At 40.9% G+C, this 134,458-nt stretch overlaps 3 protein-coding genes across 14 annotated transcripts; 1 reads left to right on the forward strand and 2 right to left on the reverse strand.

Moving 5' to 3' along the window:
* Positions 1-876: 876 nt before the first annotated feature.
* Positions 877-89,386, reverse strand: LOC107386524 (glutamate receptor 3). 8 transcript variants are annotated; one of them, XM_015960962.3, is made up of 16 exons: positions 89,151-89,386; positions 88,706-88,864; positions 65,198-65,437; positions 47,041-47,228; positions 35,549-35,602; positions 35,193-35,354; positions 34,842-35,009; positions 34,459-34,563; positions 31,681-31,788; positions 29,887-30,093; positions 27,211-27,584; positions 23,338-23,536; positions 12,432-12,679; positions 5,807-5,921; positions 3,551-3,799; positions 877-1,012 (listed from the first exon to the last, which is right to left on the reverse strand). In XM_015960962.3, the coding sequence occupies exons 1-15, from the start codon at positions 89,236-89,238 to the stop codon at positions 3,554-3,556; spliced, it is 2,661 nt and encodes an 886-aa protein (XP_015816448.1). In that variant the 5' UTR covers positions 89,239-89,386; the 3' UTR covers positions 877-1,012; positions 3,551-3,553. The 8 variants fall into 8 exon arrangements, 5 of the variants coding, with proteins under 5 accessions (XP_015816448.1, XP_015816449.1, XP_070411819.1 ...); XM_015960963.3 differs by lacking the exon at positions 5,807-5,921 and adding an exon at positions 11,640-11,754; XR_001573103.3 differs by lacking the exon at positions 877-1,012 and adding an exon at positions 11,640-11,754 and having other exon boundaries at positions 3,660-3,799.
* An 8,961-nt stretch (positions 89,387-98,347) lies between these two features.
* Positions 98,348-107,044, reverse strand: cchcr1 (coiled-coil alpha-helical rod protein 1). 4 transcript variants are annotated; one of them, XM_015960970.3, is made up of 19 exons: positions 106,848-107,044; positions 106,379-106,670; positions 106,135-106,302; positions 105,878-105,995; positions 105,491-105,685; positions 105,144-105,307; positions 104,925-105,039; positions 104,619-104,729; positions 103,546-103,689; positions 103,353-103,463; positions 102,975-103,081; positions 102,780-102,892; positions 102,621-102,693; positions 101,095-101,213; positions 100,808-100,996; positions 99,234-99,335; positions 98,928-99,073; positions 98,709-98,853; positions 98,348-98,601 (listed from the first exon to the last, which is right to left on the reverse strand). In XM_015960970.3, exons 1-19 carry the CDS (start codon positions 106,906-106,908, stop codon positions 98,498-98,500), a joined length of 2,577 nt encoding a protein of 858 aa, XP_015816456.3. In that variant the 5' UTR covers positions 106,909-107,044; the 3' UTR covers positions 98,348-98,497. The 4 variants fall into 4 exon arrangements, with proteins under 4 accessions (XP_015816456.3, XP_015816457.3, XP_015816454.3 ...); XM_015960971.3 differs by having other exon boundaries at positions 98,709-98,847; positions 103,546-103,692; XM_015960968.3 differs by having other exon boundaries at positions 103,546-103,692.
* A 5,183-nt stretch (positions 107,045-112,227) lies between these two features.
* Positions 112,228-129,871, forward strand: nlgn3b (neuroligin 3b). Of its 2 annotated transcripts, XM_015960973.3 has the most exons (7): positions 112,228-112,863; positions 117,855-118,525; positions 121,095-121,154; positions 121,880-122,029; positions 122,536-122,721; positions 125,064-125,853; positions 127,489-129,871. In XM_015960973.3, exons 2-7 carry the CDS (start codon positions 118,045-118,047, stop codon positions 128,279-128,281), a joined length of 2,460 nt encoding a protein of 819 aa, XP_015816459.3. In that variant the 5' UTR covers positions 112,228-112,863; positions 117,855-118,044; the 3' UTR covers positions 128,282-129,871. The 2 variants fall into 2 exon arrangements, with proteins under 2 accessions (XP_015816459.3, XP_015816461.3); XM_015960975.3 differs by lacking the exon at positions 121,095-121,154.
* The last annotated feature ends 4,587 nt before the right edge of the window (positions 129,872-134,458 follow it).

Here is a 134,458-nt window from a genome sequence, read left to right on the forward strand (position 1 = left end):
TCCTTTGGATTATAAAAAGTATATAAATGTTTGATTTTGTTGCTCTTCTTCAGTGTACAGCTCACCTGCTGCAAAAAGCATAAACACAGAAAGCAAAGAAGCTCTGATGGTGTCAAGAAGAAACAGCATTTAACTGAGAACAGCGTACAAAACCAGGAGCTGGTTCTCCTTTATCACACAGGGTTCCTTTCTCGTCTCTAAAATATTAAGCATTCCTTTGATTTTTAACAATATGGCAAAACTTGATTAGACCTCTTCCTCTAAAATAGACTCCCTTCCAAATGTGGCAGTTTAAACAAAGTCACATATGTGATTTAAATCAAACATCTAAGTTAATACAAAGCAGGTTATGGAAATGAAACCATTCAGGCGGTTTTTGGCCACATTTTGGTTTTTCTGAGTTAAAAATGCTGCCAGTTTGACGTGTTCTCAACATTACTGATCGATACTTGCCCTAAATATTCTGACACTGAAAATAGCCTTATATTAAAAACAAGAAAATGACTTTACCTCACTAAATATAACATTTATCCAACTGAAGGTTTCACCACAAAAAATTGTCTTAAAAGGATTCCGATGACTTTTAGTTACCTTGTGGATTTGTTAGCAAATCATGGCTTTTTTTTCTTTTTCTGTCTTGAAAATATAAAACAGTAATTACAACAGTTCATCATCCACGTGTCATCTGAAGCAGTTTCTCGCCACAGATTTTAGTTTTTCTTATTTTCAAGTGAATTTGAATTTAATTGCATTGCGATGGCGCCAAAATGCTCTTTAAGGCACTACAAGAGGCAAATCCCATGTTTCCTATAAAAGTCCTGCTGTGCCATTGTCCTCTGTAAGTGTGACGGGGTCATGAACTCCCAAATAAGCACTTGTTGACACAAAGACTTTAGTGTCCAAGCTGATGACGTGGAAGGCTGTTGCCTCCAAGATGCCAGCCTTCAGGGGTGTTGGGGTCACACAGGGTGGCTGTTTCCATCCAGACGCACCAGGAGGAGTCAAATCAGCTCTGCAAAGAAGAGAAACAGATAAAACTGTTAGAAATCACGACTCTTATCACTGACTGTACCACAGGGAGGATGTGAACACTGGAATTAAAGTAGAGTGGAACCTTAACCCAAACCCTATGAATGCTATTTCTAGAATAAAGTCTAAATAGAAAAAAATATATGTTATTTTAAGTGTAGCTGACCTCCACTGTGACCCCAGTTGTTCTGATTTTCATTATTATTGTAATCTAAGGTTCTGGTTGTGTTTTATAGAGTCTACTACAGTAAATAAGGTGTTTTATTAAATATGAGGTGCAGATATTTGACTGCATCAACTATGGAAGGCAAAAACCTTCTTGGATCTTTCACAATAAGAGTCTCTAACATTCACATGTATCCTCTGATGCTAAATTTGGTTTGTTACTTTCATTCTAACTAAAAACATTCTTAACCCTTTAAAGCCAGATACGTGAAATAAAAGTCAGGAAAATTTTAAATACTGATTTATTTTTAGGATAATGCGAATAAAACATTTTGTGTAATTACTGAAACGTTTTATTAGTTAAACGTGGAACATTACATCAGTAATAAAATAAATAATTGGCACTTACATCCTGCAGTACTTAGATCTACCACAAGGAGGCAGAAGACTTTAATGACCCAATCCTGTTCAAGGTATTGTCCCTTTGCGCGTGACGTCACGCCACTCATGTGACCGCCCCCTTCGCCATGATGGACGGCAAAAAGACCATTGGAACTCTAGTGAAGCTGGTCAAAACAAGACAGTTTGTAGCCTTTTATCGCTTTTATTTAGTTGATTTTACAGTAAAATGGTTTTAGCTTGCTGCGTGGTTGGCTGCACTAAAGGATGTAAACTCAACTTGTTTTGTTTTTTTAATAACTTTGATGGAGACTGAGGATGGAGATGAACTGCCGCGTCAAGTGGACTAGCAGCCCTCAGATTTGCAGCGAACATGTTTTTACCGGAACGTGTTTTTACCGGGTAAGATTAACATTCATTTATTTCACGAGGAAGACAGGGACAGGGATAAATGTGATGTGTTTATACTAGTTATTATAATCCTGATGGATGGGTATTTCACCACGGAGGTTGTGCGCCGTCCACTGTAGTGTAAAGCGAGATAATAATTAACAATATTAAAGCTCCGATGTATGATTACGTGTGATAAAATTACGTCATTTATTTATTTATATGAGCGTCGCCGTTCAGAGATCTTCTCATTTCGGTGTGAGAGCAGCAGCTGAACCCGGTAACCCCACCAGTAACAGAAGCTGGTAGAGATCCGGACTTTTTAACAATCAGCTTTGGTGTAAAGTGAAACGCTGTTTATAACATAAAGTTATAAATCCAGAGGGGTGAATTTAGGCAAAGTCAGAAACATGTTTACAGCTGCAGAGAGAATGTAAGCTAACGTTGGTAAGCTAGTTAACATACCACTCTCTATGAGCCCCCGCTAGATGCGCTACTTCTTCTGATAACTGAACTGGGCATGAACTAGTTGAAAGAATGCTGGAAGAGTTTTGTTTTTGTTTTGATCGTGAAACAATTTCAGGCTCTACTTTTCCCTTTGTTTAGAACTCATGTCGCTTACTGTTAACATGCTTTTGCCGTCCAGCATGGTGGACCCACGTGATTAGGTGACGTCGGTGCAAAGGGTCAATACAGGTCATCAGCAAAAAAAAAAAACAACTTGCTCTTAATTATCTTCCCTTTTATGGAATTGTCTGGGCTTGACGGAACCTGTGACACGGTCAAAATGGCGGTGGTGGCCACCTCCCATTTGGCCTCAAAAAAGTGATATTGGAGCCTATGGAAAGAAGATGTCCACATATATTATGTCGATGCGAGGCAATATATATATATATATATATATATATATATATATATATATATATATATATATATATATATATATATATATATTATATATAGCCATGCCCTGATGTGGGGGGCTGGGGGGTGCGTCGACATGGTCGGGACATAGAAGGGGGTGCGCGGCTAAATAAGTTTGGGAACCACTGGTCTAAAACATGCAGGAAACGTACTGGAAGCAGACTCCAGTGCTGGGGTGTCAGCTCCACTTTACTAAGTCCAACAGGGGAGTGTGATTTTCTGGTCACAGAGGAAGGTGGGAGTCTGAGGGACATCTCATTAGCCCTGTAAAGGCTCATTTCAGCACATAGTGGCTCAAGAAAATTATTTAAAAATATGAAAAAGTTGCATAGTATGGATTTAGAGACACACAAGTCTATGAAAGTTGTGATGATGTGGAGCAGATATAATTTATTTAGAGTTTAAGAGTTAAAATTTCAACAATAGTTGAAATTTCCAGAAATTAATTAATTGAGGTAAAACTAGAAAGTTGCCTTTCTAGTTTTACCTCAACATTTCGACTTTAATCCATTTTTCTCTTTACAGTAGCTCTAATTTGTTGTTGTTGAACCATAAAAAGCATGTTACTGTAAAAAAATAAATAAAGAATCTATATAATGCTGAAATGCTGCGATGGGTCTGATAACAGGAAACAGAAACATACCTTTTAGATTTTAACGCTCTCTGTCCCATAAACGTTGTAGCCTTCACGGTACGTGGCAAAGTTCTGGACATTTGAAGGAGGGGCTGGCTTAAAGTTCTGGGCATTCTTTGTCAGCTTCAGTCTTTTGGTTTCTTGCCGTGACTTATAGCAGAACTCTATCAAAGCCACGGTCATAGCCAAGCCGAGCCCTCCGACCAGAATATAGAAGACTCCTGCCACATTGCTCAGGCTTAATGCACTTGTCTTGTCCTGGTGGAGGTAGAGACCTTTGTTAAGGCTTTTTAAAACTGACTTTGTGCTTAAATCTACAAACACAACACCAGAACCTACATGCACTTAGCTACGCTTGAACAATCAGTTAATCTGAGCAGAATAATAACTGTGTTCATACTCTTAATGATATATAACTGCTTCATTTGACCTGTTTCAAATATATCTAACTGGAGTTTTCTGTGCTCTACAGTGATGAGAAGGTGAATGTAGAGAGGCGCACCGACTAATCTGCTGATGGTCTCTTTACGAGGCCATATATAGAGGAAGGCGGTCGTGGTCGTACAGGTCTACAGATCATCCTGAATTTGCTATCATAGCTGCTGAACTTAGCAAACTCTACATCTGTGGAGTTCAAACTGTAACAAGGTGGAACTGAACCATTTCACTGCTATTAAAAGCCAAACTGTCATGCTGGAATTCATTAATGTGAGTTTTATTATTTGCGTTAACATCTTTAGAGCTGGTCAATGAATGCTGTATATCTTCAGAGTCACCTAACAGGGATGAAAGCTTATTTTATTTGGATTTTGTCTCTTAAAGAAATCTTTATTCTCTTTTCTAACTTCCTGAGTATATAAAGGCCAATTTGGGGTCATAAAAGGATGAATGACTTTGAAAAATGTAAACGTGCAACGGGAACACTGTGTAAAACGCTGCTAGAAACTAATTTCTACTGTTTTCAAAGAATTAAAATCACACTGAGCATATTTGGAATAAACTAAAAGTGGAAAAAATATCCTGTCATTTAAGATGGAATTAGCGTGAAGTTATCTTAACATCTAAAGAGAAATAACAGACGTATGTTTGTAGTTGCAGAGGTGCCCCTAGAAATATTTGGGGACAGGGGGTGGATTAAAAATTTTGGAGTGGAACACCAATTTGGCCCCTGTGGTAACTCTGGGAGAGTTTAGCATGCAGCTGTGGATTACATTGCTCATTCACCATTTTTCATTTAAAAAGGGAAAAAAATAACAAAAGGCCTATGCATCGAACGTATTTAGCTCAAATTTAAGAAAAAAAAGACAAAATATCTCAGTTTTTTAAAATATTTTTTTCAAACATTACTGTTTTAGACTTGTCTGTTGCCTTCTGAACAAAAACATCCACAAAAACATTTGAAAATGGCTAGCCACTTATTTATTAAAGATTTACTAATTAAAATGTTCGTAAAATTACTGTCTTTATTGATATTACCATAATTACAGAAGACGTATATATGGTTTTTGTGAACATGAATGTGATTTATTAAGTGGAGTGTGGTAGTCTTCCCTGTGGGGGCCAGTGGAGTGCCCAACAATTTTCCATGGGGGGCCATGGCCCTCTCCCGGCCACCCCTTGGGGGTACCACTGCATAGTTCAGAAAGGCGCTGACAATAAGTCCTCTAGTTCTGGTGCTGGCTGGGCGAGGCGCTTCTGAGAGATGGAGACATTTAGAACAAACCTTCATGCAGAATAAAGACGAGATAATCTGTAAGTGTTGATTTCTGTCAGCGCTGTCTGGTCCTCTAAACATCTGAGGTCTCCTAAATCTGTGAGAATAAGCCGTAACGGCAACATTTCCGTTTAGCAATCTGAGTATAAACTTCAGATGAATGTGTGGTTTGAATTATTTACAAAGTACCAGAACGTTTCAGACATTTTGCACAGCGTCCCAAACGCGATTCACCTCCAAACAACTTCAGTACATATTTGGATGAAAATAGCAGTGTAATGGTTTCAGTCCTTGACTTTTCAGAATGTTATGGAGTGAATATGAGCTGTGGGGCATCATGCTGCAGCTTTAAGAGATGAGGTTGAATGTCAACAGACTAAACTACAGCAGGGGGTAAAGTTTACCACGTGTTGCTCTGAAGGTAAACTAAGGATGTGTTCAGGTAGATCATGCTATGATTATCATGTGTGAATATGCTTTACATGTTTGCACATGAACAGTTAAGTTAAAAAGCATTTTCCATCAGTATAAAAAGACCTGCAGCGACTGACCTTACTTCCAGAGTCCTTGGTTCCACATTCACCCTTATCGTACCACCATTTGTTTTTCAGCTTGTCTAAGATGCCTTGTTCACTGAGTTTCAATACTGCAAGGTTTACAGGAGTTCTTCACGTGGGAAATAACATAAATAACATTGTATTATGTTATTTTATGTTATTCAACTTTTAAACTACTTTATACTGTACAAAGCGATAGAGTAGGGTCCTGGCCAACATCACACAGATAGCAAGCAACACTGCATTGTAGTGAAATATAAGACTGACGATCCATGACTAACCTAACATGCCAGACCCCACCTGTATCGCTTTGAGTAATCGGCACACACTGATCACAGAGGTGAGAAAAGACCAAAGTGGCTGCTGCGGAGCTTCCAGAGAGACGAGCGGTGATTGTCACACCTCTCTTGGCTTTCTGCAGCCTTGTTTGATGCTTAGCAAAGTGGATCTAACAGGAACCCTTTCTCGACTAACAGACACCCTCACAGCAGTCCTGTCAATTCTTGAACAGCTGTGGAGCTCCGAGTCTCACAGAATCACCCCTTCAAACATGGAGCCACTTGAAGCTGATTCAGACGTTAGAATACCAGGATTTTAGCTCACGGGTCTGTTTTTGTTTCTGCACATCGGAGGGATTTATTGGTGTCTGTTGTGCTGCAGACACATGAGATCAGGAAGGTCTGCTTAGTGACTAAAACCACGAGGAGGGAGGAAGGGGCTTTTCTGTGAGACGTTCTATTGTTTCCCTGACAGCAACATTTCTAAGCTTGTTTCCTTTCAGAATAAAAGCATCTGTGTCTTATCTATCAATAAATATATTGTATTCACCACCGTGCTTCTGCATGACAAATAAATATGTTTTTTTTCTGCTAATGGGTGAGTCAATGTTGAAGGAGGCAGGTGAGGTGTCCTGGTCTCCAGTCTGAGCTTTAAAAAAGTAAAATTATGATTGTTGTTGCTTCAGCACCATTGAAGGGAAACACCACTGCAAAGAGCAGAAACTAAATGCCAACTATTTATAGCAGCATGATATGATAATATTCACCTCAAGATGGCCGATTCTGACCTGCAGCTTCTGCTTGCCTTTTTAAAGTCAGACGTTGCATGTGAACTTTAAAAGGGAGTTATTATTCTAAAGATATTTAATAATCGTATTATCGTATTAAAATCAACAACAACAACACTGAGGAGCATCTTAAGATTTAATTTACAAAAAAAATCCCAAAAGATATGAGTTTATCTAATTCCTTAAATTATGTGAGAATAAGAATACCTGAAGAGTATTCAGTGATTTTTATTGATTTGACTCCTTTAATCGCTTTATGCTTTATGGACTGTGATGCTCTTTGAGCTCCGACTGCTCCCAGACTCCAAAAATGGATCCTCACAAGTTGAAAAGATCGTTTCCGAAACAGCAGCTGTCTACTCAAAAGTTTGCATGAGTTTAATGGCTCACCAGAAGACAAATTTAGATGCCAGATATGTTTTCATTTAAATTTTATGCAACTGGCAGCACCAACATAAAGCAGAAGGTCTGATTTTCACTGACTAAATATTTATAACAATATGTTAGTAGGATGAATGGATGGATGTTCATAGTCAGGATGATGCCTTCAAAAACACAGCTGGGTTCTCCTGATGACGTGTGTGTGTGTTTTCTATTTGTAAGCCATATGTGGCAAGGAAAATAAATTATATTCTAAAATGAACTGAATGACCTGCAACAGTCAACGAACAAAGGAGTTTAAACACACCAGCAGGTAGGGGTTGCATGACTTAAATTTTTTTTAAAGTCGACAGTAATGAAAATTGAGTCGACTTCGACTAGTCGTTGATGATGTCATACACCTGAAGCGGCATTGGGGGGTGGGGTGGTGGTGGTGGTGGTGGGTCGGTAGGTTCGCTGGAGTTTTTGACAATTAAAATTGCGCCCACATTTTCTAAGTTAACACATCTCTTTTAACAACTGTAGTTTCTGCATCCTACTTCAGCCCCCCCCCCCCCCCCCCCCGCGCGCGCAGAGGCTGCAAACTCACTGATGCGCCTGCAGCCTCTCAGAGTTCCTGCTGCTCTAAACATTAAAATAAGTATTTCATTTTCTGTTCCTCACTTCTGATTACCTTCAATGGTGTTTGTTTGTTGCAACCACCAGGTACAAAAACTAACTTGTTTTTATTTGACTATTTTTCTGTCCTGTCTGTTTATTATCTTCCTGCATCTCCTCTCAATCCTAAAGAAAAACTGCTACCTGCATTCATATATATTCACCTTATGAGTTACCTTTGAACTGCAGTTCTAAAAGATCTACCGACCGCAAAAACAGCGGAGTGCCGCTGCTCGCCGGCCGACTACAACGGGACCGTTTTTGCTGCGGAGTTCGTGCCGGAGCGGAGATAGTGGAATTTTGGGGGTGCGTCACCGGAGGACAAAACAGGTGAAGAACCTCGCTCCGCAGCAGCGAAACGCATCAGGCACAAATAGCAGACAGGAAACATTAAAGGAAATGAGCCGACATGAACGATCGCGTGTTTAATTTGTTTTTGAGGTGGTGACACCTGATTTGGCGGTGTTCAGGACGCAGATGTCTGGAGCGCATTAAAGATCAGAGCTTTGCAAACTGGTTAAAATTAGGATGGGGGTGAGGGGAAGGTAAAATTGCAAGAGGGAAAAGGTCACAGTTTGGTTAAATGTCCGTTTTATCGCCGGTGTCAGTACCGACGCTCTGGCACAGTGCGTCACCTCCGCCTCCCGACGCGCAGGGGCTCATCACCTGCTGTCTTTTCCGAGGACTGCATCTTGTCAGTCATTATCATGGGACAGCGACTAGTCGATGACAGGCATAAAAAGTCACTACAGAGCCGTGAAGTTGACTAGTTCATACAACCCCTACCAGCAGGTAGAAACCACTGATCACAACCATAAAGTGTTTCTCTGTAACATGACCTTATTATTATCTATTTATTACTATTAGTATTGCTATTATTATATTTATGTGATTATTACTATGCATATTACCTAAAAATCAATTAAGATATTGCTTTGCTGGGATAAATATACACTTCACCAAAAACGTCAGCACCTGGATTTATTGATTTGGTCTGTTTGAGAACCCTAACCCAAGCAGAGAAAACATCTGAGGAGATGCAGAAAAGACTAAGAGTGGGTTAAGAACTGTCCAAAGCATTATTAAAACTGGTCTGAAGAGTCCAGATGGACCCTGTTCCAGAGTGATGGTGCATCAGGATAAGAAGAGAGGCAGATGAAGTGATGCACCATCATGCCTGTTTTTTTGGTTGTCCAATCATAACTTTAACTTTCAATCAGTCTGAAAAACAGGAAGTGATGTCAGAAAACACACACTGATGGGTAGAACACATGCAAACAGAGCGTGGACTCAATATCACACGTGGGATGAAATAAGGGAAAATGTAATGAAAGCATCATTAAAATGTTTAAAAGAGAGATCTGGATCTGAACATCGGAGCTGATCAGATTTCAGGAAACTTTGTTAACATTTCCTTCCTCGGTGGTCGTTACGTACAATATATTTCCATTTCATTGTTACATCTCACACAAATGCTTTCTCTGAGAGTGAAATAAGCAGAAAGAAATGTGGCAGTCAGGAGCGATGCTGTCATACGGATCATTTAATCTCTTTAACTGGACCTAAAAATGAAATGAGCTAGAGGAGAGGAGCTTTCTTTGTGTCACTCCTCTGCTGGAATCCTGCTCACTCGGGTTTGGATACCCAGAGAGGAGAACATCAAAGGTGGACCAGCCTCCTCACAGCCATCAAGATGCAAGCTGAGGAGCAGAAGCAGAGATGAAGCCAGAGTTATGACACTCTGCTGTCTGATCAGGGGTCTCACGTAGAGAAGACTGGATAGAAAGAGATTATCACTAAAATGTCAGAAACACCGATTAAAAAAGGTTGGATGATCTAATACGCAAAGTAAAAATAAACTGCATCAAGCTTCCACATTCATTGCATGCAGCATGAAAAAAAGAAGATAAATAGCTTCCTGAATGCCTCTGTTTGGAGAAATAGAGTTCAAATCCTACATAACTGATGAGCTAACAGCTAGCATGAGCCAACCAAGACCTAAGTGTGTTACTTATGTCTCAAAGGAGGCATACACTCTTTTCAATAAATCAGCTGTGGTCTCTTTAGTGTAAATTAATGCCCTGAGATCGGATCTCTGAAAAAACGCTCTGGCTTTCCTGTTTACAGGAAGTAGAAGTAAGTCAGAGGAGTGGGGGTTGGGAAACGGCAGGAATTGGAGACCTACTTACTGATATTCATGGTATTCAGACATCTTACCTCTGATTGGCTAACAGCAGCGCACCTCTTCCACTGACTCAGTTTGCTCTGCAATGCTGATGTTTTGTCTCCACAAAGAAAAGTGTGAAGGAGTTTCTGCCGTGTTGTGAAGTTGCTAATGCTAATGGTTAGCTTCTACTGGCCGAGGCGCGCTCTGCTCTCGCCTGGCTGCAAAAATCAACACAGCCTTTCCCGGTCAGAAACTAAATTAAAGTGCAGCAGATCTGTGTTTGCCCATCTATTTTATTTTGGTGGATCTTATTTCAAAAAGACCAAGTATTATATTTTTCTTAGGGACCCTCACCTTTAGGACAGCTCTTATACCCACCTTTTCACAGCAGACAATGCAAACATGATTCCTATACTCTGTGGACAGTTTTGCATCGAAGATTTCTTTAAATGTACTTTTCCGATTCTTCATTAGTAAACATCGCCTGCAGCAAAAGTTAAAAAAAAAAACTTTTTCATGAAATGTTGTGTAATTGAGAGGAGAATTAAGGTGGCAGCAGCTGATTCTGGTTCAGACAATCTCTTTTTCTCAAACAGAAGCTGTTCAGGAAGCTAGCTAACACAGGCAGGATAGAAAGAACTTATCTACCACTGTTTACACAGAAACATGCTTGTAAAATGGCCAAAATATCTCTTTGATGTGTTTTTTCAATCAGAGTGAGACAGTGTAACTTTTGTAGATTATTCTTAAATTATGTTAAAAACCATCAAACTTAAAAAATATAACTTGAAATCTCTTTGGTTTTAGCACAAGGAGTCAATTTCTATCATAAAAGCAAATGTTTGCTAAAGTTACACCGTCCCTCAAGCAGTTACTTCACTTTAAAAACCATGCTATTTGTAGAAATAGTACCCAAATGGAGCCCCTGGTCACATCTCACACTTTACTACTGCAGTTTTAGTTTTAATCCATAGAAAGACTTTAACTGGCCTCGGGTCAAGACCAGTCAAATTTTGCTGGTTTTGTTGAAAGGATGTTAGACAGAAACAGAAAAATAATAATAAAAAACAATCCTGTTAGTCGACTTTCTGTCATTAGAATTCTCACGTTTGCCTGAGATGCTTAGTCCCCTCAAGACAACGCTGTTTCCCGTGCCGACCCTGCCTGACTTCCAGGAGAGTGCATTTATCTCGGAGAAAATTAGAAGATTCTCTTCACACCTCTAGTGTGAAGTCAGCATTTTTTCTCACTGGCCTGTAGATATAAAAACCAGAGGAAACGGTTGTTTCTGTCTTTCATAACTACAGGTCAAACAATGACACAAACACTGCTTTTGTTCCATCACAATACCTACATAGACACTTTTCTTTGTTTATTCTCTATTGGCCAAGTAAAGGGTTCCCACTTGATCACAGTTTTGCAGCAAAATTGCCAAAAATGTATCAATTTATTCCTTTATTTAGAAAAATACAGTACCAGTTATTTGTCAAAGGTGACGACAGCCTTGCCGATTACTCTGCTCTAGGATACCCGATTTTGGTGACATCGAGGCTGACCTTAGAGTCACCTCCCCCGCTGCCGCACTCTCCCTTGTCGTACCACCATTTGTTTTTCAATTTGTCCAAGAGGCCTTGCTCATTCAGTTTTAACACTGCCAGGTTAACAGCATTTCTTGAAACGATAAAACATAACTTGTAAGAAAATGAACAGGTCCGTGAGAAATCTAATATATAAATATTAGTAAGATTCATAAAAGGGGGTAGCAACGAGGGGGGTGGGGACAAATTGGTTAAGAATTTCACTAAAGTGGAGGGATAAACAGGAGTTTTACAGCAAAGAAAATGTTAAATATTAGAGAGGTGGCATGGAGGGTTACATTGCTCGCAACTGAAGTGTGCGGGATGGGGACATTCTTGTCGAATTAGATAGAAGAACATCCAGCATGCAGCTTTACATTCATCACAAGTGACAGAGCATGGTTTTAAACTAGCAAATTAATCAGACTGTTTCAGAGGTGAGTTAATGCAAAAGGGCACCAGGTAGAACAAGAGGAGGGAGAGGGAGAAGGAAAAGACATACAGAACAGTCAACAGGGGGGACGGTGGGCAGTGCACAGTGACATTCAAATGGATTTACAGCATAAACTTCAGATGGAATAACATAAACAAAGCAAACACGTCAAACAGGACAAAAATGTGCTGATTCAATTCAGATAACCCATAATACTGTTCACCTAGAGATGCACTTGGAAAAAAAACAGAAGAATTAAGGAGTGAGGAAAAAGGGAACATCAGGGTAGGTGGAATACTATAACAACATGGAGGGTATTGTTATAATATCCCACCCACCTTAATGCTGAGCCTTTAGGTGTGGCCACCCCGTAGCCTTTAGAGTCGAGGTTTCCGCCCACTTTCATGGTGTCGCATGGCTTCCGCTGCTCTATGTACTCGTTCATCGTGGACTCCAGCAGAAAGGCAAACTTGCCCTTCGACTTCCGAACCCGGGAAACCCCGTCTGGCGTCGTCTTGACAAACACCGAGGGCTCCGCCGATTTCATGTACGACCACATTTTCTCATAAACTGCTATTTTGGAGCGCTGCGTTCAAGGGAACAAAGAGAGAAAACGGGAAAAGAAGATTAGTTAGAGTCAAGAAATCCTTGGTGGTCAAGTATCTGTCAACACATTAGGGAATATGCAGCAAATGTGCAACAAATGTCTAATGTTTGAAAGTAGGAAGGAATAAATTATTCATTTTCCTGCAAAAGTTGTTTTTAGCAGGTGGCATTTGAGCTGCACGGTGGAGCTGCGGCGTAAAAGCCATAACTTGCACGTTTCTTCCTCTGTGGGTTTTCTTGCTGTTCAGTCTGAATATTAAATCTCTCATAAAGTGTGTTTTGATTGTCTGCATTAGCTGTGTGATGGACAGGTGATCTTTCCAGGGTATAACTGGCCTCTCACACACAGTCCTCAGATCCTGCAGTATGAAGGAAAACCAAGATGCATTTTTTCTGCAGTTTACTGTTTCCTGAACTGTTAAATAAATTTACAAGAATAGAGAGCTGACTCATCAAGCAACGCTGCCACCAGCTGAATTTTACAGCCTTAAAGTTTCACAGCACAAAAGTTAGTCAGGCGTGGTCAAGGGCCAAATGCTTAAATGACCCCCCAAGGATAATTTATGTTTTATTTGACTCTCCCTTCTTTACTGACCATCCATCCACTGTTCAGGGTCACAGAGGTCAGCAGCACAGGGCAAGAGGTATTTTTCAGTTGAAGGATGTCTACAGTCCATCATCAGAGAAATAGACAGATAAAGGGCTCTGTTACGACGCCTGGTGGCTCTGTAGAGGAGTATGGGCCAGGGTGCAACATAATGAGACCAGTGAAAGATGTTTTGTCGTCTCTGAGGTAACAGATTTCTAACCCTCACAAATAAAGAAAGATTTGCCCAGCTGGTCACACTAAATAACACAAACTAAAAATGCCTCTTCCATTAACACAAGGTAAAAATGAACCATTTGGACAGAAAACCCAAGAGACTGAGAAGCTAATGAAACTAGGATTTACTAAAGATCTGTCATACCCAAAAGAACATATATAACCTTGAAACTAAGCTTATTTAACTTTTGCCAAAAACAATGACTAGACCTGAGGTTGTTTGTCACAATCGAACATTAAAGCTCCAAAACTTTTCACAAACAAGCAGACTCTTTTACAAGTGGGATAATTAAAGCCCAAAGCTTGTTCTAAATACTCAAGTTCCTGAGAGCATACGACAAAGACAGCAAACTAGTGGCAGAGTGACTACAGCACAGATCTGCATCCTCCTCTCCCTAAGAGCATGGGTGATCTGCTCCCTTTGATAAGGTGCTGCTCATTCAGCAGCCTCCAGGGTCATTCAGCACAGCAGTGCAGGGCTCCAATGTGGAGCTGTCCATGGTGCTGATTTCCCTTAGTGCACAACCTAAGCGAAGCTGTTCATGGTCCTGTAAGCAGGAGAAACAGTAGCAACCAGAGCACACAGGCGGCAGCCGTAACAGGCTCCTGCATGTAAGAAGTTTTAGATAGGGGTGTCCCGATTCGATCACATGATCAGAAATCGTGGTTTCAGACTGATTGGGACTCGGGCTTTACTTCCTGATCCAAGCCCTGATTCGGACTCGGATACTGGGTTCAAATTACAGGAGAGCAACTTGGTTCTCCTTAAAGGCTGTCAGGCTCCCCTGATGCCCTTAACTTACACACCCAGAAGGAGCACAAAAGAGATCCAGGTTCTACCTATATTATATTATTGATATGGACTCAGAGAAGCGGGGATTATTTTGGGCAGAAATGCAGAGAGGCAGGCAGACCGCCGATTATTCATGAACTCCAGCTGCGTTCTTTAATTAAGACAGTCATTCGTGTCCATTCATTTTCTCTCTGGTAAGTTCTGTCTGTATTTGAGCATGATGTGTGGACGCGCTCGCGCTGCAGCGCTCGTCACTGGCGCAGCCGAGCAGCGCGGTGCACACTCCGCTTTTTTTGCGGTCAGTAGATCAATTTGATCTGCTAGTTAAAAAGTTACTTGTGAGGTGAAAAAGAAGAAGCAGGCAGGAGGTTTTCTGGTGGACTGGGAGATGCAGGAAGATCAGAGACAGACAGGACAGGAAGATAGGAAAATAAAAACCAAGAAAACAGAACTAAGTTCTTAAAAAAATAAAATGTAGGTAGATTGATCTCACTACATGTTTGTACCTGTATAAAACAATAATTTACCAGCATGTAGTATTTATATAGTTGATACAATTCAGATCATCTAAAAAACTCAGTCCCATGCCCAGGGACGTATCTAAGCATTTTGGGGGCCGAGGCAAAATAGACCCCTGCCAGGTATTTTAAGCTGAAGTGCTATCTGTTTTTATGTTACACTTTTTATATTTGCAATAAAGTCCAAAAGTGAAGAATTTATGTTATTTATTACTTGATTGTTCAAGCTACCTCACAGAAGTGATCTGTTGTTAAAAATTAAAATAAAAAGGTAATTAAATAAAAAATAAGGAACATTCTGGAACTGTTTCTTCCTTTTTTATTTTTTTATGTATCAAATGTATCGGATCGGGACTCAGTATCGGCAGATTCTCAACATCAAATGACTCGGACTCGAGGGCAAAAAAACCTGATCGGGACATCCCTAGTTTTAGATCCATGCAGAATCTCCCCTTCCAACACTCTTAAGACACCCCGCTGACCTGATTGGCTCTAGAGTTTATTTGATCAGATATTCTTGTCATGTGTGGTATGTGAAGAGCACTCTGGTCTGCTTGGAAGCAAGTTGGGGAGCACTCCAATCAAAAATCAGAGATGTGTAACATGTTTATATATGTTTAGATTCATGAGGACAAACAAGCACGCAGCTTGTTGAAAATGATGGTGGAAGCACGCTGCTCGCTTCTTCTTCGCCATGTTTTTAACAAAGTTAGATCTGGAGAGGTTTCGCAAGATTTCCCGTCGGACGCTGGGCTATTCGTGACTGAAATCAGTTCTTGTGTGGTGTGAAGTTTTGTTCTGTGGCTGCACACCGCACACTGGGAGACAGTAAATTGCTTGGGACACCCAAGCCACAAGGGGACCCCACAGGGTGAAAAAACTCCCTGACGATGCCCTCTTCCTCCTTCCTAAGACTTTCTGTTCAAGGACATCCCGTTCTAATTCCCATTCTACTTCTTCTACAACTTGTCTCTGTGAGTCAAAATGAGCTCTAAAAAACAACTGGTGATCTTCACGACCACAATCAGGGCAGGGATTTCATGACAGGTGTTTCTGAATCCTAACCACTCCTGTCTCAGCCTCACAGATCCGGCCAGGGGCACAACAGGCTGGAAAGTTTCAGCACACGTTGCGCAGCTCAGTGACAGTTGTCTCCTGGTTGTAATTTTGAGTGGACGGACCCTTAAAACCCAAACAGCTCAGCAGAGGTAGCGTGGGCTCTTTGCCAGCAGCCTGAAGTTTCACAATCTGGCAGCTCAGTCAAAGTAAATTGCAGACACTGTTTAGTATCAATATTAATAGACTAGAAATTCCCTCCTCAGTCGCAATTTGTGCTGCTGACAGCAGGTTAGAGAAAAATCTTTATCCATCCATTGTCTGAAACCCCTTTGTCCACGTAGGGTCGTGGAAGGCTGGTGGGTGTGTGTGTGTGTGTGTGTGTGGGGGGGGGGGGGGGGGGGGGCTGGTGCCTATCTCCAGCGGTCAATGGGTAATCAGGTGGGGGTACACCCTGGACAGTGCCAGTCCATCGCAGGTCAACACACACACACACACACACACACACACACACACACACACACACACACACACACACACACACACACACACACACACACACACACACACACACACACACACACACACACACACACACACACACACACCTAAGGACAAGTTGGACAGACCAATTAACCTAACAGTCATGTTTTTGGACTGCGGGAGGAAGCCGGAGAACCCGGAGAGAACCCACGCATGCACAGGGAGAACATGCAAACTCCATGCAGAAAGATCCCAGGCTGGGAAGCGAACCCAGGACCTTCTTGCTGCAAGGCAACAGCTCTAACCACTGCACCACTGCGCAGCCAGAAAAATATTTATTTAGAACAATTTGTTTTAATTTTGATCCGTGCAGAAATAGAAGCTTCTAAAATATCAAGACATAAATAGAGAAAAGGGTTAAACCCAGGGATGGTCGAGTGATGGAAACATCTTTTAATTGTGTTTTTGTCAAAAACTTCCTATAAATAATATTTTATTTCTGCTGATTCCTTTAGATGTGAGGTCACCTTTGTTGCAACATCACCTTCAAACCTTCAAGGTTGCTTTGGTAACCTGATCCAACTCTATTTAACACACTTCCATCTCCTTTAAAACAGTCAAATATTTAAAAACTCATTAATTCGAACCCAAATGCCAGCTCACTGCCTTTTGTTCTCTGCTATATGACAGAATTGCCTTTGTGAGGGCACCGTCTTTAGCACATTTGACCTCTTTACTCAGAGACTGACAGCTTCACCTCTGTGGCCCTGTCAACTGCCAGCTGGAGCTGCTACAGACGTGCACAGCCCAGCACCGCTCTGACACAGTATGCTGCTAAAAATGGCCAGCGAGAGGCTGATCGCTGGTCACGGGGGAGCACGAGTACACAGCTGTCTACAATAGAGGAGAAAATAAAAAAGGCTGCATTAAACTGGGCTAATATGACCTTCTGCGCTCAAAGCTCAAAAGAGAAGCGTGCCTTTAGAAGCAACTTTGGGTAAAATCCTCTCACATTTATACAGGTTTGACCCGAGAAGGATTAGTATGTCTAAAGGATTATAAATGCTGAACTTATTTCTTGCATGATGCTAATTTGGTGCTGTCATGCGTGTTTACTCGCTCCATCTAGATCACATGAGTCAGTCCCACATCACATCTGGTTGGTGAAGGTGAATGAAAACATCCCAGTGAGCTGACTAGCTGTGGCAGCTTGGTGTCGTGGACGGCGACATAAATTATTAAGCTGAGACGTAATGGATTGTGGGCTCAGGCCACTAAGTGAATCATTCTTGACATATGCGTGATTTCAGTTCAGTGGAGTGTTCATGCACACCCAACACACATGACAATAATGGCTGATGACACGGCCTGGCTCTAGTGTGAAAACAGCAGTTCTTGTCTGGACGACGCAAAGACGCACGCATGTCAGGAGCAGGATGGTCCTCTGTGATGAGATCTCGCACCGATGCAACAGCTGAGGAACCTCCTTCCATCGGAGGCCCAACAGAGGCAGACCCGATGATCAGCTGTCCCATAAGTGACTGGTTTAGCCTCAATGGAGAGGAAATGACATGCAGGTGTGACTTTTAGGCAGTTCTGTAAGCTACATGGTTCTTTCTGCAGCTTATCTGTCACAGAGATGAGAGTGATTCATGGGTCTGTCTGTCACCCAAACTAGAATCATAAGGACAGACAAAGGCAGCACGCTAAAATTAACAATCATCAAAGTAAAATAATCCTTCTTTATAAGCATCTTATCTTGTTTTTAGTCTAAAAAAATAAGATAAAAATGCATCGAAGCACTGCTTGAAATGAGATAAATAATATATTCTTCAGCATGATTTTTTTGTTTTGAGTAAAACAATCTGTCGATGGGGTAAACAAATGTTGCTTGGCTAGAATTGTTAATACTAGCAAGGCACACTAGCAGTTAGATTAGTTTGCTAGGAAATTAAATCATATTTACCTGTTTTTTCAGATAAAATAACACAAAGTGTCTATAAACAAGACTTCTTCACTTTCTTGAAAATAGATTTTTGCTGTGTGACACCAACAATTATAAATATAAGAGTTTATAAAGTGAACATATTTATAGGATGAGATGAGCAGTGAAAATTAATAAAAGCAAACAAGAGTGTTTGTGGAAGAACATTTGCATAAATGGAAAAAAAAGCTATTTTTTTGTCTTTTATTTTAAATAAACAAACAACATGTTAGTGTGTTGTTGCATGCAGCCACAGGCCTGATCTCCTGGTTGTTTGTCACACAAAGAAAGTTATTTAAAAATCTGAGAGGCCCTTTGTTCATCAATTATATTAATTAATCAGATTAAATCTTAAGAAGTGGTTAGAGGGTTTAGAGATTTACGTGAAGACAACTGCATTTTAAGCTCAATATAATAATGAAAGTAACCATTCCCTGCACCGTGTCAATATTTTTAATATGAACTTTTGTTTATTTTGTTTTATTATACAATTAATGTAATTATTGTATGTGTTAAAAGCCCGTCTGTGTACAAAGTGTTGAAAATTAGCTTCTGGCTGTAAAACACTGTGATATGGACATGTTTACAGTATCTGTTCCTAATAAATCAGTCAATCAATCAATCAATCAATCAATCAATCAATCAATCAATCAATAAATAAAATGATACATTTTTCCTCAAAATAAATTAATCCAAATGTTTTGAGGTGTTTTGGTGCTCTGTTTACATTAATAAGCATACTATCTAGGGCCACGCTCTAGATACAAATGATCGTGCATTCTCTGTGGTGACAGTGCACAGCACCTTGGGCTTCTACAAAGCTAGTGGAAGGTGCTATAGAAATAAATGATGAGGATGATGATGATGATGATGATGATTTTGGACCAAGGCTTAGGTTCAAAATGGTAAAAAATAAATGATGCTGATTATATCGGACATTTATAGGCTTTCTGTTGGGGCAGTTGTGAAGCTGATCCTAATACGTCCTTTTTAGAAGTGCATTATGGGATAAATGTAATAAAACTCTATATTCAACAGTGTTTTGGCCCTAAATGCAGAACCAGAGGCAGCAGCTCTCTGAAGCCTCCAGTATTTACACTGTCTGATTACATCTTCATATTTCTCCTCTTTTCAGCTGGAAAATTACTAATGCAATCCCCTGAATGACATTTATTTGTTTTATTGTTAATAGAAACAGATGAATGTAAGCTGTATTGGTCATCTTACATAAAGTAATTGAGTTAATAACTCAGTTACCACATTATAAGTAATTAGTTACATAGCAACATAACTGTGACGTTATTTTTATGTTCTATAACTAAAGCCGATAACGATTTTTCTCCCAACACTGAATGTAAGGGAGGACTTGACAGCTGGAGCAAAGAGCAAAAGAACACAGAAGTGCACTAATTAGCTCAGACAGCTGCATCTAGCATCCAGGGAACCTTCAGTGTTGGTGCTGATTCTCTGTCCTTTTGTCCTTGAAGAAATCGTTGAAATGTTCTGAAGTGGATTTCCGTGGAAAACCTTTAAAATTTGACTATAAAAAGCTCTCGGAATGACCTCAACTTGGAAAAACAGAAATGACTTCAGACTAGATTGAAGAGCTAACGGCTAGTCACAGCAGGACCTTCACAAAGTACACACTTTTCTCTTAAAAAACAGTTAACTTCTAAAATTTAAAACTCTTTAAAAATAAGTCAGAAAACTTTTCTGCTGCCCAAAATTCTTGCTAAACATAGAAAGAAGATGTAGAAGCTAGCTGTCGGTAGCACCTAAAGTGGGAATTCCATAATATTTCTATCTGATGCAAACTGACAAGGATGGGATGAAACAGTGTTTGTATGAACTAATAGCTTCATGAGATTAGACTTGTTTTAACAGCCATCTAATTTTTATTGGTTCATCAGCTAGCTGTTAGTTAATCTGGTCAGAACTAGTCTGTATTTCTCTAAACTGCTGCTGTTCAGAGTCACCTAATACAGATGTTAACTTTTTATGATCTCCATGCAGGAAAAGACCTTTAACAGCCTTACCTGAGTAAATTACTCTTTTGAATATATTACAAATGATTCTGTGTTTTTTAATTGAAGCAACACATTTCTTGGCTTATTTTCTGTATTTCTGACTCATCCACAACACAACTGTGTTACCTGTACCTGAATCTGTTCAGTAATATTTGTATTAAAATTCATGTGACCGAGTTTAGACATTTGCTGTGGAAAACGGAATAATAAAAAAAGCATAATTTGTTTAAAATGAAGTTGATGACTTCCACCTCTTTCTAAAGAGGAGAGTTTAAATCCATTTTAGTTTAAAATGGAACTCCAAAACTTGTTTCAAAGCTAAACAGTCTGTTTTTAATTCACTCAAAAGATCATGACAAAACAAAAAAAAAAAAAGTGTAAAATGAGCATCTTATTTCCATTTATTAAGCAGCCCGAGGAGACCGTCAAACCCAAATTCATAGAAACCTCCTTTTTGATAATTACTGTGAAAGTTTATGAATTTACAGCCGTTGTTGGTTTTGATCTCACTAAGTAGTGAAAAACGCTCATGTTGAATTCCCAGTCTGGAGGAAGAAGCCATGCTGATTATTTCCTCAGGAGGACGTTTAATAAAGCACATCCTGCAAAATACATCCTCAGTCAGAATGTTTACGGAATTCAGCTACGGCTGACTGAGCTGCTTTTGATGTGATGAATCACCAAGAAACTGTGAAAATATTTAACTGCTACAAAAGTAATACTGATTAAAGTAATACTGATTAAAGTAATATTGATTAAAGAGCAAGTCAACCCCTACCAGAGTCTAACTCCACTCTCACTTTATGTTTGAAAAATGTAACAAATGCTGTTGCCTGGCAGACCGAGACGGCGGAGCTGCTAACAAATACACACACACACAGGCTCACAACAGCATTGTGACATCATAATGTACCAGTTTACATCATAGCATACCTCTTAGCCAATAGCGGTGGCAGATTTAAATTAAAATACAGTGCAGAGTTTTTACCTGACAACGGCACAACACTGCCAGTTTTAGGCAGAATATTTAAATTTTAACTAAGATGCACTGAAGTGCCAAATTACTGACGACACGTGTCTGCAGCACGATTAGACACTCGTTTATTTAGTTTATCAGCAAAAAAAAGTTGATTTGGGGGTGACTTGCTCTTTAAAGTAATACTGATTAAAGTAAAACCATCACATCTTCCTTTGAGTCACCTCTTTCTGAAAGGCAGAAGAAATAAGCTTTTAAAGACTCACTCTTTTAAACCGATGGTTGTACAATATATCATTTTATTAATGGGTTTATGTTAATAATATATGTTTAATAAATGTCATAACTTACCTGTTATCTCTCTCTCTCTCTCTCTGTCTCTCTCTCTCTTTCTGTCTGTCTGTCTCTCTCTCTGTCTCTTTGTCTCTCTGTCTGTCTGTCTGTCTCTGTCTCTTTCTCTGTCTGTCTGTCTGTCTCTCTCTCTCTGTCTGTCTGGCTCTCTGACTGTCTGTCTCTCTTTCTGTCTGTCTCTCTGTCTGTCTAACTCTCTCTCACCCATTCTCTCTCCCTCTCTGTCTCTCCCTCACTCTCTCTCTCTCTCTGTCTCTCTCCCTTCCCCCTCTTTCTATTGATTTGATATACTTCTGTTTAAGTATTGTACGCTGTTTACATGTAATAAACAGATCGTTTACATCAGCACACATTTTAAAGCACCACGGTGCAGAAGAGAGAAATTGTTTCACTTGACTGAGTTTTAGATTTTAGCAAAGTTTGGCTCTTTAAACCATTCTGCTTGAATGCTTCTGTAGATGGGTTGAGTCATAAAAATACTCGGTCACGCTCCAAACCAAATCCTTTCCTCTCAGAGGAGACGCCAACAAGAATATTTAATAAAAGACGTGGTCTCTCTTTTTCTTCTGAGTTTGAAGCATGCATGTTTTTCATTATCTTGTTGCAGCAGCAGATGATCAGACCTCACACACAGAAACCTGCTGCTGTATTTACGCCGTTTGAATCTCAGAGGAGATGGTGAGATGTGATTTTTCCTTGCTCCCTGTGGACTGATGCAGACTGTGAAGCAACACAAAATGCCCTCCGGATCTCTGCCATGTCTGAAGGAGAGCTGGGGTTTTTGTATTTATCACATGTCGCAGGCTCACTCCGAGCAATCACACCAAGAGAACAAATAGGGCTAAAAATAGAAAAGCGCTCTGAGCCGGACGCTGGATGTGAATGTCATTTCTATTTCCAAGGAAGAGGACGTCATCTGTGAGGCTGCACTTTTGCAGAACAGTGGCAGCAAATTAGAATTTTAATGATCTGCAAACCCAATTTTTCCTTTTCTAGTTATCTATATCTTCTTGTATGCAGATCAGGTTGCTCCAGCAGCACGTTAAAGAAATCAAGGCAGAAAGGAGCCCAAATGAAGCAATGACATCAATAAAAGTTTGGTTTACCACTTCACTGACGGGCTCATGAGGAACATTAATGGTCCCAGAGTTGGATCATTCTTCTTGCAAAGGTTGAATTCTGTGTGCATAGCAGGTTTCCTAAATCCAGTCTCATAATTTAGTTTTGCGGTAATGACAAGAGCACAGATGATCTACTCAGAGAAAAAAATGGCTTTGTCCCACAGTGGCATCTTTTAAATCACCAAACAAGACAAATGAATGTAATTTTATTTTAGCTGATTGCTCTTTTGGTAATACTTAATTTAATTTTATGAAAAAAAGAGAACCCCACAGTAAAGCGCTTTCTTGATGAACTGAATTAATCAGGAACAGCTGCAGTATAACTTTGTTTGGCTTCAGTATTTCAGTAGTGCTGCACCAAGGAGAAAAAACACAGTGAAGGCTTTTTATGGATTATTGTTTCTATTTATTACCTGGCAGGTAATAAATCAAACCCCAAAATAAAAGCTCCAGAGATTAACTCAACATGAAGTCTGAGGAGGTCATGTTGTGCAGCTGAGTCTCACCCTAAAGAAGTCCTTGGTGGAGCCTGAGTCCAGCGTCCCATAGGCAATCTCCGTCTGCTTGGCCAGATCCTCGGCGCTCTCGATCGGAGAGACCATCCTCTCCACGGTGAGGAAGGCAGCCAGGTTGGCCGTGTAGGAAGAGATGATGATGAGGGTGAAAAACCACCACACTCCCCCGACAATACGGCCGGACAGAGACCTGTGAGGAGGAGGAGGAAGAAGAGCAGACATGAGAGCTACAATGTGGGGGTGGGAAGACTCATTGTCTGCTGTGTTTGGCACACAGGAAGTTTAGCTCAGATCTGACACTTTATTGTTGCACCTTTTATGTATAACTCATTAACTGCTGAACAATAAAATCTGGTCTCTGCTGATCCGTGCTTCCACATTAATTACATCAGTGTAACATTAACTCAGGATCGCTGCCTACACAGATGATTTTTTGGGGGTAAAAAGCAATAACAAGCCTCATTATCTCAATGCAGCCAGGTCCAAATTTAGTTTTGGGAGTAATTAAGGTGAGAAACCATTCCAGATAGGCGTGGACGCCTTAAACCCAGCAGTCCGTAGACGGCTGTAAGTTTGAACACCTCAGCATGTTTCTGTCCAAATCAGAAAGTCTGGGAGTCTGAGCCAGCGTTCTATACCTTTTTGCAGAACTCAGTCAAGTACTGCTTTTATAGACAAAAAACTGCAAATACAGCAGACCTCAGTTTTAAAGCATCACTAAAGAGTTTCAGTACTTTAAGGTAATGCATTCAAACTAGTTTCAGTGGTCCTTGAGGTCCTTCAGTGAAACTTGAGCAACTTCCCACTGGACTGCACCAAACAGTTTTGTGGTTCGGTTAGGAACACTGGAGGTCTCTACCTGCTTTAGGGCTATAGCTGTTTACTGTGCTGGTGGCTAGTAAAGGCTAGCAGGTAGCATTTTCAGTTTGCTGTCATTAAAAATTAAGAGAGTCATGTCTTTGGAGGTGAAGCAAAGAGCTAAAATGTGAACATCGGCACGCTCTACACTAGTTTGCAGAGGTGGAAAGTAACCAATTACGTTTACTCACTTTTTGTGTATTTATACTTTTAAAGTAATTTTTAAAGTCTGTACTTTTACTTTTACTTGATTATGTTTATTTTTTTAAGAATTGCACTTCGATACATTTTCAATCATATCCGTTACTGAGTAAAAATAATAAATAGGCACTTTGCAGCATCGGAACAGAAAGAGAGAACCCTGCATGATCGCCGTGTCTCACCCATGGGGGGTGTGGGTGTACACTTTCATAATAAGGACGTTAAACAGCCACACTTTTCCTACAGTTTTGCTCAAAAACATCAGTCCGTCCCTATGATGCACTCGTTGTTTACCCCCTCTCTGTCCCTCTCCTGCTGGTTGAAACCTGCACCTTCGTGCACCGATGTTATGTCGGTATTCTGCTCGGTTCGGTAGCCGGACACAGTTCCTTATTTGAAATGTGTTTCCCCAACTGCTTCCCACAGCAGCGGCAAAAGAATGTTTAGCGCTCCTTACCAACTGATTCCCAGCGTGGTCTGCTCATGGAACAGGAAACCTGCAGCCTGTGTGAGTCTAAACACCTTTTTTGTGCAAATCAACACTAAATACTGGAGCTAATTCAGTTGTAAACATTATGTGCCCCATCCCTGTGTGTGTATGAACTCAGAAGTTGCTTCTTGATGCTTACTCAACTTAAACTAGTGATTAAAGTTATTCTAAAATGCTGCAGTGTGTGTGTGTGTGTGTGTGTGTGTGTGTGTGTGTACTTGTCATTACATGTTGAAGGGGACGACTGTTGACTTTTAACCTGTAACGTGGACATTTCCACATTGCTGGGATATTTTGCTGCGGTGCACACAATGTTAAGCACCCTAATACTCGGTTTTAGAGGTATGGTGTGAATGAACTTTTAGTTTAGGAGAGTTTAGGTTAGGGTTAGGAATAGAACACCACTGGTTATGATTAGGGTTAGGGTATGGGTTAGGCATAGTGGAGTCTCTAAAATGAACTGAAGTCAGTAGAGGTCCACACAAGCAAATAAATAGAAATGTATGTGTGTGCGCGCACACGCGGGCATGCACAGGAGCGTGTTGTGAGCTAGTGTTGTGATTTTGCACTACTTAGGTGTAACCACCCTTCCTCTGGCAAAATTTTTACTAAGTAACTTTTACTTTGAGTACATTTTATTTACAATAATTTTTACTTTTACTTGAGTTAAAATGTTGGCAAAAACTTTTACTTGTACTTGAGTAAAAAAATTACCTAAGTATTGGTACTTGTACTTTAGTAGGAAATATTAGTACTCTTTCCACCTCTGTTAGTTTGAGGAGCTAAAGGAGGCAACAAAATCACAGACTGATGATGACCTGGCTTTGTTGCTATGGGACTTGTAAATAATATTTTTTCATCCAACAATGTGGATCTTCTTACTTTGTGGTTTATTTAGTGTCAGTTGGCTCATGTTAGCCTTAGCTTGTTGTTTGTGCTAGCTACAGGAAGGTTATCATGAAAGCTGCAATTCCACTTTCAACCAGTAGGAGGTATAAGCTGAAAATTTATTTAATGTTGATTTAATATCAATCAGCCAATAAAGCTTGTGCTGGTTGTATTTTAGCAATCACTCAAAAACAGAAAATGTTGCAGTAAAACACTTTTCATTTCTTTTTTGTGCTGAAAAGAAAATAAGAAGCAGCTTTATGTCATTAAAGTTATTAAAGGTGTGGTTTACTCATTTATTTAGCACATTTGCAGTGTTCTTGAGAGTAAATCAATGCCTTATGAGTAATTAAAAAAAGAAACCATGAGGCTCCTGGTCCGAGATGCAGATGTTTGCTGGTGCAGAGGTGGACTGAAAACAGCAGGATTGTTCATTATTAATAATGATATGCACACACCTCGCTTCTGATTGGCTAACAGAATGCAGTCAGACATGTTGCAAAGTCACTATCACCAACATACTCTCCACTCTCTCACCTCACTTTAAAAACTGTTTAAAACAGCCTTCCCATGGGCAGGTGCCAGCCAAGATGGGCTGCAAATTTACAGTGTGACATCACAGTGTGAGGATTTTCAAATCCTGGCCTTTCGCCATCTATTTTCTATCAGAAGCTAATGCAGGAGATAGGTGTAGGAGATGGTTTCATATTCAGCCTGCAGCCTGCATTATAATCAGAAATAATCATTAAAATGGGTTTTCAGTCAATCACACCTTTAGTCTGTCCATCTTTGTGAATCCTGTGAGGAATTTTGGAAACTTTTATAAGGCTGTTTATGATCGTTCCCAGCCCACAAAAAAAAGTGATGAAAGAAGAGAGCACCATCACGGCAGTAGTGAGTGAAGAGATGGATAGACAAATGAATAGGTGGGAGGGGAGAGCTTGACGAGCATTGTTTTGGAAAATGCAGCACATGAAGTTATGATGGCTTTTCCCACACAAAATACATTACAAGCTCCAAGTTGATGACCGTAAAATGGGACATGCAGCAAAAACACGGTAGCCCTCCAAGAATCATGAAGAAAGTCAAGCTGTTTCTCTGAATGAAAAGTGATGACCCCTGTGCATTTTACAGCCCTCAGCATGGTGGATATAAGTTATTTTGTGGATGCAGAGCATCACTGTCAGCATGCAGCCCCCAAACAAACGGATGAACAGTAAAGGAAGGCTTCTTGCTCAGATAGAGATAGAGATAGAGGGGACGTGCAGTGAAGTAGAGCAGAAGGTTAGGTGGATAGCAGTAACAGCAAGGCTCAAAATAACCCATATACACCACTGCAGGGTGGAAATGCATGTATGGGACTATAAAATGCAAAAAGATGAAAAGGGGCATCTGAGAGGTGGTGGGGAGTGAACACAACAACCAACCTTGGCGAGATATCGCATCCTTGCTGCATGAAGGCACCCAGGGAGAACCACAGGCTATTAAAAATCCCAAAGTCATTTGGAGGGTCAGGGGGTCCCTGAGGGTCTTTGGCCTCGTCATTCTCATCCAGGTGCCACTCATATGGGCTGAAACGGCTCACCAGGAAGAGCACCACGCTCACGCCGATATAAGCAAAAACTATACACATCCAAATCTCATAGGCCAGAGGGTCCAGGAAGGAAAACACCCCCGGCTTGGACTTCTGAGGCTTCTTGATCATAATCGAGATGCCCAAACTCATGAAGGGTTTAGAGAAGTCTATCACCTCTTCTCGCACCAACGTTATGGTTAACGGAGCCACGGCTATGTCAGCTCTCTGGAAGAGACAGGCACACAGAAAGTTAGTCGTACGGGTAAAGATTTAAACATTAATCTTTTAAACGAGTCATTGATCTGATCCAAAATCAAACCAACTCAGCGCTACAACGCTCATAAGGGGCGAAAAAGAAAGACCGGACTTGCTGAAATGCAGCATTTATGCATATATTGAATAACAGATCTGTTATTAAGCCAGTGGGAGCAAATCTGCCATTTGAAAGTGAGTCACTCAGCATTTGTGTTGGTTAATGTCTTTGTCTGAATCCAAATCTCCCTCATGAATCAAATCGAGGGTTGGAAGACAGAGGTGGAAAAGCTTATGCAAGCAGTTCATAAATTGTGAATCAGCCTGTAACATTCACCTCTGCAATGCCTTAAAGTCAGTATTACAAACCACAACGACCCATGTTTGCAGCAATTTACATAATTCTAAGACAATCAGCTGTCCGGTGTCTGTTTACATCTGAGCAGCTGATGAACATCAGGGTACAGAGGTCTTATCAGGGCCCCTCAGACTGCCTACTCTATGCAAGCGGGTGTCGTCGTTATTACAGGTGCCAGATCATGATTTCTGCAGTGACACACAGTCTGCATGCAAATCTTTTTACGTTTCATTCTTCTGAGTTGGATTTGCAACATTACTCATTCGGCGGCCGAGCTCTCATGAAAGATGCAAATCAACTTTAGAGCCAGATCAATTGTTAGTTATCCGTGGGATGCATGACTAAACCTGCAAAGCAGATCTTACGGTTAAGGATCCGCACTTCTACAGCTCATTTCAGACATCAGATGGAATCACTGATCTGATAAAGCAGGATTGTTTTAAAAATGGTTGTTTTTAAAATCTTTTTTGCTTCTTTCCAGCAGAGGAAACCTCCTGTTGCCAAAACGCCATCATTGATTTGATTTTGATTTATTTTAAGTAAATGTTAACAAGTATTATGGAGAAATTGCCAAAAGCCCTCAAGGGGCTTATTATGCAGCAAAACTATGAAAGGTGGGTTTCTTCCTGTCCAGTGGCTGAATAGCCTTTCCTAACTCACTTTGTGGCAAAAACATCCTGAGATATTTATTATTAAGTGCCATTTGTGCATTTTATTAGTCGGAAAACATCGAGATGGCAGTAATTGGAGAAATAAGCAAACAGATCTTGACTGTGAACACATCACAACACAACAGGGGTCAAATGAGTCACAGTAAGACTGTTTATAGAGCAGCTGGAAATATCTTTTTCTACATACTAAATGTTATGGAAAAGTCGGTCAGAAATCTCTGGTTTCGAGGATTTGACGGCAGAGCAAGCAGTTGCTTTCCAGAAGAAAGTGAAACCTTGTTTTCCTGCTAGTGCACCATCCATTCTGCTGCTTCTCAGAAAAGATTCTACGCTTTACACATTTATACCAAGCCTAATCTCCTGCTTGTTGTTTTAAACCAAACAAAAAGTCATGAAAGAAAGCTTTACCATGCAGCTTTGATGGGAAATTTTTGTTTCTTTCTGTGTCTATGTCTTATGGCTCAGACTAGCTGTTAGCTTATCAGTCTGGAGGAATACAAACTTATTATGCAGAGAGGTCATTCATGAAGTGATGTTCAGTGAGTAAGATAGCAATTATTCAGAGCTTAATACCAATTCAAAATAACCAGCAGATCCCTGAAGGCAACATTAAACATTAGACATTTGTTAAACCAGTGAGAGGAAGGCCCAGTACTAACTGTGCTCTCTGTGAAGACACATTCTGGTGTGTTAAGTCAAGATGACCATTTCCTCAACTGTCTCTATCCTGGTCTACATTCATTTTTTCCACCTGAAACAAATATTTCTGTCAGGTTTTCAGAGTGTTCATTTCCATTTTTGTCTGTTTAGGAGGACAAACAAAGCCATGGTGGATTTTGTTTTTTTACCTTTAGTAACCGATTTTTTCAAGATCTGTTAAAATGACAAATACAGTTCACACTGAGACCTCATTAAAGAGCCAATTAAGTCAAAGTATTGTTGACTGGTTGGTTTCAACCAGAGCAATGGAAAGCTATCTCCTTCTGAGGAAAGTTTATTTTAGAAAATGAAGTTTGATAACAGATTATCTTTAATAAAAACACTTAAAAGACACAACAACACCGGGCATTGAGTTTCTGAAGACTTCCCAAGACTAAATTGGATTTTTTATATGGAATAGTCATCAATTACTGTAGCTTTGGCTTGATTTTGATCAGACGTGATCAATTATAAGATCATTTTTAAGATATATGCTAATTAGAAAGGATCAAGAGCCTAAGAGTTGTGCAGACAGACGGACACTTACCCCATAAACCAGTTCACCCACCATCCCGTTCCACGTCTTAGTCTCTGGATCTCTGGCTCCGTATTTTCCATCCGGCACTATTGACAGCTTATATTTTATCCCCACATGTTTAGCAATTTCAGAAGCTAAATCGACACAGTAGCCTTCATATCTGTCATTGCCATCCAGCTGCATAAAGTTTTTCTTGTACATCACATACGGAGCTTCCTGTTAATTAGACACAGTTTTTGAGTTCACAGCAAAGAACAAGCACATCCACAGTGGCCAGACCTCGTGGGGAAAACAAGGTCTTAATTGGAAATGGTAGCATGCACACATGCAGGCAATAAAAAAATAAACAAACAGATATGGGGAACATGAAAAGACAAGCAGTGCACAGATTACTCAGACGTGTTGCAGAGGGGGACTTGACGGACGAATGAGCAAGCTGCAGGAGCAAAGCATCTGACATATATAAAGGAAGTAGGTTGCTGGGCTCCCTCATGCTATCTTTGTCCAAAATTCAAGTCTATGAAATTGGTTAATAGGAAGGGGGTTGCTTGTACTTTGCATCAGCTCAGCGCAGGAGGCAGGACAAGCTGAATGGAGCACTTTTCCAGTTCATAAAGTAAACGTCAGTGACACCAGAGAGGATTCGAGCCATCAAACACATAGAACGCTTTTCTCAGATATTGAATATTATGTTGGGGACTACATCAGAGGAGCAGCTGGGTGATGAAATAAAACTTAACGCTTACTGGAGTTTGCTGTTTTATACATAATAAGTGAAAATAATCAGTTTTTTCCTGGATTAGATGGTTGGATCAACACACGTCACCTCTGTGTCGTAGTTCTCCTCCAAACTGTAAAACATGTTAGCCACAGAAGATGAATCAGTCACCTTGAGATGTTAATCAAGCGTGCTACACTTGGTCGTATGGCATGAACATGTTTTTCAGAGGTTATTCGAATATCATCTTCTTTGACCTCCTCATCCTCATGTTCTTCTCTACTCTGCAGTCCCGTGAGACAAAATGAAACATTAAAGATGGTATTTTCAACAAGAGGATAATGAATTGACTTTTATGTACCTTAAATAATAACTGACTACTTAAATTAAAAGGCAAGACTCACAAAAAATAACGCAACAACACAAGCTTCCTGCTTCCTCTCCCCTCACTCTGATCAGCATTTCCACTCTGAGATGACGATGAGTTTCCAGACACTTAAATGGGAATGTGTGACTATCACATTCTGAATTTACCTAAGATGAGGACACAATAGGCAAAGTCAGAAGGAAAAGGGAAGCCATGATCTTAAATGTAAGATAAGGAGCACCTTATCATACATCTAAGAATGGCTGATGGTTTCTAACCTAGCCCTAACTCTGAGCCCTGGGTTTAGGGACTCCTCAGATCAGAAAGTCATGGTTCTTATAAGCAAATGAATTCATCTGTAACAGGTGTCGCTGACAGATTGCTTCATGAGAGGGAAGGGCTTTTACTTACGTATGCACTGAATGTGAATACCATGGTGTCTATCCCTACAGTTATCTTTACCAAAGCCGTTATTGTGACGTCACTACTACAACAGCCCACTGTAATATAAAAAAACCAAAATGCTTTGGCACCCACACGGATACAGTTGAAACACTCACTTGTGAATCGACTGTTTCAACATGTAGTGAGTGGATGGAAAGCAACTTAAAATAAAATAATTCTACCCTCCCAGGACAGATTGCAACAATGGACACCTTGACCTTGAATGGCAGAAATCTTAAGGTGAAACACTTAGAACCTGCTTGAGAGTGAGTACCATAATAGTAGTGACCACAATTGTTCGGTTTTCCACAGAAGAGGACTCGTTGGTGACCTGCTGGTCCATTATATATACAAATTTTTCGAACTCGTTCCAGTAGCCGATCTGAAAAAATGACACAGAGGATCTTGGTTATTACAGGAAGCAATGGGACATTCAACAGAGGAGCCTCCAAGTGTGTGCGTGTTGGTCAGCTCCATCTGTGGAAGACTGTTTGTTTGTGGCTGATTTACAGTTTAATAAAAAGTGTGTAGTGGTGCTTCTCTCTTCACCTGGGCCACACTTCAGCAGAGTGGGAGTAATCTATTCCTGGCTCAGCGAATGTTCTCTTACATAACCAGAAAGCAACACCACTGAAGCACTAAAACATGAATACAATTAATAGCAAACCTAAAAGTCTAAAAGTGTCTCTCATCATTCAGCCTCTTGCTCTAATAATAGCACACAAAAACAACAACTTGGTGTTAAAGCAAAGAAATACCGCCCTGAGTCTGCTTACCCAGAGATGATTCCGGTTTGTTTACTCGTTTCTCATGTTTGCAGCCAAGATGAAGAAGAACCATCTCTGTTCAACAGCACACCGTACTCATTCTGTTGTCTCTGCAGATTGTCTCACACTGAGACCGGACACAGGGATGACTGGTGTATGGTGTCCTGTGAGCTGAGCTATGTGGACATTATGGGGGCCCTTCACTTCACTTCACTTCAGGGTCATGGAACCACAGTGTTGGAAACATGGCATCACATGTGAATGTGTGTGTGTGTGTGTGTGTGTGTGTGTGTGTGTGTGTGTGTGTGTGTGTGTGTGTGTGTGTGTGTGTGTGTGTGTGTGTGTGTGTGGTTCCACACTGGAGACTTTTTACTTTGGCCCTGCCCAGTTACAGAAACCCAAACAACTGCAGATGTTCAAGTTCTTTGGAAAAAAAACCCCTCAAATGTGCATGAAGTAAAACTGACATCCTGTGGTTAACTCTGGGTACTGCACTCCATGTATCAAAACAAACAAGTTTGCTCTGAGCTATCGCTGCCAGTTATGAATCAGCGCCAGAAGATCCTAGATGACGAGTGAAGACGAGTCATACACAGTACGCTGGTAAGTGGATAAATACATTTTACTGTAATGTCAAGTTGTTATTTATTGAAAAAAGTACCTTGAGACATTTTTAGAACTGGCTATTTGCCTCTAATTCACAGTTAGCATTGTTAGCTCAATGTTAGCTTCTAGCCTTCTTTCCCCGGCATTAGAGTAAAACAAAAAGATGCTGTGGTTTCTTAGGGGTACAAAAAATATCTTCTTGTCCGCTCCTTTTACTGGTGAACGTTCTTCTCAAAGCTGGTGCCGTTTGCCAGCCGGTGTCAAATTACAAATGCCGTCGCAGACTTGGCAACCTTGCGGGCTCACATATGATTGTTTCTTCAATCAGGAAGTATGGAGGTGGGACAGGCTGTAAACAAAGAGTAAGTCCTTCTTTGGCCTTTGTAACCTTCCGTCCAACATTAAAGTGTTTGGTGATTATTTCACTGTCAAATGTTTTCTTAACCCTCCCACTGTCCTAATGGGTGTGACCCCACGAGGAAAGTTGACCATTGAGCAGGGTTGATGGTTTATCCCTTAGCTCCATGTGGCAGGGGTGAGGAGTGAACACCACCTCACCCCTGCCACGTGGACCTCAAGGGATAAACCATCAATCCTGCTCAATGGCCAACTTTCCTCATGGGGTCACCCATAAAGACAGTGGGAGGGTTAATGCATGTTTAAAACTGCCACCGTTTGCAAGGAGGATTTCTTGCTCACTAGCTTACGAGCTAAGCGGTCTCTATTGAAGAAGGTGTCCAGCATCTAAACTAACAAACACTGATGAGTGCTGTAGCTGACAAGTTAACAAGATGATGTCTTTTCTGGATGACTGCACCCCATCCCAGAAGACGTTTGTTTGTTAGCTCTTTTAGCGATCCCAGGCACAGGACATGTGTCTGAGCTTGTGGGCAAAACGAAGAAACTTTAGCTGAATGTTAATGTGAGCTGAGTCTCCCAGCTCGTAGCTCTTTTCTGTCTGTCTCATCTGCAGTTTGAAATCAAATGTCACCACTGGCTACACTGCTGCAAAGAAAAATATACATTTCTATTCATCACAAGGACTTTTCCTCAAATGGAAACATGAAATGTTGGGAGAAAATCTCAACGTTGAAGCAAAAACTTATATTAAGTTGCATGTTAATGTTTCAGCTGCAAATACAGATGATGACACATGGATTAGCCAGAGAGGATCTATTAGAACCATTCAGTGGGTTTAATTCCATAGCATCTCTGTGGTGATTTTCCAGCTCCCACAAAAGTCCAAATGATCATTAGGCCACACTTGCAGTCTGTACTCACAGGAAAAATATCTTTGAAGAAAGGTGAAGCTGCCAGATCAAATCCAACAAAACTATGGTGTATGACATTCTTTGGCCTGAGTGTGTTATCCTTTAAAGTTTTGTTGATCTGTTCAGTTCAAATTGCTTCACTTTAGCTGATTCTTGAAATCTGATTCCCAAATTGAAGCCTTAGAACAAAAGCTCAGATATTTTAGGTTGAAAATCTGTAAAACTGGGCTAAAATCAGCGCCACTTCTGCCAATGTGTGAGGAGAAACCAGAACACATATCTGTGCGCTGTGCCATGCCTCTGACTGGACTCAATCCACACAGCACTGAAACTGATAACATCTAGTTCTGTCTAAATAAATACTAATTAAATTAGAACACATGTTTTCAGGACCATGAACCCTCTTACCTTCCTTGGTCCCTTGGGTTTCATCTCGTACACGTCGATGGAGTAATTAGACCGTCGCCCAAATGTGTCAAACTGGATGTTTCCTGTCATACCTTGTACCTGGACCTGTCACACACCAAGAAAAACAAAGTACACCATTTGTTCTGAGTATAAAACAAATGCTCTCTATTGCTATGCCTGTTTTACGTTAAAGTAGGTTCTTCAAAAACAATAATTTACTGAGGGGTGGTTGTGAGAGCTGGTTTTAGACTAATCTGGTCACTGTAGACAATAAGATTGTGTAAAAACAGTAGATTTACCAGATCAGCTGATGCCTAATTGAAGGCCTGCAACTACTGATTTAATAAAACCACAGAAGAAGAAAGCTGGGTCCTTATTCGTACCATTTTGAGCGCTCTCTCTATGTCAATGCCTTGGCTCCAGGGCACTGCGGGGTTAGCGAGGCAGTCGCCAGCACTCCCTCTGCGAGACACGTCTACCCGTTGGCGCCGAAGGTACCGGAAAGCCTCCGCAATCACGAGAATGGAATCATGGGTAAGCGCTGAGGTGTACTGAGACAAAGAAATACCCCAAAATGAAAAAGAAAATGTTATGTTCCAACACAGATTCTCAGCAGCATCACTGTGTGGTCATGCCTCTGTTCAGGGAGAATCAGGTAATGTTGTCCATTTTCAGTGACTGATTCAAGCTGACACACGTTCTGGTCTGAGCGTCAGCAGCAATGCTTCACTAACCTTTAGTGGAGTGTTTTTGGCTTCTGGAAACTCTCTTTCATCCAAGCGCTCCCAGCGCTGGAGGAACTGTTGAACGATGTTGCTGTCTGGGTTGATGATCTGGAAGCCTGTGATGTTGGCCCCACCAGAGAAGACCCTGTCCAGGCTCAGGTTGGAGAAACCCTTAGAATAAGGCAAAAATTGTTGTAGAACTTTTTATTTCAAACTGCATTAACTCATGCATCATGGCCGTCCTTGTCCCAGCTACTGAGTAATATCTACTGAGAGTATTACATCTCTTTTTAGGGCATTGCATCACACCAAATGCTGCAGCTGAGTGTGTTTTCTTCATGTGTTGTGTTGTTGCTAGTTCTCACCAGGTTGGCCAGGATGTAGTGGTATCCTCTGCTGTTTTTCCCTGAGGTCACCACCTTTAGTGGGCAGAAGACAGCAAACAATGAGTCACGTTCACAATCTCTCAGCTCTGAGAACATTTAGAGGGCAGGGATTCAGAAATGACAAATACCCTCAAGTTCACAAAGAGTTGGCTGGAAAAACAAGCCAGGAAAACATTTCAGAACGTAACGTTCACCAGGGCAGGGGATGGGTTGGGAGCATATTATTACATTTGTGTGTGTTTTGAAAAAGGCACATGCAGTGGGGGGTAGGGGTGGGTGGGGGGAACTGCGGTGACAGTGCTTGTTCCTTTTCATTAAGTTCAACATGTAAAATAGGTCATGGTTCTGGCAGACCTAGGGTTCTGCAGCAGACTGTGCTGTGCAGCCTGCCTCTCCGTTCTCCGCCTGTCTCAGTCGCACATTAGGTTTAATCAAACCCAAAACGATCTCCAGCACCTGTCGGAGGCTGAGCGTTCAGAGAGCTGGCTGATCTCTTTAAACTAAATGCTTGTTCTCTCCATCAGAGCTTTAATAAGACTCTGTGGGGGTGGTGAGCCTTTCTTTCTACTTCCTCCACACTTTTGATAAGTTTACTGCACTGCTAAACATTACATGTCCATGGTGATATTAATAATGCACGGGAAACATTTGACTGAAACAAGAACAGCCATTCCGGATTTAGTTTAGAAACGAGTAATTCTCTAAATGTCCACTTTCTTCCTCGGTGTCTCCATCCTGCAGGCAGCTTGTCTTCTTTCTCACCTATAAACTCTATTGTCTTCAGCTTTAGAGTCCCATCACCGTCTCTGGAGGGGGAACGTCCTTGATGCTTCAAGGCTGGGGCCTGTGACAGGTTTATAGCTTAGAGCAAATTTAACAATAAATTCAATTACACCTCCTTGCATATGCAATCGGATTTCATTGTGCCCTAGCGTTCTGCACTCACACTTCAGCTTTGTAGTCCCCACATCATACATTTTCTTCACAAGCAGAGATTCTTGGAACCTTGTCAACTTATTGTTTTCCAAATTCTCTTGAAAAGCTTTTCATTTGCTCCTTATCCATGTGAGAGGGCAGCTGCACTGACCCGAATGTTGCAAAGCGCTTTATGAAGCCGCAGCGCCCGGTGAGACTGGCTAAAATACTTTCAAACACACACAAAAGTAAAATAATAGCTTCACACTCAGTAGCATGTCAACTGGACAAGGAGGTAGAAACAAATGGATACCAAGAGAAAGAAATGCTAATGTAAGAAAAGTACTTTTAAATTAGTGCAGCAGAATTCGGCAGGTTTCTGTAACTTTTGCCCAAATAATAAACATTTAATGGACGAATCAGAAGCATTTTTGAGTCAATAACTGCTGACTCCACTCTACATTATGCACGTTAGATTTATAACATATCACTTATTTAAACAACAGCATTTTTAAAATAAACATTGTTTTAACCCTCTGGAGGCAGGCGTTGCAGATTTGTAACGTAAAATCCTACCCGGTTACTGAGAGGATTAATATAAACAGAAAATCTCCTGGTATAGCGCTCAATCAGGGACAGAAATCAAATGCAAACAACTCAAGTCCGCTTCCATTAAAACGTTACTGTAACAATGAAAATCATGCCACATGTTTACAAAATGGGCAGAAATTTTTCAAGTCAGAAATAACATTTTACAGCACATAATAACTACTTTCTGACTGTGTTTTTAACATTTCCTGCTTTAAATTACCATATACCCATAGACCACAACATTTTTCTTTCCTGTCTGGAGTTTTGTTTTGGTCTTTAGGGCACTGTTCTTCAGTGGTTTAACTCATGTCTGCTGTACATTTGGGCTTGTTAACCTCTAAATCAGCACTTTTGACTAGTGGTATGCCACAGGGCTCCTTTCTGGGGCTTATGCTTTTTTCATTATATTAGCTGCCATTAGTTTCTATTTTTTAAAACAAAATCACTTTCCACTGTTTTGCAGACAACCTTCAACTTTATTTGCATCCTGTTCCTAACTCAATAGGTTAATTAGTCGATCGCTTGAATGATGTTAAACAATGGATGTCCATCAACTTTATGCAACAAAATGAGTCAAAAACAGAGATCTTAATTTTTGGCAATCAGGAAGTTCTAAATGGTGTTGTCTGTCACTTTGGACCTCCTTGCTCATCCTTTGTAAGATCCTATGTAAAAAACCTTGGAGTCCATCTCAGCAGTTCTTTAAGATTGAATTGACAGGTGAGTGCAGTCAGGTTTCTATCATTTACGGCAATTGGCAAAGGTAAAACAATGTCTTTCAGCTGAGGTTTTTGAGTATGTCATTCATTTGTTTGTCAGATAAGAGTAATGGCTAGCTACCGTGTTGTCTATATCTACTATCTAGACGCAAGAGAACAAAATGCCCCAATGTTATGATTACCATGGAGTCATTGCCAGATTGCTAACCTACTGTCTAAGTAAAGTTTAACGAGCCCTTTAGCTTTACACATTAGTTAACATGTTAGCTAACACTAGCTGCATTAGCTGTTGTGAGTTCGGACTCTAAGCTCCACAACTTTATTTTTTGTCAGTTTAAAGCAAAGTTGTACACAGCGTCCCAACAAGCAACAATAACTAATTTAGTTTTTATCTTTCGTGTAGCATTTTGTCAACGGAAAACCTACCCCTGAGTTGCCCAATCCCATTAATGCTATGCTAGGTCCTGACCCAGCTAAGGAGAAGCTTGGAGGCTGTCAAAAGATTCCTAAAAAAAGAAATGCAAATAGATAAATATGAATGTTGATAAGCATGTAAACATGTTATATTTATATGGTAAATGGCCTGTATTTGATATAGCGCCTTCTAGAGTCCTCAGACCCCCCAAGGTGCTTTACAACACAATCAGTCATTCACCCATTCACGCACTATATGTTATATGTTACTGTAAATAAGTTAAAAGGTGATGATGCTCATGTACAAAACGTGTGCGCACACACACACACACACACACACACACACACACACACACACACACACACACACACACACACACACACACACACACACACACACACACACACACACATTAGCTTGTGACCGGTAAGCATTAGCCTTGATAGTAGTCGTGTCTCCTTTGTTGTGTATTTTTATATTTTGAATATATCCCTTCACTGCATAGGCTACTGTAATCCCTTTTGTCTCTATCTGGATGATATTGCGGAGGAATTGCTCCAAAATATGTCACTGACACACATCTGTCTACTTCTTTCCATTGTGGCAGTCTGTGGAGATGATGAGTTTTTGACCACGTGTTTGTCGGACTTAGCAACAGTAACTAAGAGGGGCGGGGCTTTGCGAAAGGCTAATTGGGACTAATGTAGAAAATAGGGGTAGATGACTATTTTTATGTTCAGCCTGCATGTGAAAATCTGAACGACCGATCATAATTCAAAAAGATTAAGTAAAAAAAAGTTTCTCTGTAAACTTGATCTTTTTAAAAAGAAAAACAAAAGGTTCTTCAAACTGCGTTGAAAAAAGACAACCTGAAAACAAAAGGGTTCTAGTTGGCTCTTAAATATTTAATGCTCTCTAAACTGATAAAGTGCCATGCTCCCTACAGTCAATACTCTCATCTGCAGATGATCCAATCAGGATGGCTGAATCATAACACCCCTTCCCCTGGCGTTTCGTTTCACAACCAGTGAGCTGGTGGGAGGTTTAAACCGCAGGAGCTCAAAGAAATTTTTTGGTGAAAAAACCAAAAACATCCAGAGTGTGCAGATCAATGAGCCTTTAGTGATAAATCAAAGGGGCAAAGTTGTATTGATATGCAAATGCTGCCTTGTATTGATAAAAATAGAAATCAGTGCCTCATTTTTACCACCATATCAACATCAGATGAATTATAACCATCAAAGCAACACAACGCATTATTAAAACATCCACATCGACCTCCACGCCGAGGACATGACCCGAACTGTGGGTTCGTCTCACTGCGCTGGGAGAGAAGGAGCCAGGCTGCAGCCATTTGTTTCAGGTTGTCTGTATTTGTTCCACCTCAGGGCTCCTCCTGCCCGTCTGTCTGCATGAGCAGGTCTGGAGCCAAGATGAAGTGGGCCGAGCTGCAGGTCCATCAGCCTAAATATTCCAGTGGGGATCTGACTCTAATTAAACAGGCTGGAGCCTCGGTCCAGTGCAGAGCTGGACGCCTTCCCAAGTGCCTTAAAGAGGATTTAACTCTCTGCTCACTGACACGGGCTTTTCTTCATTTTCAGAACCAGTACACACATTCTGAAGTCAATAACTGCCGTTTTACACCAGTAATCTAATTATTCTTCTCAAAGCAGGACCCAGTGTGAGGAGGGATTTAAATTGCCAAAGAGACTGGGAGGACATGGCATCGTATCAGAGAAACGTAGCTTCACCACAGCGCTGAACACTTCAGAGTGTAGATGAGCCTCATGATGGAATCTGTCTCTTTCTGCTTGAGTGACACAGAAATGGAAACAATACATTTTCCTTATTGCTGCTCATTAAACTAATTCAGACATTGTTCTATGTCTGGGAGATAATTTATAGATCCCTGTTGTAGCAGCCATCTGCATCACACGTGTGAACCTCACCAGTTTCATCTAAAACATAGAAACATATAAATGTTGTTCTAGTCCTGGTTGTAGTTATACACCTGCCAACTCTCCCACTTGCATATGTTCGATGCTATTGCTTTTATCGCCGATTTCTCCAGAGTTTTCCTCCTGTGTGACACAAACAACCGACACAAAAATCACTTCTGCTGCACTCAGCCTGTTCCTCTTCCAGAAGATATGTCCTGTTTGGACCTAAGGAGAGCTTCAACACAGATAGATGTCTTCTTGCAGCGTCGTGTTTGTAGCTCATTATAGTTTAAACTGGAGAACATGAACTTTTAATGCTGATCTTTAATATTTAATTTGCAGCTCAAGTTGAGGGTTCATACAAAGAGGGAACTTAGATGTAAAGAAAACTGTGCATCTTTTTCTTTGATGTTTGAGTTTCTCTTATTTTAAAAATACACCTTGTAGATTTTACACAGATTTGTCAGTGCAACAATGTTTTGCATCTAAAGCATCTGTTTGCAAACATGAAAATGCATTTTCTGCCTTTTTAAATTATCATTGCCCTCGGCACAAACATGCAGCATTCAGGATAATGAACTATACATGTCGGTTAGCTCTAAACTGTTCAAAGAGCAGTTTTACACACCATTGTGTTCCAGTTTCAGTTCCACATTTAGTAGAAGGTACAAACATAATGCAACTGTGGTTCCTTTGAGTGGAACATTGCGAGAAACATCTGAAAAAGTTTAAAAATAAGATAAAGTTGTATAAAAAAACCCAACTCACCTTTTGCTTTGAGGATTCAGACTTTCTAGTAATGTTTTATTGATCCTGATCAATGGTTCTCCAAGTTTTCTGATGGTTTTTCAGAGTTTTTCTTTGGGTTTTGCCTGTTTCTTTATTTATTTTCCTGTTTAGTTCTTGTAGCACGTCTCAGCATGGTGAGCAAAGTGTCAAAGAAAGTAAAGACCTAAAGAAGCAGGCAAAGAAAATAAATATTTTAAAGAGTCCAAAAAGTCTAGCATGGGACAAGAAAGGTGCTTGTCAAACTATTTTTCTCTTGCACTTTCCATAGTTGCAACTAATATTCGTAAAGGTTAGTGGCTTTAGACTTAGAGACAAATAAAATGTTCTAGGATTAGATAAACTGAGCACCTTCGAGGTGTTAACTCTGAAAATGCCAACTAAAAATCAGGCAGCACAGGTGCAACATTGCATCAAAACCTTAAAAATTCTATCTCCTTTTTACATTGAGATATAAGTGTTTAAAGTGATTAACATTTTTAACATGTTTTCTGTGGACTAAACATTCGACTAGTAGTTTCTTCAAGTCTTGAAGCTGAGGCTGAGGAGGATAGTTGCTTTTTATTGGGGAAATGATGTGAATTATTTTGTTGAGTTTTTTTTAGTGAGTTTAAAAATCCCAGTAATACACTGGGGACATTGGTATTAGCATGTTTAGATAGCTCATTTCATAGCGCATTGTGGTCCATTTAGACAGACCAAAGACCAAAATACAGCAGCTTGCATTGCAGGACATGACGAGTTTCTAAGATAAAAAAACAGATATAGGGGGATGTTTTATGATCGTCATAATACGTCCCCAACTATCAACTAATCAACTATCATAATAGTTCTATGGTCGATAGGTCAAGGTCAAATGTATTTATGTAGCACATTTTTACAGTAAGGCTGACCAAAGTGATTTACAGACCACAATGTATGTTGAAACAAGACAAATAAGTCAAATAAATGGGTGATGACTTGTCAAAGTTTGAGCTGACATGATTTCCATAGATAACATGTTTATGTAATTCTTTACAAAAAAAATTCTCTGACATAAAGTGATCTGAGCAGTTTCATTCATGCCATTTTCAGTACCTTGAGTCGTTTCAGGGCTCTGTCACTTTAACCCTCTCAGGCTCAAGATAAGATTTGATAAAAGGATGAACAACAAAGTCCTTCAGGGGTACTTCTGAGTTAAAAAAATGCTCATGAATGCTGCAGCTAGAGTTCTGATGAGAAGTAAAAAGAGAGATCATATCTCTCCTGTCTTAGCTTCCCTACATTGGCTACCTGTTCAATTCAGAATAGATTTTAAGATCCTTCTTCTCACATATAAAGCTCTTAATAATCAAGGTCCATCATACATTAGGAATCTGATTGTTCCATATGTTCCTAACCGAGCGCTTCGCTCTCAGACTGCAGGTCTACTGGTGGTTCCAAGAATATCTAAAATTAGGATGGGAGGCAGATCTTTTAGTTATCAGGCTCCTCTCCTGTGGAACCAGCTCCCAGCCTTAGTCCGTGAGGCAGACACTTTGTCTGCTTTTAAGAATAGGCTTAAAACATTTTTATTTGATAGGGCCTATGGTTAAAATCTGATGTTAGCCTAAATCTGGACAAGTGGGGGAGTACAGGGAGGTGGAGTGTACAGTTGGTAAAGACGGCTCTCCCTTGCCCTGCCTCCAACATGCCTACATCTAAATAGGATAGATTATCCAGAGTTATCTCTGTAGTTATGCTGCTATAGGCTTAGACTGCTGGAGGATACACTGACCACTTCTCACACTCTACTGCTTTCTTCTACAGTCTGCTCTTTAACTGTTCTATTTTGTGCAATTTCAGCTGTTAACTTTATTTTCTCTGTAAGTGTTTTTCTCCCCAGAAGAAGCGACAATGACGTTCTGCTGAGCTGTGGTGGCCTCATGGAGGGGGCCATCGACTAGCACGCTGTTGCTAACCACTTAAACATTCTCTCTTTCCTGATAATAACTTTTTGGTTTCCTTGACTTTTGATGTGCTAATACTAGTTTATCCGTTTAATTATAGATCCACTAGGATAAATACAATAAAGTTTATCTTTCACCAAATAGAATATTTACTAAGACATCATAATATAACTGTAGACACATTACTTGTCTGTGTGTGTGTGTGCGTGTGTGTGTGTGCGTGTGTGTGTGTGCGTGTGTGTGTGTCTGCTCTATCTTCTCGATCCCCAGTGAGTCGTGGAGGATGGCTGCTTATACTGAGCCAGGATTCTCTGGAGGTTTCTTCCTGTTAAAAGGGAGTTTTTCTCTCCACTGTCGCTTTATGATTGCTTGGTATGAGGATTGCTGTATAGTCACTGACACTAGTCAGTGACTTGATGCAATTTGCTGGGTTCCTTATATAGGAAACATTATTTCTGATTGGCTTAATGAACTGACCTGAATTGGAATTTTTATTATGTGAAGTGCCTTGAGACGACTCTTGTCGTGATTTGGCGCTATATAAATAAACTTGAATTGAATTGAATTGAATCAAATACGTATGTGGAGTAACCAGGTAGGTAGGTTTTAACGTTGCAAATCTGCAAAACCTGCCTCCAGAGGGTTAAGAAAACAAGCTGGAATTGGCCACACCCACCTGTTCAGGCTGCTATAAGCTGAGAAACTCTGATATCCAAGAAGGATATCCAGAGAAAAGCAGCTGCTTTTTCTGCATGTGTGAGAGGTGGTTCATTGCTAAATTCCCTGTTTGTGACATCACAAAAGGGGACTTTTTAACAGCTCATTTTAGGTGAATAATTCTTAAACCAAACACTGACAAAATGAATGGACAGTTTCTTTTCACATTTGGAGTGTTTATAGAAGCAGTAAAGACTTACATGGCAGCACAAAAAGATGAAAAAAAAACAAGTTTTGTGCAATATGTCATCTTTAAATTTTGCAAACAAATTGACCCTCTGTAGTGAAAATCACTTTATAGCCTGAAAGCAGCACCAGTGGAAGGAAACCGAATCACCAACTATCTACAGCATTATTAGCTCAAAATGATCATTCTGAGTTTGAATATCCTTCAAACTAATCCCCAACAAAACAATTGGTGAACCTTCGAGTGACCTCATCCAGTTATGATATCTCATTTCCAGCTCACTGGGGTGGAATTCCAGTACACCTCAGGGGGCTCAGGACCATTCCTGTTTCACCTTACAGCACTTAACACACACACACACACACACACACACACACACACACACACACACACACACACACACACACACACACACGCACATGCACACACGCACGCACGCACACACAAACACTGCAAGGCTTGATTACCAGATCTCCCACTTTGCAGGAGGTGAAGGATCCTCCCTGGCAGCAATAGCAAACCCCTCTGAGCTCCTATGATTGATGAAAAGCCTTAGAGGTGTTTTTACTTTGTCTCTACTTTTGTGAGCAAACTGATACCAAAGGTGACAGGAGAGCCAACAAGAGGGCTGGAAAATCCCACATCACATTCATCAACGAATAAAAGCTGCAACAACTTTAATGATAGGTGTTATTGGCACAAACTGAATACCAGATGTCTCCATTTACTGTACGCTCATAGATAATTCTGATTGGATTCATTTGCTTGGCTGCAGGTCTCAGAGAGAAGGCGAATGATTATCTTCTCACTGATGGAATACATCATGCCCAGAGCAGTTGCTTCCTGATACCTGAGTGATCTCAGATGCTCATGTCTGCTTTTGTGAGGATCTTCCCTCAGGCTAGGAGGCTAGGCTATTTATAGTAGACTCATTGTTGTCGCTGTTGTGGGACATTGTGTCCTACTTACACAGGAGCTGATGTTACATTAAAGAAAGTGTTGATGTCATAACGCATTGATGGAATCATCCTCATGAGATGGGTGTGGCAGGATGCTCACCAATATCTGGAGAGATAGTTTTCCGGATAGATAGATACCTTCTGTGATTTTAGAAAAAGATGTGGCTCGAGACCAAGAGGTCACCTAAATCTGAATGGGTGTCTCAAGTTTAAGATGCAAATCGTTTGAAGAATCTTTCTGTTTGGGTGTGACGAACAGGAAAAATTAGTATTAAAATCCCTCAAAGCGCGATGGCCAGAGTTTTGCATGCGCAAGCTGGTTAAGGTTAGGATGGGGGTGAGGGGAATGTTAAATTGCAAGAGGATAAACATCACAATTTGCTTAAATGTCCGTTTTACGGCGGGTGTCAGTACCGACGCTCTGGCACAGCGTGTTGCCTCCCGACGCGCAGGAGCTCGTCACCTGCTGACAGCAGGCTGCTGTCTTTTCCGTGGACTGCATCTTGCCGGTCATTATCACGTGACAGCGACTAATCGATGACAGGCATAAAAAGTCACTATAGAGCGCTGAAGTCGACTAGTGACTAGTTCATACAACCCCTACTACTGCTCCCCAGAGTGTTCTGCAGCATAATCAGCACGTTCTCTTTGAACTTGAAATCAAATTTTCGCCTCCTCTTCGTCTCCGCACGGTTAAAGTTACCCTCGCGGTCTATCACTGGCAAATCAAAAGTGAGACGGATATGACACAACCGCCCCCGTACTTGCTTGTTACCACATTCCACCCGGCCACAATAAAAAAACGGTCATTATTCACCGACTCCAACACCGGCCAAAATATGATACCCGGCAGTTAATTAAATACAGGCTAATATTAGAGGATATATTAGAGGATTTACTGTATTTTTCATTAGGTCTGAGATCGTAATAGTGAATAACCCCACAAAGGTTTAGGAAATCTTCCACAGAAATCTGAGACAGGACTATATTAAGAGCTCATCTGAAGAAAGTGCAGAAAACACAGAGGTCTGAAAACACCTACAGACGTTTTAGATCTGTCTGCTCACCCATGCTGATGAAAGCTGACCAGGGTTACTGGTGGTTAAACACTGTGATCAGGTAGACAACAAGCTAGTGTTCACTTCTAAAGAGATTTTGTGGAGAAGCTAAAGAAAGGCAAACATCAATGCAGAACTCTGCAGTTCTTCCTAAAGGTGACAAGAGAACATGCTGGGAGTTGTCCTAAAGGCTCCTGATTGCAGCTCTAAAGTTCCCAGACTTATCACTAACATGTTTACAGTGGAGGAAGTTTCCTCTCTGAAATGATCTCATTGACTTAGCAGAACTCACAAACTCCTCGAGATAGCGGCCTGTCGCAGAGCTTCACATTTCAGCACAATGACACTTTTCAAAAGAGCTTCAGAAAACGGAGTCCATGTTCACAGATTCCTTCCCAAGAGGACATGAAACTGCTTTTATGTATAAACTGAGGAGAGTAAAAACCAACCATATAAATTAGTTATTGTGTTTTTGTGAAAAAAGGATGAGTTTGGGGACTTAAGTAGAAATAAAACACAAACATATGTAAATACGTCCCAACCTGCTTTGTTAAACTAATAAGTTGAAGTCATTATAAATCAAAATATAACAATTTCATGCATATTTAGCACAAGTTGAACAACAAAATAGTCTCTATAGTACAGCAGCAGCAAGCAGACCATTTAATCAAACACTGAATCAACACTCGCAGGAGTTGATGATCACCTAGGAAACACGGATGAGCAGCCTGATTCCTCCACATGAATTAAGCCCCGATGACTTCATACAACACACACACTCACACACACACACACACGCACGCACACGCACACACACACACACACACACACACACACACGCACGCACGCACGCACGCACGCACGCACACGCACACACACACACACACACACACACACACACACACACACACACACACAAAATCAACAAGTAACCAGCTCTAATTGAATGGACTAGGCTTGTCTGTTTAAACACGATTACTAAATGAGGATGTTGGAGTGTGAGGCAATCACGATGCTCTCTGAGAGCTCAGGGTAATAACGAAACATGAGCAGAAAGAGGGGAGTGTCTCATTTTACTGTGTGTGTGAATGGACATGATGTTTGAGGAAAAAGATCAGAAACAAACCGTAACATTACACATTTTTAAAACTATTAAATTCATTGGAAAACTGTTATATGAAGATCAAATTACAGGATCTATTTCCTGATATTTGAGGAGAAATCTGTTCCCAAACGTGCAACAGCAGGCTCAGTACCTGCTGAAGTATCAGGTTGATCCTCTCCACCTCACAGTCAATGAGAAAACGCTTCTCCTGCCGGCGGTCCATCTCCTCAATGATGCGTCTGTACTCCGTGGGATCCACGATGTTCCCGACTGAGCGAGCCGTCACCTGCCAGTTATTGGCCACAGCCGTCTCCATAATGGATTGGAGGATTGCAAAACCTGTGGGGGAGAAGAGGACAGAACCTCATCACAGAAAAACCCTTTGAGATTTCTGAGCACACGCTTGGGAAAATGTGCTGAGAATCCAAACTGATGAGGGAAACGGGCTTAGGAACACGGTTAACTCCTAAGACTTATTAACTAGTTTGAACAATAAGAGTAACAATGAAGGAGGAGAGTAGACGAAGTCAGGGAAAATAATTCACAGAGCAGCTTAGTGAGACATGGCGAAGCAGAGGTGTGATAAAACAGGGCTGTTTACATTTGCACTTCCCAGATTAAAACCAGATTAAACAGGTAATGTACATGAAGGTCATCAGAACAGGGTTCCAACTAAAGGCCACCCTCTCATCTTAGATTGAGTTTTTTTGTGCTTGCTAAATTCAATTGACTTAGGCAGCCATCTTGACTTAGCCTGGCCTGCCAGACTCATCCTCTGTTTATTTCTTCCCAGAGAAAGAGTCTGGTAACTCATAGGCAGAGAAGCACTTGAGGGGTGGGACTAGGCAGCTCAAAAATAACCAATCAGAAAAAAGACGAAAATGCTGACTGTGCCGCGCAACGCTGTAGTTTTTTAGCTGTAGTAAAAAAAAGGCGTCTGGCGACAGAGCAAACATCTTTCTTTAGAAAAAAGGCTTTTAGCGCTTCTACTTGTTGTTTTAAAGACATGTCCAAGTCATTTAGAACAGAGGAAAGAGCCGCAGTGAACTCTGCTTCAGTCGCCATGTTTATGACAAACTCGGCATTGTGGTGTGTGACGTACGCTGCTTAGCGCTGATTGGCTCGGTTAGAATTCTCAGGGGGTGGGGTTATTTGAATAGAGTTCCCAGACCCTTTCTCTTTGCAGAATTAAACAGAGGAGGAGTGTGGCAGGCCAGGCTAATGTTGAATTGGCTTTACTTCCAAATGTTCATCAACCAATAAACTTCCCATAGTTTCATTAAAATCCATCCATCTGGTCGAGAGATATTTCACTAACAGACACACAGGCCACATCGGTACTGCACTCCTTTCAGCAGCAGGTGATTATAAATATGGTTTCATGTGTTTTTTCCCTAAAAGAAGCAGATTCAGGAGTGATGAGCTACAGCCGGGTTCCCCCAGTGCACAACTGACTAACAGTTGGGTAAAAAAATAACTTATTATGCAGGAGGTCACGTCTCACATTCTGCTCTTTGCTGCACGACACAAGAATTCAAATTCGTAGTTTTAAGGCCGAGGATTTACATAAAGCACACGAGGCTCGCTGTGACGGTCAAAGGAGGAGCAGAGACACTGCGCGACGTGTGATGAATCAGTTTATGAAAGGAAGAAGCTGAGCTGACTCTAACCTTGCTGAGCCTCATTACAATGGTGAGGAACTTCGAATAGCTCTATTAATAGTTCACTCAAGGCTTTTAGTGGTTGTCACGTCTAAATCAGCTGAAAGGAGACACAAGAACCAGTTTCTATTTAACATTAATAATACAAACCAGGACAGTTTGTAACATATGCATGTTCTCTGAAAATATGCTAAAGGAGGAACAAAACAAACTGGGTTTTCCTGATATTTCCACAGATAATTGGGCGTATTTAAATATTTGGGGCTCACTAGTTGCACAGAAACAAGAATCATTTGTGTCTATCGGAGGATTTTCACTAAGAAGTAAGAGAAGCTCTGTTGAATCATGTAAACCTCATTCTGTGTGCGATGATGAACTGGACGAGGTAAGAGGCATACAACATTAAAATGACTCAGCTACACATCTGTGAAGCTGCTTCATTGATGAAAATAACCAACAGTGATGACCAGGTCCCAGCCGCTGTAGAGCTTCTCTAACAGAACAGTTTACATAAGCTAGCTTTCTATTACTGGTGGTATAGATTGCACAGTGTTCTGTTAATAATCTCTGCTTTACTCTTATTGGCTGTCTGCATTCTCTGTTTGCCCATGTAGTCTGATATTTGTGTTAGAAAGCATTTAAGGTTCGAGGTAAAGGACATCCAACTGCATTCCCAATATTCCTGAGGTCTGATTATACATTATCCATGGCAACCGAGGGAACTACTGGTCCTTGTTCTATGCATTAAACCTGTTCCCACATTTAATAAGTCTCCTGCTGGCATGGCTACGCTAAATGAAGAGATGTTAAAAAGTGGCAGAAGCACTGCAGGAGACAAGGTGGCAAACACAAACTATTTTTAAAATGTCTGAACGGAAAATCCCTCAAAATCAAAAGTAAAAGAAAAAGTCGGTACATCGGTGTCAGCCTTTGATACCATTGATCATAGCATCCTAATAAACCGGCTGGAGTGGTCTGTGGGCATTACGGGCCAGGCACTTAAGTGAAAAAGATCATACTTGACAGGGAGGAGTTTTTGTGTGAGGTTGGGGGACTGTTCCTCCGACCTGGCTGAGCTGCCTTGGGGAGTGCCCCAGGGATCGATAATGGCCCCACTATTTTTCTCCCTATATCTCCTTCCTCTGGGTGACCTATTCCGCAAGCATGACGTGTCATTCCATCTATATGCTGACGATTGCCAGGTCATTTTTCCAATTAGGCGTGGTGGTTTATGCACCATTCAACCTTTGTTGGACTGCCTGGAGGACATCAAGCTATGGTTGGCTCAGAACTACTTGTGTTTCAACAAAAACAAGACTGAAGTAATTCTGTTTACTCCACCTAAGACCCTAGGAAGTGCCCAAGGGCTTGATTTTTCCACACTGGCACCTCATCAGAAGGCGGTGGTCACTAACCTAGGGGTAAAGTTTGACACAGAACTCAGATTTGAGGCTCAAGTGAACAGAATCGTGAGATCTTGCTTCTTTCATCTACGCCGTATAGTGAAAATTAAGCCACTTCTGTCACGTAGTCATTTGGAAACTGTGATCCATGCCTTTGTTACCTGCAGGCTGGATTATTGCAACTCGCTATATGCGGGGTTTAGGCAAGCTCCAATAGCACGCCTCCAGGCGGCTCAGAACTCGGCTGCTGGGTTGTTAACATAGGAGGTCTGAACATATTACACCAGTCCTACGTGCCTTGCAGTGGCTCCCTGTCTCCTACTGCATCAGGTTTAAGGTAATCCTGTTTGTGTTTAAGGCGTTAAACTCAGGGGCACCTAAATACCTTTCTGACATCATCCACCGACATGTCCCGGTGCGTTCCCTTAGGTCAGCTGCCCAGAGACTATTAACTGTGCCCAGGTACAGCCTGAAGTCTCGTGAGAGTCGTGCCTTTTCAGTGCTCAGACCAAGTCTTTGGAATGAGCTGCCAGCCGACGTAAAGCAGGCCACATCACTGGAGACCTTTAAAAGCCGACTAAAAACACATCTGTTCTTGTTGGCGTTTGGACATTGAAGTTGGGATTGCGTGGGCAGCATCACTTTGAATGTGTCTGGATCTAATTCTGGAAAAAGGACTGATATGGATTGCGAACTTGTACTCGGGATTTCTTATTGTATTTTAAATGGTTATATGTCTGTTTTATTGTTGTGCTTGTTATTGGTGTACAGCGCTTTGTTTGTCCGTTTTGGGCATGTGAAAGCACTTTATAAATAAAGTTGATTTGATATGATATGATTTAAAAAGTCGTCGCTGATCTGATGCTTTGCTGAACAGCAAGGACTGGATTTTCCACAATGCATAAATAATTAGAAAGGGATTTAAAAGATGAATAAATCTTTAAATCTACTGACAAATGATTCTGAATTATTAAGTGACTCTGTGTGTGTGCAACTCTCATTTAGCTGTTTAGAGGGTTTGACTCTACTACGGTGATTTCTGTTTGATTGCTGTTCCAGCAAAAAGGATGCAATTGGTTCAGTCACTTACGTAATAAACGTGAGTCGACATGTTCCCAGCAGAGACACCAAACATTCAGAGCACAGAGACATCACTGACATGCGCCCCCACTTCCTCCCACCACCCCACCCTTCCCCTGCTGGTGACCTTCACCGTAATGTGCCCAGCAGACAGCACTCAGATCAGGTTTGGCCTTTAAAGACAAGCGGCTCTCACTGTGTGTCGCCACATTAGTCACTTCGGGGTCTGCACAGCCACAAGCGAGCTAAATTACATACACAAGAGGTTAAAGGTCATCATGTAACATGGGACAGGGGGTTCAGAAGTTTTTGGAAGGTTCCTCATCACATCAGAGACATCAGAACAAGAATCCTGATGGAGGCAGAGATGCTGAGTGTCTGAGAGTCAAAGCAACACCGCCTCATTTTTAAACGTTAAGCTATTGTTTTCAAACTGGGTTCACTTATTCTTGAGGCAGAAACTTTGAGCAACTTCAAGGCACTCGAGGAGTACAGACACTTCTCTCTTTTGCTCCCTTATCTTTTTTTTCCCAAGGCACTTTGTCCTGTATGCCCACAGAGCGCTTCTCTGCATTTCTTCTGAAAAACTCTATTTTTACTAATCATGGATTTGATAAACTGGTCATGCGATCGATAAGAGTTTTTCAACAATGAAAACGGAGCCGGGGGCTCCCACATGTCCACAGGGGACACACCCAGTGGGGTATATTTTGGATTCCTGGAAGGAGTGGAAGATCATATGCGTCAGCCAGCTGTCCATTGAGGATATCGAAGACATGTGGATATTCTGCCTGATGATCACTGGATTTCTCTTGATTGGAGTGGGAGGATATCTGGTTTTCTGGAAATTTGGGAAGACGGGAGCGATTGGAGGGCGACCCGCACCCACGGAAAGCACCGTCTGTGTGGAGACTTCTCAGACTGGGACGTTACTCGAGGTGAATCATAAGCTGGACAATGTTCTAGCTGCGATACCGGTATTAGTGCGCAAAATGGATGTCATCTCGGAGAGTCACCGAATGGTATGGACAGGTTTAAAATCCCAAAATTGGCTTCACTGAAGGACTGGAAATGATCAGTTTAAAGACTGAAGGCAGAGAGGAAAATTATCTCAGCCTGACCAAAACAGGACCCCCCGCCTTCGGGGACTTCTGCCTGGCGAGGTCATCAATCTGTAGGAGTCAATGTACTCTTTGCTTCTCCCAAGATCTCCCTCCCACCTGTGACTGTACAGTAGATGAGCGCCGTAGATGACCGCTCTCGCTGGGGGAAACAGGATCCCAGCCCCCCGCCTTCCTATTGGAGTCTCATGTTATGCTGTGTTGTCTGAAGTCTGTTGCATATCTGTTGAGGTGGTTTTTTTTTGCAGAGCAAAGCTGTCCTCCTGCTGGAGGGTAACTCTAAAGTGCCTTTTTTCCCTCCACCTAAACCAATCCTAATGTAACCCTCTTATCTCTATTAAGGTAGCGCGACTCGGGTTGTGAATGACCACAGTCACCAATTTTTGTCATGTGTCTTGCCCATGTATGTCTGATCTCTGAGTTGTGTGTACTGAAACTCTAATTTCCCTCTGGGATTAATAAAGTATTGATTGATTGATTGATTGATTGATTGGACAGCCCTCTGCTGACCAGAAAGTGCACTTAACAGTTTTGTGGTTCAGGTAGGAAGAGTAGTGGGAGGTCTCTACATTCCCATTTACATATAGGTGAGCTTGGCCTGGGGTGGGTGGGGATAGCCTTCAGGTTTTGTTTACATGTCCTTCCCAGAAACATGGATGTCATCCAGCGTGTGGGCAGGGCAAAAGAGGCATGGAGAAGTCTGTGTTGCCCTTCTTAAGTGCTACAAGTTATTAAACAAAAGCGGACATGAGTAGTGTTGCTTTTGGAGACTGACATTAGGCACACAGCTTCCTCTCACTGAGCAATGGTGCTGCTGTGGGCTCCTCTCCCATCCAAGAGCTCACAGTTCTCAGTCAGCCTTACGCTGCGACTCCGGTCTGAGCTGCAGTCAGATAAGATATTCACCCCACTGTATCCAGACTGATAATGAATCACATGCAGGAAGCTGTTGCTGGCTGATTCTAGTCTCCAGTCAGGCTCCCACCAGCATAGATATGTATACAGGCCTGTTAATTATTCACTCATTTCAATCAGGTGTGTAGAAGCAAAGAAACAGCTAACACTTGCAGAATGGTAGCCCTCGAGGACTGGAGTGGGTTACCCCCACTTTAAAGGGACTTTACGGAGTTTTGAATTTTTATGCTCGCGATTGCCCCCTCAGGCCAAAAGCGTAACTGCAGCTTCAATAGTAGGCTCGTGCACGAGGCGCGCATGCTGTACGTGCACACTCCTTAACGAAAATAACAGCTGAGACAGTCCCGTGTGTGTGTGTGGCCCGGAGGACAGAGGACAGGAGAACGCGCAGCTAATTAATTAAATAATTTGGTTCTGTACCTTTCTCTTCAGCACAGCTGACAAAGGTTTAAGATGGGTCAGTCCTCCTGTATGCTCTGGAAAAATTGTTCCAAAATGAAAATTGAACCCACTTCTTTTTTATCTGTGAATTCAATGCCGTTCGGCGAGTCTCAAAGAAAAATTTGGGCATCTTACTGTAAAAAAATATACCATTAATTTAAAAAAGAAACTCTAAATAAACTATGTTCACATCCAGAATTGAACCTGGGTCTTCTGCACAGAAGTCTGACGTCTTACTATGTGAGCTAATGCAGCAGTGACATCTTTTGTATCTGTAACATTTATATTCTTGATGATAGCTGAAACAACGTTCAAAGAACAGATCGGAGAGGAAAAGGGTTTTTTGTTGCTAATTTGCAGCAAATATCTGGAAGAAAGTTATACAGAAAGTAGCTAAGGGTCCTCAGAAATGTAGCTAGCTTTGTCACTAGGCGTTAGGAACAGCGACAAAGTGGAACTGCCTCTCTCTCTGCTGCTAAAGCTACAGATAGCAAATGCTACGGGCTATGCCTGAGCGTGAACGTGCATGAAGCAGCCTGCTCGACCCGAGCAGCTCTCTTTTTCTGTGATTTTACAGAAAAACAGGCAATCACAGTAAAAATGCCAGGGCTCATTCTGCAGGACCAGGGCATTGCAGGAGAATGTATGAAGAAGAAATTTATTATTTCTATACATGTTTTGGCTGTCAAACTTCCATAATGCCCCTTTTAAAGAGTTTTGTTTTGTTTTTCTCAATCAGAACTGAGCTGGTAATTATATGATGACATTATTGGATAGTATTTAATTAAAAGCTAACAAATATATTTTACTAAAGACCAAAATACTTAATTAATTACTTTATTTAATTGCTTGGATTTGAAATATTTAGATAGAATCTTGCAATTTTCTAAAATAATTTTAAAAATACTTTAAAGTTTCACAACTTTTTTCAAATGTGCAAAATAGGATGGCATTTCGCTGTGATATTTTGGATTTTAATATTTAGGACTCACTATGACATTTATTTATTTGCTTGTTTATGTATCTAAAGAGGAGTAACGTCATGAGATGCACAACACTTTAAGCACATAAACTAATAATAAAAAATGTTAATAATATTTGTAATAATTATTATAATGAATTAATAATCACCAAAAAACAAAAATTATAACAAACCACTACACACACACACAAGCAGTGACCCGGCTCACATAGTTACGCTGACTCCCCATAAATCTCCAGTTCAACATTACATTGATGCAGAAATAAAGCAATAATGCTTTAAGGAGTTCTTAAAGCTAAAAAATATCCAAAATAAAATGTAAATTAAATATCTTAGCTTCTTGTTTATTAACATAAATTGTTTTCTCACTTGGCACCGAAATGGCTAACAGTTTTAGTTGACTTTGTAACCAGATGGTAGACTTTACAACAACCGGCAGGCAAGGCGAGCATTAAGGTCATTTTACAGAGTCAATTATTCAGCACTGACCTGAACAATCATGCATATTCAAAATGGGAGCATATTGGAACAAGACTATTTATAGAAAATTTCTCACTTCTCTCCCATAAGTTCAGTCCCATGTTTTCCACAGCAACCTGATGGTGAGGAGTTTAACTGTAAGTGCTGCATGAAGCTTAAAAAGTTTCCAAAAGTCCATTAAGGAACAAATGAGACTCTTCAGCTTCTGTTAGCTTCCTGTTTTAGTTTTAAAACTGGTGTTTGGAAGCTTTTATAAGAGAGAATAGCAAAGAGAAAATCACTGATTATGATCCTTAAAGCCAAATTAGGACATTCTTACATTAACACGCTGTTATGGTAATAATTTCCAATCAAAACATTTTAGGAATGAGGCTTAGCATAGCAGGTGCAGCTTTTATTTGACTGGTTTCAGACACCTGTTCCTCTGTGTGAATCATTTACACACCTGTCTTACTTCCTTTGTTTTGTACTCTGAGAAAATAAATCAACCTGCAAAACCAACAACAGCAGAGCGCTAATTTAAAATGATGTTGTGCTTTAGTCCAAATTTTACTCCATTAATTAAATGTTTTGCCTTTTTACTTGTTTTTGTTGCCTTTTTGCACAGTAAACCTACAAATACCTCTGAGGGGATAAAAAGCAGACAACTGCTTGCAAAGAACAAACAGAGAGAAAGCTTCCAGCAGTGCAGCATATGTTTCTACTGAAATCTGTTCTGCAGAAGAACTTGAACAGACAGTTTGCTCTTTTATCTGCCCACAACTCTAATCACTTCTTACAGGCTGCTACTCAAACAGAAGGAAAAACACTTCTCTTGAGGAGATTAGCGACACAGCTAACAATGGTTAAAACATTTTGATGTCACACAAATGAGTTTAACATCTGCTGCGTAGGAATCAGTGCTTCACGAGTTTTCCTGATGCTTCTGGAAACTTTTACAGATAATCAGCCTTAAAAACAAATACAGAAACCAGATTTTTGACCCTATCAAGCCCAACATGGATGTTATGCTGCTTATCATGATTCAAGTGCAATTTTTCCTGGAGTTTGGACACAAAATCCACCCAAAAAATGCCTAAAGACTGTTTGGGTGGAAAGCACAAAGCACGCCTGGCGCTGTATGTGGGATTCTCTTGAATATATGAGCTCAGTAGCCCACACAGCACTGCCAAGGCGATCAGTGCTCCTCTGATATGAAATTATTTGCAGCTTAGAAGACTGGCTTTGCAGAGAATAGCACTTTTAAGTTCAAATGTGAACTAATAAGCATGAAGATGACTCATGGCCATTTATTCCACTTTGAATGAGAGATCTTCACCAAAGTGGCAAAGTTCTGGATATCAGCAGCTGGTTTTCTTTAACTATCTATACTTTTGTTGTGTCATGTGATAATAAACTCTGTGACTGATTGGATGAGGTTGGTTTGGCGACGGCCCGCGTGTCTCCTCCAGAGGATTTTAGGCAGCAGATCACATGATGGCTGAGCGGGGTGTGCAGTCTCAACTGTGACTCAGTTATCCCTCCCCGTCTCTGGAGAAGGTGACCTCTTTACAATTCTCTTGCAGGCATCCGAAGAGCGCCGTTGTCATGGGATGCCCGAAGCCAAGCGTGGCACAAGAAAAGGGGGAGGGGGGGGGGGGGGGGGGGGGCTGACAAAAGCAGTTGGATCTACTTCAGAGAAATCAGCCAAAAATCTCAAACCTACGTGACTTCATGAAGAAAACGACAAAGTCGGCGAGAGCAACGAAACAAAAAGCATCCGAGTTGGCAGATGACATTAAAAGGACACATTTGAGAACAATTAGCCTAACGACACCCACTCTAAATGCAGTTCAATCCAGAGAACAGCTCTCTGCTCTAAATTAGATTAACTGCAAGAAGCAGAGCACCCCCGACACCACCCACTCCTCCCACACTTAGGATCGCAGCTAATAAAACAAATCCTATAATCCAAAAGTTGCTCCTAAAATGTTATGTTAAAGCAGATGCATTTTTGTTGCTATTTTATATATGATGACATTAAATTAGCAGTAAAATACAACTGGGCGTAACTCTGATGAGTTAAAGTTAATTTGATGGGTCAGCCTGTGTGGCTGCTGCCTGGCCCTCTGTACCATTTGCATTTTTCCTACATAAGAGACATGTGACGGCTTTGCTGACTCTTGTGTTCCTTTACTCACTTGATGTCTCCATAAGATGCAGCTGGTCTTTTGTCTGCAAGCAGTTGAGGCAACAACACTGAGCTTGAGAAAATAGCCTAAATAAACCTGTGCTAGCTCCACTTTTCGCTCCTATGCAGAATGCTGGATGTGTCACCTGGTCAACGAGATAATGCTTGTTTTCTTGTTTTAGGTGGCAACAATACGCACCAAAGAGGAAATGTAAGACTTATGAAATGATTGAAAAATAGTAAAGATTGATATCATTTTAAGAAATTTAAAGCCTCTTATTACACTGTAATACCTACTTATGGAAACAAGACTTATAAATCTGATTAAAAAACATTAGACTGCAGGTGCTTCCTCCACCTTTTGTATTGTTGTTTTGTTAAACAGGATTAGTTCTCTCAGCACAATTCTCTTTTCTCCTCAGATATAACGAGAGCTGCCTCAGAAAGCAAAGCCTTTTCTGTAAAAAAAAATCGCCTACAAATAAACGGCAACTGCTCTGCAGTCATAAACTGCTGTTTAACCTTGGCAAGGCTTAGCAAAGCACTTCACAGATGCCATCCACACACAAATAATGTCAGAGATGTTATGCAAAGTGCTAACACACCAGCAGCAGCAGCAATTAGTGTGTGTTCAGTTTTATTTTAGCTACTGCACCTTTGGTAACTACTGGATTAAATAAAAAGTTTGTATTTCTCAGAAAATATACAGATAAAACACTTTAGTGCAAAAGGAAAAAATTAAACATTTTGTGAAAAAATAGATTATTGTATTGTAGATGCCATCAGGAATCATGTGACAAAGGAATGTTTGGATTTTTTAGGATTTTTTTAACCCTCCCACTGTACTACTGGGTTTGACCCACGATGAAAGTTGACCATTGAGCAGGGTTGATGGTTCATCCCTTGGGTCCATGTGACAGGGGTGAGGAGTGAGCACCACCTCACTTAAAAAGATAAGATAGAATGCAAAACCTAACAGTTTTTTGGGGCTAGTGTTATTATAACAACCTTATAATAATCATTAAATAACCACATAACTAACTAAAAGTGGCCCCTGGCAGTGGACCTGAGTTTAGTTCCACTGACCACATCCAGGCCTGATTACTATCAGGTCAGTTGTACTGAGAAGTCAGATAACATGAAGCTAAAAGGTCTCAAACAGAAACACAATTTATGATGTGGACCCAGTTACACCGGGTGAAAAAGTAACTGCAGTTTAGAAAAATATATCAATAGTCTGATATGGTGGTGGCAGTGTGATGGTCTGGGGCTGCTTTGCTGCATTTGTTGTATGCACAAAGGCACAAAGCCATCTCCAGCACATCACAAAGATTCTCAATGGGGTTAAGGTCTGGACTCTGTGATGGTCAATCCATGTGTGAAAATGATGTCTCATGCTCCCTGAGCCACTCTTTCACTATTAGAGGCTGATGAATCCTGACACTGTCATCTTGGGATTTGCCCGTGCCATCAGGGAAGATGGAATAACCTGGTCATTCAGTATATTCAGGTAGTCAGCTGACCTAATTCTTGGAGCACATCCTGTTGCTGAACCTAGACCTGACCAACTGTAGCAACCCCAGATCATAATACTGCCCTCACAGGCTTGTACAGTAGGCACTAGGCATGATGGGTGTATCACTTAATCTGCCTCTCTTCTTACCCTGATGCACCATCACTCTGGAACAGGGTCCATCTGGACTCATCAGACAAGTTTTAATAATGCTTTGGACAGTTCTTAACCCAGTTTTAGTTGTTTCTGCAACTTTTTAGATGTTTAATTCCATGCTGTAGTTCTTTTTTAAAACACAGAGCAGTTTTGTTTACCTGTTTTCCCGCTATGTTTAAACGTAGCGGGAAAACAGGTATACAAAACTGCTCTGTGTTTTAAAAAAGAACTACAGCATGGAATTAGAGATACGACACAGCAAGAACACATCTCAGATGTTCTTAGATGTTTTCTCTGCTTGATGCATGCCAGTGATCTGACCCTTCTCAAACAGACTAACATCTTTTCCATGACCACCAGATGTGTCTTTCCACATGGTTGTTTAAGAAATGAGAAGAACTCATTGCACCAGGTGGGGTTAGCTAACTTGTTGCAGCTGAAAGATAACAGCCCATGCAGTAATTATCCAATAGGAGGCTCCTACCTATTTGCTTAGTTAAATCCAGGTGGAGACTTTTGTTTGGCCAGGCAGTGTAATGTCTGTGGGAGAAAGCTTCAGGGAAATATTGCTTTTACTGAAGATACAAACGGTAAATATTTAATCAGTTCTCTTCAGAAACGGGTGAACAGCAGAACAGATTTTCAGTTATTAGCTGGCATATGCGTCATTTAGCATCTAATATTCAATCCTGGAGAAAAGAGCAGAAATTCCACACAGCTTTTATTTCTCCTTGTTTTAGGCTTCTCTGCTTCTGCCTGCATGGATGTTCATGGATCAATTGGTGCCATTTTGGGTGTTTGGCAGAGTGGATGAAGAGCGTTATACGAGAGGAGGGTTTTCGTTCGTGCAAAAACACTCGGAGACAGCCAACGCCTCATCTGTATCTTCTCAGCTAGTGCACACAGCTCTTTGAGGTTTTCACCAATGAAGTCAACACACACACACACACACACACACACACACACACACACACACACACACACACACACACACACAGCTTACAAACTCCTACAAAAACTGTCTTTTTTTATGAAGCTGAAGTAATATGGTTCCCGTGTCTATGCAGTTGAGAAAATATGTGCTCTGAAATTTAAAGACACTGTCCAGCTGTTGAAGTTAATTAAATCTGGCAGTTTTAACTAACATTTAAGACTTTTGGGTCATTTCAGTGCAGCAATTTTATCTTTTAAAATCATCCTGATAGAAACATGTCTCATTCACTAATTTGTTTCATGTTTTCCCCACTTTCTGTGTCTTTAGCTCTTCGTCTGTTCACAAGGGGCCAAGTAGTCCTTCAGCAGATCTAGACAACCGCCCTGCTGAGGCAAAAGAGCTTGACTGATGAATCAGTTCACCCCACGTGGATGATGGGGGTTGGGTCTGAGCCTACCGATACGTATCAGCGTCCCGATGATCCTGCAGTAAAATGTTCACAGCTGCTCTCTCCCTCTCTCTTTGTTAATCAGTCCGTGTGCCTGACTGCTGAGTGTGGCGCTTTAGCGGTGCACAATTAATCAGATGCTTCATTGTGGAGGCAAAACCAAAGAGACATTCAGCAGTGGGGCAGTGTGATTACACATCAAATGCAAATTCTCCACCAATCCCACGGTCCCCTCCTTTTTCCTCTGCAGTAGATAACAGGAAAAGCTGCCACTGATGCTGTTAAAAGGTGCTCCTTCAAGTTGACGGCAGCTAAAGATCTAGTCATTAAGCAGAGTTCATTTACCAGGAGGAACGGCAGAGTCGGCAGAGAGTCTTAGATTTCACAATAAGAGCTTTAAAGAGCACTTAGTTCAGGTGAAGCTTCTTCTGTAATACTACATTTCACATGGACATATTTTATTTACTAATACTGTTTAATGGTTATTTTGTACTTATGATAAATTTCCTTCAAAATATTTAGTGATAAAGAAAAAAACTGTTTCTAATTCGGAAGGTCTATTTAGTTCTGTTAAACTGCAACAAAACAAAAAGTCTCCTAAGGTCAGCCACGCTTCAGTTCAAAAACGTATTTAATTGGGTGTAAATCTGGTGTATTCCTCTCTAATTTTAATTAATTACATCAACGTATGAGCTAAATGACTTTTGACATAGTTCAGACTTAATGCACCTTTTTAGCCTCATCTACTTTCCATTAAGCATCTAACAACCATTCCCCAAACACAGCTTAATGCTTTGTCTCCTCAGTGACACACCTAATGTCATTGGGAGTATTTGGGGGTGGGGGGGTGGGGGGGGTCTGTGTCTTGCCCAAGGACACCTGATGTATCCTGTGCGTAATCAAATAATTTCATCTCATGGGGACTTAAAGTAAAATCTTGATGGGACTGCCTGTAAAGTGTAATGATGACAATTATAGAACTGGTGAGCAGCATCCTGTGATGTGCATGTTTCACACCTTATTTCCTGTTTTTAGCGGATTTTTGTGGCGTGTTGTAGAGCCAGAAACTGAATTTGGTCATTTTTAAACATTTTTTTCTTTTCATTTGTCAATAAAGAACAATATCGTGTTTCTTGAGGCTTTTTTAAATGAGAAAAATGATTAATGAAAAAAAAGTTAATAAAAACCAGTGATAAGGCTTTAGAACCAGCTGCTTTGAATCACCTTTCATCTTTTTGCAGAGGAGGAAGTGACTATATTTGGTCTTAAATCCTGAGGTTTACCTAATAATAGTATTTTCTTAAGGATTACCAGCAAACATACTATGTGATAAATGGTAATGATAAATGACCTGCGCTTTACACTATACAGTGTATCATTCATCCATTCACACACACATTCACACACTGATGGGAATGAGCTACAATGTAGCCACAGCTGCCCTGGGCTCACTGCCAAGCACAGGCACCATCAGTCCCTCCGACCACCACCAGCAGGTGGGGGGTTAAGTATCTTGCCCAAGGACACTACAGCAGAGTTCTCTGGCAAACGTGGTATGATTTAGCGTTTTCAGACCCGATTTGTTGCTTTTTGAACAGAAGGCTATTAAAGCCACAGGTTAATTGGACTTCTAATTGGAGCCAGAGTGGGAGAGCTCAGTTACAGAACATCTAAATGATTATTTATCACCATCTTTATGTCATTACAAGGACTTTTGAAAGGGCGGACGTGTGAGACATTCTCCTGTAAAATTGCGGAAGCAGTGTGTGCAATTTGTGCAAAACTGCAGTAAAGTTGAGGTGAGGGTCTCCTTCCATTAGCTTGGCTTTGTTAGAGATGTTTTTCTGCCTGCAGCCATTTTCTGATTGAATGAGTACATTTAGGTTAATTAAGTGATATTCTACGGCAGAAGGAAACATAATTAAAACATTGGGATGTTTAAAATGGAAGTTTTAGCTTTTTCAGTTTATCTATAATATTCATCTGTAGCTCCTGGCGTACGAAACAGCTAGAGAATCCTGCAAAAAATAACTAACATAAGCAGCTGGCAGAGAGGCCCGACTCACATTCTGATAATTAATTTAAATGTCGGCTGAAGTCGTTTCAATCGTTAGAGTGCTGCTGTCAGAAGAGGCCATCTCTAACATCAAAGAGGAGCTGGACCCATTTGATGTTGACACCGTTTCAAATGCAAAAATCTAATGGGAACTTCATGCTTGGCCACATTAAGAAGTATCTCTGGGCTTTTATTATCCATTATATTCCAAATCCCATCGTACTGATGCTTATGGGATGAGTAGTTCTGCCTTTGGGCTTGAATTATAAAAATCTCTTTTATGCTGTGTGATGAAAGAGTGGCCATAGTCCACTTTCTCACAATCTGTAGGGGTTAGACAGCTGCACGTTAATGAATTCTCCCATTCCAGTTTGACTTTTAGATCCGTTCTGCTTCTGTTCAGACAAAAGACTCCGTGTCTCATAAAAAAGCAACAAACTTTACACGCATCACTGTTAAATGCCTCTGCAGCCTATTACTGTCAATGTGCTCAGCCAGCTATTAACAGTCACAAAAGCATTTCTCAAAGACTTGCTGCTTGTCCCTCTCAGGCCCCTAAATGCAGTCCTCTCCCTATAATGAAGATTAAAGTGACGTTTGGATGAGTGATGGCTGCATCGCTCCAGAGCATTGATGGGACGGAGCGAGACGAGCCAAAAAAGGAAGTGCCAACCATGCCGCTCTGCAAACACAAGCTGTGCTGCATGAAGGAGAACATCCTAAACTACAGATTTACACCATCTGATTCTGAGGAAACAGAGAAAGGATGACAACCTCCACACAGCAGGTGATAGAGACCAACAAAAAAATGAAGGGCTCAGAGGGCCACGGCTTGCCAAAGAGAGGGTATAAACTTGTTAAATGTTATGTTTCAATCACACCACAGAACCAGTTATCGGCCTCCACGATCTGCCACAACCACCTTAATGAGGTCAAACACAACTCTGAACATGAGTGGAGGTGTTGTCTCTTCTGAAATGCCCTGAAAATGTTATTGCAGATTTTAGGAATGCAAAAAAAGGAGTTTGATCCAAAGATCTGCAGTGGAAGGCAGAGGAAGTGAAGAAGGACCACTTTTGTCGATAGTAATGTGCAGCTCTGAACAGTTCAGCACATCTGAAAATTACTTCAGACATCAGATTTCTGTCGTTTTAGACAAATACACTTAACAAATTTTCTAATTTCCCTTTTTGTTTTGGTATTCCCAACTGACTGTCCTCATTGGACCAATCGACACACGTTACTATGGAAATGAGCAAAGAGCTCAGGGCATATCTGCTGCTGGATCAGTTACAAATTTGTCATTGACTGAAAAATGCACAAACAGCAAAGTTAGCGGCTGCAGTCAGGTGGGTTTTAAATGACCAAGAAAGAAAAAAGCTCCTGCTCTTTCATCAGCACCTTCAAGTTTACAGCTCAGCACTCAGATGAAGGCACAATAGAACTCCATAAAGGTTTCATGGCTGCATGAGACAAAACAGTCCTGTTTGGATGAATAAATTAACCTAAAAAACGGCACCAGTGACAAGAGAGAGAGAACTGTAATGGAGATGTGGAAGACATGTGGGTGGAAGTTGTTTTCTTTTCAATAACTGGCTGCGAGTTTTGTGCTTCAACATGAAATATGGCCTCAGCACATAAAAACGGTGTGTATCAGTGCAAGGAAATCAAACGATGCATACAATATTCCCCCTCTTTCATTCAGGCAGAAGATTGAGCAGCTCCAAGCCTGGACAATAAGCCTGAAGAACATTTTTCATTGTATTTATTACAATATGATTTCATGTATAAATCTAGAGTTTAGGGTGGCCAACCGGACTCAGGCGTGTGCTCATAACCATCAGTACGAATATTAAATAAGTAATTTTGACCCTGTTTGACATCAGAAATCCCAAAATGAAAGATATTTTTGACAACTTTCTATCGTTTTCAATAGAAAATTAGATTTAAATCCAAATTCTGCAGTTACATCCTCATCCTCGAGGAGCTTTTTAACTCCAGATTAGAGCTGCATGTTTTTCCGCTACAGCTGGTGGATGTCGGTTTTGTAACAAACTGTGCTGCTTCTCAACACCTACAGATGATGACCCTCAGAACCCCCATCTCCATGCAGAACTGGCCCACATGTGGGAAGCCAGAGGCTAGAAATCACAAAGAAAAGTTATTTTACAGAATCCGATTTGAGTTAAATCATTATCAAACAGTGCATGAGATTACAAACAGATTGCTGCAGCACATCAGCAGCACCTGTGAATGACTCATATACCAGAAGGAAGGAACGATTGACTCACCCACACAGAGAAGCAATTTGGGATCATTATCAACAGGAATTTAAATGCATCTGAAAACCTGAAATAAGGTATTTGCATATTAAAAATTGATCACATGCAGTAAGTAAAACTCATCTGTGAGCTGCTTATGTCTCTGTATTCTCCTGCAGGAGAGACATTCCTGCAGAGAGATGATTCGGTGCTTTACTGGGCGGCAGCTGCTGGAGACAAATTACCCACAGCACTTGAGAGGGACTAACCAAAACGTCTCAACACTTTTGCATGAGACAGAGCTTTGCTATATCACATTGCTGGAGTTTTGTACACTTTGCAGTATAAATGTTCCCTCAAACAAATCCCAGAGTCATTGTGGATATTGGGAATCCAACTCAACCTGTCCTCAATCACAGAGAGTGAAAAGTAAAGCACATCTTTGTGACCAAATGAGGAAAAGACGTTTGGGTAAATTGGTGACAAACTGATGGTTAAAAGACAAAACAACAACAACATTTGCATCCCTGCCACACACCTTTATTCTCCATCTAATCCATAAAAAACACAGACCACTGCAGATATTCTATTACTTTTCTGTTTTAAACGGCCCAAAGAGACACAGGCTTTAGGTGATGATGTTTCCAGAAGGTGTGTATGTGTGTGTTTCCAGTATGGCTCTCTCACCTCTGTCAGTGTCGTATAGATAGACGAACCTCTCCCACTTATAATGATCCAGGAGGCTGAGAACAACTCCTTTCAAACTCGGTCTCATCTGGATGACGAACTGCACGTCAACGTCGATGGGGAAGCTGGGCGTGATGAAGGATGTGTGCAGAGCCCCGCAGAAGGAGGTCAGCGTGTTCATGGACTTCCGGTCGTAGAACCCAAAGATGGCGTAAACTCCTCTGGAGAACTGGGAGCAGACTGGCGACACAAAAAAGGAGAACATTCAGGTCACAGACAGAACTAATGGGCCTGCAGCCTGGTTCAGGCGCACGCTCTGAGGCCATTTAGTACTTAAAGTTGCTTATTCTGCTAATTAAAAGTAATCTTTTATGGAAGAGTTTAATATTTATGCTGGCGTTAATCATGAAGAAGCAGCTTTCAAAGTAAATGTATGACATGCAGGATGTGTGCGACCCATGGCCGTGCTCGGCTGCCCTTCACTTCTCCTTCCTGGAAACACAACTGCTCGGTTAATCAACTTGAAATAATGTGGAAGTGAGTGCACTGGCCGCATCTTTTAATGGACAGCTACGCCGAAACACGAGCATGCTAATGTTCCAGACCTGGACACCGTTGCTCCGTAAAAGATTTATAACAAACCTTATCTGTGGCCATTCGTGGAAATTAGTTCGGACCATAAAAGCACAGCAGACACTTGGTCTTACCAGGCGTTTTATTTTATTTGTACATAATAAAAAAGATTAATGGAACTAAAAAAACAGCAGAACCCAGGGTGTGACCTTTGTCCGGGAGTTAGTAACAACTGAAGTAAATGCTCTGATATTTCTGACCCTGTATAACTTATAAATCCTATTATTACACTAATAAACACAAAATGAGGTTATTTGCAAAAGACTGATCCTTTAGGGAGGTTTTTTTTTCTGTTGTCATTGTCCCACAAGTCCTAACTCTAATATTTGTTGACATGTTTGAGCTCATTCTTCAATATTTCATGCTGCCTACTTGTTGCTTACGCTTTGCCTGTGCTGTTACATCCTCATTTCCTGCATTTCAGTTATTTAATCTCAAAATGCTGTTTTCCCTTCATCCGCACAGCCTTCGGTGTCGGTACAAACATCGGGTTTGCAGATGTCTGTCACAGAAAGGCCATGAGCACATGCATTTAATCACAGAACAAACATGAGCGTTGACAGAAATGAGACCGCTGCATCTGTTTGAGATCAAGGTGAAAATCTACCAGATGTTGCTGGATGGCAGATTTTCTTTTTCTTTAAGGACAGTTTTTGTTTCGAGGATTGTAAACCGTTCAAGAGGACTTCACTTTCATGATCTGGAAAATGTCTGAGTGATTCATTTATCTTAGGGTTCGGCATGCTTCCATCTTTCTCTCATGAACAGTTTTTAAATGAAATCCAGCAAAAGTTGCAGATTCCAGCATTTCTTCAGCTTATTTAAAAAGGAGGGAAATGGATGAATACTTCTCGGCTCATTAAATGCCACCTAACCACGGGTTTACTTTGTCCAGTTTCAACAGACAGCCGTGTGTCCTAAAGGACCAACAAAATGATACATTTGAGCTCATGAAGCAGTAAAACCCAGCCAGCTGGAGTAAATCCCCCTGATCAGGGTCTTAAATGAAGATACACATCATTTGCTTTATAACACAGGGACGTGCTGGTATTTTTCTGCCCTGTGTGCTTCTGTTCAGTAAACCAACTCAGGCTTTTTCTCTGCATGATTAAAGACCAGCTGGGAAAATTTTCCTCTTCTCACTCTTTTTTTCTTCTTCTTCTAACTCCCACCTTATTCGTCACTGTGCAAAACACCCACATCTGCCTGTCATTGTTGTTTCTCTCTTCTCTTCTCTCCCCTACCTTCTGCTTGGCTTCAGCTCCCACCACCTTGTTAGATTTAACAGGTAGAGACGCCACTGCTGGTCAAAACACGGCTTTCAACTCTGCTGCAAACAGCTTGGAAATCCCGAGTCTTTTTATGAAACCTGCTAATGGAAGGATGCAGATAGTGCGTAGAGAAGCTGAACACAAACATAAACTGAACCCTGTATAGCGTCATGAATGTCCTGTTTTTGACCTAAAGGTCATGATCTGCTGTGTCTGCTCGAGCAGAGACATAAACTCTCTGACAGGCTAATCTACCTGAGAAAGTGGCCAAGGTCTTTCATGCACTCTGCTCATCTGAACTGCTTCACCTCTGTTACAGCGAAGACAAAGAACTCTTGTGATAAACAAATAATCAACAACTTTGTTATTACCAATAATAATGTGAGCCCAATGTTCATCAATCTGTGAAATGACAATGTTATTACTTGATATTATAATCCTGTGATCAGTAGTAATTTACAAGTAATTATAATCTTGGACATTTGCACTGATCCAATCAGAACCTTCGTTTCTAACGCGAGGCGTGGTTTTCTGTGGTGTTTGTATAAACCCTCTTTTGCATGTCAAATTCTGATTCATCAGTAAACTAGAATATGACAATTATAAAAACTATTCCACGCCACCTTTTCTTTAGTTCAAAGCGTTCTAGAGAAGTCTCGGACAGGCCATCCGGACTTCCTCTTCAGCCAGAAAGAACCACAGACAAGCTGGATAAAATCTGCTACAAGTTACAACTGACTGCAACGGTTCCTTCAGAATAAAAGCTGAACCTCACGACCCCTTCAGGGTCTCGGAGACGCCAATGATAACCTGTCGTGACCTGGAAGCATTCCAAGACTAGTTTGGTCGGCACCGCTGCTTTTCTATCGGCTTCGGTACCAAGGAGGGTCCTAAGGACCTCGACAGTCTGGATCTAACGGAGGCTTCCCCTGGGGTATGTAGAGCGACAGATAGCGTTTCATGTGTGTTATAAATCTCCTACTAAAGTTTAGAGTGAAACATTCACTCCCACTCAGAACTAACTGCTTCTCCGGATCTGCTGGTTCTGAATAACATTCCACACACACACACCATCGTTCATTTCACGCCTCACTCCACCTTGGTTCCATCAGCACACAGAGTGTTAAAGTTAGTCTTGTTTAAACTGTGTAGAAATAAATTTCTTAACTATTTTAAACCTGACTCTCTCTCTTTCCTTGGAGTTAATACGAAGTGTCGCTTAATCCCTGCAATAAAAAGTTCTGATCTTCTGGTTAAAATAGTCAAAGATCCATCAGATTGATATTTCATATTTCTATGGAATCTCACGTTTTATGGTTCATAAGTAAGATGTAAACGACCCATTCTTTACACCTGAAAGCTCAAATATGAAACAGGATCAGTGTTGAGCTGCTGTTCTAGCATGGGAGCCCACGCCACATGCAGCGAGGAAGTCTAGAGGAGGTGAACTCGATCGGAGAAAGTCACCACTAATAACCACCAGGTTTGAAAGTCTGACTAAGTAAGAGTAAGAGTAAGAAAATTAGCTGGAATTGGCCACGCCCACCCCTGCTCAGGCTGCTATTAGCTGACTTTTATCAACCTGAGTAACTTTTATATTATGCTGAGCGCACCATGTTTCATAAAACCCCACCTCTGAATTTGATAAGTCTGCTTCCATCTCATAATTTTACCCACCAGCTCTGCATTATGTGACTCGGTAACATCCTGTAAAATGCAGGTCAATTACTTTGTGCTCACTCATCTTGCTATTGCTGGTGTTTGCTTTGATATGAAACCTGCAGATCTGTGAGTCAGCAGCAGGATACAGCATCCGATTCTGTGTTCATCCTGCTGCTAATTAGGGAAATTAACTTCCAAAGTTTGCTCTGACTACTTAGTGAAACAACCTCCCTGATTCTCTAAGCTAAAATCGTTCTGGCTGCAGTCTAGTGCAGGTAAGGAGAAACAGAAAAGTGAGAAAATAAGCACATTTCCTTTCTTTGAGATACTGGGAAAATAGAATTAAATTGAAAAAAATCTGCCAAAAATTATCCATGAATCCCAAATGAAAACTCATTTACTCTTAAGAAGACACTGAAAGCATGGTTTATAGTTTTAATAACCTGTTTGTGTTTTTTCGTGGAGCCGTATTCATCCTGGCTCCTCCAACAGGCTAAATCTAAATGCAGTCATAAACCGACCATGTTGGGACCACTCAGTTTTGAAATCTAAACTTTGCAGAAGGAAAATGATGCACAACTGTAGAGTTTATCACGTTTTCTAAGTCTGCGTGAGGTTTGTCCTCTCTGACATTTCTGTATGCTATATTGATACTTGACTAAATGTTCCCAAAGAAAGACGTAAAAAAGCCGAAACAGCTGCAAATCCAAACTGAAGGCATGAGAAAAGCAGTCAGACGTTTTTAAAGAGCATGAAGAAATCACGTCAGATGAAAGACCATTTCTGACAAAAACATGTTCAATGTAAAATTGTACATGAAGATGAATATTAGGACAAAGGCTGGTTACTATGCATGTGCACAGCTGACATTAATCGTGTGTAATGTCCTACTCAAGCTCTTTCAGGGTCTGACCTTCAAGGATGCAGTAATTCAATACATTTAGTTCTTTTCCATTCTGACATCTCACTCTTTAAAATGTTTTTGCTTTAGTTTTAGCGTCACACTAGAAAGTAAACTCCGCCGACCTTATTTTTTTCATTCAGGGAAGGATATAGGCTGTAACATGACTGTTTTTTTTCTTTTCAATTTTCATTTCCTCTTGAAAAGAGTAGCAGCTGTTTATCTGAGGTGGCCTTCATTTACAGTTTTGAACAGTTGACTGGATGGAGAGACACTTCTGCTAAGAGCTGTACGTGGGCTTTCTGATGAAAACGACACCCTAGTCAGGTATTCATCGATATTGGCCTTATTTGTGATGTCTTAATTAATACAACCGGCTATGGAGTCAAACATTAGTCACTCATAATCTAGTTGGATTAGTTCATGGTTCTGAGGAATTTACAAATTATCATGATTGTTTTTGTGGTTTAGAGACAAACATCCCACGGGACAGACGAGTCATAAGGGGACAAATGAAGGTGGCTGCATTTAGAGGACATCCTGCTAAATATGCAGGTTCACTGTCATAACTGTCGTGGCTCGCTGGGATATTTAGTAGAGGTGAGATAGTGAGCTTCTTCTTCATGAGTGAGTCTATGAATGCTCCTTTCAGTGTGACATAGATCCGTCTGGCTTTTTTGATCCGAGCCTTTCCTCGTTTATCTTTCTGCTGCTAATAGAGGAAGTAGGGATGGAAGATTTTTTACATGTTTAGCCTGCATGTGAAACTAAAAGTAACCAATAATAAATGATTTCTCAGCGAACCTGCACTTGAAATAAACTAAATGTATATGGATGTATGTTGCAGCTTGATCCAATACACAGAAGCAGAGTCTCATTTGCATATTTTACAGTATTATTTTAAAAGCATCTCATCTGTTTGAACTGAAATGAGATTTTCATTATTGTAAGGCCACATTAGAACCTGCTGGTTTCATTTGCCCAATACAGGGAGTGCAGAAATATTAGGCAAATGAGTATTTTGTCCACATCATCCTCTTCATGCATGTTGTCTTACTCCAAGCTGTATAGGCTCGAAAGCCTACTACCAATTAAGCATATTAGGTGATGTGCATCTATGTAATGAGAAGGGGTGTGGTCTAATGACATCAACACCCTATATCAGGTGTGCATAATTATTAGGCAACTTCCTTTCCTTTGGCAAAATGGGTCAAAAGAAGGACTTGACAGGCTCAGAAAAGTCAAAAATAGTGAGATATCTTGCAGAGTGATGCAGCAGTCTTAAAATTGCAACGCTTCTGAAGCGTGATCATCGAACAATCAAGCGTTTCATTCAAAATAGTCAACAGGGTCACAAGAAGCGTGTGGAAAAAGCAAGGTGCAAAATAACTGCCCATGAACTGAGAAAAGTCAAGCGTGCAGCTGCCAAGATGCCACTTGCCACCAGTTTGGCCACATTTCAGAGCTGCAACATCACTGGAGTGCCCAAAAGCACAAGGTGTGCAATACTCAGAGACATGGCCAAGGTAAGAAAGGCTGAAAGACGACCACCACTGAACAAGACACACAAGCTGAAACGTCAAGACTGGGCCAAGAAATATCTCAAGACTGATTTTTCTAAGGTTTTATGGAGTGATGAAATGAGAGTGAGTCTTGATGGGCCAGATGGATGGGCCCGTGGCTGGATTGGTAAAGGGCAGAGAGCTCCAGTCCGACTCAGACGCCAGCAAGGTGGAGGTGAAGTACTGGTTTGGGCTGGTATCATCAAAGATGAGCTTGTGGGGCCTTTTCGGGTTGAGAATGGAGTCAAGCTCAACTCCCAGTCCTACTCCCAGTTTCTGGAAGACACCATCTTCAAGCAGTGGTACAGGAAGAAGTCTGCATCCTTCAAGAAAAACATGATTTTCATGCAGGACAATGCTCCATCACACACGTCCAAGTACTCCACAGTGTGGCTGGCAAGAAAGGGTATAAAAGAAGAAAAACTAATGACATGGCCTCCTTGTTCACCTGATCTGAACTCCATTGAGAACCTGTGATCCATCATCAAATGTGAGATTTACAAGGAGGGAAAACAGTACACCTCTCTGAACAATGTCTGGGAGGCTGTGGTTGCTGCTGCACGCAATGTTGATGGTGAACAGATCAAAACACTGACAGAATCCATGGATGGCAGGCTTTTGGGTGTCCTTGCAAAGAAAGGTGGCTATATTGGTTGCTGATTTGTTTTTGTATTGTTTTTGAATGTCAGAAATGTATATTTGGGAATGTGGAGATGTTATATTGGTTTTACTGGTAAAAATAATTGAAATGGGTATATATTTGTAATTTGTTAAGTTGCCTAATAATTATACACAGTAATAGTCACCTGCACACACAGATATTCCCCTAAAATAGCTAAAACTACAAACAAACTAAAAACTACTTCCAAAAACATTCAGCTTTGATATTAATGAGTTTTTTGGGTTCAATGAGAACATGGTTGTTGTTCAATAACAAAATTATTCCTCAAAAATACAACTTGCCTAATAATTCTGCACTCCCAATAAATTAGAATAAAACGTTTGCTTCGTGGTCAAAATGAGACCAAAGCCAAAGGGCACACAGTTTAAATGATATCTGTGTAAAAACAGTGAGGCGTTTTGTCCACATTAAGGTCTGCAATGTTGCACAATTGGTCTCAGTTGACCAACCGCATTGAAAAAAAAAAACAAGGCATATAGAGAGTGAAGTCTGAGTTGGTGTTTCTCCTCAGGCGCTGTTGTTGCATGCTGGCTGGAAATCCCTCTTCGCTACCAATTACAGCTTTGGAAAATACGCATTTTCTCCCACTGGGTGAATCCCTGTATATGCTCATTATACACCAGGAGAGCAGCAGCACTGGCTGGATTGGCTCTAATTTGAGGAATACAACTAGATACGGTCCACTTGCTAAAATAACTCAACAGAAAAAAATCTACAGCAGAGATGCAAACTGTAGACTTGGCCTGAGGCTCCTGAAGCGTTAAAAAGGACACCGGCTTAAACGGTTAACTGCACAATAATGAAAGCGCTGCAGACTTTTTTTTTTTTATCTTTGTGTTATTTGCATCAAATTCAATTCAGTTCAATTCAAATTCAAATATACTTTATTAATCCCAGAGGGAAATTAGAGTTATGCAAATTAGAGAAATTACAGTTTATGGAAATTAGAGAAATGCAAAATCATCAACTAAAGAGTGATAGAACACATTTGATGCTGCAGAAAAAGCAATAAATTAGCGATGCACCGATAAGAAATTTTAGGGCCGATATCCAATATTAATATCACTGTTATGGCCGATAACCAATATTGACCGACACCGATATACTAACATTAATGCTTTTAAAATCATCAGATTTTGTATATGTAATAAAAATGAACTTGTCATCTGTTGTATAATTGCTTTATACAAGTTATTGATCACTACTGTTTGTCAATCACACTTATCATGAGGATGTAATCAAGGAGAGCCGAACATAATGTGATCATGAGGATGTAATCAAGGTAATCCTGGTGGAGGTGTGCAGCTTTGCACGCACATCAGGGAATGTATAAGGAGCAGAGCAGAGCTCAGAGCGGTTAGAGCTGTTTGAAGGATTCTATTTGACGAGGTTCATGGATTACGTTTTCTAACTGGGGTGTTCAGCTCTCCACCCATAAGCAACGGTAAGAGAAATGTTTTGTTCATGATTGATAACTTGTATGAATGCTGGTTGAATAAAGCCTTGTTGTTCCTCTAATATTCAAGTTGTGTTTCATTGTTTCTGGCGTCGACTTGACAACGATCCTGATTAAATAAATATAAAGTGTAAAAAGAGACTTTGAGTCTTTTAAGGTAATTAAAATAAAATAAAACATTTTATTTTAGAACATTTTTGGCGTCACGAACAGGATCAGTCAAGCTATTCCAGCAACAATGAAGTGTTTTTGGAGAAGCAAAAAGGAGCCGAGTGCTTCTGGGGAGGGAACGCCGATTCCCGTGCCGATTCCCGGCTGGGAAACGGAGGAGTTCCGATCCATTGGTGATATGTTAAGGCAGCGCGGTGGACGCCCTGGGCCGTGGGGAGAGTTAAATGGAGTGGTCAGCCCCGCCGTGGTGCTGGACCGTTTGACGCGGATAGAAGTTAAAAAAAAAGCGCCGCTGGCAGGAGTGAGAGATATGATGTGGCTTTTTGCAGAAGCATGGAAAAAACAGGAGTTAGAATTGAGCAGTTGTAGAGAGCGAGCGGCGCAGGAGAAAATCCATGCTGAAGAAGTTGAGAAATCATGCTCAGAGTTTGAGCAGAGAGTGTGTGTGATGGGGAAAGAGCTAAAGCATGCTCAGAATGTTTTGGATAAAACGCTGACTTTTGTGTCTCGAGCGCAAAGGAAGGAAAAGAAGCGACCTCGTAGAACAGGTCCTGCTCAGATCCGGGCGTTTGTAAAGAATGTTGGTGAAGATTGGGACCCACAGAAATGGAACGGGGATCTTTGGGGGGATGATGAGGAGGAGGAGTGGGTGATTAAACCTGACCCACCACCTCAGCCCTTGTATCCATCATTACAGAGGATAAAGATGTCAGAACAAAGACCTATTACTAGGCGTCGGCGAGAACAGCAAATTATTCCACCAATACTGGTAGATATGGTGGATGATCAGGGACGGCCGGAACTCGATGAGGCGGGTAATATAAGAAGGATGTTACAACAGCAGCCACAACCCGCCCCTAGGCTGCTAACAACGCTAGAGGATTATTCACAAGATGAGTTAAATCACATGAATGGGAAGCTGAAACAGCGCCCAGGCGAACCAACTGACTCCTGGCTTAATCGCCTTATGGAGGATGGCGCGTGTGATATAGCCATAGATGCCGGTGATGCCATGAGATTTTCAGGATTAAGTACTGATGCACAGATAAATGCTGAATACAGGGCTACAGTCCGGGCATTGCCAGCTGATGAAGATTTCAATGTGGGGGATGCATATGCTCTGGCATGTCATGTAATCTATCCTACCACGGCGGACTGGTCTGAGATTAAAGGGCAATGGCAGACAGTGAGAGATGCCATTCAGCGGCTCACCAGACTCACTATTAGAGAGCAAGTGGCTCGAAACGGGGGAGCTGGAGTGGTGGACTGTAACATCTCTAAGGCAACTAGAGATCACCTCATCAGACATGCCCCACCACATTATAAACCCATGGTGACCAGCTTGTTGTTTGGCGCGGCAGACCAGACTTTTGCCGCGATAAAAGATCGTCTTGGCGAACTCACCACGCTGGGTGATTGGTCTGAGACGAGGAGAGAGGGAGCTAGAACTGAAAATAAACCCAGGATTGATCCACATTCAAGGGGTCGTAAAGGGGGGGCAATGGGCCCCTCTAGAACAGATCTGTGGAGGGCACTGCGACAAGCGGGAGTGCCGTTTGAGGAGATTGATGGATTGCCCACTAATGCATTGATGGAGAAATGCAGCCAAATGGGACTGAAGGTCCATTGTCAGTTCAGACATTGTCCTGAAAAGGACGACAGGATGTCTGTGTCAGAATTGGTTGGAATGTTGCAGAATGTGATCAGGGAGGTGGCGTCGAAGCCTGCTGAACCTTCCGCCCCTCCCAAGGAATCTTCAGAGGAGGAGAGTTCAGATGAGTGTTATCAGGTGGCGGCAGTGAAGCGTAGAAAGAAAAAACAGCACCGAAGGGAACATGATGATGAATAGGATGAAGGTCAAGCTCAGGTTGTTGCCAGTGCCTCAGGATGGTCAATAAATGATATCAGACCACATGTGGAATTACAGATTTATTGGAAAAAATCAGTACAGACAGTAATGGCATTGGTTGACACTGGGGCGGAGGCCTCGGTAATTCATGGCAATCCTGATAAAATAAAGGGAAACATTGTAGAAAAAGGAGTATCAATGCTCCACGAGCAAGTGGCAGACGTTCCAGAAATGGATGAAGTGCCTTTTGAGGTAAAACCAATCCAGGATTCTCCTGTGAAACTGGGGGTAAGATGGAGCGAACTCACCCCAGAGCAGCAGGAGCGAGCCTGGTTCACTGATGGTTCCTGTCAATATGTGGCAGGAACCAGGAAATGGAAGGCTGGGGCATTTAACCCTGGTACACAACAAGTTATGGAACTCACAGGGACAGGAAAGAGTAGTCAATGGGCGGAGTTGAAAGCAGTACACATGGTAATAATGGCGGCTGGGGTGCAGGGAGTAAGTATTTATACTGACTCCTGGTCAGTAGCCCAAGGAATGTTAACTTGGATGCCAACTTGGCATGCTACACAATGGAAGATACATTCAAAAGAGGTTTGGGGAGCTGACCTATGGAAGGACATTTGGGAGAAATGCCAAAATATTCCTGTGTCAGTATTACATGTGGATGCTCATACTAATAACAATGATCCTGAATCCCTGCATAATCAGACTGTAGATAAGATAGTGAAAATTCAGGCTGTAAGACAATCAAGTCCTGGATTAGCCAAATGGGCTCACGTTACTGCTGGACATTGGGGTGTGCAGGGAACATTGAAATGGGCGAGGGACAGAGGAATAGATCTCATCATTGATGATATTAAAACTGCCATAGAAGATTGTGAACCTTGTCAACATCAGAAAAAGAGAATCCCTCGACATATACAGGGACAGATACATCGAGGTAAACAAGCGGGACAGTGTTGGCAGATTGATTTCATTGGACCATTGCCAAAAAGTAAAAACTGTAAGTATGCATGTACAGCCGTGGATACGGTGTCAGGGGTACTGGTGGTGCATCCGTGTCATAACGCCAATCAGGAGGCTACATTGAAATGTCTGTCATTAATAGAGACCTATTATGGACTACCTTTGCAGGTTCAGACTGATAATGGTACCCATTTCACTGGAAATAAGATCAAAGAATGGGCAGAGAACAACGCGGTAGAATGGATCTATCATGTAGCATATCACCCGAAAGCTAGTGGACTCATTGAGAGAATGAATGGGTTACTGAAAGAGAAACTAAGGAAACTATCGGTTACTAATTCTTTGGACAAATGGAGAGAAAATCTGACTAGGGCAGTACATCAGTTAAATAACAGACCCGTGGGGGATGGAGTTACTCCACTGATGCTAATGGTTGCCAGGGCAGGAAGGGAAACAACTTCTACTGACCCTCCTATACGAATGTGGAAACTAACTTCTGAGGCAGAACTCCCTGTTAGAGCAACTGCGGGCTCTGTGGGATTAGATCTTAAAATCTTGGAAAGCATCACTTTAGTAACCAATAAAGTGACAGTGGTAAAAACAGGATTGGGAATTCAATGTCCACCAGGAACTTATGCTCATGTGTGTCCAAGAAGTGGTTTAGCTTTGAGGGGTCTAACCATTTTAGCTGGGGTAATAGACTCAGACTATCAAGGGGAAATAGGTGTGGTGTGTCAGCATACAGGTAAAGAACCGTTGGTACTGGAAAAAGGAGACAAGATAGCTCAGTTAGTAATCAAACGGTGTGTAATGTCCAAAGTTGAAGAGATTACTAAACCTACCACTATCACTCAGAGGGGTGAAACTGGGTTTGGATCATCAGACTTTACTGCGGGGGCAAAAGTGTGGGTGGAGCAGCTCAATGGTCCTCCCAGAGCTGGAGAGATTATTGCACAGGGAAAAGATGCTGTGGTAAGTGTATTGTTCCCCGGAGAGGAAAAATGGATTAATATTCCGATAAACAAATGTTACAGGAGAGAAAATTAATGCTTGTCATTCTATCTGCAGTTTTGTATGTATCCCATAGGCGGGTGTCTGAGTGACGGTGGTTGACTGGGTCCCCTTCCCCTACAAAAGGATTGAACCCTTGTCGAGGCGATGGATGGGCTCCACGGACCTGGTGGTGTCGGATGTTTGGTCATCGTCCTCCATGTCCTCGCTGTCATCGCACTGAGGGCACATTTCTGTTGGGGGCTCACGGAAGGACAAGTGTTGGAAGAAGGGGTCATGGGCCATCTGGAATTGGTTAGCAGTATGTCCAACCGCACTCAAGGCACATTCACATGCAGAGCAAATGACGCTTGCTACTTGGGAAACCTAACATCTACCGGTAAGATGTACCGGTGCAGAGGATGTCTTAAAATCCGAGGAAGGGTGATCAGCCCGGGGGTGTTGGTTCAAGGATCAACAGTAACCTTTAATTCTGCAGCGCGCATCTGTGCATACCATCAGGGGAATGGTACTTGCATACAAAATGGCACAAATTGGAGTATGAAGGTTGATCGCGATTTCCGGATCAGGAATGGAACTGTAATCACAGGAGGATACGCCTATTTGTACATATTCTGGGTGCTGCCCGACACAGCTAGAGCTACGCAGACAGCTGTAGCTCCCCTGGTTCACACTTGTCAACAAATGGGACAAATAAGGGTAGCCGAATATGTGCGATGGACTGTGAAATTCCCTCCTATTCTGCCTTGTAACAGGAGGAGGCGAGCATGGTATGACACCGTGCTAGGAGGAACTGGAACTTTGTATGGTCTGGCTAACACAGCAGACAATGAGGTGACACGAACTATGCTGACCAACACTGGAGAATACACCGCACAAGCTGTCACCAAGACTGCAAAATGGATGCCTTCGACTGTATCTAGTCAGTTAGAAGGAAGTGATGTGTGGAAAAGTGTATTTAAATGGAATCTAAAGCTTTGGAATGAAACTTATGATGCATTGCATAATTTGTCACACATAGGTAATTGGACAGTCTGTTCCTTGCAGACTATTCATGCTGAGACACAGAGAAATAGGTTTCAAATACAGGTAATGAGTAATAACTATCATGCATGGCGAACATTATGGAACATCAGTAGTTCATTATGGCTACAGCTACATGCAGAAATGACGATTTGTAATAAATCTATGTGTACTGGATACTGGGATCAGTATAATATGACATCAGTAATGACTGTGTGTAGATATCAGATACTGCCGGTGATAACCACTAAAGGGTTTTGGTATCTCCATGTTAGTGGAGAGTGGTGGGATGTTAAAACAAATCGAACATATGAAGTAAAACACTGTGATGAGACTGATAAGGGTTTAGCCTGCCCATTGGTAAAAGGACATAGCAATCCATGTTTCACTGATTCAAGGGTCGTACTCTGTGATTGGACGGTCACACCCCCAGAGGAACAGTTTTGGCAGGTGGGTCCTAACACCTTATGCGTGGCTACAATGACCAATTCCCCACAGGTACCTTCAGTTCCCTTTTCAGGTTGTCTCAAGGGTATACATATGTGGGAATGGAATAACGTGACCTATTGGTTGAGTAATTACACTGTATCTAGTCGGCTGACTAAGATACAATGGGCCCCTTGGACACTCTCACTGGAACGATTCAAATGCGCATTGGATGGTTCCACTGAAGTGGCAAAATTGATTGACTCTCATAGGTCCAACCTTTCCAGGCTTATGGTGTCTACTCTTGTGGCACAAGGGGAAATAAAACATGTTGCTACATTGATTGAACAGGCTTCCGCTCATCATTGGTGGGATATATTTACAGGCATGTCGAGTACCGCTAATAAAGTGCTAATTCCACCTATGATTGCAGCATTAATTATAATCAGCATTCTAACATTGTGTAATCTTATTATTTGTTGGTATGTTATTCGATTAAGAAGAGAAATAAATTGGGTAATAATGCAAAGACTACGATGAAAATTAAAGTGGAACTACAAGGTATGTTATAAATGACGTTGGTTTTGATGGGGAAATGGTGATGGATATGTTACATAAATTAGATGAAAAGTTCAAGAGTGGAATGTAATAAAAATGAACTTGTCATCTGTTGTATAATTGCTTTATACAAGTTATTGATCACTACTGTTTGTCAATCACACTTATCATGAGGATGTAATCAAGGAGAGCCGAACATAATGTGATCATGAGGATGTAATCAAGGTAATCCTGGTGGAGGTGTGCAGCTTTGCACGCACATCAGGGAATGTATAAGGAGCAGAGCAGAGCTCAGAGCGGTTAGAGCTGTTTGAAGGATTCTATTTGACGAGGTTCATGGATTACGTTTTCTAACTGGGGTGTTCAGCTCTCCACCCATAAGCAACGGTAAGAGAAATGTTTTGTTCATGATTGATAACTTGTATGAATGCTGGTTGAATAAAGCCTTGTTGTTCCTCTAATATTCAAGTTGTGTTTCATTGTTTCTGGCGTCGACTTGACAACGATCCTGATTAAATAAATATAAAGTGTAAAAAGAGACTTTGAGTCTTTTAAGGTAATTAAAATAAAATAAAACATTTTATTTTAGAACAGTATAGAATGAAAATTACTAAAGCAGAGTTTACATTATTATGTACACACACACACCACACACACTTACGCTTCTGAGATGATTACAATCACTGTCGCATGACTAAACAATTACACACCACCCCCCTCACCCTCTGAAACAGATAAACAATCGGAAATTAGATGAAAAAAAAATCGGTTGAAAATATCGGCCCAGTTTTACTCATTGGACCGATACCGATATGTTAAAAATTGGCAAACATTGGCTGATACCGATATTGATGCCGGTATATTGTGCATCCCTAGAATAAAGGTCAGTAAAATAAAGGAATTTTGCAATTTATAATGGAATCCATAAAAATTGAGTGACATTAATTCAAATATTATGTCAATATTTTATTTATTATTTGTGAAGTTTTGAATTCCCACTATGGTTGTACTTAGTTAAAACAATCACCAGTTTATCAGTGCTGATTAGTCATTAACACTGTCCAGCTCACAATGCAAATGACTGAAAAGACTGAATAAAACAATAACTGTTTTGCTCATGAAACTTTTTCTAATTTATGCAAGCAGCTCCACTAAATTATTCACCACATCAGTTGCATCGTTGCTTTTCTTTTATAATATGCCGTGTAGCTCACGGCTTGTTGTCCTTGAATTTTCTGAAGTAGCGCTAAGTGAAGAACAGAGATTTCAGAGGCCGTCGTGTAAGGCTGCAACAAACTGCTGCAACATCGCTGTAGCTTGTCAGAAACGATCACCGTCGCTCTGTTACAGCTTTGACATGTGACCACATTCGGATACGCGGGATCTAAGACTAACTGCACAACTTCAGAGGCCTGGCCCTGCAGCGATTTAAGACTGTTCTGCCTTTTTGCAGCATTATCTCCACCCAGGGCTGACCGAGTCCTTTGGAGGCAAATTAATTATATGACTTCCTTCTTCTAGAAAAATGGCTCTGAGCTTGTTTGTACAGAATATGTAGAATTTTCAACTTGACTGTTGCATTTTAAGTTAACTGATAACATATTTATCTACTGAAGTTAAAGGCATTTATTCAACATTGCTGCTTCCTGGTTCAACAAACATCATGTATTTATGTCGCATGGCCCGTGAATCATGTCTTACCCCAAAGCGATGGACCTTAAAAGTTCTTATTAAACTAAGGGTCAAACCCTCTATTCGTGTCAGTGAACACTGCTTAGAAAACAACATTGTGTGCATGTAGTTCCTATTTTAAAATGCCATGACAAATCTGACGACGGCTACATGTTAGCTTGGCACAGGTCATCAAGCTGACAACGTTCTGGCTGCAGAAGAAGCAAGTCTGATATTGGGATGAAAAGGAGACACTGTTGGGATGTCTTTCTGTTTAATCCCCTCTGAGTGAACGTCTGGAGCCTTCAAATGCAAACACTAACGTCTGACAGGCAGAGGTGACTACAGTGTGTTTTTATGCTGAACATGTTCCCATAATTGAATTCGGACTGTAGACAGTTTAGACCTGATTATCAATAACCACTAGGCTAAATTGAAAAGCAGCTTGGGTAATTATTTTGTGTCTGTCTACACATTTATAGAGTGAATAGATGGAAAACACTGACGAGGAATGCTCCTTCTCATGCCAAAGAGTTTAAAAACCTCGTCTCTGAATGCTATCAGTGCTGATTTCTTTTCTAAACTTGCAGGCACTTTCACCCGTGTTTAAAATTTGTTTTGTTGAATTAAAACAACAACGAAAAACCTCCGTGTAGCGTCTTTCTGTCTAATTATCTTAAGTTAAGGCCATACATGCGCTGTGCTCCGGAGACCTGCAAGTGGCTGCTGCGCCGCGGCTTGTATTTGAGTGCAGCGTGTGTGTGTAGAACACCTTTTTTTTTGTTGGTGCAGCTTATATTGAGGTGCGCTCTATAGTCCGGAAATTATGGTAGTTTCACGTTTTTCTGAATGAGACAAATGTCCTGGGAAATTACAGGAGTAAAGAAGTACCATGTGTCATGTTCTGTGTCCTTGTAGTCCCCAGCTCCCTCCTGGTTTCCCTCATGTTTTCTCCTAGTCATTTTATACTTAGTTATCCCATCCCATTTATTTTAGTATCCCCATAGATTTAGTGCTCTAGTGTAGAGTTTCAGGTTATTAGTTCTCTTATCTTTAGTTCTCTGTATAGTTAGATTATCCAGTGAGTTTCTTCCTTTAACACAATGTGTTCCTTCCCCATTTAGTTAATTAGTCTCACCTGATCCCTTCAGTTTACACTCCCCACACACCTGCTACTTATTTCCCTAATTGCTTCCCTCTGCGTATAAAACCCTGTCTTGTCTCTCAGTGTTTGTCGGTCCATTGTCTTTGTCAGCGTTGTTTTGGCCGTCTCGAGTTTTCTCCTGTTTGTGGTCATGAGTGAGCTTCTGTTTTGCCTTTTTGTCCGCGTTTTTTGCCTTTGGATTTTTGCCCAGCCTCCTTTATTAAAAGGACTTTTATTTTCTTAAACCACTCCTGCCTCAAGTAATTCTGGTGTTCTGCCTCTTGGGTCCTAACCTCCTCCTGCTCCCAACGTGACACCATGATTATGAGGAAGGTGGTTTGGTGGGAGAATATGATCATGGATGGGGGTAAAAAAAATTTGCTCTGATATTTCTAATTTTATTCTCAAAGAATGCTAGTAAGTTATTCAGTCAGATCTTAAGAAAACATGGATGTAAGGAGCACCAGGTGAAACAATCTGGTTTATGGTGTCAAACAAAACTTTACTTATTTTAGTTTGAGGAAATCAGCTGAGCAAAGTACGTGCCCCTGGAATCTTTGATTTTATTTTTTATACTTCATTAGAATGCACACAATTTCCATCTTGCTGCCAAGTCTCAGTCAGAAATAAATAGTCCAACTTCCCTCGGATGAACAGCTAATTTGTTTGAAATGGAACAGGCATTTAACAGGGCACACTGAACTGAATCTTGGAGATCATTTGTTTTCTTAGCTTGTTGAATGTGTCGTAAACATCTGGTGTGTTTCTGAGTTCTCCATCCTAAATGTTTATATCCTTGCCAGTTGATAGAAGAACTGGAATAGGAAAATGTTTTGGTTTGTCAGCAGAAGATTGACCATTGGACCATCTGGTTGTTGGTCTCGCCGAACCCCCGCATTTTTGCACCTCCCTGGGTCCTCCGTACATTACACACTCATGCGTTTAGCAACAGAACACCACTGGTGTGAGAGGTTATCTGCTCAATAATATCAGAGAAGGAGAAACAGCCGGCTGCTACCACTTTAGGAAATAAACAACCAGAGTCCCAAAAAGAAAAACACCATTTGAATTTATGGACAACAAGAGACGTTTGGACCTAGAAAACAAGGACTGGTGCTTAGCACTATCTCGTTTCTTCTAGGGATGCACCGATCAAGTTTTTTGCTGCTGATCACCGATACCGATATCAAAGAAAGCTGATCACCGATACCGATCACCAATACCGATTACGTGGATTGGCCAGAAATTTTCTACAACATTATAATGAGTGCTACAAACTACATAATCTGGGAATAAAGGAAATGTAACCTAATCTAAAATGGTCTGTCGGTCTGCTTTGATCTCTTTTGAAAACTCCGATCAAAACCGATAGGGGCGCTATCGGCCGATTGGGATCAAATGCCGATCCATCGGTGCATCCCTAGTTTCTTCTGGCATCACGGATTTCCTGTTCTGACAGAAGCTTCTCAGGGAAGATACCCGAGGGGAGGGGAGTGTTCCTAGCTTGTTTGCAGATTGGTTATCACAGCTTTAAGCAAAATTGACACATTTGTAATAAATCTATTTATAAATTGTAGAGGAAGCTGAGGTGTGCGGGACTTGACAGCTCAGTCCTTATCTCTTTTTACAGATGTGCGGTGGAGAGTGTTCTGGTATCAACGTGTGGCATGGAAACTACACCGTGGCAGAGAAGACAGCCGTACAGAGGGTGGTGAAGGCCACACAGAGAGATGTCAGTCCAACCATCGCAGACATATACACCTCCAGATGCAGGAAGAGGGCCACCTGTATCAGGAAGGACCCCACTCATCCAGCATAGTCATTCTTTGTCATGCTCCACTCTGGCAGGAGGCTGAGGAGCATTAAATGCAAAACCACCAGAAGAAGAAACGGCTTCTATCCAGAAGCTGAGAGACTTCTTAATGCATAACGGGACAAGAACTGTAACTCTAGCACTGTAACCATTACTGACAGCTACAGACATCCGAAGATAATTATATGTTGACACTATCGTAGTATTTATCCTGGTCACCATGCCTTTTTAAGTGTTTATATTCTTATATCCATACTCTATTCTGGTACTCAGGATGCTGCATTTTATTATTTTACATTGTCTTGTAGTATTTTTACCTCTTTTTGTTCCGGTACCATGCAAACGTTATTTCGTTCCACCCCATGTAAACAAATGATGCGAATGACAATAAACAATCCTTTATTTTATGTTTTAGACTTTTTTTTTTTTACTCCTTCCATCAGAGCTCCCTAGCACCCATTTGGACAAGCCTCCACTGGATCTAAGTTACCCACTAATCAAAAAACACACTCTGCAATGACTGAAATGTCCTAATTTTGACACAGCTGATGAGTCAAAGAACTGAGAGCAGCCTTAACAATGTAGAAGAAGAGTAGAAGGAGGTGGAGGAGGAGATCTGGCTGCATGAACTGGTCTGTGCTGCATTAGTGGGATTGTCCATTGCCTACACACTGAGGTGCTCTAACATTAGCCTCTGTCTGAACAGCAACACACTGGTTGAGTCACAGCAGAGGGAGGACAGAAAGCTCGGAACAAACACCAGTTACGAAATACTGTGGAACACTGGCTTTACTTCAAAAACTATTCTTTAAGATAATTGTTCAAAGCTTATTTTGCAACACACCCCAGCGTAACTGGCACATCCTTTGGTGGTGATTTGTAGCTCTGTCTTTTGCTGCCCTAATCTCAGTCTAAATGGATGCGACCTTCCCATTTCTACATTTATGCACGCAATCAGCCATAGCCTGCAGCAAGGTGTCACATCAATGCAACCCGCAGCCTCACTCCAGTCACAAATTGGGGGTTGAAACAATGAACTCAACAACACAATAAAGTTCTCTTTGTCAGAATCAATTCAGTCTCAGCTGGAAACCGTTTGCTGATCACGGGTTTGGTTTTGCTACATTTCTTATCTTCAACAAGAGTAAAACAGTAAAATTCAGTCTCTGGTTAATGGAAGTCAGGGAAAATTAAAGTTTGGTGAAAATTGATTTTTGCCTACAAGAGGAACAAACTAGAAGCCACACACAAACACACTACCGCTGGACTTCGGCCTGTCCACTTATTGATCCTCGCTGTTGACAATGGAGTTATTAGTCATCAGGGATTTGTAACAATCATTACATAGTGACCCAGCTGGAGGACAGCTGTGTTGTCCCGCTTTCCTGCAGCCAAAATCCATACAATGAACCCAACAGATGAGCTCTGAACACAAAGTAAATTATCTAATCCAAGTTGGGTTTTTATTATTCCAATCTTTCAAGCCCCAAAGATTCAAAAACAATAAGCAGATTCAACATTCCAGTCATTTCAACACTTGCTATTATTATCTAAACAGATGATGTGAGTCGTGGGAAAGCACAGCACTGACTATTCTGCAGTTCTTGCCAGAAGAGAAATGTGTCAAATCCTAATCATCACATTCATTTACTACATCAACACCTGCCAAGAAAAGCAGGACATGATGTCATCCAGGCGGTTATAAAAAGACTTTTGGTGCATCTTTAAGTCACAAACTGACCTGACTCATCCGCATAAAGAGCTGCTTGGTGCTTTCTGTCAACTAGCAAGCATTGGGCTTAGCTGCATCAGCGTCTCATGCTGAAATTAATCCCCGCGATTATTACGGTTTTCTCCTTATCCTTTAAGAAAACCCATAAGCTTCTTTCAAAAACAATGAATCTGGGTTTAGTTGGTGTCAATTCTGACTGTGGAGGACTTCACTAATTTGTGCTCCTGTCCTGATCTGGACAATCCAAGCATGTCCTCCTGAAAAGCAACTGCTGAAGTGCCCTTAAGCTGAGCATTGACCCAACAGCTGCCTCTTTGTAATTACTCAGCTTCTGGCAGTACAAAGTTTTAGTCAAACAAGGTCGTGTCACGGTTTGAGTATGTGAATAAACCTGCAACTTTCCCCCCAAGGTTGCACTGGGTCTGTGCTACCAAACTACAACAGCTTTAGGATTCAGCCGGAGGTCCTAAATGTACGAGGTACCGCTGCGTTCATTTTCCCTTTTTCTTTCGGCAGCTTTGTTCTCACGTCATTAGGTTACAGAGCCATCTCTAAGGCAACTGACAGAGTTCAGAAAGCTGCAGCTGATCCACAAGCGTGAAGTGTTAAATGCAGTTGGTGGGAAGAGAGATAACAAATTAATTCTCCAGATAGAAGTTGATGCCCTACATGGCAGAGGAGGAACGAGCAGACCCATTTTCCAAGCAGCTCCACAGCCTGTCGTTTCCAATCTGTCATCTTCGAGGGGAGATGACCACACTGGTTTCAGCACCAAATCCTTCAGATATTCATGATCAGAAGAGTAAACGCCTCCAGTTGCAGTAAGAAAAGGACACGTTGTTTAAAATCAGCAGAACTCACATTAAAGTATTAGATTCTGATATAGCTGGTTAATTTAAAATAAATAAATAAATAAAAGCTGCAAGTATGAGCAAATAGGTTTAAGAGCAGTAAATACACTCACTGGCCACATTATTGGGTACACACCTGTCCAACTGCTGGTTAACGTGTAAATCATTAATCAGCCAAACACATGGTGGCAACTCAGTGCATTTAGGCATGTTGACATGGTCAAGACCATTTACTACAGTTCAAACCGAGCTTCAGAATGGGGAAGAAAGGTGATTTAAGTGACTTTGAACGTGGCATGGTTGTTGGTGCCAGACAGACTGGTCTGAGTATTTCAGAAACTGCTGATCTTCTGGGATTGTCACGCACAACCATCTCTAGGGTTTACAGAGAATGATCCGAAAAAGGGAAAATATCCAGTGAGCGGCAGTTCTGTGGGTAAAAATGCCTTGTTGATGCCAGAGATCAGAGGAGAATGGCCAGACTGGTTCTAGCTGAGAGCAACAGTAACTCAAATAATCACCTGTTACAACCAAGGTATGCAGAAGAGAATCTCTGAACGCACAACACGTTGAAACTTGAGGCAGATGGGCTACAGCAGAAGACCACACCGGGTGCTACTCCTGTCAGCTAAGAACAGGAAACCGAGTCTACAATTCACACATGCAGGCTCACCAAGATTGGACAATATAAGATCGGAAAAATGTTGCCTGGTCTGATGAGTCTCGATTTCTGCTGTGGCGTTCATGTCATGAAGCTCGAAACATCTCAGAGTGGTTTCTTGAACTAGACAATGGATTCACTGTATATTTGGCCTCAAACAGTGTGGTAGAATGGGAGATTTGCATCATGGATGTGCAGCCAACAAATCAGTGTGATGCTATCATGTCAACATGGACCAAGATCTCTGAGGAACATTTCCAGTACCTTGTTGAATCTATGCCACGAAGGATTAAGGCAGTTCTGAAGGCAAAAGGGAGTCCAACCCGGTACTTGCAAGGGGTACCCAATAAAGTGGCCAGTGACTGTACATAAAACTGACATTTTAAACCAAATTTAACTTTTATGCTGCTACATTACCCACTACTGAAAGATGAAAGGTGGATAATGTTTTTGCCTGTTTTTGTGCACATTTGTGTGCTTTACATCTCATAAACAACAAACTGGGTTTTCATGAAAGTCTCAGAGAATAATCACTGATTAACTCTTCGGGCCATCTCAATTCAATATGGCCACCACAGCCGACCAACCGTAAAAATCCAAAATAAATGTCTATAAATCAGCCAATTTTACAGACCGTGACCTAACTTTTGGTGTCAGCGTTAGACGTCATGCTAAACACACACCCTTAGAACCAAGGCATGAACCACTGGATGGATTGTCATGTATTATGTGTACATCTAAAACTAATTACATTTAGGAGTCAATCCAATTTGAGATTCAGCCACAGCTAATTAAGCAAAAACAGCTCTAACTCAGTCAGTTTTACAGACTGAGCTTCAAATCCATGTTGGAGCAGCTGAGAGTCGTGCAGTAAACCTGTAAAATGTCTTAAAACAAGATGATTTTTCAACTCTGAAAATAAAATGCATTCTATCCGGGGGTGTTTGGTCTAATTTGGCCCAGCGTTTTAATAGTTTCATTATTTACTATTTGACTTTTTGTGTGAATAGACAATGAATGGATCTGTACTGTTGTATTTGTGTGATGCAGCGCTCTTTTGTTTGAACCAATCAGAAATAACCACTGCTGGTTTTAAATACCACATTTCTCCCATCTCATCTAAACGATGCTCATCAGCTTCTCTAAAATTACTGAATTAGTCTGTTTTCAAAATGACCGTCTGGCCAATTAGGTTTAATCATCCAGCTGGTGGGGTTGGATGCTTTGAGTGAGGAGTTAAAGAATTAAGACAGACACTTGGCAGGAGTGTCATTTAGTCTTATTTTTGTCCAAAACCACCCATTCCATTAAACATCATCGTATTACCATCTGTTTTGACTTTTCTGGATGACACCAAGGCACTGCCATGAAGTTTTACTTCATCTATTTAAGGAGTATTCACACCCCAAAAGCCTTTTCTATATTAGAGAATGAGCTGATAAAGGGGCTAACGACTCACAGGCATGTGTGACAGAGAAGCTGTTGGAGGACTCCAGGTTGTCAACGTTGTAATTGAGGTGGAAGGGTTTTTCTGTCACATTCTGGTTGGTGTTGTACAGCTGGACAGCAAACCTGAAGGCGCTGTGCTCCTGCACCGTGGAGCGCATGAACAGTCCACCTACAGGAAACAGAATATCATACAACAGCGCTCTGATGAGTCCAAACCAGCATTCTGCGTTCATGCTTCCCCCAAATGTACACAACGATGCAGTTAGGACAGGATTTTAAATTAAACCACAAATGTTTTTTTAAGGAGCCGTTAAAGTGTTCCATCAATGAATATGGCTACGATTCCCGCGCGCCTCATGCGGTTAAAGTTGGAGAGGATTAGGGAATAAAAAACAAGAAGAAACTGGTGTTTCATAAGATACGCGCTATAGAAGAATAAATACCTTTGAACTTACCGATGTTTATTTGGTTTGGAAACCCTGCCAACGAGTCCCCACAAAAATTAAATAATACAAAGACTGCAGCAACTGTGCGCTTCCACATTTTTCCCTCGGAGAAGTGATGTCAAGTCCAGGTCTGTGTGTGACTGATGAGGAGAATCATGAACGGGCTGGGTGGACGCCAAGAACCCCACAAGATGCGGCGCGTCTCCTCTCACTCACTGCGCGCGCCCACGTTGATTGTGTGCCAGCTCAACTGCAGCGCCAGCCCACTGCTGCTGCTGCTGCTGCTGCTGGGAACCCAAAGCCTGCGTTTTATCTCAAAGATGGAGGTGGAGGAGGAGGAAAGAAAGAAAGAGAGGGGGAGCGGATCTCCTTTCTGTGGATGAACACCACTGAACTGGACCAGAGAGCGAGGAAGAGGGAGAGGAAGGGGTGGGAGTGAGAGAGAAATGTGGAGGGAGGGAAAGAGGGCGTTTATCAAACTTGGTCTGACGTTGAATTATAAGTGCAGCCTCCTGTCTTCTTCCTCCCCGCGTCACTGCGGAGTGTGAGGAGGTGCAGTCTGTTGGGCTTGGTGTGTGTGTGTGTGTGTGTGTGTGTGTGTGTGTGTGTGTGTGTGTGTGTGTGTGTGTGTGTGTGTGTGTGTGTGTGTGTGTGCCATCCATCCCATCCTTCCTGCTGTAACATCTCGTATGCAGCATTTGTGTACAGTACATTCCTGCCCTGTCCCCTGCAGGTATTTGAGTGCAGAAACTGTAACTCTGGGAGCTAATGCATTTATTTATGCCCGTTTAATCACCGCCTGCCAAAAGGTCCAGCCGAAGCTATGCATTAGGATCCGAACTGACTTATGTGGTAATCCTCTGTATTCATCCTCGGTTCTGTTGGCACCTCTGAGAAAGCAGCAACAGATACTGCAGAAAAAAAGGTTAATAAATAAATAAATAAACAATAAAGTTGGAAAGTAAGATGGTATTGGTATTATGCATAAAAATATAATGATGATGTTGAGTTAAGCTATAAAGTTCTGAAATATTTAATAAAGAAACATCTGAGGAGTTTTCAAGAGCAAGCTGAAATTCCAAAACAAAATTTTTTAAATTTAAGAAAAAACAAATGGCCCGTATTTGATGATAAACTGTATAAGACGTTTTAAAAGATCCAAGATCAAAAGAAATGTTACAGCTGCTGCCAGTGGCTCATTCTGGTCACCATGGAAATGCATTTTCTATCCCTGATAGGAGAACCTTGGGAGATACCAAGATCATGAAGGCAGGCAAGGATCACCCAAGGCCACTGCACTTCAGCCATGCTGACCTTTGGGAATTCCTCAAATGTGGGAATCTTGACAAAATAGTTCAAATAGTTAGGGTTGGGGTTAGGGTTAGAGTTAACCCTAGTGAGTGTTTCCAAAGCCATGACATACACACCTGTAGTGGTAGGATTGACTCTGAACAATCGTCCTTTACAGTTGTAACATCCAGAGATGGTCAGTTTTCACCTACATATTGACCTACATGCCGCCGGTCATCTGCAGACATAATTCCATTCTCTAAAGTGGATTTTACATTCTATCTCCCAACAAGCCAGAAGATTCTGCAGCTCTGAACACATGATAACATATTGTCAACAAACTGTTCCCGTTTCAAGGCCTTAAGCTTCCCCTTATCGCTTCTACAGGATTCCTCCTGCCTCTGAATTAAAGTGAACATTTTCAGCTCATATGAGTTCATTAATCAGGAAATGAAATGAACAATATGGTTAAAAGAAATGTTTTGATTAATCTGTGCCTAAGTTAATAAGGTTGAAATGAATATTGTCCTGCAATGATCCATTTGTCTGATAACCAGCGTACGCGACTTGACAAGCCAATCAGCCATACACTTATACACATGACGAGATGATATGCACATAGATATGTTCTTACCCACAAATCACAGAACCTTCTATCTGAAAGAAGGCGTGATGTTCTGAGGGTTGTTTGTTAACACCTCTTAACATGGCACGTCCCGATTGGCCAGGTAATCATAATATGGGAATGTTAAAAGAGAAACTTGCTGAGTGATTCAGTTAGTTTGAGCAGAGCGCTGGACCGGCCAGCTGGAGCAAAACTCTTTGAACCATCAAGGCTTTCAACAAGCCAAAAGCTGCCTGCAGCGACACAGAAACTTGCTCCTTCAGCTATTCAAAAACAGCTGTTCTAGACGCCAAAAATTTCATCTATCTGTTGTGACTCGGGAGACATCCTAGGACTGACTTGGTTGCATCGAGGTTTCCTACGAGCCACGTGCATTGGGGTCAACGACCCCTTGACATCTCGGATCCAAACGGGGTCTCCAGGAACGGGTATGTAGGCACGACAAGATTGCGTCTGACGCCGTTTTGATAAGAACCAACTTTGTTAGTTTAATGCAGACTAAATTATTTTCACACCCAGAACATAGTTTCTTCTAGATACAAGGTTCTGATAAACATACACCATTCAATCATCATACATCACATTCCATCCACTTATACAGTATTCATTCATCACATTCGTCTTATTTGTAACTTGTCTTGTTTTTAATTTGATTAGAAAATAAATTTCTTGCTTTTTATAAACTTGACTCTGTCTGAATTGATACGAAGTGTGTTTGATCCCTGAAAAAGCAAAGAATCCTAGAATATTCTGATTAAACATTCAAAGACCAATAAGGTTGATATCCTATATTCATATATAATATCACATCTTATTGGTCATAAGTAAAGGTAATATATTAAGCTTTAAAGCAACATATTAAACCCTCCTTCTACACAGTTAACATTATATTTCCTTCAGTGAGACAATATCAAACCACAACCTGCTCCCAAAAGTCAAACGACTTCATGACCAGGAAAGAGTCGACGTTTAATTGGTCTTCCTGCAAATCTGTTATCGATTTTACCAATAAAAGACAAAAACATGCAACAAAGGAGACTGGAATCCTTCATCAAAAGCAAAAGGAAAATATTTCACTCCTAAAACTGCAGCAATCCGTCTCACTAACCGTCACAGAATGGTCTTAAAAGAAGTGATGCAACTCAGGGGTAATGGTGCTACTGCTCCATGTCTTTTTAAAATGTTTCTTGGCATTTAAGTCTTTTTAAAACTGCAGTTGTGTTCACAAAACTCTTTTGCTTTTTCTGCAAAATGAATGTTGGATTTGCATCCATGGTTAAATTAAAATTGACGTTACATTTAACTACAATACTACTCATATCTAATATTCATTGTTTTGTTAATAAACTCAGATTATTAAGGAACAATCACAAAAGACGGAAAGAGGAGATGGGTTTTGTTACGATGGCATGAATAAATGTTACACCAGAAACACAAAAACAAAGTCGTCCCTTTTTTATGACCTCAGAGGCGTTCAGAGAGAACATAGAGCAGAAACAAAAACAAAAATGGAGTCACACCAGTCACCTCGGCAGATGATGCTCATCCTAAAACCCAATAACATTCAAATTCAGATCTCCATTTCCCTCTTTATATGAACTTTTATTGTTTATTTTTTCCTTGCTTGCTGACGTTCTTGAGTACTGTTGGATGTTATCTAAAACACATTAACTGCAAGCTGCCGCCGGTTGAGGGATGTGACTTTTATTCAAATACAGTTATTGAATTTTTCTGACTGAGCTTGGTTCTGAGTAACCATTTATCTCTTTAATGTGAAAGGTACTTTTTTATTTGCTTCAGTGTTGTTTACTCTGATGATGTGATGAATGAGCTGCAGAACAGTAGCATGTATTTAGATCATAACCTGCACAGACTGAGATTAATCATCTGGATTTGAATGAATGCTTAGTATCTGTTCTAAGAAGCTCTGAAAACAAATGCACAGTCATTAGACTCAATTAAACAAACTAATGGTTTTTTTTCTAAGTATGCATCATGTAAAAAAAACATAAGCCAAACTTATGCAGAAGTGTTTATCTTTAAATGACAAGACATTTGGGCTAACATTTTAATAAACGATGCTCTTTCTCGCCCACAATGAGTCAGAAACTATATAGAGTTACATAAATGGTTTGACTAAATAAGACTTAGACTTTTCGATTAGGATCTGGTTTAATTTGTGCAACTTTGTCAATTCTGTCACTTTTACTGCACCGCAAACAGTGTTTCAAATAGTAAAAGCACTGAGGTGAGACTTCAGGCCTCCTCTGCACACTGCAGGCAGACATCCCTCAGCAAATGTGATCTACTCACTTTTTACCTGCTGAAAACCACCTTCAGCATTCATAATTTAAACACCCTGCATCTCAACGTGTCCAGGATATTATGTAAAAATAAAAACGACCCAAGACAGGCGGTAGAGAAGCCGACATGACTCGTGATGATTAAACCATGAACTTTGTAATGCATCTCAGAGGCAGTGTGGATAAATATCTGTGAGTCACTGGAGGTGTAATGTCTAAACTGTGTGCAGAAAAGCAAGCTGCGGTAAGTGCAGCGCTAACATGTTCAATGACTCGTCAGTACCAATCCATCTGTTTCTGAAAAGTGCTAACCTTGTTTTATAAATAGCAACTGCTTGTTATAACCATCAGAATTATGCACACAAGTTGTAAGCCTGAGGGAGAGAAGTGGCCTAAATACCGGCACATCCAGTGTTAGAATTAGCGCCATTATCAGAGATCACACAGCTGCAATCAGACACATCATCTACGCAGGGATTAAGTCATCAAAAAGCTCCAGTCACTGAGTTGTGACTGTTCTCCGGGATCCGTCTTAAATATACTGAGATTAGGATTGTTGCAGGTTTTCATGGTGCAAATGTAATTCTTAGCAGGGAGATTTGACTGAGACTGCTTACAAACTTTAATTAAAAAAGATGGTTTAAAGGTGACATATTGTGATTTTGTTTTATGGTTGAAACAGAACATGTTTAGGAAATTCTTTGCACAAACATCCTCTCATATAAAGCTGCTTCAGCAGTTTTATTTTTGACAATTTCCGTATCTTCCAGAATGAGCTCTGTCACCTTAAAAACATGCTGTGGCTGGCCACGCCCACCTGATGGATGGATGGATGGATGGATGGTAATAATATTGTTTTAGTGTATGATTACATTTGTGAAAATTATGTTATTTAGCATGATGATCTTTGTTGTTATAAGATAATTGTGTATAGGTGGGTGCTAGCCTGGCCTGCCAGACACTTCCTCTGTTTAATTCTGCACAGAGAATGAGTCTGGTAACTCGCCCATGCAAATAACCCCACCCTCAGAGAATTCTAACCGAGCCAATCAGCACTGAGCAGCGTACGTCACACACCGTGATGCTCAGTTTCTTACAACTAAGACGGCATTTGAAGTGGAGTTCACTGTGGCTCTTTCCTGTTGGACATGTCTTTAAAACCACAACAAAAAGAACCGCTTAAAGCCTTTCTTCTAAAGAAAGGTGTTTGCCCCATCGCCAGGTGCCATTTTTGACTACATCTAAAAGACTACAGGGGGCCCATGTTCCATATCAGGTTCAAAGGTCACATTTCATCACTACGATTGCATCAGCCTCTTTGAAACCTGTCTGTATATGTTGAACTTTTTCTTTTCCTTTTTTAACAATCAGTGATTCTTGAGCTACCGTCCGTCCTGACTTGAAAAGACAAACTTTCCCTTTCATGCTGCCCTCTGAACATCAAGAGTGCAGAGAACAGCAATGACAGCATTTTTAATATTGTTGCTGTTTTTCTGGTGCCAGGCTGACAGCTCCTTGTTCTTATGCAGTGCACATGTTTCCACGGTAAATACATCTGTTATGCTAAAATATATGAAAACTACAACTGTTTGCACTAGCCCTGACAGTGAGAAGAAAATAAGTGCCCGAATGTGCCAATCCGTGTTGCAACATGAACTCATTCAGTGCTCCTATGGCGCTGGGAGAAACCAATACCTGTGTTGCAGTACATTCAGAAAACTCACACATGCATTTGACAGTTTTGATTTTATTTTGCTTCCTCAATAGATTCACTGTCTTTTTGTGTTTGTTCCACTGCGCTAATGTCAAAGTTCAGCTAAGCTGGACTGAGCACTGCGCTGTTTAGCATGCCTCAGTAACTCCACTGCTCAACAATCAGTGAGTTGTTTGTTTTTAAATTTAAAATTTAGACAGAAATTTAAACTTGAAATTGCAGTAATTAGCCATTCATCAAGACCACATGGCTCATTTCATTGCATTTGATGCATTTGTATGAGTACCTGGTTTCGCATGACAAAAACTTTCACAACTGAATAAAACTTTTTAATTCACAAAATCAGTCCTTAAATGCGGAGGAAGGAGAAGGACTGGAATAAAATTAGAATTAGTAAAGAAAAGATCTTTCTGAAAGGAGGGAAATAAATGAAGTTTAAGTCTTTAATTAAACTGCATCTTGTTATAGGAATTTGATTTGGCATTTCCACATTTCAAAACAAATTTCCTGGAGGAAATGTGTTTGCAAAACAAAAATAAACTGAGAAAAAGATTCAAACCTCAAAGCCCTGATTTTTGTCTCTTGAGATCTCTGATGAGATTTTAACAACAAAGGTTTTGCACAGATTTTCCTCTTTCTCATTCATTTTCTCTCTCCCTTTGCTGACATTATTTTTTAAATCACAAATTAAAATATTTTTCTCATTTTAAACATATTTTTTAATATTTTTTAGAAATCTTATTTTATACTTTCATTGTTTTTTTTGTTTATGCGAAGTGCCTCGTGATTTTTATCTTGGCACTATATAAAAGATCATTTTCTTTCTTTCATTCCTTTAAAGAACAAAACTAACTCTTAACTTCTCTTCCTCATCTCCGCCATCCAGATTAAAACTTTCATCCAAACCTACAGTTAAAGAAAAACCCGAAGTAGCTTTTTTTAATATTCTTGGAATCAGCAAATGTCATGTAAATCAGTTTCTTAGTACAGAAAGTAGCAGTCCACAAAACTGACAACACAGCAAAAATAAAACAAACAACACGTGTGAAACTTTGCTGTAGTTTAATTTAGGACAGCCCGGTCCACTGTCACTGCCCCAAACGATGCTCCACATTGTCTGCTGCATCTATAAATAGGATCCCATGGCTGCCTCTCCTCTCACAGCCACTGAGGCTGCTGCTCCAGCCTGCAGCACAGCCCTCCACAAACATCCACCAGGCTCTTCCACAGCGTGCAGCTCTGATGGTCCACACCCCTGACTCACTGGATCACATCAGCTCCGCAGAATTCAAGGCCTGCTCTGACCTCTGGCCTGCCAGAACTTTGCAGCAATCTTAGCCAGCTAAGTGGATTACGCACAGTGCTGCATGGCCAGTCACTATGGTATGTTTGGATATGAACTCTGATGAATGAGGGTATGATCAATAAGCATCTCTGATACAGCTGCATTGCAGAAGTAACCATAGAGTGTACATTTTAAAGGAGATTATTTAATAAAGTCAGCTGAACTTTAGACCGCTTTTAAGGATTTTAAAAGAAAGTGCTGTAGTAAAAACAGACTTGGGTCGAGGGGTTTTAGAGCTTTTTCCAGAAACTGAAAGTAACAGAACTGAATAAGGACTGCCCCCAAGAGGACACTATTTTAGGGACAAAATGTACAAATGCAGGTGGTGTCGCTTCTCTCCTGAACACTTATACATTAGATTTTAGCTAGACAGTAATGAGGGCGACAGCATTTTCTGATGAAGAAAATGAAAAAAGCCAAAAGCTGCAGAGTGTCCTGTATTTCTGGCCTGAATACTGAAGCAGCGGGACATCTGGTCCTAAATACTCAGTCGTTTTACAGTCTGCTCCTCAAGTAACAACCTCTTCTGTGTTGAATTAGAAATGCTTTAAACAACATTCAGCTGCAACAAGGTCATCAGAAGGTAAATGGCTGAAAAACTGGAATAACTGATAATCCAGATAATCTGACTTAACAGGAACAACAACAACGTTTTGTGGACGATTAAAGACCTTGTGACTTGTTGAACTATTTTGAGATCAGAGGTGATGTTTCTGCTAATTCTCCATCACTTGTTTGTTTGAACTGCTGACATTATTTTTTGTGCTGTTAGGTGCTTAAGTCTAAATTGTTAATAAAATTTGTCAGGAGGGTATTGATCCATTTTTATTACTTAATCTATTTGGTTTTGTCCCTGGACTGAAATGCTCTGTTAAATTATTTATCAGTGCGGTCCTGATGCTGCAATGGCCTCTTCTCTCTTGCCCTCTAAAGGCACGTTAAATCAATTCCAACAGGTCGTTTCATGATTTCTTTTATAAGACCCACTTAAGGGCAAAGCTACAATGTATGTAAACCTTTCCTGAAAGATGTTTTGGCATTAATCTTTGAAAAATACATTTGATAGATGAAATCCAGAATAAAATAAGCTCATGTGGAATGCATGAATGTAAAATATCACAGTGGTCGCTTGCAGCTGCAGATCAGATTAACTGGATGAATCTACTGATGACTCTGCAGAGCAACACTTTTCTGCCTTGGGCTTTGACAACACTGCCCTCTGCTGGTGTTAAAAGCCCAGATTTTTTTTTTTTTAGAACTGCCAGCATAACGTGTTTAACATTGTTGGGATATTATTAACACTACTTCTAATTAAATCAATAAAAGAGCGCATGTGAGGTAATTTAGCAGAACTAAGTGGTCATTAAAGAGAACACATTAAAAATTGTAAATAATTGTACAATATAAATGTGTCATTTTTGGAAGTTTAAATTATTTTGACCTGTTTTTTGTTTATTTATTTAATGGGGAAAAACTCAGTGTTGTGATGCATTCATCCTTTAGTTGAAATGATGAATCACCCCTCTGTTAGAAGTACCCCTGCAAATTATATTGGAGTGGAAAAGCCAGGACTTTATTAGCACTCTGGCTCTCCCTGGGATCTCCATTAGGAGACTACCTGGGGGCCTAAAACTTTGAACTACTGCAAAATGTATTAGATTTCATGACAAAGTGACAAATGGCACAATTACCTGGTTCATCGCGGGGTTTATCATCATCGGTCCTACGACACAATAAAGAAATATCAAAAAGCAAAGATTTGTTAAATTAAATATTTATAGATTGAAGGTTTTCATTAAAGTTGACATAGGCTGTTTTTAAGAAAATTATAGATAAATTAAATGCAAAAATAAAAATAAACAGCTTACTTATGTATTAATCTTGTTTTGTAGATAAACATTTTCTTTGACAAAAAGGGTTACAATACAATTAGTTTAATTAAAATACTTTATTATAAGTTGCTCAGTTTGAAACAGAACAACAGCTTCTGATTGGAATAAAAAACACCAACAGTAAATATTTACAGGCGTTTTAGTGAAACTGAAATGTGCATTCAGTCGGTTTTGAGTGACTCGTGGCTCAGGTATTAGGTGTCTGTCCGTCTTCCTCTGCAGAGTCCTCTGAGCTGTTCATCACTGCAGCGCTGAGTGTGTGGAGCTCCTCCAGAACACACATTAGTCTCTCTGAGAAGACACAGACAGGCTGCTGGTCAGACCGGTAGCACCTGTGTAAATGTCAGCAATGATAAAAATAAAAATAAATGCAGGATCAGGACAGTGATTATAACCACCTGTAGGAAGAGACATTTCTGTTTCCACAGAGTTCTTCATCTCTGAGGGATCCTGCAGACTCCTGGGAGACGTGGAGGTTTGTGGTGCTGCTGCGTGACTCAGTCTAAACGTTTCCATCAGCCGATCGGGGATCGTGATCTGGAACTAATTCAGCTTAGAAAATAAACACCAAAAAGGAAAAAAAATCCACCACTGTTTTATCTTAGATGCATTCTTACAGGGAGAGGGTGTTTGTTCCTCTCAGTCTCCTTCAGTTGATTATTAAACACGTCCTGCTTTGTGCTTTTACTCCCCAAATGTCGAGATTCTCTCATCTCGTCCCGTTCATTTGCCACCTCTCTCTGAAACTGCCGCAGAGTCATAACTACAAAGCAGACAGGTCATAAACCACAGGGACACGCTGGTATATTATGATGCTATATACAGTGTAAACACTTCCAGTCATATTAAATCAGTCTGCATTAACTTCCTTCTCCTCTGCTGAGTATGTGGGGCCTGAGGCGGCGCGGGGCTGATCCCTCTACCTGCTTTGGTGTGCTCTCTCCTGGCAGAACTGACTTGAACCTCCATCTCTCTCAGCTTCTCAGCACACCGCTCCTCGATCTCAGACACTCGCTCCTGCAGGACTGAAAACAAAGGAAACTCAGGGATGGAAGTAAATGTTACTGTTATTTTTAGCAATTTTTATACCTACTGCACGACAGAAAGGAGGTCAGAGAACGCCATATGCTTTTAGAATAGGGTATCTGCATGTTTAAGGGAGCCAAATTTAAGACTTTTTAAGACATTTTTAAGGCTACTTTGACCAAATTTAAGCAATTTTTTTCAATTAAATTTAAGCTATAATTTCCAGCTATTGCCTGGAACCGGTACTAACCACGTTGTGAACATGGGATTAGCCATCCAGTTACCATTAAACTTGCACTTCCACATGGCGCAAGCTCCCACTAGCTTAACCAGCTAATGTGCTCATCTAAAAATAGTCCCCTTTCAAAACCAACTGAATGTGTACGGTTCCGCTTTTGCCAATATCATACACAAAAAATGCTGAACACTAACTAGAAATTCACAAAAATTTAATAGAAATTAAAGAGTCTTGTTTATTGGGTCTTGGTAATTTAAGACCTTTGGAAACTGTATTTAAGGATTATTTGTCATTTTTAAGGATTTTCAAGGCCTTAAATTTGGAAAAGCAAATTTAAGACTTTTAAGGACCCGCGGATACCCTGTTTTAGAATAAAGCATTAGGGTCGCCCATAGATGATGCCTTTTGGCTTTTTTCTTTGTCTGTGTGATTATGTGTTTCTAAGTTTGTTCTACTCAGTACACTTTCTGAGATCTAGTCTGACACATCTGGGAAGTAATCCAATAATCGTTTATGATGAGAGATGTTTAAACTCTATAGATGATGTAGAAAAGAGCTTCAGGGCGTCCTTTATTATCTAATCCAGAAAACACTCTGCAAACATTTTATAACAAGGAAAATTATTCCATCTACAGTTTCTTTGTTTGAACATCCTTCAGAGCAACCGTCAGCGTTAACAGGTTTGTGAGGTCGGACTGTGGGTTGCATAGATGAGCTGCTTCTGACAACATTTTCATGTTTTCTGTCCTTTTCTTTACTTTTTAAAATATTTTTATTTGGAAGTATTATTTAATCACGGTCTGTTTTATTAGTGTATCTAACTATATTAAGCACATAAAAATGTGGAAAAACATAATTAAATAAACTGAAAGCCATTTTGCAGATTTTTCTAAACACCTGTAAGCAAAATTAAAGTTAGATTAATGAAATCATGCTTATTTTATGCTTTTTAAAAACAATTTTATAAAAAAATAAATAAAACTAACTAAAAAACAAGTCTTCGTGGCTGCTTAGGCATGGCACCCATAAGTTCTTGGTGACTTCTGAAATCAAATATCTAATTATTGAGGAAAAAACTCTTCCTTAACATGGCGCTGTTAACCCAAACGGCTCCAGTAAAGCTGCTGATCACAAGGGACGAAAGAAGTGACACACGAGGAGGCGGAAGCATGAGCAGATGAGGAAAGTCTCTGAAAAAATCAGTCAGTAAGTCTAAAATAGCCACTGGCTCACCACGTTCGCTTTGCTCTTGCTGGCGAAGCAGTTCACAACGGAGCCTCTCCAGGCTGGCGCTGCTCTCCTCCAGCTGGGCTTGGATCTGCAGCAAACTCTGCTCAGCCTCCACTCTACTGGCTGCAGCCAGCTTGAGCTCCATGCAGCTGTGCTCCAGCTCCTGCTGCTGCTGCCTGACTTTACTCTCATCTGTACCGGACGTAAAGCACAATCTGAGTCCACCATCCCAGTGAAGATCATCAGATGATGAATGACAGCAGGTGCTGCGACCTGTGACGGGGTCTCACATTGTTCTTTCAGATCAGCCAGAGCCTTCTCAATGAGCTCTGGGGTTCTTTTGAGCTCCAGAGTGAGTTTGTCTCTCTCTTCACGCACCAAACTGAGTTCCATCTGGAGATTTCTGATGCTGCAGGGCAAAATCACAGGATGTTACTCTGACTATACATTCCTAAATCACCTCAGTGTTTGACAGCAGGAGGTTTCTCTGGTCTCAATAAAAAAAACATGATCATGTGTCTAATTATAGTTTCAAATAGGATTTAATTCAATGTGTTGTATTTATGTCTACATTATTAGCCTAAATTTAAACAGAAAACTGTTGGATTTTCTAAATAAAGTTCTAAAAATAAACATTACACAAATTAAAAAGAGGGACAGAAACTTCAGCAGGCGTAGAGAACCATCTATGAGTTAACCTTTGACATGACCTATAATATGAAAATGTTTGTGAAACTCCTTAAAGGGGACATATTCTGATTTTTCTTCTTAATTTATTATATTTCTCTGATCAATAAAAACATGTTTATGGAGGTTTTTGCTCAAAAGCCCTCCCACATATAGCAGTTTCAGTCTTGACAGTTTCAGTACCTTCCAGAATAAGGTGTTTCAGGGCTTGGTCACTTAAAAAAAACACCAAGCTAGGAGCTAGCCACGCCCACCTATCCCCTGCTCAGGCTGCCATTGCTGGGTCTCACTCACGTGACTATGCAGTCGCACGAAACTCAAATAGGGACAGGAAGTGTTTTGCTCCACTACAAAACACAGCAAGATGGATGAAAGTGATTTTAGTAAGGCTAGTAAGGCTAAGTAATGAGCTGGCAGATGCAAAATCGCAAGAAAAAAAAAGCATCTTCCTTTAGGTTATGACTAGGGATGCACCGACACCAGCATTGGTAAAAGTTAACCGATACTAGGAACCAATACCAATGCAGTTGCCTGAAAGTGGCTTCACTGTAACTAGTCATTTCTGTTCACCTTAATATTTTAGTTTTGTGATCATTTCTATTAATTTATTTTATTTTTTATTTACCTCACAGTCTTTTCCTGTTGAAAGCAGAGAAGAAAATAAAAGCGTATTTTAATTCATTGCATTTTTTTGTGTGGTAGAAGTATTGATATCATTAATCGGTATCGGCGAGTACTCAGATCCAAGTATCAGTATCATATCGGTTTGGAAAAAAGTGGTATCGTTGCATCCCTACTTATGACTGTAAGCTGAGAAGCTACAATATGTGGAAGGGGCTCAGAATTAGAGTTGCTGCTGCTCCTCCAGCAGCAGCAACTCCCACATGCTCATGAGAGGTAGTTCCATTTCTAATTTCCCCATTTGTGACACAAACAGAGACTTTAGAAACTACTTGTTTAAGGCAGTTAACTCCTAAAACCAAACACTGACAGATAAAAGACAGAAGTTTTTTTTTGTTTTTGTTCACATTTGAGCATTTAGAGAGGCAATGGAGACCCACATGAAAGCACAAATAATGCTAAAAGATGATGTTTGCAGAAAATGTCCCCTTTAAATGTGAAATCTTACCCTTCGTTATCCTGTGCTGTTTGTTTAGAAGCGTGTTTAATTTTCTGCAGAGCTGCTCTCCTCATGACTAAACCTGTTAAAACAAAAACAATGTCATTACCACCTGTATGCAGATTAACTGCATACACATCGACGCATTAACCTCCACGGTTTCTGTACCTTGTACCATCTCCACTCTGATTTTAGCAAAAGAAAGCCTCTGGGAACAGCTGTTGAGTCTTGCTTTAGCTGCATCCATTTCTGTCAGCTTGTTTTCAAATTTCTGATGGAAACTGCAATAAAGACATTTGCAGAATATAAAGGTTGTTTGTTAAAAAAAATTAGGTAAGAAAAATTCTGAATAAATCTGTTTACCTCCACAAGGCTGATGTCAACGTTTTAATATCAACCTCTGCTCTCTGGTTCAATGCCTTCAGCTCAGCGTTGTCTTTATGAACTGTTGCCAAGGTCTGTTTTAATGTCTGGTAGAAAAAAAGGGCTTTAAAACCTGTAACATGGAATATAATAAAATACCCTTTCCTGTTTAAAAGGTGATACTCAATTTTTTAAAAGTCCTTTTAAATCTTTGCCTCCTTAAATGTCTACCATTTTTAGAACCTCACAAAGTTTTGGCTCCGTCAGCATCGTTTGATGTACACACCCACACAGGTTTCCAAAATAGACCCAAAGTTACCGTGCATCATCAAATATTCAGACAACACCGTAAATCACGTCAGTTTTTGTGGTGCTAACCTCCTTTTCTACTCTCTCCAAGTCGAGCTCAGCTATCCTGTCGTGCAGACTGTGCTGGAGCACGCTGGCGCGGTGCTGCTCCTGCTGGAGCTGCTGCTCTGTAGAGCTGAACTGAAACACACCAGAACAAACAGCTTCTTATTTAAACCCTTTAGATGTTTTACGGTCTTAATTTAAATGACTGTTTTCATACTTCTGAAAGATGTTTGTCCTTCTCCCTTCTTATTTCAACGTCCTTCGAGCGAAGCTGGACGCACAGCTTGAACACTTTCTGTCTCCATAGCTGAAGAACTTGAAGAACCTCTGATCCATTCTTCACAAGTGGATCTGTTGAGTTCTGCTGAAACACACACACACACACACACACACTTTAGGTACCCTTGGTTGCTTATTTATCTTGATGAGACTGAAATCGGGGCTCTATGGGGGTTACGGTCATTGTTTCACAAGGAGTGGGAAAACAAGCAGCTACTCTTTTCATTCTTACTCAGCTGGTTAGACATTTCTCAGATATGAAGAATGTGGTCAAAACAAACAAAACAAATCTTGTATTAAAACTGAAAATCCTAAAGATGTGGTTCATTTTATTCAACACATTTGCAGTGGTCTCTGGTACGAATTAATGCCTGACAAGTCATACTCGGGAGGGGGAGGGTCTCAGATGGAGTCTTAGTTCCTGATATTTGGGCATCTTGCCTCAGATTGGCTAACAGCAATACCACTCACTCTGTTCGCTCTGCAACATTGATGTTTTCCCTCCACAAATTACACAAACCTGGAGGAGTTCTGCCGTGTGGAGGAGTTGCTAATGCTAACAGTTAGCTTCTGCTAGCCGAGATGTTCTCTGCGATTTCCTGGACGCGAAAACAACAACAGCCTTCCCCGTTGTGAGTCGAAATGGGTGAGTCCATGAATGTTAAGTGACAGTGTGACGTAGATCTGTCAGGTTTTTTCAATCCTAGAGTTTCACCGTCTATTTTCTATCAGAAGCTAATGCAGGAGATAGGTGTAGGAGATTATTTTCAGGTTCAGACTGCATGAAAACCTCAGAGAGAGCCATTAGAATCAGAAATCATAATTTTAAAAACGTTTTTCTTTCAGGGAAAAACACTTTTAAAAATGCATCAACTTTCTGGGTGTTTTTTAATAAATAAATAAAATGTATAAAAAACTATTTTCTTTATAAACTTTACCCAGCTGAGCTAAACCAGAACTACTTTTTGAAACATTACAACTAGCCAGCTAACAAATAACAAAGAAACATACCTTTTTAGCAATTTTCTCTTCTTGGAGGGCCAGTATCTCATTCACAGAGTTAAGCCTCACTGTTAAAAGCTCAGTGGTTGTCTGCAGAGATGCTTTTTCTTTGACAAGTCTCTGCCAAATAAATGAGATTTTAACAAAACAAAACAAAAAATAGGCATAATCTGATGAATAATGAAGCACATGTTAATCTATTAGTTATTTTTATTTTATAAGTCTCTCTTCTTTCAGCCGACTAAAAAAAAGCTTTAATAACACAATAACGTCCCAGAAGTTTCAATCAATCTGTTTTGTTTTTATTGTCTTCACCTCCACAGTCTCATTCAGTTGTTCTTTCTCTCCGTTGTCAGGAGCGAGCTGTCCGATGTAATTTCTGAGGCTGTGAAGTGTTGCAGATTGTGTCTCAAAAGCTTGTCCCATTTGGCTGAAAAATACACAACATTATCAAATAAAGAAGGAAAGCCGTGAATCTGATTATAAAGTGCTTTAGATGCTTATTTGTCCTTGGTTTTAAATTGAACAGGGCACCTTAAATGTTCTTTCAGCTTGTCTCTCTCAGAAGATGCCTCCGTCAGAGCACGTTTCAGCTGCAGAGCTTCGGAAGTCATCGAGTCGAGTCTGTCCTGTAATTCACCATTTAATTTCTTAGATGCACACAACTCTGCACAGTGGGATGCATTCAACTGTTGCATCTGAAAGTGAGAAGAAAACAAGGACATTTAAAAGAATGATGTAATTTGCTACGGATCTCCACAGTGGAAGTCTTACTTCACACCCGAGGGTAAATAAAGGGGCATTACGGGAGGCAATTTTAAATATATTAAATGTTTGTGATGCTTAAAGATGACTTATCAGAGATTCTGTCATATGTGTACCTCTACATCGTGTTTCTTCTTCATTTCTTCCAGCTGGCCCAACAGTCGGAGAGTCTGTTGTTTGGTCTGCTCTTCAGCCTCCAGCCTGCTCCTTTCAGCCTTGAGAGAAATCTCCTTGATTTCCTCCTTACTTCTTTCTTCATCTCTCCTCAGCTTTGTTATCCCCTCGTCAGACTCCTTTTTCAGTTTTTCAAGCTGCAACACACAAGCATTAGTCAAATAGACTCTTAATTATCAGACTATTCATAGAGAAACACTTTCATTTAAAAATACTTATAAAGTAGAAACGACAGACTCCAACTGCCAAACGTAGACACTAGTAAATCTCTGGTGATTCTTTTCTATGTGAGTGTTGAAATGAAATGTTTTGTCAGTCAACATCATTACCTGTAAGCTCATTTTGTTCTCCTGCGCGCTGCTGAGACTCAGCCTCTCTCTGACTTGGCTGAGCTCAATCTTAGCCTTGGATAGTTCTTCACGCATCACTTCCAGTTCATGGTTCTTTCTGTCCCACAGAGGTTATTTCAAGTTAAGTGCACTTCTTAATAGTTTTTGCTCATCTCTGCTGATCTGTCTCATTATAGAGATGATGTAATCCTGAGCTATGAAAAGATTTGACACAATAACTTGAGCAAATCTGATACCTGCTCAGACTCATATCTTTGTCTCTTGTTTCTTCTCTGTATTTTGCTGCTGTCTCCTTTAGGGCGTCTACCTGACCCTTCAGCCTTTCACCCTCGGCCCTCAGCCTCTCTGCATCCAGCCACCACTCTGACTCCCATCTGGACCGCTCCTCGTTCCCCCCTGCAGATCTACATTTGAGGAAATAAGACAACTAAGTGTCAAACTGTTTTATTCCTCACCATATAAAATATACGGTGGAAATACCTCGTCTGAAATGCTGGCAGGTGGTTTTCATTTGTCTTTTCTCTCATAATATTCCCTTGTAGCATCATGATCCTCTGATTTTCTTTTTTTAGTTTCAAGATTTCCTGTTGTGCCAGAGTAATGGCAAGCCATGGACTGGCAGGGCGGGGATCTCCAGATGGCGCTGATGTGGGTACTGAGTTTATCCAGGATGTTGGTGGTGGTGGAGTCCCCCCTGGGGCTCTGGGTGCTCCAGCAGGTTGGACAGTCGATACAAAATGTGACGGAGGAACAAGATCTCTCTGAATACTGCCTAGATAAGAGAAACTGAAACGTGAACATACAATAATAATAAATCCATTCAATGTAATTAGTTATAAATATAAACTGACAAGTGCGTTTTTTCTATGTTGTGGCTTTATGTTGGGTTTGGCCAAACACACTAAACAAGCTAATGTTAAATAGAAAATGAGTTATTTCCGGAACTTACTCGGAGCAGTGAAGTCGGTAGGCACTATGAGCCTTTCGTTTCCGAAGCTATGCCTCTCCATGTTCAACAGAAATACAGTAAAGTTTGTATGAGCTATTAGCTTTTAGTCTCGCGCGTACACGTCACACTTCGTAGTTACGAGAAGCAAGGGTAAACCTTTCAGCGACTAGTCTTTGTTTTTCCAAATATTTATTTACAAACCGTTCTGAATATATGCTGCTTACATAAACAATATATATTCGCATACATAGGCGCTGATTAAAAAAAGATTCAAAATCCCATAACAGCGCGGTGCATGACGGGAAAGTAGGAGGAAGCAACAGCCTGCGGCTGCGCAGCATGAGCGTCAGGTTAGTACGTCAGCGTCGCCGCCATATTGTGCATGGAATTGTGAACCACACTGATAGCAGAGCAGAATTGTCCAATCTTAGAAACCTAAGTCTTGTGCTACGTGGGGCTGTATACACCGCTGTACAGATAATTTAGGAGTGATCGTTCACAGAGAACCGTTTCATGCATGAATTATGAAATCTTTAACCATGATATTTTAAACATTTTTTTCATTCACCTTTAGGCAGAGGCGTGGACTCGAGTCACATGATTTGGACTAGAGTCATTATTTTAGTGACTTCTGACTTGGCTTGATAAAATCTATAAAGACTTACAAATTGACTCGGACTTGAACGCCAATGTCTTGCGACTTGAATCAACTTGCATCTGTTGACTTGATGACTTGAGCATATTTGATATTTTAGCACAAAAGTGGCACGACATGGACAAAAATCATAAATCATTTTTCGTTCTGGGTGTGATCTTGTTCTGCTGAATGCAGCAGCACTTTGTTTATAATCAGTTTCAGTTGCACTTTCTGCTTGTTTGAGCAAGTAAATGAAGCTTTAAGAAGCTGGAATTTATTTATTATCATTGTCATTCAATTGAAGTTGAACAGATGACTTGATTATGACTTGAAAATTCAAAGTTAAGGGCTTGGACTTTGCTTGGACTTCCACATCATTGATTTTGGACTCGACTTGGACTTGGTTGTGTTTGACTTGGACTTGACTCAAGACCTGACCGAAAAGACTTGTGACTTTCTTGTGACTTGCAAAGCAGTGACTTGGTCACAGCTCTTTCTTTAGGTATGAATGAAACAAATTTCAACAATTTTCTTAAACATTTAATTTACAAATAATTTATTACATGTCCACCTCAATGGACATTGTGCATTCTGAGCATGAAATATGTTGACTTCAATTACTAGAGTTCAATGGGGGAACTCAAATGCAATAAAGTCTTCAACAGCTGTGCTTAATAGCAAAACAAACAAAAACTTTTTTTTGAGTAGCTGTCCACTCTAGTGACCATTATGCATGAAAGGGTTCCGATTTCTTTTTGCTTTTATCTACTTTATAGATTTCCAGACTCAGAAAACTACAGCAGCAGAGTGTATCCTTCTGACACCCTATTGGTTTGTGCCATGCACATATGGTTCTTTAATATATTTACATTGCTCCAAAAAGCATTAGTTTCCAATGGGCATGAATGCAGGTGAAACAGATGCATCCCAAATACATTAACATTTTTATATAACATTACAGTCATTTTGGCTTTTTCTAAACATGTTTGTTTGGGGAGGAGGTGTGGTAGTGCTTTGGAGCGGCTTAAGCTTTCATCCGTAATTGCATTTCTTTAAGTTACCTTACTTTTATATTTAAGCAGTGGTGAAGGCAGTATTATTTTACTTTTACTGAGTAAAAAAACTTGAATTGGTACTTCAACTTCTACGTAGGTCTTTAACACCTTATACCTGAGTACTTTTGATACCTCTGTGTATAACCATGTGAAACTTTGTTCACAGTTTTCAATTATATTGTTTCTTATGGTAGCCATCTGCAGTCAGGACAGCCCCACTTCAATCAAAACCGTATAGACCCAGTTAGTATAATTTCCCTCGAAGAGGTTGAACCTCTTGTGCACTGGGTATCATGATAAGTGGATTTGGGCACTAATTAGACAAAAAAAATGCAAGTCACCAAGCAATATATCGATATGTACGAATTAACAGATATGATGTAAACAAATTAGGACCATTGCTGTGCACTGCTTGCATCTCTGAGCATTCTAAAAAACAGACTCAGCAAAGCCAGTTAGGAAAGAGAAAAGAGGAATGCTGCACATTAAGGACCAGGAACAGTAAGCAACACAAAGTGCCAAGTCTTAATGATGATGATTGTTTTAGTTAGAAATGGAAAATAGACATTTTACCCTGGAAGCAAAGACTTTGAGCTCTATCAGGCATCATTGTTTAGGAGTTGTTACTAGAAATGTTTTATTATGAGGGGATGAGAGGCTCAGTAAAAATGCCACTTATACGTTTTGCTTCTTCACTCGAGACTCCTCTCAAGAGAAATGCAGAAAACCACACGATTCCTGGTGTAAGTCAGCTTAGCAGAAAGGTATACTGAACTAGTTCATGAACCCAGACTTGAAAAGCAGTTTTAAGAAATTGAGAAGTTGTTGGGTGTTTTTCTTCCATATGTTTGAAAGTTAAAATATTGAGGAATGTTAAGGCACATCTAGAAATGCGCCTCGCCGTTTTATATATATCAGGGATACTGAATTGTTCAGTTTCAAGTAAAGAAGAACTTTCATTAGATGAAACGTTCTCAATCCAGTCCATCCACCACCTGGATAGGATAAATGTGCACCTTGTTTCTGTTTTTCCCTGGGAATGTCAGCAGCCGTTTCTGTTTGTACTTGAAAACAGTATATCCTGTTCTCTGCTGCTACCATGACCCACTTCTCCCCCCGCGGTTCATTAAAGTTTAATTACATGTAATCTACTTATGGTGTGTTCAAGAAACAAAGAAAAGGTATACATTAAGACATTTACATAGGTGAACACATATAGATTCAGGGGGGATGAGCAAAGGTAATGGATACATAATTAGCTTAACAACTGATGAAAAATACACGGGACTCTGTCAGGAAAGATTAGGAATACCATGAAGCTTGGAAAGCTGTGGATCTTTTATAATTTAACAATAATAATTTAACAATAAAGTACAGCAGTAGCTTTAGGAACACAGAGGGAAGTGATGGACATATTGTACACTTGTTCTGCATCCTTTTTTGGGGATTTCCTTGACAATCAGACTGACTTTTGTTATAAAACATTACCACATGGGAAGATATTTTAGGGTAGCAAGTCAGTTTTTAATTGATTAAATTGCTATAAAGCTTTGCAACTATTATCTATATGAGTGGTACTCACTTCTTGTCCCGCGTGTTTTCCTCCTTTCTTTGCTCCAACACAATTCAGTGGTTGAATCCTCTGTGCAGCAGCTCATCAGGCTCTGCAGAAGCCTGTTAATCACCTGCTGATTGAAATCAGGTGTGTTGAAGTGGAGTTAAAACTACAACATACTGGATACCGGCCCTCCAGGGCCAGCAGTGAGTACCACTATCTATATCTTTGTTATTATCTATAGGCAGAGGTGTGACCAAGTCACTGCTTTGCAAGTCACAAGTAAGACACAAGTCTTTCCAGTCAAGTCTTGAGTCAAGTCCAAATCAAAGACAACCAAGTCCAAGTCGAGTCCAAGATGTAGCTTTGAATTTTCAAGTCATAATCAAGTCATCTGTCCAACTTCAATGTAATGACAATGATAATAAATAAATTCCAGAAATAAAGGTTCTTAAAGCTAAATTTATTTGCTCAAACAGCAGAAAGTGCAACTGAAACTGATTATAAACAAAGGGCTGCCACATTCAGCAGTACAAGATCAAATCCAAAACAAAGAATGATTTATCATTTTTGTCCATGTCGTGGCACTTTTGTGCTAAAATATCAAATATGCTCAAGTCATCATCAAGTCAACAGATGCAAGTCGATTCAAGTCGCAAGTCATTGGCGTTCAAGTCCAAGTCAAGTCGTAAGTCTTTATAGATTTGATCAAGTCAAGTCAGAAGTAATTAAAATAATGACTCGAGTCTGACTCGATTCCAAGTCATGTGACTCGAGTCCACACCTGTCTATAGGCTACTAGGGCTGTATGGAGGAAGTTACTATTGCCCCACAAGAAGGTCACAGGTTCAACACCCTGCTGTGGCCTTTCTGTGTTAAGTTTGCGTGGTTCAGACAGTGGCGGATCTAGGAATTTTTTCGTATGGGGTCATTAAGGGGCCACAATATTTATAGAGGGGCCAAGTAATAGTCCAACACCCTTACACAAGATTTCACAATATATATTCCTATTTGGCTCATTAGAGCCACTAGTGTTTGGACCGGTTGCATCAGATCATTGTGCAAAGGACAGATGTGTTTACTTTATTGTGCCCTTCTTTTTTGAAATGTCTCATTATTATCCTGATCATAAGGGAGGAATAGAGAGCCACAGGATTCCTGTGCTTCTTGAAAATCAGTTGTGTTGCTGTTACACTTAGCCGAAGTCCAGAAAATCTAACATGTTCATAAATTCAACCTTTGTGTCTCCCAACTGACTGTTGTCAGTTTGGTGTCAGTAGAAATAGTTTTGTGATCAATCTGTCAGTTCAACTTTTCAAAGATTAGTTTAAATTACTGTAGGCTCTTTATTAGCAAAAATAAACCCTTTTTTGTTTTCTCTGTGTCTCATTTTGGGGTGTCTTAGTGAACTCCTGGTCACGGATGCTGCTTTTGCTTTATCCCCAATCAAGCTGATTCAGCCCACATGGAAGCTTCCTGAGGAGAAAGTGTCAGGACTGCAAATATCCGGAGTGGAAAGTGTGTCTTTAATTAAAATGTCTCCAAATGCAAATGAACTTGGACTCTTTATATGTGACAAGGGTACTAACAAGCCCAGATCACTCGTGAAAAAAATACAGATAAGATAAAAAAAACCTGATGGTTAAAAAAAATCAGCCTCTGACCATCAATAAAAAAACACACCTAACCCACTAGTTGGTGTTAAAAGAAAGTGTTGTAACTGAGCTTGAAAGAAATGTTGCTGGGCAGCATTTCTCTACAGAACTGTACAAAATCACCACTCAGTTATGCATCACAGCAATAGCCACTGGGCATTATTAGAAAAAAAGAATACATGGGGAAAGTGTTTGCTTAGTCAGCAGCTGTGTCTGGCCCAGTATCTCACAGATTATTTAGTGTATGTTAGTGGGTAGCTGGTGCAGACGTTAACTCTGACATTTATGGGGTTTTTAAAGATTGTGTTGGGGATTTGTGCCTACTGATGTCCTTTTTTTGCAGAATAATGGGAATTACAATCACTAATGACTGTGTGTGTGTGTGTGTGTGTGTGTGTGTGTGTGTGTGTGTGTGTGTGTGTGTGTGTGTGTGTGTGTGTGTGTGTGTGTGTGTGTGTGTGTGTGTGAAAATAAATGCCTTGAGCTGTGTATCACCTGTACATCTGTGGTGATTTTGACTGCTGTTTGTTTATCATCATTATTGATCCTAAACTTGTTTGCTCTTGTTTTGATTATTTTGATTATAATTTCAAATGCATAATGCATTTCAAAATAAACGTTAAAACGATTTAGATGTTTTTTCTTGCATTACATTAGAATATTTCTATCACCACACTTTCAGACTCTTGAATATCATGACTTTTTACTTGTTTCCACCAGATTTCTCTGAACAAAGCTTTCCTGAGTTACTGTCCGAGCTGAAGGTGGTTGATGGTTTCTAAATTGGGAATCGGTGGATATTTTTTTTTCCGGGATGGTGGATTTAATGTACTGGCGTATCCCGGTGGTTGCTTAGTAACGCGCTTGCAGTGGGCGCCGTAGAGAGATCTCTATGGTGGGCGCTCCATTAAAACCGTTGGCGCTCCTGACCTTGGCGTCGTGAATGCGCAAAGCGCACAGGCTGTGCAAAGCAGCAGATAAGAGCGAAGATCCGTGTGTTTGATACCGAAACCGGAGGAATATCCTGCACAGATCATTTTGTCTTATGGCACGATTAACAGGCACGGGAGAGGAAATCTTGGGATGGAGCGCCTTTCAGCCTCAGTAGGAGCAGGTGAGTTCATATTTCTGTGTTATTTTCCACCTCGCTCTCCTTTTTTCCGAGAGGCGAATCTCTGTTCAGATTAATAAATGACAAACAGGCTGCTTTCCCTACCTAAAGCGATTATTTATTCTCATGCATTGAATCAAATCTTGGTTCGACATTTATTTTCCATGTTATCCAATATTTCATCGTCCTAGACCTATTTAAACAAGCTTCCCTGTCACAACGTGGAACAGCGCGCGCGCACGCTTGCACACACACACACACACACACACACACACACACACACACACACACACACACACACACACACACACACTACAGCAGTTCTGTCGATGCTACGTGGGCTGTGGCTTGCTTCTCTCTGTGGGTTTGGATCCTTGCATTAATTTATGAAGCAGTGATCATTACGCTGAGAGCTTCCTACATGTCCTCTTGCAGGTGCAGCCAATGTTCCTCCCCACATCCTCATTTCATTTTGCCACTAAATTGGTGAGGGATTTGAGAAATCCACTTAAACGTGTTTGATCCCAAACCAGTCGAATTACAAGGGCACTGGGAGCCTGGTGGCCACTGTTGTTTGAATCACAAGGCTCCCCCCTCTCAGCTGCTTTCATTTCAAGGGCCCCCAAGCCACCAGAACCCAATCGATGAGATGTTGTCCCAGAGATTTTTATTAGCGGTGAATTGGTGCTGAATTGTGTGCCTGCCGATGCTGTAGGTGTACAGATAGCATTGGTGGGAGTGAAACATGATTATAGCAATCATTCTAATTGTCACGCTGAAAGCAGGAGGTGAGGACCCAAGTTGCAGAGCCCAGGACGACACGAGGCAGGAGTGGTGATAAAAGTAAAATCCTTTATTTAGGATGACAAAAACCAAATAAAAACTCCAAAAGGGCAGGAAGCCAAAACCTAATAACAAAACGCCGCAAGGACAAAACCAAAAGCTCACTTTATGAGCAGAGAGCTAGAGCCCGGGGGGTGGGGGGTGGGGGGGGGGGACGACAAAACAATGCTGACAAACTTCAATGGACCAACAAACACGACAAGACAGGGTTTTTAACACAGGGGAGCAATCAGGGAACAGGTGACAGGTGTGATGAGTGAAGTCTGGAGGGAAGACAGGAGCCATTAATAAACTAAATGGGGAATGAACTGAAGCAGAGGGGAAAATAAAGCATAATCTATAAAACACTAAACTAAACCTAAAGACTAAGGGCAAAGATAAACAACTAATGACTAGAGGGGTGAGGAGGACTAATACAAACCAATAAGAACTACACGGGAGTGACTAGGAGGAAACCTGAGGGAACTGAGGAACACAAGGAGACACACTGAGCACAAGGGGTCACATGAGAGGAACGCAGAGGACGGACAGGAGGGGGCTGGGGACCAAGGGAACACAGAACATGTGACACTAATAGGTCTGTAACTGGGCTTAAAACTCAAATCAGCCACGGGGATGAGGAAACATCTGGTCAATGCATTTCATTTTTACCAAAGTTGAACTAAATGATTCTTCCCTTTTAGGACTATGTCCCTTTTCAGCAAGGACTTTATATTTGTTGAATTAGGTTTAGATTAAAGTTCCATCAGTTGTCACACACATTGGTGTGTGGTGAAATTTGTTCTCCACATTTGAACCACCTCCTGGGAGAATGATGAGCTGCAGACTGCCCATTGGAAATATTTGGTGGATTAGCCCCTCAATCCAACCCCTTACTGTTGAGTGTCAAGCAGGGACACATTGGGTCCCATTTTTAAAGTCTTTGGTATGACCCAACCATGGATTTGAACCCATGATCTCCCAGTCTCAGGACAGACACTCATACCACTGGGCCACTGAGCTGGTGGCCTAGTAGAATGTCCCACTGAGGCTGGAGAAGTGAGTGTCTACTCTGAAAAGACCCATGTGGGTCTGTTATGGCCGATACTGAGTTTTAAAAACAGGACAGCTGATTAGCATCATCAACTCTTTTGCCTAATATGTAATTTTCCAAATTTTGACAAAAATAAAACCCAATATCTTACTGTAATCATTTATTTTTCAACACCTAGGAGTACTTGGACTCTTTAAACAGATGATTCTCAATTGTAATAAATGGTGACAAATGCTACTGCTGCTTCATTTTCCTAACATGTAACAGGCTAACAGAAATGGACAAAAAATCCTCCTATTGGTTTACCTCTGTATTTGGTCAGGTTTTGCTTTGTCAATTAAGTTTTAGATTTTGCGTGACATCCGACAGAAACATCAACTCATTTTTGCATCATGCACATTCATTTTAAAAGGACAGAAAATAATTTTATGAGTTTATTAAATCAATTTGATCTCGAGTTTTCCCATTTTCCCCTTTCTTCTTTATTTTTCCAAACTGTTTTCCCAACTGCCCTGCAGACAGCTAACCAATCAGACTGGTGCTTTGATCACTCCGCTGGGAATCTGCAGCAGGTTTTGCTCATGAAGCGACTTTTCTACATCCAAATGAATCCAGAAGATTTATTGTTCATGTCACCTTCAACCCAGAAGAAGTGCCCCTATCTACACGGAAGGAAAATCATTTCCATGTTACATCTTGGGAGTTTTCCATCATTGTCATGTAACAGATTAGAGACAGAGAAAAATCTCATCCTTCATAATAATTACTGACTCGGCTAATCAGGGGTAGACGGGTCCAACTTTACTCACACGAACTTCTAGTTTGAGAATAATCTTATTTCTCTCTGGAAAACTGCAGTTGGGAGACGACAGAGTCCTCCTTGGTGTGTGTTCGCCTGATGTTGCAAGGACCAAGTTTAGCAGGAAAAAAGTTAAACACATCAGAAACATTTTAATTGAATTATTAGCCAAAGGGAATGGTCCCTTCTCCTGATTGGCTTGTCCGATTCAAAATGAAGCTTGTAGCTGCAGTCTTTGACAGAGCTCAGGGCAACGCTCATCAATAAATCTGATTAGGTTAACAAGCTTGTTTTTGCTTTGTTCATTGACAAGCCAGTAAAAGACTGGAAACATTTCTGACTACTAAGTAGTCAAGTTGAAGAAGAACAACAGTGTTTCTTTCATTTCGAGTTTAGATTTAGCTCCTTGCTTACCAGAGTGCGTCTGTGACGGGGTAATTGGGTATTCCCTTCTTATTTGGCCTTGCACAACTATTAATCAGTTACTGATTATCTCTGGTAATTGCACAGAAGGTAATCTGCTGAATCTGTCTGGGTTAGGACACAAATTATGTGCATTTGTGTGTATATTTTTTTAATGGGAATTACTGATTTTCAGGGAAAAAAAAGAAGAGTCTCTCCTTTCACATTTTCCTCTTTTCCAAAGTTCTTTTGCTTAAAATGTTAGGAAATTTGCACAACGATGAACCAAAATGTTTCTCATTTTGACATGTTTGTTCACATTCATGTTTTCTGCAGTGGTTCCTCGAGTCTTTCAGCGAGTTTGGAAGTACTCTGCTTTATGTGGAGGATTTGGTACTCGTGTGGTCCCACCAGACATGTTTATTCTGGGAATGTGCAACACTTCCATTATGCATTTTCATGTCAGCATCTAACAGTGTTGCTTAGAACTACTGAAAGATACAAATAATCTATTCATGATTCAGCGTTTTTTAAATGAACACTGAACTGTAACCATCAGAATCTCTCATTCCCAGCAACATTTGATTTTATTCTTGCTTGCATATTAAAGAATTGTCTTAAATATTTCTGGAATAGGCCTTTCTGCTTTAACAGAAAATAAGCTCTCTCCCTCGCTTTTGCAAAGAGAATATTTAATGACTTTTATCTTTGGTTAATTTGGTTGCATCAAAGCAGATTGGATTGATCTGATTTCCATTCAGCTGATTTTTTTTAATTTAGCATTCTCAGTAAGAAATGCATTCTAGAAAAAAAAACCTTTTTCATGAACAGCTGATCAGCTATTAATGTTGTCGGCTTTCATCCAAAAGAAGAACTGAAACTGAAGTTAGCATCAATGACTTGCAGATTATCTCAGTTTGTTGAATCGAAGCTGAAAATCAACATTTTCATAATAATTCTACTTTATAAATAAATGTTAAATTTAAACTGGATTGCAACAACTGGCTTTTAAATTGCCCAGTAATGTGCTCAGCAGTTTGGAGCCTGCTTTATCACATTTTTTATTTTATTTTATTTTTTTGCAAAAAGCAAATGTTTTAATGGATGACAGGTCTATACTGTGGTGAGGCCAATTTGTTTACTTTTACAGGGTCATGCTTTTGAAACATTTGCATAGCATGGTTTGGCTCAGTCCCCTGAAATACCCAAGGTCCTTCCTGAGAAAGATGTCGTACCATTTATTGTTCTGCATTAATGGTTCCTTGCAAAGTGGGCAACTTACCCGAGGCATTTGCTCCCCCGTTGCTTCCACAGATGCTGGTTTTTGAGCACCGATAAGACTCTAGCTCAGAGTGTATGACTACACACCACAACTTCAAATTATGATTCAGTAGACCACAGGTTAGCTTTTCACTTAATTGGGTTTGAGATCAGAGAAAGCAGTAGAGTTGATTGCTCATGTGTGTTTTTTTTACTTCAAATGGAAATAAAAAGAAATGAATATGGTTTGATCAATTCATTCAGAAGTTTGTCCAGATTTTATGACTCCTATTCTGTTTAAAACAAAGTCCCTGTGCTGTTTATTAGTGTTTGCACCCTTTAGTCCTTCCGCAAAACTCTTTAGAGCTGTTTTTTGTTTCAATAATGTGAATATTTTATTATGTTCTGAGTTTTCAGTGTGCAAATGATTTGCAAATCAAGAAATTGATTCTCTATTTAAAGGCAATAACACACAGCGGGAAAGACCTGGAGGGGATAGTGATGTCAGCGTTCAGGGAGTGTTGATTGGACAGTGCATTTAAAATCCCACCCCTTCGGGGTGGGATTTTCTGTTTTTGTTTACCCTAACAGAATATTCAGTGTGACTATTGGTTGTTATGTCTTAATGATTTAGTGTTTTATTTATTCATTTTTCAGATCTGTAGGCAGTGCCATGAAAAGAGGGAGTGGTGTCGACCCGTTCTTGGCTGAAGTGTTTTTGGATTTGAAAACTGTTGGATCTAAAGGTGCAGTGAGTGATGTGTGTTTGACAGGCTCAGTGCAAAGAGGCTAAACAGACACTAGAGTGTGCTTTTGTGTTGTGCAACGGCACCATCTCGTCCAGACCATGTGGCTGGCTACGTTTAGAGTCCATCTGTTGCCTGCACACCTGCTTCATCAGCAAGGGACTGCAACCATCGCTCACTGTGCTCTTCTATGGTGGATGTTATGCTCCCACTGGTCACTGACCATAGCCACAAGCCAGAAGTTTTACCCAACCGTCACCACCCAGTTTGGGAAACTGCGAGGCCTCAGGGTTCCAGTTCCCAGTGAGGTCCTCAGACCTGTTGATCAGTACCTGGGAGTCCCCTATGCGGCCCCGCCTGTGGGTGAAAAGCGTTTCATGCCCCCGGACCAGCCCTCCCCTTGGACAGGGGTCAGGAATGCTACCCACTTCATGCCTGTGTGCCCCCAGAACATCCACAACACGGTGCCAGAGATCATGATGCCCATATGGTTCACCTATAACCTGGACACAGTTGCTACGTACATTCAAGATCAGAGTGAGGACTGTTTGTATCTGAACATCTACGCTCCAACACAGGATGGTGAGTTTCTCTAAAGCGGACAGCTGTGACTGTTCCATGTCTGCTGCTGGCTGCTGCTGTTTGCTGAGTCCTTCATTGTTCTGTGATCATCATAAACTCAGCTCTCATGTCACCGCTGCCACCAAAGGCTGAGTTATCACCCAAAGAACCATCAACTGACATGTTACCATCACCTGACAAGCACAATGGATCTTGTAGCGGTTAATGTTGATGCAGCTAAATCAATCTTTTTTAGATCCTCACAGAGCACCAGCAGCATATTTGTATTGTTTTCTAACTAACAAACATCTATTTTTTGCGATCAGCTGTGGCTGACGTTTGCATCTTTCTAAACAAAAGCAGTTATTTTCCAGTCTCTAAAACAGTGAAATGCCACAACGTCAAAGATAACGATAAAGATTATTTATTTAGGAAGGTGATAAAAGTGTCAAATTTCCACATTCCACTATTTTTTTTCGGCACATTAGAGAATCACTGCTTTGTTCAGGCAGTGTGTCTGTCGGGGTCCAATTAAAGAGGTGCAGGAATCAACTGCCTATCTCACGCTGAATCCTTTAATATTTCCGAACTCTGAAATTAAGGAGCAAGGGAACTCTTTATGTGTCTGCAGTGAATAACTGAACAATGTCATTTTTCACAGTGATAGTGTATGTTTTTAAAAGCTGGTGATGAGCAACAGTAATTTAGGTCTTATTAAGATACTAATCAAACATGAGTGTTTGCCTCATTCAGAAGAGCTCAGAGTAGTATGAAACATTCAGAGCTTGTGTATGTAACACACCACTCTTTCAGACAGTTTTTCTTTTCCTATGGTAACATGGCAACAACAGATAAACAGACAGCATGAAAGGATGCTGTCCAAAATGGTGCAGCCCAGAGTTTCTAAAGCCCCCTCATCTCAGGGCTCCACATAGACTATTGTGTACCTGCCTGGCCCATAAACAGGTAATTTAAATTTCACCTATATATATGTTTTCTTCAAAACCAGAGACATGATGGTTTTGTTCAAAGCACTTAGTTATTTTTATTATATTTTTGTTTGTTTAAAATAGTCTTGGGTTTTTGTTCATGGATGGTGTCCTCAATTCTAATAATGTCCAGCAGGTTTTTGGCAAATTAAAAACAACGTTTCTGCAATTTAAATAATTCAAACAACACTTTTGTTGCCCCAAATATTCCAGGTCATCGAAATATAAACTATTAACAACGTACCTGAAATAAAGATCATTTCTGACCAGACAGATACTGGTGTCACCAACTCCGGTCCTCTAGCCTAGGGCTACCATCCTGCTAGATTTTTTTGTGTTTCCTGCTCTGCATAACAGGAGTTCATGCAAATGGTATTTGCTGTACACTTTAATCAGTTTTTCATTACTGTTCTTTTTTCAGCAGATATATTATGAAATTCTGACTAGAAATTTGATATCCAGCTAGTTCCAGTGTCATAGTTTTAGCTGCAATATTGTTGTGGAAGTATGTTTTCCAAAATTCATGCCTGTACAAAGATTTATAAAATAGCAACTGCATGGGCCAGATTAAATTCACGTAAATGGGCAGTGATCTTTTTTGGAATTGCCTCTGATGTGATGAAATTTTGACTTAAAGGTGTGGTTTACTCGTTTGTAAATCAATGCCTTATGAGTAGATAAAAAAAAGAAGCTATGATGCTCCTGTTCTGAGATGCAGACGTTTGCCGGTGCAGAGGTGGGCTGAAAACAGCAGCATTGCACATTATTTTTAATGATATGCACACACCTCACTTCTGATTCGCTAACAGAACACATTCAGCCATGTTGCAAAGTCACTATCACCAACACACTCTCCGCTCTCTCTCACTGCAAAATATATATTTTTAAAAGCCTTCCTGTGGGCTGGCGTGAGCCAAGATGGGCGAGGCCATGAACGCAAATTCACAGTGTGACATCATAGTGTGAGGATTTTCAAATCCTAGCATTTCACCATCTATTTCCTATCAGAAGTTAAAGCAGTAAATAAGTGTAGGAGGTTGTTTTCATGTTCAGCCTGCATGAAAAACTGCAAGTGACTGATAGTAATCCGAAATATTGATTTAAAAAAATTTTTTTCAGTCAACCACACCTTTAAAAAACAGGAATAGCACTGTTGTTTTAATGAAAGATGTGTCCCATTAGTCATGAAATGAGTTCATTGACAATTCTACTGAAAATCCAAGATGCACAAGAAGTGGAACGCAGCCCTAATTAATACACCTGTGCGTTTCCTACCCATGCAAGTGAAAATGTCTGCAGTGCAACAGGTCGGTGAAAGGTGCATTAACTGAAATGCAGATTTAGAAATTTTTTTTTGTTATTTTTAATGTGTTCGGCAGCCGAAGGTGAAATCTTAGGCACAACAATGGTTTTCACTTTTGTGCATCATATTTGTGCATATTTTAAATGATCCTAAATAGTTTTATACTGCTTTGAATACTTTGCATATCCTGGATCCTTTTCTTCTTGAAGCTGCCACTGTGATTAGGCAGTAGATTTATTAAGAACCCACCATGCTTTTTTGAATTTTGCACTTCTTTTTTTCCCTATATGACTACCAGGGAGCCAACTCAAGAAAAAGGGGGCATCTTTCTCACATGCTGAGACTCATATATCTGAAGGTATTTTTCTAAAAACTCAGTTTTAATGCATGGATATTTTTTTCTTTTATGAAGGTGTTCCAGTACTTTTTACCTTTTCAAAGAATCATGTGTTCCTTTTTTTTAATGACAAGAGAAGTAGGATATTTGATCTCTAACTTGTCTGCTACTGGTCTCACTGGACATCTCGAACTTTTTCAGTCACCCTAACACCTGTGTTGTTATGCTCATCGATCCGGATCTTGTTTTATTTACTTATCTGTCTTTAGACTCAAATATACTAAACAGGAGCAATAAGAGATACATATTTAGATTTTTCATACAATCAGACAACCAGAGTATGGTGTTGTGTCGCAGTTCAGTTGTACAACAAACAGGCTGTGTTCTGTGCTTGCTGAGATTAAAGTTCAACTCTTTTCTCTTCTTTCCTTCACACTTTTAGATTTTACGCAGATAAATGAGTATGCTTGGTCTAACACGTCCATACACCGTAAAACCTGCTGATTATGCTCATAACTCTTGTTCGAGTGTATTTACCATTCATTTTTTGATTGTCATTACAGCTTTTAGACCACAGGCCTTCCACCCTGGCTTGCTTCCAAGCACATTTTCTAAGCAGCCTTTTCCTCAGGCTCATACTTCATCCTTGTGATATAAAGTTAAAGTTCTCTACTGTCCCTCCACATCATTACTGTTGTTCCTGCGGTTGTTTGCTCAGTGTGCAAGTGTGTGTGTTGACGTTGCAGACATACGGGACTCTGAAGCTCGACCTGTGATGGTTTACATCCACGGAGGATCCTACATGGAGGGCACTGGGAACATGATGGACGGCAGCATTTTGGCCAGCTATGGAAATGTTGTTGTTGTCACGCTCAACTACAGAATTGGAATATTAGGTGAAAACACTGTCTGAATAATACAAACGGCTGTTCAGCCCTGTTTAATCTCATGGTATAAAATGTCAAATTTGTTTTCCTTTTTGCTGCAAGATGCAGAGATAAAATGCATGAAAAAAAAACAGCTAGCTTAGATCTTGGCTGCATGGTGATGCTTTATGTTAAATCTTCAGAGGAACACAGCTATGCAAATTATTCAGCCTTGACCTTGCTGCACAAAAGCATTGTTACACTCAATTTATCTTCCTTTAGATGGATATATCTAATCTTTGCAAGATTATCATCTTTTGCTATTCTTGAAAAGTGGAATGATGCTGCTCCTCCACTTCCTGAGGGTGACCACTGCTTTGGGACTACCAAGAAGTTGAACAGGGCAGTGAAATGCTGCAGAGAGAAAGCAAAAGCATGTTTATACCCGAGGGACGTTCATTCAGATGTCCTGCTGGGCAGCATCAAAGCTGTGACATGCAGCTTCATGTTAGCTGTGTTATCTCTGTTTGCACTAGGCTTCCTCAGTACAGGAGACCAGGCAGCCAAAGGAAACTATGGACTCCTGGATCAGATTCAAGCACTGCGCTGGATTAGTAAAAACATCGGTTACTTTGGAGGAGATCCGGGTCGCATCACCGTTTTTGGTTCTGGGATCGGCGCTTCATGTGTCAGCCTGCTGACGCTGTCCCACCACTCAGAGGGTAAGAAAGTAGAAGTTCATGCGGGGATTAAGTCTTCTGTTGTTGTTTTTTTTTTGTTTGTTTGTTTGTTTGTTCTTGCAGGTTTTTGTTTGTTTCCAGTGAAGCTAGAGTCTCACACAGGGAGGGGGGGGGGGGGTTATGATCTGGGGTATGTGAAGGGATAAAAGGAGTGTTTGTTGAGTAAGTGATTACATTTGTTCCTCTCTGCTCAATTTAATTAGTGTAAAAGCCCAGACTCCTTAAATATAAAACTCTTAAAAAAAACCTTTTGGCACCATAAAGTTTCCAGCATGTCACCTGCGCTGTTACGTTTTTACCATTCCCTCACTGTTAGTCTACTCTTGTTTACCCATCAGCAGCGCTCAAATGTTCAGAGAGCGACTCACCCCCAAATCTACTTTTTTTTGCTGATCAACTATATACATGAGTTTCTAATCATGCTGTAGACATATGTGCTGTAGTCAATAATTTGGCACTTTAGTGCTTCTTAGTTAAATTTTAAATATTCTACCTAAAACCGTCAGTGTTGTGTCCTCTTCAGGTAAAAACTCTGCACTGCATTTGAATTTAAATCTGCCATTGCTATTGGCTAAGAAGGGGGGCGCTGAGGACCAGGGTTGGGAAACAGTGCTCTATATGTTCAGTTAGAATACCTGAAAATGTGATAAACGGGGTTCCTTGCCTGACTCAAAGGTGTATGCTTCAATACAGTCGGCCCGTTTTGATTCGAACCTCTGCTGTAATAGTCTTCCAGTTTTCTCATTGAAGCCAAACAAATTCACAAGGAGGGTAGGAGCTGCATGTTTTCACCAGTGTGCGGGAGATTGCAGCAGCTGTTCTTTTGTAAGATTTGTATTGGATGTCCTCACTCACTACAGCAAATGCACAAAGACCTCCAGCTGTCTTTGAACTTCACTGGCTCACTTCTGCCATAAACATGAGAATTTTTCTTTTTCTAAAAAAGCAAAAGAGTGAGAAAGTGACACTGCCTCTATATTTGTCAAGCTGCCATTGGGTTTTAACTGCTAAGATAGCAGTTTTTTTTTCTTTTTAACAGACGCTTTTGACTTGTCATTTTTTGCGTGGTGTCATTTGTCAGTGCAACAATCCCCAGAGACAGAGGTGATGCACAGCATGCAAACAATTCAACAGAGCAGCTTGTTTACTGTATCAACATTGAGGGATCAGGGTTACTGCATATTCAGCTCCCTCTGCACTGTACAGTTGGCGTCAGCAGTCTGTTTTAGGCCACACAGCTTGTTAGACACACAATATTAACGATTCTACAATTACAGTCTGTTTGTGTGGAGGGGAAATCTTGACACCTACCCTCTGACACTGTGCTGCAAATTGACCATTAGTTTGACATGCCCTCGTGTAATCTGCATAAAGAGGAGACCACATGAAAAATAAGAGGATCAGCAGGGAAGACTTTTTTTTGCCGTTTTTTCTTTAATTATTTATTTTTAGTAACAGAAGGAGACCGAGTTCAAAACAGCTTCTTGTCAATTCTGGTACTCTCAGTTGCTGCTTTGATCTTCCACATGTCCATGAGACCCTTTATGGTGGAAAGCAATTAGTTTAGCACCACTCATTAATATATTTAGTCAATTCCCATCGTTAAAGAGACAATGTGTAGTCTTTACTGTTGATCTCTGGAAATATCCATCCGCGCTTTTTGAAAATGAATAAAATTGTGTCCAGTTGTTGAAAAGTATTAGCAGCTTTGTGACATGTAACTATAAAAATCGGGTCTGAAATACACAAGGCGCGGGTCTAGCGTCTTTGAGGAATGCCATATTAGATGCCTTCTGGCTGACTCGGGGTCTTGCACCTGTTGATGACGTTACACTGCATGATTGGCTGGACGTACGACTTACGGAAGTTACGTTACAAAGTTCAAAAACATCTAGGAAGCAAGAAACACAATTTTAATAACAAACTCCTAAACTCTTTCCAAAACATCTGTGAAAGAACAGAATCGAAAAAGTAATGCAATATATTTTGGCCGAGCGGTATTGCTCTAGTATGGTGACGTCATCGGCAAGCGCAGGACCCCGAGTAGATCTGGAAAGGACAGAAAACTACAATCGGCCTTGCATTATCTCAGTGGAATTAAGTGAAGGACCATCAAAGCCTGAGGCTTCATGCCGAGGTTGCATGCTTTCTGCTCCACAGGTAACATTTACCGTAATGATTTTTTAAACTAGCGACAGTCATGGCAATGTGGTGTAAAACTACCCTGAAATGTATAAACTGCCCCCTGGTGGCAGGAAACTTCCCACTGTCACTTTAAAGAGAGCAATGATTTGTGTCTTTTTGTTTTGAATCTCTGTCCAAAGGTCTGTTTCATAGAGCCATCATCCAAAGTGGATCAGCACTGTCCAGCTGGGCTGTGAACTACCACCCAGTCAAGTACACCCGCATGCTCGCCGAGAGGGTTGGATGCAACGTGTTGGACACGGTAGACATGGTGTCCTGCCTGCAGAAGAAGAGTGCCAAGGAGCTTGTGGAGCAAGACATCCAGGCTGCCCGCTACCGTGTGGCCTTTGGCCCCGTGATCGATGGAGACGTCATCCCAGATGACCCTGAGATCCTGATGGAACAGGGAGAGTTCCTCAACTATGACATTATGCTGGGTGTCAATCAGGGCGAAGGGCTGCGCTTCGTGGAGAACTTGATGGACCTGGAGGACGGTGTGTCTGGCAACGACTTTGACTTTGCAGTGTCAGACTTTGTGGACAGTTTGTATGGCTACCCAGAGGGGAAGGACACTCTCAGAGAGACGATTAAATTCATGTACACAGACTGGGCAGACAAGGACAACCCAGAGACCAGGAGGAAGACCCTGGTTGCCCTCTTCACCGACCACCAATGGGTGGAGCCATCGGTGGTAACGGCAGACCTACACGCCCGCTACGGCTCGCCCACATACTTCTACGCCTTCTACCACCACTGCCAGAGCCTTATGAAACCTGTGTGGTCGGACTCAGCGCATGGAGATGAGGTGCCATATGTATTTGGCATCCCCATGGTGGGTCCAACGGATCTGTTCCCCTGTAACTTCTCCAGGAATGACATCATGCTCAGCGCTGTGGTTATGACATACTGGACCAACTTTGCAAAAAGCGGGTGAGTACCCGCAACCCCACCGACTAATAAAAGTGTGCAAATGTTTATTTGTTGTTACTGAGCTTTCTCCTCTAAATGTGTATTCTTGTCTTGATTTTGATGGGACAGCGGCGCTGGGTTCAGTCCTAGTGCCTGCTAATGAAACCCCCAGCCTGAACTTCTGTTTCCTCATCTTTCAGCCTTACTCCCTCCCTAGAACTCCCACATGAAGACAACAGGCTGCTTTTATTGATTATTGTCAATTCTTTAAAATCTAAAAACTGAAACAATGTGCTGTAAATGACTCCTGGTAATTATTTAAAATCGGCATTATTGATTACACTTAAAAATGTATGCCTCTGCAAACATTTCACCAGTTGCTTATAACTCAGAGTCTAAACACTGTCTGTTAGCTTAACAGCTAATTAAAGCCACTATGTTCTGAATGTCAAGCCGTCGCAGATGTATTCATCTCAAAAACCTGTTTTTGCATCAGTTGGGGCAAATTTCTTAGAAGTAAAGTGGGGTCTGAGTTATGTTTTTCGAGCAAAATTATAATGTGCTGCTAAAGCAGCAACAGAAACACTGAAAACTTACAGAGAGTTGAGCTTTTAGGAAGTTGTTTCTGGATGATTCACAAAGTTTGATGTTGGTGATGAAGAACTCTTTCTGACATGTTAATTATGAATGTCCCATTGGTCCTCACCTGATTATAAATAAGATTCGTTTGAAGGATATAACATAAAAATTACATTATTTCTGGATTCATTAACCCATTCAGTGACCTCCCCCCACCCCCCACCCCCAGGCCATGCAAATGAAGACTGTAATCCCGAAAGAGGCCACTCCAGTCAGGATAAAAAGGTTTTATTATAGAGGAAAATGGTGATTATTCTAAGCAACATGCATTTATTCACACTGAGTCTTCTTTCTGAGGGTACAAGTGTATCTAAATCATGCAGCAAAATGCAGTATTTGTACTTTTATCATAGTTTATCATAGTTTTGTGTTTTAAATACAAGCAAAATGGCTCTGCGCTGAATTTGTCCACTTAAAAGAAAATCTTGCAGCTGAAAGTCCAACCAAGTGAAACGCTGCAACTCTCCTGAGGCAAAGATTTGCTGCTGGTTTTTTGAATTTAAGAGACACCTAAGTGAGTTTTACTGTTGTGGAGGACTCCACTGCTGTTTGGCTGGAAGTACTTTATGGCAGCAATAAATCTTTATGTAGGATGACCCTAGCCATTGCAAAAGCACAACACGGGTCACTGTATGCTGTTAATGCTGCTGTGTAGGAATGAGTGAAAGCCGAACCCTTGCAGAGAGATGAGTTTGTTACATTGAGCTGGAGTTTTTCTCCCTTTTTCTCTACTGCCTGTCAAAGCAAAATCTTCTGCTTCCTGCAAAACCCGATTAGGTTTGAGCTGAGTGAAAGACATCCTTATCATGACATCCATGTGGACGCTTACCAAGTCTGATTTGTGTTATTTTATTTAAAAATCTTTAAAAATTCTTCAGATATTCAAATGACATTCTTGGTTTTGAAACATATTTCTTTAGCATATTTTTCCAGCTTTTCTTTTGTGTTAAATGTAGTTTTATGATGCTTAAAGAAGACAGCGTTCATGTGACCCAGTCTTGTGTGATGTTTTCACAGAGATCCTAACAAACCAGTGCCACAGGACACCAAGTTCATCCACACCAAGGCCAACCGATTTGAGGAGGTCGCCTGGTCCAAGTATGACCCCTACGACCAGATGTACCTGCACATTGGACTGAAGCCTCGTGTCCGCGACCACTACCGTGCCACCAAAGTGGCCTTCTGGAAGCACCTGGTGCCCCATCTCTACAACCTCCACGATATGTTCCATTATTCCTCCACCACCACCAAAGTCACCCCTCTGGATCCCACCCAGTCAAATGGAAAGAGGCCTGGCAGCACTGGACGGCCTCCCGTATCTACGTCCCATGGCGGAGGCAAAGGAGGGAGAGAAATGGGTCCTCTGATCATGCCAAACCCCAGAGATTACTCCACAGAGCTCAGCGTCACCATCGCCGTCGGGGCATCGCTGCTCTTCCTCAACGTCCTGGCTTTCGCCGCTCTGTACTACCGCAAGGACAAGCGCAGTCGCCAGGAAACGTCCCAGCAGCCCAGTCCCCAGCGTGAAAGCAAAGGTAACAATGCGAGCCACACCAACACAGTCGATGAAACCCTGTCATCCCAGCAAAGGAGCCCATGCGACGCCCTTCACAATCCTCTTCATGCCTCGCCTAGCTACTCTCTGAGCCAGCGCCGCTCCCCTGATGACATCCCTCTGATGACCCCCAACAACATCACCATGATCCCCAATTCCCTAATGGGCCTCGCCAACATGAGTCCATACAGCACCTTCCCTGCTGGCTACAGCTCCGCCGGCCTGCCCAGCACCCACTCAACCACTCGAGTATAGCCTGGAGATTAGAAATGTGACATGAAATATAAAGCTGTATTTAGGATGTGTAAGTAAAATAGGATCAAATATGTTTGTTCTGTCATATCCAGAGGTGTACGACAACCCACATCCTGCCTTTGCTCTCTCATGATAGGAAATCTAACTGCAGAGCCATTTTATAATAATCATTTTCAAAGGCAGTCCAAAAGAAAAAAGTGCATTTCATTTTCCACTTTGGCTTTTTGGAACTTTACCTAGCAAGAACTTAGTATAATGTTTATACAGTTGGATTTGTATGGGAAGCTTTTTCTTACTCTGTGATATCTATTTTGCTCTCGTGGAACAAAGTGACATTACAACTCGTGCTGGACGGGGATGAGCTCTGGGGAAAAGCAGTATTATTATTATTATCGTCATTATTGTTATTATTATTACTATTATCAAGCTGTTTTATACACATTTCTCATATCATATGGCTTATTATGAAAAGTATTTTTACTGTAATTACTTTAAATGCTTTGTACATCGCTTACATGAGGAATATTACAGTGGAACTCATAAAAGGGATGAAAGTTTCGCTCAAGTATTGATCACTGATGAAAAATGTCCAACTTATCCAAAATGTTTCTAACTGGTAGTGCAACTACAGCACCCGTGTGTGTATGTGTGTGTGTGTGTGTGTGTGTGTGTGTGTGTGTGTGTGTGTGTGTGTGTGTGTGTGCGTGTGAGTGTGTGTGTGCGAGCATTCATGTACAAGCATGTATGTGTGTGATTTGTGTGTGAGTGTGCATGCATGCATGCGTGTCTGCAATTGTGTGTGTGTGTGTGTGTGTGTGTGTGTGTGTGTGTGTGTGTGTGTGTGTGTGTGTGTGTGTGTGTGTGTGTGTGTGTGTGTGTGTGTGTGTGTGTGTGTTTGTGAGTGCATGTATGTGTGTGAATTTGTGTGTGTGTGTGCATGCATACATGTGTTTCTGCAATTGTGTGTGTTTGAGTGTGCGTGCATGCAAGTGTGTGTGTGCGTGAGTGTGTGCACTTGTGTGCGTGCGTGTGTGTGTGTGTGTGTTTGTGCTGAAGACTGTGGCACAGAAATGTAAATTAAACATTGTTTGAACTTATTAAGTTTTGCATCTGTAGTGTTGTGTGATTTATTGTAGTCTACTTGAGTATCCTTGCTATACTTTTGGCTATGTATTTTGAGTTTCGCTGCGTACACTGTAAGAATTTAACTTCTGCTTCACTATAAACAAAATATTGCTTAAAACGTGTTTTTCTACTCTAACTCATCCTTCTTTTGGCTTGGCTTGTTTGTACAGAATAAACTTAGACCAATATTTTTTTGTTGTTTGTTTTTGAATACTGTAAGTTCTTCAGAGGGATGACTGTAACGACTGTATGTAAATCACTCCAGTTATTCACGGCTAAGAAGGAGCTTGATGACTCTTGCAGAACTTTACTCCATCCACAACTGGTTTGGACCCGACGTGGTGGTTGTTCAACGAATGAACATGACGGGCTTAGAGCTTTGAAATTTTTATTTCTTTCAACCCATCATAACATTGTTTAATCTAAATGAAAAAGCTATTAAAAGATTTTTGAAACTAAAGGCCAGTTCTGTCAAACGTGAGTTTTCATTACACATATCGGGAATACTGCAGGTGTAAAAAAAAAGTCAAAGGAGTGAAGGTAACCCATTCCCTTTCATGGCAGAGTTAAAAACTTAAAAAGCTCCAGGGTTATTTAAAGTGGTTGCAGTAACCAAATTTTAACACAGTTTGTCATTTTTACTTAATTTCTACATAATGCACCTTTAACCAGTTAGTTACTGATACTGTGGTTTCCTAAAAATCCAATAATTAATTATTCTTGTTGAAGTTTTCAGCACAGATGGGAAGGAGTCTCAGAACACCTACATTCCCATTTTAACCATTGGAATTCCCACTAGGCTAAGTTTAACTGACTATGGTAGCCATCTTGAATTAGACTGACCTCAAATGTTAATAATTTGTCGAGGTGCAAACAAACACAGAGGGAAAAGGCAAACATTGTCACTCATACTTTGCTTTTTGGTGGAGGACAATGTCAGGAATACAGTCTTTTACCAGCATTGTCATGGTCTGCGTTCTGCGTCTCCCTCGTGTGTCTCTTTGTGTTCTCCATCCCTCTCTAGGTTCTCCTTATGTGTCTCCTTGTCTGCATCCCCCCTCAGGTGCCTCCCTGTGGTCCCCAGCCCCCTCCAGGTTCTCTCCAGGTTTCCCTTAGTCACTTTTCTTATCGTTAGTTTTCTGTTATTGTAGATTGTCTAGTTTGTTTCTCCCTTTATCCTCCCCTGTCTTCCAGTGTTTTTGGTTCTCTTACTCCTAGATCATTAGTTTTATTATCTTTAGTCCTCCAGTGTCTTATTTCTACAAGTGTTTTAAGTTATTCAGTTCAGTAGCTTTGTTTAACTGGTTTTAGTTGGGTTTTTCCTCACCTGCCCTGTTCTGCTCCTCTTGGTTATTGGTATCACCTGTTCCCAGTCCTCCTAATCACCCAGCCCGAGTATAAAACCCTGTCCTGACTTTCTGTGTTTGTCGGTCCATTGTTTGTGTCAGCGTTGTCTTGCCCCTTCTCTTGCACTCTAGGATTTTTGGAAATCTCTTGATCTCTTGGTTTTGGATATCTCCAGGTCTGCTCTTTGGGGGAGCACTTTGTCTCTAGGTCTCTTGGTTTTCATACTAGGATTTTTGGATTTTTGGTTTTGGCTTCCTGCCCTATTGGATTTACTTTTGAACAATCAGTCCTGATAAAGGATTTTTTATGTTTATTCCAACTCCTGCCTCATGTCTCCCTGGTTCTGCATCTTGGGTCCTAACTTACCCCCTACTCGCAGGGTGACAAGCATGTATCACTCCAAGATCTGTCTGGGGGAATAATAAATTAGAATTTAATAAAATCAGATAATCTCTCCTGTCTTAGCTTCCCTACATTGGCTACCTGTTAAATTCAGAATAGATTTTAAGATCCTTCTTCTCACATATAAAGCTCTTAATAATCAAGGTCCATCATACATTAGGAATCTGATTGTTCCATATGTTCCTAACCGAGCACTTTGCTCTCAGACTGCAGGTCTACTGGTGGTTCCAAGAATATCTAAAATTAGGATGGGAAGCAGATCTTTTAGTTATCAGGCTCCTCTCCTGTGGAACCATTTCCCAGTCTTAGTCTGTGAGGCAGACACTTTGTCTACTTTTAAGACTAGGCTTAAAACATTTTTATTTGATAGGGCCTATGGTTAAAATCTGATGTTAGCCTAAATCTGGACAAGTGGGGGAGTACAGGGAGGTGGAGTGTACAGTCGGTAAAGACGGCTCTCCCTTGCCCTGCCTCCAACATGCCTACATCTAAATAGGATAGATTATCCAGAGTTATCTCTGTAGTTATGCTGCTATAGGCTTAGACTGCTGGAGGATACACTGACCACTTCTCACACTCTACTGCTTTCTTCTACAGTCTGCTCTTTAACTGTACTATTTTGTCCAATTTCAGCTGTTAACTTTATTTTCTCTGTAAGTGTTTTTCTCCCCAGAAGATGCGACAATGACGTTCTGCTGAGCTGTGGTGGCCTCATGGAGGGGGCCATCGACTAGCACACTGCTGCTAACCACTTAAACATTCTCCCTCTCCTGATAATAACTTGTTGCTTTCCTTGACGTTGGATGTGCTACTGCTAGTCTATCCGTTTAATTATATATCCACTAGGATAAATACAATAAAGTTTATCTCTCGCCAAATAGAATATTTACTAAGACATCACAATATAACTGTAGACACATTACTTGTCCGTGTGTGTGTGTGTGTGTGTGTGTGTGTGTGTGTGTGTGTGTGTGTGTGTGTGTGTGTGTGTGTGTGTGTGTGTGTGTGTGTGTGTGTGTGTGTGTGTGTGTGTGTGTGTGTCTGCTCTGTCTTCTCGATCCCCAGTGAGTCGTGGTGGATGGCTGCTTATACTGAGCCAGGATTCTCTGGAGGTTTCTTCCTGTTAAAAGGGAGTTTTCCTCTCCACTGTCGCTTTATGCTTGCGTGGTATGAGGATTGCTGTATAGTCACTGACACTAGTCAGTGACTTGATGCAATTTGCTGGGTTCCTTATATAGGAAACATTATTTCTGATTGGCTTAATGAACTGACTTGAATTGGAATGTTTATTATATGAAGTGCCTTGAGACGACTCTTGTCGTGATTTGGCGCTATATAAATAAACTTGAATTGAATTGAATTGAATTAATTTATTAGAGAGGAAATAGGTTAGTGCTAAGTCAGAAAGATTTGACTTTGCATTAGCCTCTGTTCCTGTCAGATAGACACCGCTGTCGGTATAAACATGTAAAAACACTCAGAGCTCCAAACAAACTTGATCCTGGTTGAGTTTCATAAAAAATACTCCATCTCTGGGTTGTTGCACGTATTATTTGAGTCAGTGTTGATCCCAGTGAGACCAAAAATGTTATAGAAGTGTAATGCGCTGTTAGCATAGAGTCGTTTTAATTCCTGGAAAAAAATACAGTTAGGGTCATCTGAGGCACTTGCTGAATGTAAAGCCTGGATTAGAAATAAATGTGGTGCAAATTGGTCCCACACTGTTTGGGTTTGTTCTTTGGCTCCATATTGGCCCAATTTAAACTGTCCATGCTGGTTTATCAGTATGGGTTAGCTTAGAAAGACACGAGTAGGTTGGCTTCACCTGTGTTTTCCATGCATTGACTCAACCCAAGTGTTACCTATTTAGAGCTCATACACACATTTCCCAATAGTGATCCATAAACCCCCAAAGGAAGCCCACCTGGGTTTGTCCAATTGTTGGACTGAAGATAAGGAGTCCGCTTTAGGCAATTAATAATGTTCTTCCTATATAAGCTTGGTTTTTGCTGTTTATTACCCCACAGACCTCTGATACACACACCTGGACTAAAACACTCTTCTATGCACGAGTTTCACAAAGTGGTGGTTTTGTCAATACAACTTTTCAAAGTAAACTTCATTTTTTAAGTACCTGCAATTTATTTCTTGCTAGACTTCAGAAGTCATGGCATTATCACCAAGCAAACAGGAGGCTTTTCTCTCTGAAAATGTTCCAGCTAAACAACAGGTTGTAGAGCGTACAGGTGTCAAACACACAGAGTCTGAAATTATCATAAAAGACAATCAAACACGCAAGCAAATATACAACCCAGTTGGAAAAGTGCTCAGCCCGCCCTCACTTTCATCAGGCAGTAAAACAAATCATTTCAGCTCTCCATGCAGGAGGTCATCGCCTCTGAATTCACAATTGCTTGTTTTGTTTGTCTGACGGCTGCTTGTCTTGTTTGTCAGAAGATAACATAAGAAGCGTGGCGATAAAACGGGGTAAGAGGTGATGCAAATATTTCCGCAGGGCGTCCTCGTCCCCTGTTTAAATCCACAGTTTTCACCACGTTTAGTGTGTAAATATTGGCGAGTGTATCCGTCACAAAGCAAACAGCTATGATCCCTGATCCCAGACAGATCCCACCACCACACTGCAGATGCAGGAACAAAGCTTTGTGTGCAGCAGCCCACAGTTCCTGCTTAAGTGCAGCGTTCTATGTGCCATTGTTCAAGATAAATGTGCAGATTCATAACATTTGAAAACAGAGTATATTTTCTTTGCTCAAATGACCATTGCGGATGCAGAGTCCTGTTAAATAATACTCAATAATTTATCATCTGATCCTCTCACATCATTGACCACAATTTAAATCACCATCTGCCGGTTGTTTTTTAAACATTCCAGTAGCCATCGTCTCCTCATCCTTAGATTGTGACCATCATTGCGTATTTATGTTTCACATGTGGAGCTGACAATCATCCCACACCCTCACAAAGAGCACTGAGGTTAATTAATGCTCACGGTCTGTCTCCGTTTTGCTTTTCTTGCACGGTTTTCTCAGAGATTTCAAAGCCATCATTCCTCTGCACTTCACTATGAGTGTGATTCATTAATCTTTTCTACATACTAATTACTTGATCCCTGACTCCTCTGGGTGTTTGGGAGATAAAAAGGATACAGGATGGAAACCAGAATCCAGCAGACTATTACTTTTTTGGAACACATTTATGTTCTGGAACATATGAGTCCCCGAGAGGGTTTGATTTCTGAAGGTTGATCAAACAGGACGGCGTAGAAAATGCTAACACTACACT

Source organism: Nothobranchius furzeri, chromosome 10 (assembly GCF_043380555.1).
Source record: "Nothobranchius furzeri strain GRZ-AD chromosome 10, NfurGRZ-RIMD1, whole genome shotgun sequence".
NCBI lineage: Eukaryota > Metazoa > Chordata > Actinopteri > Cyprinodontiformes > Nothobranchiidae > Nothobranchius > Nothobranchius furzeri.

Excerpts from the sequence above, each read along its gene's own strand:
- cchcr1 (XM_015960968.3), bottom strand. The coding sequence starts at position 106,908 with ATGGAGAGGCATAGCTTCGGAAACGAAAGGCTCATAGTGCCTACCGAC. Across the intron at positions 105,686-105,877 it reads AGAACAAAATGAGCTTACAG|CTTGAAAAACTGAAAAAGGA; the intron begins GTAATGATGTTG and ends TGTGTGTTGCAG. Across the intron at positions 98,854-98,927 it reads GGAACAAACACCCTCTCCCT|TTCCAGATCACGATCCCCGA; the intron begins GTAAGAATGCAT and ends AAGCTGAATTAG.
- nlgn3b (XM_015960973.3), top strand. The coding sequence starts at position 118,045 with ATGTGGCTGGCTACGTTTAGAGTCCATCTGTTGCCTGCACACCTGCTT. Across the intron at positions 121,155-121,879 it reads TGAGACTCATATATCTGAAG|ACATACGGGACTCTGAAGCT; the intron begins GTATTTTTCTAA and ends TTGACGTTGCAG. Across the intron at positions 122,030-122,535 it reads CTACAGAATTGGAATATTAG|GCTTCCTCAGTACAGGAGAC; the intron begins GTGAAAACACTG and ends TGTTTGCACTAG.
- LOC107386524 (XM_015960962.3), bottom strand. The coding sequence starts at position 89,238 with ATGTGGAAGCGCACAGTTGCTGCAGTCTTTGTATTATTTAATTTTTGT. Across the intron at positions 47,229-65,197 it reads TCTATACGACACTGACAGAG|GTTTTGCAATCCTCCAATCC; the intron begins GTGAGAGAGCCA and ends TCTCCCCCACAG. Across the intron at positions 30,094-31,680 it reads TTGTGGTCACTACTATTATG|GAAGCTCCGTATGTGATGTA; the intron begins GTACTCACTCTC and ends TCTAATTAACAG.